The sequence below is a fragment of the Mirounga leonina genome, unplaced genomic scaffold (assembly GCF_011800145.1).
Source record: "Mirounga leonina isolate KUSES-001 unplaced genomic scaffold, KU_Mleo_1.0 Mir_180, whole genome shotgun sequence".
NCBI classification, from domain to species: domain Eukaryota; kingdom Metazoa; phylum Chordata; class Mammalia; order Carnivora; family Phocidae; genus Mirounga; species Mirounga leonina.
The window spans coordinates 26,717,296-26,855,834 of NW_023270469.1; the positions used below are offsets into that span (position 1 = coordinate 26,717,296).

At 52.0% G+C, this 138,539-nt stretch overlaps 8 protein-coding genes across 10 annotated transcripts in view; 3 read left to right on the forward strand and 5 right to left on the reverse strand.

Moving 5' to 3' along the window:
• The window catches only part of CCDC102A (coiled-coil domain containing 102A), a 22,900-nt gene extending 21,322 nt beyond the window's left edge, over positions 1-1,578 (forward strand). Inside the window, exon 9 of the mRNA XM_035025126.1 lies at positions 1-1,578. This exon is cut by the window's left edge and continues 709 nt beyond it. The gene's annotated coding sequence lies outside the window, so the exon portion shown is untranslated.
• Positions 1,579-20,570: 18,992 nt separating this feature from the next.
• Positions 20,571-33,098, forward strand: DOK4 (docking protein 4). 2 transcript variants are annotated; one of them, XM_035025127.1, is made up of 9 exons: positions 20,571-20,713; positions 25,753-26,004; positions 29,446-29,553; positions 29,712-29,826; positions 30,111-30,230; positions 30,319-30,508; positions 31,173-31,311; positions 31,434-31,557; positions 31,682-33,098. In XM_035025127.1, exons 2-9 carry the CDS (start codon positions 25,939-25,941, stop codon positions 31,798-31,800), a joined length of 981 nt encoding a protein of 326 aa, XP_034881018.1. In that variant the 5' UTR covers positions 20,571-20,713; positions 25,753-25,938; the 3' UTR covers positions 31,801-33,098. The 2 variants fall into 2 exon arrangements, with proteins under 2 accessions (XP_034881018.1, XP_034881019.1); XM_035025128.1 differs by lacking the exon at positions 31,682-33,098 and adding an exon at positions 30,835-30,962 and having other exon boundaries at positions 31,434-31,523.
• On the reverse strand, positions 33,047-46,597 carry POLR2C (RNA polymerase II subunit C). The gene is made up of 9 exons (XM_035025130.1): positions 46,437-46,597; positions 46,203-46,252; positions 43,642-43,710; positions 43,443-43,495; positions 35,732-35,860; positions 35,308-35,359; positions 34,916-35,084; positions 34,707-34,781; positions 33,047-34,233 (listed from the first exon to the last, which is right to left on the reverse strand). The coding sequence occupies exons 1-9, from the start codon at positions 46,520-46,522 to the stop codon at positions 34,089-34,091; spliced, it is 828 nt and encodes a 275-aa protein (XP_034881021.1). The 5' UTR covers positions 46,523-46,597; the 3' UTR covers positions 33,047-34,088.
• A 1,679-nt stretch (positions 46,598-48,276) lies between these two features.
• On the reverse strand, positions 48,277-61,355 carry COQ9 (coenzyme Q9). Its single transcript, XM_035025131.1, has 9 exons — positions 61,247-61,355; positions 58,717-58,885; positions 57,265-57,400; positions 53,382-53,524; positions 53,009-53,093; positions 51,399-51,503; positions 49,661-49,816; positions 49,289-49,342; positions 48,277-48,967 (listed from the first exon to the last, which is right to left on the reverse strand). The coding sequence occupies exons 1-9, from the start codon at positions 61,317-61,319 to the stop codon at positions 48,932-48,934; spliced, it is 957 nt and encodes a 318-aa protein (XP_034881022.1). The 5' UTR covers positions 61,320-61,355; the 3' UTR covers positions 48,277-48,931.
• A 40-nt stretch (positions 61,356-61,395) lies between these two features.
• CIAPIN1 (cytokine induced apoptosis inhibitor 1) lies at positions 61,396-77,578 on the forward strand. 2 transcript variants are annotated; one of them, XM_035025133.1, is made up of 9 exons: positions 61,396-61,476; positions 66,386-66,568; positions 67,386-67,538; positions 68,846-68,922; positions 70,603-70,771; positions 72,146-72,219; positions 73,055-73,170; positions 76,247-76,328; positions 76,856-77,578. In XM_035025133.1, exons 2-9 carry the CDS (start codon positions 66,412-66,414, stop codon positions 76,964-76,966), a joined length of 939 nt encoding a protein of 312 aa, XP_034881024.1. In that variant the 5' UTR covers positions 61,396-61,476; positions 66,386-66,411; the 3' UTR covers positions 76,967-77,578. The 2 variants fall into 2 exon arrangements, with proteins under 2 accessions (XP_034881024.1, XP_034881023.1); XM_035025132.1 differs by lacking the exon at positions 61,396-61,476 and adding an exon at positions 63,210-63,370.
• Positions 77,579-84,405: 6,827 nt separating this feature from the next.
• CCL17 (C-C motif chemokine ligand 17) lies at positions 84,406-86,494 on the reverse strand. Its single transcript, XM_035025332.1, has 3 exons — positions 86,425-86,494; positions 85,317-85,434; positions 84,406-84,694 (listed from the first exon to the last, which is right to left on the reverse strand). The coding sequence occupies exons 1-3, from the start codon at positions 86,492-86,494 to the stop codon at positions 84,583-84,585; spliced, it is 300 nt and encodes a 99-aa protein (XP_034881223.1). The 3' UTR covers positions 84,406-84,582.
• Positions 86,495-102,562: 16,068 nt separating this feature from the next.
• Positions 102,563-112,986, reverse strand: CX3CL1 (C-X3-C motif chemokine ligand 1). The gene is made up of 3 exons (XM_035025134.1): positions 112,880-112,986; positions 106,659-106,779; positions 102,563-104,975 (listed from the first exon to the last, which is right to left on the reverse strand). Exons 1-3 carry the CDS (start codon positions 112,947-112,949, stop codon positions 103,931-103,933), a joined length of 1,236 nt encoding a protein of 411 aa, XP_034881025.1. The 5' UTR covers positions 112,950-112,986; the 3' UTR covers positions 102,563-103,930.
• A 6,976-nt stretch (positions 112,987-119,962) lies between these two features.
• The window catches only part of CCL22 (C-C motif chemokine ligand 22), a 45,666-nt gene continuing 27,089 nt past the window's right edge, over positions 119,963-138,539 (reverse strand). The window contains exons 4-6 of the mRNA XM_035025135.1: positions 126,010-126,110; positions 124,385-124,508; positions 119,963-121,640 (exon numbers count right to left, since the gene is read on the reverse strand). Of these exons, the coding sequence (XP_034881026.1) occupies positions 121,556-121,640; positions 124,385-124,508; positions 126,010-126,079 (279 nt within the window). The 5' untranslated portion in view covers positions 126,080-126,110 and the 3' untranslated portion in view covers positions 119,963-121,555. The remainder of the gene's footprint in view (positions 121,641-124,384; positions 124,509-126,009; positions 126,111-138,539) is intronic.

A 138,539-nucleotide genomic window follows, 5' to 3' on the forward strand; every position in this document is an offset into this window, starting at 1 on the left:
TGGTCTGGAATCCGGCTTCTGTGAGGGGAAGGAAAAGGTATGGTGTGTGTCTAATCTGGAGGAGAGGAGGCTGCAGTTCTGCACTGGATGAATTCAAATCTCTGCTGCTGCCCCTTACTGGCTATGCAACCATGGGGAAGTGACTTGACCTCTCTAAGCCTCAGTTTCTCCATCTCTGAATTGAGGCGTCTCCTACAGCTATCATGAGAATAAGCTGAGTTCATCTGGAACTCAGTAAAGGTTAGTTATTATTGAAACGCTTGAACGTATGCCTAGGAGAGGAGGGATTTGCCAGATGGGCTCTGTCACAAGGGATGAAGTTCAGGCGACCAGAGGTAGGCATAAACAAAGTAAATAATAAATCCTTTTATCTTTCCCCCAGCTCTGCTCTAGGTAATGAAATTGCAGGTAATTTTAATTTTATTTTTGCTGCTTAATTTCTAAACCCTCTATAACCAGCAGATTTATATTAAATCCAGCGGAAACTGTTATTCAGAACACAATAGCGTACGTTTTCGCATCTGCAGGTCGAGGTGGCATTGAGACACCTGCCCTTAATGAGATGCTCTAGATGAATTCTCGGCAGCAGGCCTGCTTTCTGCAGAAAGAGGCTCTGTCAGCATGGTTTTAGCCGGCGGAAGAGGTGAGCTCCCTGTGCTTAAGAGGTGTGCAAGGAGCCGCTGAGGCTCTGTGCCTGTGGAGGGGAGCTCACTCAATGGCTTTCTCTCTTGTGGCTGTCTGAGGGGCCCCTAAGAACACAGTGCTGGGATGCAGAGGGTGCCAGAGCCCAGCGGGTGGTACATCCGGGCACAGAACGGTTCAGCTGTTGCCATGCCTAAACCAGGGATGAAACTGGTGAGGTGGGGTTTGCTGTTGTGGCAGAGAGGCCCCAGGTTCCCTCCTGGGCTCTGAGGGGAAAGGAAGGAGTGGGCCACCCCCGGCCATGGGGAGCCATCTGCCATGGGTCTTTCCACACAAGCCAGGGCCCGCAGGAAAAAAAAAAAAGCTGTGGGAAGAGGGCCATTTCCTGCCAGGGGTCTTTCTGTTTTCTCTCCCAAACAGGAAGTTGGCCCCAGAAGAGGCTGAACTGCTGCCCTTTGACCCCCCCAGGAGCCAGGCCCTCACTGACAACAGCCCTGAGGGCCGCCTCCCCAGGCCCCAGGCGGACCTGCCATTCCCAGACACAGAGCAGATCCGCTGGCGGAGCGGGCTCCCCCAGACTGCCTGGCACCTCCGGCCAGAGTGCTGAGCAGGGGCCCCGTTCCCGCCCCTGTGTGCGGGCAGGGCCGCTCCAGAGAATGTCAGCGAGGAGAGGGTCTGGCCTCCCACCTCACTGTCCAGAGGAGAACCAGTCTCGGGAGGGGAGACACAGCCACAGACCACAGGGCTGAAAGATTCTCCAGGCCTGGAATGCGCTGCCTCTCTTGCATCCCTTTGTTCACGGGGGCAGCCTCTGCCAACAGAAGCGTCAGCTTTGGCTCCCGAGATGCTTTAAAAACGATATTATATGCATGCTAGTTTATTTTTTTTTTAATCTTTTTTTTTTTTAAGATTTTATTTATTTGAGAGAGAGAGAATGAGAAAGAGAACACATGAGAGGGGATAGGGTCAGAGGACGAAGCAGACCCCCTGCCGAGCAGGGAGCCCGATGCGGGACTCGATCCTGGGACTCCAGGATCATGACCTGAGCCGAAGGCAGTCGCTTAACCAACTGAGCCACCCAGGCGCCCTGCATGCTAGTTTAGTAATGGGGAGTTTCTCAGAAAAGTGCAGGTTTCCTTCTCGTGAGGAGTCAGCACGTCGGCCCACGCTGGGTTCACACTCCCGTGGGGTCGTGGCCCCCGGGCAGGGAAGCGGGTGCTGCCCAGAGCGGGGCACAGGCACCTCGGGGGGCCACAGTCCCCACCACTCCCTGCAGCCTTACTCTGCATGCGCCTTATTTATACGTGGACCCCCGGAGGCCATGTGAGCCTTCTTCCACTGGCCCGAAGTCAGCGTGAGCTCTGGGGGGCCGGGCCCATGGGTCGGCCGTGGGCTCAGAGCTCGTGCACGCAGGGGCGACTGCCAAGAACAGTTAACACTTACGGAGCCACACCACGTGCCTCACACCCTTTGAGGCTGGCCTACCGTGTCTTCCCTCTTTTGATCAAGGATGCAGAGCCTCAGAGGGAGCAAGTAACTAGCCCAAGGCCACAAAGCTCATCAGTGAGGATGCTGGCGTTCCAGGTCAGATGGATCGGAGGCCAGAGCCCGAGCTCCTGATCACGGCTCCCACACCCCACCCCTCCAAGGCAAGGCCCCACATGGCACGGCCCCTGCCCTCCGCTGCGGCCCAACCACCCTCCACTTGGCCCAAGACCCTGCAGCTCCAGTCCCGTTGTGCTCCCCGAGGCCACCAGAATCGCCCCTCCCCCATCAAAGTCCCACCAGCCCTTCCAAGCTGAGCCTACTTGGTTCATTCGAAGAGTGGTAGCGGGCTGTGTACTTGTCTGCTTCTGCCGTCCCACCAGATGCTCCTGGAGGCCAGAGAATCCTGCCAGCAGCCGGCAAGGTAGCCTGGGCTTAGTGGGCATCTTTGAAAGAGGGGAGGGGAGGGAGGGAAGGAAGACGGATGGTATGCTAGAAGGCTGAAGCCAGAACCGCGCCGTCCCCCCCAACTCCAGCCCCACCGCAGTGCACTGCAGGACCGGTCCTGGATGGGTCCGTGTGCTGCTCAGATAAGAAGTCTCCCGGGGCAGATGGTCCAGTATCAAAAGCCCCAGCAGCACAGGGGCAGGGCCTGGAGTGCCAGGGCAGGCTAGAGAACCGGCTGGGCCAGACTGCCCCTCCTCCCCCTGCAGGGATGGGCTGGGGGCCCTGGGGTTGGCCGCCCCTTGCTCTCCCTCCGGCAGAGGTCATGTTGCCAGCCTGACTCTAGGGGGGTGGGAGGCAGTCTCTAGGGTTACCTGCATGGAAGTTCGGGACCAGGAGTGACCCTGCACCCCAGCCCTCCAGATCAACGTGGCATCTAGCCCCAGCTCTTTCAGATTGGGGGTGTGGGGGAGGTGCGGCTGTGTCTCCTGGCAAGCCCCTGTCCCTCTCTGGGCTTTCATTCCCCAATCTGTAAAATGAGCACAATAGCAACTGGGTTGTCCAGACCCACACCCAATAATATGACTATAGTTAGTGTTATTTTTCTGGCTTTTCCTCTGCTCTGCATTCCCTCCCAAGAACCCAGTGCCCTGTCTGCCTGGGGCCTGCCAGCCACCCTGGGCACCCTTCTGGGTAAGTGAGGGGGATATTGGAGGCAGAGGCGGCACCCATGAACCAGCTGCAGCTCTCAGCCCCCCACCCAACCACCACCCAGCTCCTCTGCCTACTAATTGCAGGGTTGCGAGATGCCAGCTTCCTCCCAGGCCCCAGGCGGACTCCTCCCCATGGAGCGGGGCTCCCTGGAAAGCCTCCCAGCTCTCCTCCAACTGCACAGACCCAGCTGCATTGAGGGCTGTCTCCATGGTGCTCAGACACCCCCCCCCCCCCCCCGCCCTTCCGCAGGAGGTAGCCTAAAGAGGTGTAAACATGAAGCCTTCCTCTGTGGTTTTCCCACTTCCCAGGCTTCCCGAAGTCAGAGGAGCGCATTCTAGCCTTTCCTTCCCCCACTCAAGAACTAGCCATGGCTCCCCACTGCTGGACAAATAGAGTCTCACTCCACATCCTGGCCTTGGGGGTGCTCTCTACATGCCCTTAAGCACGTTCCCCAAGTCTCCTTGGTCTCAGGTCCAGACGGGCCCCTTGCTATGGCCTTTCTCCCAACCCCACTGGATTCACCAGCACTGTCTCTGCCCCTGCACCAGTGACCTGGTCAGACTGGGTGACAGCTCTGCGGCGAGCTCACCCCTGGCCCTCCAGCTCTGAGGGCAGGGGTCCTGCCTCTGGGAATTTGGATCTCCCCAAGTGAGGAGGGAGGGGATCATTCAGAGCTGACGCTCCTCCTCCAGGGAGTCATTTAATTTTTGTCGTTACAACCTGGGAGGTGGGCAATGGCATGATGGGGAAAGCGAGGCCCAGAGAAGGAAGAGACCAGCCAGTGGATGACAGGACAGGGATCTGAACCCAGGCAAGTCCACAGGCCGCTGTTCTCAGCTACAGCCTGCAATGTGGGTCTGGGGTCTGGGGGCTGAGCCGGTTCAAAGCAGGCGGGAGGGAGGGAGGGAGGAGGAAGCTGATGATGCAGAGCACCGGGGACATCAAGCCCTCTTCCCTTCAGATACTCTGCAAGGCCCTCTCTCCTCCCGCACCGCACTTTAGCCTCTAACTTAGGCAGCTCGGAGTGGGGAATCTCATTACCTGGCTGAGTAAACTGCGGTCCAGAGAGCAAAGCAGCCTATGCACGGTCCCCCAGCAACCGTGACCCGGGACGCCCCAGGCCCTTTTAATCGTGTTGTGATCTTTCACTCCTTTGACCTCCATTATGATAACTCAAGACAGCGAGTGGCGCTCTTCTACCCCTGCTAGACGCCTGTACCCCTAACCTGCCTTCCTGAGCCTGCCTCCATTTCTACACATGTACCGTGGGGTGCTGTGGGCATTAGAAAGCCCGTTTGCCAAGCTCCCAGCACGGGGTTCAGCTCCCAGCAGTACAGTTTGCTTTTGTCCAAGGGCCCCATCGTGTCTGTGTGCAAGCGCCGTGCACTTGTCCCTAGGGCGTGGGGATCTTGGGATCTTTGTCTGGGATCTGCCTCCAGCTGCATGCACCGCCCCCTCAGCCCCGCTCAGTCACCCAGTCTCTTGATTCCAGGATGGAATGAGGTTCAGGGGGGTAGCCCTGGGAAAGCGAAGGCACCTAGTCCGTTCCTGGACCACCAGCTCCTTCCCCACCAACCCCACCCCAGTGGCTGACAAACTGGAATTCTGTGTGTGATGAAATCCCTTGGGATGTGGCTGGTGGGAATCCCTTATGGGATAAAGTTTATCTGATCCCCCAGTGCCCCCAAGGGCTGAAGTGAGGAAGCTGCCAAGCGGAGGAGGGTGGGGTCAGAGAGAAATCAGGTGCCACGCCAGGCAGTCTGCCTCTGACTTCTTTTGATGCTCATGACAGCCCGGTGAGGTGTCACAATTATTCTCCCACCTTAGTGGATGAGAACACTGAGGCTGAGACCCCCAGCGGCTTTCCCAGGTGTCCCAGCCGCTGAGAAGCAGGATTTGGACCAGGGCCACTGTTGTCCAGAGCTGGTGCTGGAACCTCCGTACTAGCAACTCCTGGGGCACTCTGCATGTACCACGTGCCCCTCCCCAGCCTCCGGGGCCCTGGGAGGACTAGATGGCGTCTCTTTTCATCTCCCACCATGTCCCCCTCTTTTACTGCATCCCAGTCCACTGGCTTCCTTTTTACTTTCAGTACCCCAAGTCTGTTCCCGCCTCAAGGCTCTAGGTATGCTGTTCCTTCTACCCTGAAACTTCTTTCCCTCCACATCCTTCCCTGGCTCCTCTAGCCTCACAGAAATTCCCTCTCCTGTGCCCATGAACCTCCATCTCAGTCCCTTGACGTTGATTTTTCTGGACGGCTTCTCCTTTTGCAATTGCCGATTTATTCACCTGGCTGGTGCTGACTTCCCACTCCCTTCCAGCCCTTGAATGCTCTGAGGGCTAGAATTTTGGGTCCTTTTTAGTCACCTTTGTAACCAGCACCTACACCTACCACCTAGCAGGAGCTCACTGAGTGTTCAGTGAATGGATGAATGAATGAGTAAGCGGATGAGCAAATGAATGAGGGACCCTCCATGCTCCCTCTCAGGCCCCTGCTCTTTGTGCCCAAGGCCAGTCCCAGAGGCTCAGGTCGGTCAAAGGCAGCAAGAGATGAAGTTATAAAGCAGGGCAGGCAAATGGAGTGTGCAAAGTTTTTTGAGAGGAAACTCAAAGATGCAGTGCTATTAAAAATTGATATTTCAATGAGATAATCCCTCTCCTAGGCTTTTAATTGATTGTCTAAAAAGCCTTCCTCTGTTGTTATGCTTCTTTATTTGCAGGGACCATTAATTTTTTTTATGGACGATCAAACCCAGATAGAGCGGAAAGGCTACCACATGGCTCATCCCAAAACAGTCACTAAGGCGCCAGGGACAACATCTAGGGGTCGATCAGGACAGGTGAGTTAGCCACGGGGCTGGCCCTAGATCTGGATACTGGGAAGAGGGGGAGCCCCTGCCCTCCCTGAACATACACACGCACCTGCCGCTGCCCCCAGCCCCCCACAGGCCTGCGTGAAGGGAGGAGGAGCAGGTGGGGGCTCCATAACGGTGTAAGGCAACTGCTGTGAGGCAGATCCCACTGTGGGAATGGGGACCCCTGGGATCCCCCCTTTGCCACTGGTGGCCAGTCCCCCACCACTCCAGACCTCCGCTCCCCATCTGTTCCTTGCAGCGTGGGGCTACAGGTAGACAAGGAAGAGCAGGCGGGTAGGCGTCAAGACCTCTAGGTTCTGTCATTTTTTCCCAGAGGGGGTGACACTGGCAGACTTTGAGGGCCAAGCACAGAGCCAGGAAGGGCCACTGTTGCTCATACCTTTGTTCACTTCAGCATTCCTCTCCTGGCTTTGCAGGCAGCCCTCAGGTCTACACCCCCTCCCCCCCCAGAGGGACCTTGGCCACCTTCTTTCTGCTTCCTCTGACCCTGGCTCTGAATCAGCCCCTGTGCTCTGCTCCCAAACTTGTGGCCGTGGACATGTTCTGGGTCTGCCAGGTCTCTGGCCACATCTGCTTCTCCCCTCCTCTCCCCTCCCCGCCCCATCCATCCACACAGTCCGCCTGACAGGTGGCCCCAGAGGGTCCCCGCTACAGTGACAATGGGGCTGGGCTGGGCTGGGCTGGCCCCTGGTTCTTTCTTAACTGATGCGCCCATGAGTTGGCCTCCCTCACCTCCTCTCTGCTGCTCCACACTCCTGACATCTCTTTTCTAGAAGGGAGAGGCCAAGCAGGGCCTGTGGCCTGTGCAGTCACAGCGGGCCCAGGGCTCGGAAGGACCTCTTGCTTGGTTTAATGCTCTGTTGTTTAATTCTAAAGGGAGTCCCACAGTTTTATTTTGCACCAGGCCCCACCGATTACGTACCAAGGTCTGCTCCAAGGGACGGACCTGCTTCATGCAATGGCCAGAGGGTGGGTCCCCAGGGCAGAGCACCCCCGCCTTTAGCCATCACCAGCTCCCCGGAGGACTAACCTCATCCCCATATCTTTTCCCCACCTTCCCCACGTCCCCCTCAGCTCAGAAGCCCTCCCGGCTCTCATCACCTCTCTGTGAGGGCCCCCCAGAGGACGAGCACACTAGTGGGCCATGTCTTCTCCAGGCATCTCTCCGTCTCAGACTTGGGGTGGGGGCTCAGAGGAAGACAAGGGCGTCCTCAGATCCATGTGTTTACCCCAGATAGGTACGACTCCTGGCAAGTAGCCCTCTGGACGCCTCAGAGCAGATGAGGCACAAGTCTGTTTAAGCCATCCGTGGAATTCACACTAGCCTTTGGCCCACATGGGTTTTCTTCAGGCAGCGGCTACAGCTGCTTTGCCCTCATGGGCCCTGGAGACATGCATGAACTCAGGTGGCAGAGGGTTAGAGCTCTCCCCCACCCCAGAGCAGCCTGGCACAATGTAGCCAAAACAGACGGGTCACTTGCAGAAGCCTGGAAGCACACAGAGCATATAAGCGTCGCTGTAAACGTTTAGCCACACGTTGACATTGTTTACAAAACCAAATGTGGAGAGAGCTAAATGGCCAGCAGTCGGGGGCCAGTCAAGTAAATGAGGTTACCTTTCTCCTGGGGGACACCAGACAGCCAAATCGGCTTTGTTAAAGAGGGGGTGGGTGCAGAATCAGATTTGAGTGGAGCGCACAACATGGGCTTGGCTTCCTTGCTCTACATGTGGAAGAATCAATACCATGGTGTTGGGCTCTGGGTTTTTCTTCTTTCTTCTCCCTGACTCTCTTGGCTCCTGGTGGCTAGTCACCAAGGGGTCAGAGACACTTGACTTCCCGAGGATCTGTCCCCTGCCGCCACCCCTCTCACTACCCAAGCCCCACCGCCTCTCTCCTGCAAGACTTGCCTTGGCTTCCTGTCTTGCCCCTGCCCCTCCCGCCCCAGTTCCATTCAGGCCCCTCCATCCAGTCTCTTAGGGCAGCCCGAAGGACTTTTTCAAAATGGGAGTTGGATCCTGTCTCCTTCCCTATTTAAAAATCCTTGACAAATTCCCCATTTCTATTAAGATGAACACCAAACCCTTGAACCGGCCTTCAGGGCTCTCTGTGTGGCCACCCTCACGGAGCACCATCCTTCCCCTCTTACCTCTGCGTTGCAGCCACTCCAGTCTCCTCCCACAGTCATATACAGAACAGAATCTCTTCTGCCACAGGGCCTTTGCACATGAGTTTCCCCCCAACCCAGAACACTCCACCCTCCTCCCCTCTTCACCTAGTTAACTCACCCTTGCTTTCATCACTTTCTCGGGACACCTTCCCAGACAGGTCAGCTCTCCCCGTATCTCTTCTAGCCCCAGATAACCCCTCCCTCACCCTCTCTGCCCTTCCCACAGTCGCAGCCACAACTGAGTTCTGAGATCAATGCCTGTCGCTTTCACTAGACCATGAACTCCTCAAGGGCCGGCTTGTTCTCATCGTGCCCCGTGCCTGGCACAGAGTAGGTGCTCACATGTTTGTTGAATGAGTCAATGAACCAGGGAGGGAAGGCTGGCTCAAGCACTCAGCCTCCCCTCCCTGGCTGGCTAGCAGGCCCGTCCAGGGACCAGCCTGTCAGACCTGCTATTAGCATATCACACGAGGGCTCAGGGAAGGCAGCCTGGGGGACCCAGGAGAAGTGCCCGCAGAGCCATGGGCTGGGAGGCGGGGCTGGAACGCTGCCTCCTTCCGGAGGGCTGCTCTCTGCATCCATCGGAAATTGCCCCTGGCCCAGCCTCCTTTAGAGGAAGCAGAGGGAGCAAGGGGGCCCCATCTCCTTCCTCTCCAACCCCCTCCTGGTCGGTCCCCTTTGATGTGAATGTTCCTGGGGAGGCTGGTTTGTGTCACTGTGGAGCTGGGGGAGGGAGACAGTCTGGGGCCTTGGCTTAAGTGGTGAACTGACCCCGATCTCTGTGCCCTTGGAGGGCAGAGGGCCTGGGGCTCCCACAAACGCCAGCATCCCACCAACACCATTTGAAAAGAAGTCATCAGTATGAGGACTGCGGCCGGTTTGCTCAGCGTTCTGGGGACTCCTCGAGCCTCCAGATTTCACCTCCTCTGACGCTGGCTCTATCAAGCCCGCCCTTTTCCCAAGAGCGGTGGGGAGGGCGGGTGAGGAACTTGCAGGTGGCCTCCTAGGGGACCAACATGGACAAGGATTCCCATCCTTCTAGGTAATGTCAAGGCCCCAAGAAACAGAGACCGCATGGTCCCCAGTTCAAGTTCTGACATGACTGCGTCATCCTGAACAGATTCTTCTATTTACTGGGCCTCGGTTTTTCTACCCGTGAATTGGGGATTGCAGTATATACTCTGGATTGCTACTGTGAGGTTTAATAGGCTGGTACGGTGTTTCCCCAAGTGTGGACTCACACCAGCATGGTAAATAGGATGATGTGGGTCACACTCCACAGAACAGCCTGAACCAACCTGGGTCGCACAACAAGAAAGCAATTGCCTGTTCATTTTTCTTTTCACCCTCTGCCGGTTGCCAAGGAAAGTGTCAGACAAGCGCTGGTGTAGGTTTAGTACCCACTCTAAGAGCTTGTCAGGCAGGCCATGCTAGCCAGCATGTATTTAATGCATTTGTTTTATTTTTTAGGCATTTTATTTATATAGATTGTTCACAAGGCAAATAGAAAAATGTAAGGCGATTTAAAGAAAAAGTATTGAGCCAATAATAGTACAAGAGATGCTTGAATCGGGCAAAAAATTGCCAAGGGGCTGGAGTGGCTGGGCTATCCTGTTGTGGTGCGGGTGAAAATACTTCGTAAACTCTCAAGTGATGTACCAACACGGGAGCAGGGGTGAGGGACCGAAAGGGTCAACTCAGTAGAAGGGCTTTGCAGGGAGAAAATCTCAGGCCTGAGGGGCTAAGGTCAGAGTGTACTATAAATGATTTAAAAATATAACACGTGATAAAGCCCCCCTTCCATTCTGTGCACAAGGCACTGGGCAGATCCTTCCACAAATAGTATTTCATGTCACCTTCATTGTTCCCGTTTCTGGAGGAGGAAATTGAGGGTCCAGATGGTGAAGGGTCTTGCAGCAGAGCTGGGATGGACCCCCAGAGGCTTCCCCGCCTCTGTCATCAGGATTATCAAGTGCCTGTGAATGCTCCCTCCTTCCTGCGCTCTCCTGGCCGGTCGCCCGGGTGAGGCCGGTCCTGAGGCTTGGGTTGTCCTCAGCCTCACGGCGGTGATGAGAATCCCGTGGAGGAGCCCTTCCAGAGAACTGCGCCCACACCTCCACCCTCAAAGAGCCCCATCCGAGGGAGGGTAGGGAGTGATCACATCCCTTAACTCCAGCTAACATTTTGTACTTAAACAAGTTTTTTCTTTCTTTAGGATTTATTATTATTTACTTACTTGAGAGAAAAAGAGCAAGAGCAAGAGCGCGCACGTGGTGGGAGGAGTAGGAGAGGGACAAGAAGACTCCACGCTGAGCGCGGAGCTGGACTTGGGGCTCGATCTCACAACCCTGAGATCATGACCTGAGCTGAAGCCAAGAGTCGGACGCCTAACCGACTGAGCCACCCAGGCGCCCCTTAAGCCGCTGTTTTAATTGAGAAATTCCCACCTGGCCATTGTAGGAAATTTCAGAAACCAACAGACGACAATAAACAACAGCTATGGATGAGGACTGACCTGTCTGGGGAGACCCCTTCCCAGGTGCAGGGTCCCCTTCCAATGGCTTTGTATGTATGTCCTCAGAATTGGTCACCCCCACTTTACAGATGACAAAACTGAGGCACAGAGGAGCTGGGTAAGTTGCCCCAGCAGTGAAAGCACGGCTGGAACTAGGTGGTTGGTTCCAGAGCCCACACGCCTAAGCCACTGCCCGTCTCTGCCTGGAGCCCTCCCATCCTTCAGAGTGCAGCCCTCGGCAGGCCACATGGGGTCTGCAACCCCTCCCCCTCCATCAGCAGAGGGAAATAGAGTCACAGAGCTGAGGTCACACAGCCAAGCCCTTGTCCCTTATCCACTGCCCAAATGTCCCTGGGCAGCTCATCCTGACCAGAGTTGCCGACTGCCTGGGCTTTGGTGTTCCCTCCCAGCGCGGGAGGACCAGGGGAGCTAGAGAAGGAAGGAAGGCCCTGGGTATGGCCAGTGTTTACAGCCCAGGAGTAGAGCTGGAGGGGCAGTCCTCTCTGGCTCTCCCTTGTAGCTGCTCCAGTTCATTCTCTCCCAGATCGATCGGGCCCCAAGCAACTGAAACCCTGAGAATGCCCAGGCAAGAAGCAAAGCTGGTCTCCCAACCAAGAAGGAGTATTGGCTGCAGAATGAAAATATTAGAAATTAAAATGAAAATATTAGAAATTAAAATCAGTCCGCCTGGTGAGGCTGAGCGGCCTTGTAGCTCAGCAGGCTTGGGTCTGAAAGAGCTAATAAAGCAAACACAACCGGAGATCAGGATGCTGCCCAGCCCTGTCCCGGCCCCAGGCCCAGCATCTATGCCAGACTGAACAGGGCTGGAGACCCCCAGCCGTGAGCTGGAGAGCTGCACCCACTTGGCACCAACCTCCCCTGGTCGGCGCTGGAGGACGGAGCTGGGCATTCACTCATGAAGTTGATTTTAAACATGAGGACACTGAGGGTCTGGGAAGGGAAAGGATTTGCCAATGTCCTCACAGCCGGAGGCCTCCAGGCTCCATGTAAGGCTCTTCCCCATGACCCACCGTACCCCAACCTCCCCTCTCCGCACCTACACCCAAGGGTTGAACCAACACCACCCAGGTACAACGTCTGAGTTCAGATTTGGAAACCAGATCTTAGATTGTTCAGTTCGCAAATACTTGATTTGGGGTAGCACGTGGACGAAACAGTTCCATATTTTGAGATGTGGTATGTGTTAATATAATAGAATCTGTGATAATGTGATATTGTGATACGTGTGTGCATGTGTTTGTAATCATACAATATGTACTCTTTTTCTGTCTGCCTTCTTTCACTTTCAGCATAATTATTTAATCTAATTTATTTTTTTAAGTAGGTGCCACACCCAGTGTGGGGCCCAACGCGGGGCTCGAACTCACAACCCTGAGACCATGCGCTGAGCTGAGGTCAAGAGCTGGACGCTTAACCGACTAGGCCACCCAGGTGCCCCTCAGCATAATTATTTTAAGATTCATCCATTTCGTTGGAACTATCAGTAGTTTGTTCTTTTTATTACTGTTGTATTTTGCCGTATGTGTGGATCTATAAAATTAGCAAAAAATGCAAACTAATATCTAGCAATAGGAAGCAAACTGGTGATTGCCTGGGGACTGATGGGGTGAAGGAGGGCAGAGGAGAAATGAGAGGGAGGGAAGAAACTGGAAAGACGAATATATTCACTATCTTGGTTGCGCTGCTAAGTATATCTATATCAAAACGCATCACACCGTACATTTGAAATGTGTGCAGTTTATTATAACTCAGTTACACTTCAGTAAAGCTTTAATGTATATATAATACACTATATATACATATATAGTACATTTTATATATATGTGTGTGTATATATATATTTTTATTTATATATATAAACTGGCACGCATCTAATCTGTGATTTGATGAATAGTATTACTTAATTCAAGGGCAGAGCAGGAGTGGTGTTTATGGGTTTTTTTAATTTAGTTTTTATTTTTTTAAACATGTTATTTATCCATTTGAGAGAGACAGAGCAAGAGAGAGCATGAGAGGGGGAGAGGAAGAAGCAGGCGGAGGGAGAAGCAGACTCCCCACTGAGCAAGGAGCCTGATGCGGGACTCGGTCCCAGCACCCTGGGATCACAACCTGAGCTGAAGGCAGACGCTTAACCAACTGAGCCACCCAGGTGTCCTGGTTTGTTTGTTTGTTTTTTCTTTTTTTAAAGATTTTATTTATTTATTTGAGAGAGAGAGAATGAGAGACGGAGAGCATGAGAGGGAGAAGGGTCAGAGGGAGAAGCAGACTCCCTGCCGAGCAGGGAGCCTGATGCGGGACTCGATCCCGGGACTCGATCCCGGGACTCCGGGATCATGACCCGAGCCGAAGGCAGTCGCCCAACCAACTGAGCCACCCAGGCGCCCCTGTTTGTTTTTTCTTAAGTGAGTTGGCACTTTTGCTTCTGGAAAGATAAAGTAGTCCCACTCTTCTCTATTCCTCCAAATAAGTACAATTAAAAACCCTGGAACTTAGATGTAAAACAAATACAAGAAGACTCTGAACAACAGCACGGGGAAGGCAGACAGGCTAGGAAAGGTGGGACCCAAGCAAGAACATGGGGTGAGTTCCTTGGATTTTCGCTCTGCCTCGTACATTGCCCTCTAGATGCTGAGGCAGTCAGCCACCGGGAATTGCCAGTGGGCACAGACTAAAAGAAAGCTCCAACAAAAGCCTGCTCTATCTAGTCTGAAAGGGGGCATCCTGGCAAGACAGAAAACTTTTAGATGATAACCATCTACGCCAGCTAAAAACCACAGAAAAAAAAATGTGGCCCCACCCTCACTCACACCAGCAAAGGCTCAATGGGGAGCCCAGACTTCCACCCTCAGCAGGCGTCCCCAACCAACAATGAGGCTCCCTGCTGCCATGTCAGTGGAGACCACATGGGGAGCTGACGATAATGAGGCACCTCTCTCCCTCTTCTCTGGGGTGGTATCGGAGGAAGTCTAGTGGAAACTCAGGACTTTCACCACTGCCCTGAAGAAGTGAGGCCACCTCCCCTGTGGTGTCAGTCAAGAACAACCCTACCCAACAAGAATGAGGAGATCTGCCCTCCCACTTGTCAACAGAGGCCAAGTAGAGAATCTAGACTTCTATCTCCACTTGGCTGTAACCAGGTGCTGGCTGGCCCCCACCCCCCATCCCCTGCTGGAGCAGAATCAGAGAATACCAGCTAAAACAGAAAGTTTAAATAAGATCTAGAGTCTCATAATATGAAAGTGTCCAGATTTCAAAACATCACTAATACCAAGAATCAGAAAGATCACAAATGAATAAAAAAAAGACAACCAAGGGGCACCTGGGTGGCTCAGTTGGTTGAGCGTCCAACTCCTGGTTTTGGCTCGGGTCATGATCCCCAGGGTCATGAGATCAAGCCCAGTGTCAGGCTCTGCACTCAGCGGGGAGTCTCCTTGAGATCCTCCCCCTCTCTCTCTTCTCCTTCACCTGCTCATTCTCTCTCTCTCTCTAAAATAAATAACCTTAAAAAAAAAAAGACAACCAAGAAATTTCAAAACTGAGATGACAGAGATGTTAGAATTCTCTGACAAAGTGTTAAAGCACCCATAATTTTAAAAAATGGTTCAATGAAACAAATGAAAATATAAGTCTCAGTAAACAAACAGAAGGTGTAAAGAAAACTAAATAGAAATCTTAGAACTGAAAAGTACAATCACTGAAATAAAAAACTCAGTGGGTGAGCTCAACAGCAGGATAAAGGAGACAGAGTGAACTGGAAGATGGAACAATAGAAATTGATCAGTTTGAACAACAGAGAGAAAGTAGACTGAAAAAAAATAATAATAAAGAGGAACAGAGCCTCGGGGACTTCTGGGATTGTAACAAAATATTTAATACTTGTTTTATCAGAGTCCCAGAAGGAGAGGATAAAGAGGGCAGGTCTGAAAAAGTACTTGAAGATAATGGCTGAAAACTTCTCAAATTTGGTAAAGGATATAAACCTACAGATTCAAGAAGCTGAATGAATGCCAAAGAGGACAATCCAAACAAAGCCACTCTGAGATACATCAAAATTAAACTTCTGAAAGCTCAAAGATGAAGGAAAACATCTTGAAAGCAGCCAGAAGAAAACAAGACCTTACATATAAGGGAAAAACAATTGGAATGACAATAGATTTCTCATCAGAAACCATGGAGGCCAGAAGGAAGGGGCAAAATAATTTTTAAGTGCTAAAAGAAAAGAACTGTTAACCCAGAATCCCATACCCATTGGCAGTGTTCTTCAGGAATAAAGGAAAATCTAGACATTTTCAGATGAAGGAAAACTAAGAAAATTTATACCTACCCTAAAAAAAAAAAAAAAAAAAACCCAAAGGGAATTCTCTAAACAGAAAGAAAACAACAAAGGAAGGAGCCTTAGAACATCTCCCAAGAGGGATGAAAGAACACAGTAAGCAAAAATGTGGGCAGGGGCGCCTGGGTGGCTCAGTTGGTTAAGCGACTGCCTTCGGCTCAGGTCATGATCCTGGAGTCCCAGGATCGAGTCCCAGGATCGAGTCCCAGGATCGAGTCCCGCATCAGGCTCCCTGCTCGGCAGGGAGTCTGCTTCTCCCTCTGACCCTCCTCCCTCTCATGCTCTCTGTCTCTCATTCTCTCTCTCTCAAATAAATAAATAAAATCTTTAAAAAAAAAAAGTGGGCAAATGCAATCATCTTTCTTTTTCTTCTTGAGTTTTCTAAACTATATTTGACAGTTAAAGCAAAAATTATTACACCACCTGGTGTGGTTCTAAAATATATAAAGAGAGGGGCACCTGGGTGGCTCAGTCGTTAGGCGTCTGCCTTCGGCTCAGGTCGTGATCCCAGGGTCCTGGGATCGAGCCCCGCATTGGGCTCCCTGCTCCATGGGAAGCCTGCTTCTCCCTCTCCCATTTCCCCTGCTTGTATTCCCTCTCTCGCTGTGTCTCTCTCTGTTAAATAAATAAATAAAATCTTTAAAAAATAATAAAATAAAATACATAAAGAGAAAAACTTAAAAACAAATTATAAATTGGGAAGGGTAGAGTGACCTAAAGGGAGGTAAGATTTCTCTATTTCACTCAAACTGGCAAAATGATCATATCAGTAGACATCAAATTATAGACAATGCAATACCACAGCAACCACTAACAAGCTGTACAAAAAGATACGCTCAAAAACATAATAGGTAAACCGAAGTGGAATTGTAAGAAATATTCAAGTAACTCATGGGAAGGCATGAAAAAGAAAACACAAAAACAAAAAAAAGAACAGACAAAACAGAAAATGAAACAGCAGATTGAAGCTCTAGCCTATCAAGAATTACACTAAATGCAAATGGTCTAAATACACCAGTTAAAAATTAGATATTTGCCAGACTGGATTAAAAACCACAACCAAATATATGCCATCTCCAAGAGACTCACTTCAAATGTAATAATATAGGCAGATTGAAAATTAAAGAATGAAAGAAGTTGTATCATGAAAACACGAATCAAAGGAAAGCAGGAGTGATTATATTAATATCAGCTAAAGTAGACTTCAGAAGAAAAAAAAATTAGACAGAGAAGGACAGTATACACTACTAAAAAGATCAATCTGTTGAGAAGATATAACAATTCTAAATAAGCATGTACCAAACAAAAGACCTGCCAAATATGTGAAACAAAAACTGCTAGAACTTGGGGTACCTGGGTGGCTCAGTTGGTTAAGCATCTGCCTTCAGCTTAGGTCATGATCCCAGGGTGCTGGGATAAAGCCCCGCATTGGGCTCCCTGCTCAGAGGGGAGCCTGCTTCTCCCTCTGCCTCTAGCACTCCCCCTGCTTGTGTTCTCTCTCTTGCTCACTCTCTCTCAAATAAATAAAATCTTAAAAAAAAACTAATAAAACTGAAGAGAAATAGGCAAATCCACAATAATAGTTGAAGACACCAATAGCCTTCTCTCAACTATTGATGGAACAACGAGTTAATCAGCAAGGATATAGAAGAACTCAGTGACACCATCACCAAATATCCAATCAATATTTATATGACAATCCACTCAAGAAATTAAATGCTTTTCTCCTAAGATTAAGAAGAAGGAAAGGATGTCAGGTCTCACTACTTTTACTCCACATAGTGTTGAAAATTCTAGCCAATGCAAAAAGGTAAGCAAAGGAAGTAAAAGACATACAGACAAGAAAGAAAGAAAACTCTCTATGTGAAGATGACATGATTATGTAGAGAATCTCACAATGATGCTGGAACAATTGGACATCCACAGGCTAAAGGGGAAAAACAACATCAACCTATGTCTTGTACCTCCTACAAAATTTAACTCAAGATGGATTGTAGACTTATATGTAAAACACAAAACTATTGAACTTTTAGAATAAAACATAGGAAAGAATCTTTAGGATCAAGCACTAGGCAAAGAGTTCTTAGACTTGGCTTCAAAAGCACAATCCATCGAAGGGAAAGTTGATAATTTGGACTTCATTGAAATTTTCAAATTTTGCTTTGTGGAAGATCTTGTTAAGTGGATGAAAAGACAAGCTACAGACTGGGAGAAAATATTTGTAAAACACATACCCAAGAAAGGACTAGTATCTAGAATATATAAAGAACTCTCAAAACTCAACAACAAAAAAGCAAATAATCAAACTAGAACATGAACAAAAGACATGAAGAAATATTTCACTGAAGATGGCACACAGATGGCAAATTAGCACATGAAAAGATGTTCAACAACATCAACCATTAGGAATGCAAATTTAAACTGTAGTGAGATATCATGACACATTTATCAGGATGGCTTTAAAAAAAGAAAAAAAGAAGAGAGGTAGTGACAACCATAAATGCTGGCAAGGATGTGCAGAAACGGGATCATTCATACATTGCTGGTAGGAACGTAAAATGGTATAGCCGTTCTGGAAAACAGTTTGGCAGGTGTTTTTTTTTTTTTAAGTAAACCCAATTACCATATGACCCAGTAATTGCACTCCCAGGCATTTATCCCAGAGCAATAAAGACTTATGTTTGCACGAAAACCTGTACATGAACGTTTATAGCAGCTTTATTCATAATAGTCCCAGACTGGAAACAACCCAAACGTTTTTCAATGGATGTATGAATAAACTGTGGTACATCCATATCATGGAATACTACTTGGCAGTGGAAGGAATGAACTATTGATACATGCAGAAACTTGGATAAATTTCCAAAGAATTATGCTGAGTGAAAAAAAGCCATTCCCCGAAGATCACATACTTATGATTCTAATTTTATAACATTCTGGAAATGACCGAAGTATAGAAATAGGGAACAGATTGGTGGTTGCCCGGGGTGAAGGAGGGGTGAGAGTGTGAGAGTGGGAGGGCAGTGGTTGTGGCTATAAAGGGCAACATGACAGATAGACCTTGGTGGGGATGGAAACGTTCCGTATCTTGACTGTTTCAATGTCAGTATCTGGGTTGTGATATTGTACTCTAACACAGATGTCACCATTGAAGGAAACTGGGTGAAGGTCCATGAATCTCTCTGCACTGTAGCTTACAATTTCATGTGACTCTTCAACTATCTCAAAACGTTTAATTAAAAAAAATCTTTAGAGGATGCCTGCTGAGTGGCTCAGATGGTTGGGCATCTGCCTTCGGCTCAGGTCATGATCCCAGGGTCCTGGGATCGAGCCCCACATCGGGCTCCCTGCTCAGTGGGGAGTCTGCTTCTCCCTCTCCCACTCCCCCTGCTTGTGTTCCCTCTCTCGGTGTGTCTCTCTCTGCCAAATAAAAAAAATCTTTAGGTGACAGTAGTTCACACAGAGAGTAGATTGGGTGAAAATGATGAAGATGGAGAAGGAAGATATATATATAGAGAGAGAGCACACACACACGAGCGAGCAGGGGGAGGGGCAAAGGGGGAGGGAGACAGGGAACCTCAAGCGGACTGCCTGCTGAGAGCAGAGCTACATGCAGGGCTCAGTCCCACGCCCCTGAGACCATGACCCAAGCTGAAATCAGTAGTGGGACACCTAACTGACTGAGCCACCCAGGCACTCCAAGAAGATTATTGTGAACACTTTTGTTGTGGGGATTGTTGGCCAAAAGTCCTCCAGAGGTTTCTGTCAAAAACAGTTTGCTGTAATGGATCAAGTGCTGGGGGCTCTGTAGGCTGGGGTTTGAGGCAAAGCAGGTGGGGTCAAGTTTGGGAGATGCATGGGGAGTTCAGAAGGTCGAGACCCAGGCCAGCTTGGCCAGCAGGGACCAGTGCAGCTGCTTCCTCCCCTGGCCCTGTGGGGCTGGTTAGCTCAGGCCCAGGGTGGGAGGCTGCTGGGGGTCCTGGGGGCACCCTTGGTGGTCCCAGGCACCACAGTGACTATGCAGGGAAATGTTCAGGGAAAGGGAAGTAGCCCACTAAGAAGCTCCCTGGGCAAGCCTGGGCAAGGCTGAGGCCCAGTGTCTTAGAGGCAGGGGCATGGACGCCCCGGGTGAGTGCGGTGGTTCTTGGTTTCTCCATGCCTTAGGCCTATCTCTCTGAGGACACCTGGACCAGGCTTCCACCTGGAGGCATTTTCCTTTCTCAGGGTTCCTGTTGTCCAGCTGTGGCCTTTTGTTTCCTTGTTGTTGTTGTTTGTTTTGGGGGTTTTTTTTGGTTTGTTTTTGTTTTTTGGTGGGCAGCAAAGCAGGTTTATCGAGCAATAGCAAAGTGATGGTACAAAGCTCTGAGGAGGGGGGGACCTGAGAGCGTTGCCCTTTTGTTTTGTTTTGTATATTTGATCTAAAGCAGCCGGATAGCGTGCATCAGAATCACCTAGGAGCTTGATAAAAAACAGACTTGTGGGCACTACTCCCAGAGATTCTGATTTCACCTGGGGTGGGGCAGGGGGTTTGCATAGCTAATAAGTTTCAGAGTGATGCTGGTGATGATCCTTCTGGCCCCGGGAGCACACTTTGAGAACCACTGGTGTCCTGGGGTGCAGACAGGAAAACCAGAGGGGTGAGACCTTCCCTCCCCGGGAAGTTCCCTAGGTCCTCACCCCTGCCTGGCACAGCTGAGGGGGCCTGTGGTTGGGGATTCCAGCAGGCCAGCCACCGGACACCGCACGACAGGCCTGAGGGGCAGGAGGGGAGTGCGTGCGCTGGGGGGTGACACGGAGGAATGGGGTTTGGACTTAAGGCCAAAGTCTCAGGGGGACTGAGAATGGGAGTACTGGGTGTTTTGAGGGTAGAGTGGAGGCCAGGGGAGGGAGAGACTGTCAGACTGCTAGGGGGGCGGACCTGTGGGGTAGAGGTGCTGTTGACGCTACGAGTGTGTGTGTGGAGGGTTGGGGGGACCGCTGAGGAGGTTTTGGGGAGGCTGGGCTTGGAGGGACCTGGGAGTCCTACTGGGGATAGGGGAGCACTGGGTGTGTGCGCGCGCGTGTGATTCCTGAAGGAATTGGGGGTTGAGATTTGGGGGCTGGGAGCTGTTCTAGGGTTCAGCTTTCAGGGGCTGGGAGGCGATAGGAGGCTGGGACTGGGGACCCAGGGAGGGGCGGTGGGGCTGGGCAGGTTACCGAGGGCGAGCTGAAGGGGCGGCGCCGGCGAGCTGTGGGGGCCGGGGCGGAAGCAGGTGTCCCGCGGCTCGAAGGAATACGGCGGGGGCGGGCCTCGGGGCGGTGGGGCGGGGCGGGGCGGGGCGGGACGCCGGCGGCGGGGGCAACGCAGTCGAGTCTCTGCCGGAGCCCCGCCGGGCGGCCGCGCCTCCCTCGCGCTCCACACTCGGAGCGGCGCCGCCACCGCCCCGCTGCCCCCGCCGGCCGCGCCGTGATGCGGGCATGAGCCTGGCCCGCCGCCCGCCGAGCAAGCGCCCCGGGCCCGGGCCTTGCCGCCCAGGTAACTTGGGGGGCGCGAGGCGGGGAGGGGGTCCTAGGCCGCGCCCGAGCCCGCGAGACCCTCGGCGACTCCAGCCCGGGAACTCTCCAAGCCCATGGGACCTACCTACCCTGTCGGCGGAGGGGCCCTCGGGGACCCGCCCGCAAAAGCGCCCCCTGGGCCGCCCGCCCCCACCCGGGACCCTGAAACTCTCCCCGAGCTCCACCTACCCCAGCTCTCCTCTCCAGGGGAGCCCAGGTCGGGGCCTGCCCTCACCCCTGCCCCACACAAGCTGGAGACGCCCAGACCCCTGTGCTCGCTGTTCTGGGCCTGCCATCCCCAAGGGGATATCCTAGCCCATCGCAGCCCCCATCCTCCCCACTTTCCTGCTCCCCATGGCCTGCTCTCTCTCTCAACTTCCCCAAATTCCAAGAGACTTCTCTACCCCAGCTGCAAAACTGCCCACCCGCACCTGCAAATGGTTGCTATCCTACAACTTAAACTCATGGCCAGCTCCCCTCTTTTCCTGGAACCTTCCTCCCCTGGCCCTGGGGGACTGCCCACCTTCTCCCCCGGAGCCCCCAAGGCCCTGCTTCCAGTTAAATGCTTTTTGTCACAGCAAAGAGGGATGCGCAGAGGCTGAGCACCTGGGTGACGTGGGCAGAGCAGGGCCTCTGTGCAGGCCAGTCCCACGCTGTGGGTGCGTGGCAGTTGCCAGGACACTGGGATGGAGCATTTGGGGTTTAGGGGGCTGCAGGTCAAGGGCAGTGAGAGAGGCCCAGCAGGATTCACGGCAGTGGTTAGAGGCTGGTCTTGTTTAGTGCGGATTCTCTTCTAGCCCCTGGCAGAGAGATGGGGCTCAAGCGCAGGCCATTTCTGCCCCCCTTCCAGGATGGGTTGTCAGGAGCTGTGCCCCCTCCCACCCCGTTGCTGACCTCTGTGTGCTTGGGTGCTGCCTACTTTTCAATCCTCCTTACCGGGCAGAACACCCTACCCTACAACTCTGACCAAGGTCGAGGCAGCCTGGCCAGGCCTGGACGCAGCGTCAGCAGTACTCTCTCCCCCGAGGCAGCTTTGAACTCAACTGGGTCTGGGGCCCGGCTGGTTCTCCAGGAACAACAGTTTGCTGGCCATGACGGTCAGCCCTGTGAAAGCCCTGGGACCCGGGGAAGTGGGAGCCCGTCGCTGCTTCCAGGCCTCTGGAAGTTGAGCTGGGTCCTGCCAGGTGGATATGAGTGGCGGTGGGAGGGAGGAGGAGGAGGACAAATCCTGGAGACAATGATGCTTTCAGTCCCCAATTATTGAGCACCTACTCTGCACTAGGCACCAGTCTGTGCACTGGGATGGAGCTATATATAAGTAGACAAGGCACTGATGTTCTAGAGTGTTCTAGGAGACAGAGAGTGGTCGAGCAGCAAAGGAAGAGATGAAGGAAGAAGACAACCCTATAGTGATGTGTGTGATGGAAGACAGTGAGGCTGGATGGAGACTGACTGGCAGGCTTCTTTGGCCAGGGTGGTCAGGGAAGGCTTCTCAGAGGAGGTGACGTTTGAGCTGAGACCTGAATGACGCGGTAGAATGAACCTTGGACCGTCTGAGCGAACAGTGTTGTAGGCGTGGAACAGCTAGTGCAGGGGTCCTGCGTGGGAAGGATTTAGGCATGTTGAGGAACGGATAGAAGGCGCCCATGCATACATTGCGGGGGGAGATGAGCCCAGAGCGTTGGGCGAGGGACCAGGAGAGAGCAGGGTGGCGTTGTGCGCCAGCATAGCATCACTTTCCTGACTTAAGGGCCCAGGACACCGTGGCTGTGCAGATGTTCCCTCCTCCCTCTGTTCCTCTCTGTCCAGATCTGTTTTTGCCACCCACCTGGGATGAGACCTGCCGTGTTAGGGGCGGTGGTTCCCCATGAGGGGGTTTGCAGGGGTGGAGGCAGAGGGTAGGATGGGGGAATCCCATCCTGGCCCCTGATAAGCATCACGCTGGAGGGGAGAGGGCCCCAGTAGAGGTGATGGGAAATGTCCCTGGTGCCGCAGAGAATCTTGCCGATAGGATCTTTGCCGGGGGTGAGATGGCGAGATGACAGCGGGTGCAGGTAGGGCTGTCCCCAAAGCCCTGATAGGATCCTGTCTGTCCTGGGGTGGGGGGGCCCAGCCAGGCAGGCAGCTGCTCCTGCTCAGCCATTGCTTTGCCCACAGCAGCAAGTAGCGTCTGTCCCAGAGCCAAAGCCCCCAGGCAGAATCGAGGTGCAGGGAGGGCGTGCTTCTGCCCTAGGGGGTAGGTGGGCATGGGCCTTGTCCCCGCTGCTCTGCTGGGCACCGGGGAGTCTCCGTGCCCTTGCCCCGCAGGACCCCTGCCCTTCCTGGGGAGAGCTGGGGAAAGGGCCCTCTCTGGACAGGAGCCCTTAGTGGCCCGGCTCAGGGTGGGTCCTGTGTCTGGTTGAGCGGCCATGTTGACGCCGAGCTCGGAGGGGGGAATGGGGGCCCTGCTGGGCACTCTGCTTAGCTTTTCGGGGTATTCGGAGCTGAGCTCCCAGGCCCGAGACCTCAGGCCCTGAAGGAGTGGGGCATTCTTCCCGGCCACGAGCGGACTCGTGAGAGGCTGAGCAGGTGGGAGCTCAGCAGTGATGGGGAAAGTGGCCTCAGCCCTGTTCCTGGCCTTCCGAGCACCACGGAGCCACGCGCCCCGCCGGGGCCTCCCTCTCCAGCTCCACGCAGTGCAGTCCCTCAGGGGATGTGTTCGTGCTGGGTACCCCCGACGCCTGATCCCGCTGCCCGTCAGATTTGTGGGTCCACCTGTTGGCCTTTCCCCCTCCCTCCCTTACTCCCTTTTGCTGTAACCTGTGGCTCCCAGGCTGGGCCTTGGTCTTGCAAACTCCATTAGGGACTGAGTGTGGCCAGGTGAGCCGCCAAGCCCTTTGCTACCCAGGCTTCCCGTGTCAGCTTGCTCTTCCGCTGGTTTATTTCTGCGGGGCTGACTCTAGGGCCTGGGGCGTGGGCCTGCGCACAGGCGGACACGGCAGTGTGCTGAGAGCTTGGCATCACAGTCGCTTGGGAAGGTAGCCGGTCGGTGGAGCCGTGACAAGGGGCCTGCACTGGGCAGGTGGAAGGCTTGGTTATGGTGGTTTCACAGCCTTTAAAATAAAAGTAGCCTTAGTTTTCAAGGCAGAAGCTCTGGGTCCCAAGTGGGCAGACGATGCCCATGGATTTATTTCCTCTTTTAAAGTAGATGGGGAAACTGAGGCACAGAGAAGTGAAGTGGGTACCCAGAGCCGCCAGGCCGCTAGATTCACATTCCTGACTGTGCCACATCCCAGATTGCCTTGAGTGAACCCAGAGGCCTCGTGGCCAGCCTGCTGTCATCTTGGAGGGGAATTTTACGGAGGGGGGGTCCTCGCCGACTTTCCAGTCTCTGCCGGCCAGAGCCCAGGTGTGGCAGGGCTGCTTGGGGCCAGTGCTGGGGAGGGGAGCCTAGACCAGACTTTACAGGCGGAAAGCAGAGCCCTGGGGTGTCCCATCTGGGAGGGCCTTGGACCCCAGGGGGCTGGGCTAGCGGGAGTGAGTGGGCAGGGAGGCAGCTGAGGGTGTGCTGAAGAGGCTGTCAGGTGCAGGTGGGCTAGGGGAGCATTACCCTCTCCGCCCCTCCCCTTGTTTGTGTGTGCCCACTGGGGTAGGCCCATCTGTTCCTTGTTAGGGACTCAGCAGACAGTCCTTCGGGAGAGAATTAATGCCACGTTGCTGGCAGATACAGCAGCACGCCGGCCCCAGGGCTTCATCCTGACAGCACAGACGCCCAGCCGACCCCAGAAATGGTGCCGCGTTCCCACCTAGCAATCCTGGAGACACGGGGGGCCGTGTTGCTGCGCCTGGGGGGCAGGGAGGGCTTCAGTGCTGGTAGGCAGCCTGTCCGCAGGACATTCCCACCCCCCTGGGCCTGCCTCCATCACCCGGTCCGAGACTTCTCATTCATCGTTGGCTGCGCCCTAGAGTTGCTGTGTGACCTCAGCCCTGCTGCTTCTCCTTTCTGGGCAACTTTCTTTTCCCCATCTGTAGAATGGGTATGTTGGACCGCGTCATTGCTGAGACACCCCCGCCTCCCCTAGTCTGCGTCCCAGCTATGTGTTTATCTGCCCGCTTCTGAGCGGCCCTGCTGGCATCCCCCTTGGTGCTCCTCACGGGTCTCTAGCTGTGTCCTCCACCCCAGGCCCAGGTGACTGCTGGTGCTCTCTCTAATTAACTCCCGTCCATGCTCAGGACATGGGGCACTGCAGCGCCCGCGGCCCTGCAGACCAGCCGGTTTTCCTAGCACAGTGCCAGGCCGAGGTGACTGCCTCCACAGTGGCCACCTCCAGCCGGCCCAGCACATTCCTCAGGCTTATCTGGGGGCCCGCCCCGCCCCGCCCCACCGGACTCTGCCCTCCCACCCACCCAGGAAGCAGCACCCAGAGGAGCTGCTGAAGAGTTCAGGGGCCGGGAGGAGGGCCTGAGTGGGCTGGAGAGAACCAGGTATAGAATGGGGTGGGGCAGAGGGGTCTACTGAGATTGACAAGGCAAATTGTCCTGAACGAACCTCGAACCTCGGGGGGTGTGGGGTTCACTCAGACCCCAGACTCTGTGCCATCTCCTGGGAACCCCCGCCTCCCCTCTCTTGGAAGGCTCTCCCGTGAGGTTCCTGGGCATGGGAGGGGGCCTGGCCCTGGGCCGGTCACCCTAAGTCTGCTCCAGAGTGGTAACGGGACAGGGGACACGGGACCGCAGCTCCCGGGCCACCTCCCTCTGTCCCCAGCTCCATAGTGGGAGCCAGCGCCAGTCCTCCCAGGAAGGGGTTAACTGCCAGCCCCAGCCGTGAGGGAGGGGACTGGGCTGGACCATTTTCCTCGCTGCGGCCTCCACCTCGGTTTTCCTGAATGGTTCTGCCGTCCCGGGGTGGGGAGGGAAGGGAAGGAAGGAGGGCGGGAGGAGGGAGGGAGCAGTGTGGGAAGAGGAAGGAAAAAAAGAGCGAGACAGCCAGGGGAAGAGAAAGATGTCACTGTCTAATCTCCCTGTCATTCTTCTTTCCAGCCGGCGCCGGGCAGAGGAGCGGCTAGAACAATGCTGAGGCGGGCGAGGTGAGGAGCGGCCGGCGCGGCCCCGCCGACGGAGATCTGGAACAGGTGATAGGAGGATCCGGAAACCCAGGCCACCTGGGCAGCCCTCCCCGCGCCCGGCCCGGCGCCCCGGCTGGGCGGCGGGGGGCGGGGGGAGACCATGGCGACCAATTTCAACGACATCGTCAAGCAAGGCTACGTGAAGATGAAGAGCAGGAAGCTGGGGGTGAGCCGCCGGCGGGGGGGGGGTGCCGGCCGGGAGCCCGGGGTGGGGGGAGCCGGGCTGCGGATGCCCGCGGGGCCGGCGTCGCGCACTCGTGGTCTCGAGGCTTGTGGCCGGCGGCTGCCCGGCATGTGCCGCCTGCGCTCCGCCCCCCCCCCCGCAGGCGGCCGTGGCCGGCGTCCCAGTGGCTGGGCCAGTGGTGGCCGCCGACGGGCAGGCGGCTCCCCTGCCATTGTTGAAGTTGTGGCCTGGCCGGCGGCTGCGGGGCCGCGTTGGAGCAGAGACCCGCCTCCCCCGGCCCCCTTCCCCCCCGCCCGCCGCCTCCCGGCCTCGCCGCCCCGCGTCTCCCCTCCCCTCCCTGGCCTCCTTTACGTCCGTCGTGTCCCCCAGCCGCCCGTGGCTTTCTGTGTGCGGCTCCTTCGGTATTTCTCTCGGTTATTGCTCTCCCTGTTAGAGAAGTGTTGGGAGAGGAGAGCGGTCGCCGGCGGGGCGGGCAGGGCAGTGGTGGGAGGGCGCAGAGGGTGCAGAAGCTGGTATTCATGTGGCTTATGAATGGGAACTTAGGGCAGGATGGCCGGTGGCTCTGGGACAGGCTGCTTGCCTCCCAAGTTGTTGGCGGAGGCTCCTTGCTCGCGGGGTGCTTGGCCCAGAGCTGGGGGCTCAGCGGGTCTGTGGGGATGAGGCCTCAGACACACCTCTGCCGCCCGCCCCGCAGGGCCTGAGCAGGGGCTCCGGGGACCAACTTAGTGATCTTGGTGAGGTTGTCCAAGAGCTGCCTCTCTTCCCCTGCCCACCCTCCCCCACCTCCAATGAGGGGTCTTGGTAGCCGCACCCTCCCCAGTAGGAAGGTAACCCTCCCAACGGAGTTGGCCGAAGTCTGTGTTTCCCGCCCCCCTTCCCTGTCTCTCTCCCCCTCCCCTCCCCCGTTGCCCTGATGGCGGTGGGGTGGGATCGGAGTGCTCAAGGCTTCCTGGCTCAGCCTGAGTGGGGTGGGGGAGGAGTAGAGCTCTCAGACGGCTTCCCTGCCCGGATACCAGACTGAACAGGGCTGGCCTGAGAGAAGGGTGGTTCTTGCCCCTCCTCCCCGTCTGTGGCCCTGCGGGCCCTGTGGGGTGTGTGCTGTCCAGGCCGAGTGCAGTGGCTGAGCTGTGGGCACGTCGGAAGGCTTGGCTGGATTTGAATTTGTATCCCAACCTGGGTTCCAGCCCGGGAGACGGGGCCCTGGTGGGCATCAGCCGCCTTGCTGTTGTGCTGAGCGGGGGCGGGGGGAGAGGGGAGCCCACCTGGTGCACAGAACAAGGAGAGAAGCTGAAGCTGAGGTGGCGGCCCAAGGGAGTAGGGGCCCAGCTTCTAGTATGGCTCCTCGTTCCTGTGGGCCGGGGTCTACCGGTCTCCAGGGGCTCTTTGGGCCCAGGCCCTGTACTGGGCAGAGCGTACCAGAAAGGCAAGCCCCTTAAGGCCGCCACTTGGGCTCAGTATCGGGCCTGTTCCAGGAGGAGACCTGGGAACCAAGTGGCCTGCAGGTGGGCACAGCGAGGGGCTGGGAGCCGGGGTGTGGGCTGTGGCCAGACCCAACTTGGGTCTCCCTCTGCCTGGGGGATTCAGCTTCCCCCTGCAGGTCTGATGTGAGGGGCTCAGTCACCCGGCCCTTCTTGTCCCAGGGCGGCCCTTCTTGTCTCGGCTCACAAAGGTGAGGTGGGAGGGGCGGAAAGAGGGGGGCAGACCCTTCTCCCGCCGGGGCCTTCGTCTGGCAGAGCTATGGCAGAGTTCGGAAGTGCTGATCAAAGACCATGAGAAGTGGGGAAAGAGGGCTCTTGAGCACAGTGGCTCCCCAGGGCTGTGTGTGTGTGTGTGTGTATCTGTCTGTAACCAGGCAACCAGGGTGCTCAGGCCCTGGGCCTCTGCCCCCACGCCGCAGGCCGCGCGGAGCCCGAGCTGGTCGGCTCCTTCACTGGTCCGTGCGTTCATTCACGGGCTCTTCGTATGGTTCTTCACTCATTCAGCAGAGCTGTGCTGGCAAGGTTACCAGGACGGGAGGACAGATTCTGAGAGGAAAACAGTCTGGCCTAGAGGAGCTGCCCAGTGGAGACCTAGGGCTGCTGTGGTTTAGGCGGCCAGGCCAGGGGTGGCGCCAGGGCCATGCGGACTGGGGCAGACATGCCTCCTAGAGCCCCAGATAGGAGCCATTAATGGTTCTGAGTGGTTTCCTGGCATGGGGACCTGGTGGCCGCATGGCAGAGCGGGCCGTGGAGGGGCCGCGGGCTTGGGGCTCTGGCCACCTTGCTTTCTCCGCTCTGCTCTGGCTCCCCTCCGCCTCCCTACGGTTGCCAGTAAGAGGGTGAACCGGAGATTCCTTGGGAATGGGCTGTGCCAGGTTTCTGGAGTGCTCGCTGACGGAGTGGGTGCATCCCGGCCAGACTCTGGGCTGGAAGAGAGCGTGGGATTGAGGGGGCCGGGAAGGAAAAGTCAGCAGCCTGGGCAGGTGGCTAGGCCGCCCCTGAGGGGCTTTGCCAAGCCGGTTTGCCCCTGGCTCCTCTGTCGGGAGGAGTGCATGAAGCTGCAGAGAACGTAGGCGGTCTTAGGCACAGGGTCATTGGCGGGGTTGGCCAGGAGGGAGCCGTGCCTGGGAAGGCCCCGTGCTCTGGGGCGACCCCGAGGCACTGCCCCTTTACCTGAGAGCCTCTGGCTTCCCAACTGAACAGGGAACTAATCCTGGCCCCCTACAGTCCGGGGTGTCAGAGAATGAAGAGAGGGCAGCCAGGGACGGGAGGGGCGGGTATGATCCACATCCAGAGCCCTCCACCGGCTCTGAGAGCAAGGGCCGGGGTGATGTGCAGGCTGCGAGCCCGCACAAGGGTCTAGTCCCTGTCCCTATAGGGGACACGCCCTCCCTTGTGGCGGACACAGCCGAGTCCTGGACAGCATGTTTATGCAGTGGGCTCCATGTATCAGCTCTGGGCCGAGCCAGCCTTTTTAAAATATTGGCCCCAACATTTATCAGCTGTGACTTGACTTCTTGGTGCCTCAGTTCCCTATCTGTAGAGTGCAGATGATAAACCAACCTCCAGAGTGACCCTGAGGTTAACTGTGAGGAGTGCTGAGTACAAATGGGAAGCACTCAGTAAATGCTGGTTGGCTATTTCTGTTAAACTGAGAGCTGAGCGCACAGTACTTGGTGACTCAGTACCTTTTGTGAAACAGCCTTTCAGAGCCAGCAAAGAAATGCCTGCTTTCTCAATCTGGGGAGGGGGCCGTCCCCCAGGAGGTGTCGCTGCTGGTGTCTGCCATCCCCAGGTTATCTCCTGGGCTGGGTCTCCGGGGAAGGCTGGGTAGCACTGCCCCCCTGCGGTAGGCAAGGGTAACTTCAGGGCCATGTGGGCGGCAGTGGTCCCAGGAGGCCTGACCCCCCACCCCCCACCCCCGCCATCTTGTCTCACCCCACAGATCTACCGGAGGTGCTGGCTGGTGTTCCGGAAATCCTCCAGCAAGGGGCCCCAGCGGCTGGAGAAGTATCCGGATGAGAAGTCAGTGTGCCTCCGAGGCTGCCCCAAGGTTAGGGGGGCCTGGGCCCTAGCTCCCCGTCTGTAGCAGTGATGAATTGCTGAGTCCTGAGGTCCGCGAGCACCCTCCTGGGGATGGCACAACTGGGGGGGGGGGATGTAGACGGTGGCTCTCCAGCCTGGCTCAGTCCCTTGTGGACACTGTCCCAGGTGACCGAGATCAGCAATGTCAAGTGTGTCACGCGGCTCCCCAAGGAGACCAAGAGGCAGGCGGTGGCCATCATATTCACTGACGACTCGGCGCGTACCTTCACCTGCGACTCAGGTGAGGAGCTGGGGCTGCGGGCTTCCGTCCAGCCTTCCCCGGGGCCAGTCATGGTCCAGTCGGGAGGAGGCAGAGCAGGACCAGCCCTGGCTGGGTATGATGAGTGGGGGTGAAAGTAGGGGGCGGCCTTTGAGGGAGCAGGTCACCAGGATGAGGTGGGACAGGCAGGCAGAAGCCACTGGCCTTGCCCTCCCTGCCCTGCATGGTGGGAATACTTCAAGCTGAGGCAGATGGGGTGGGCTGCTGGGGGACCCTGGGCTGGCACGAGCTCCCCCTTTCTCTAGAGCTGGAGGCGGAGGAATGGTACAAGACACTGTCCGTGGAGTGTCTGGGTTCGCGACTCAACGATATCAGTTTGGGCGAGCCGGACCTCCTGGCCCCGGGGGTGCAGTGTGAGCAGACAGGTGAGGCCTGGCGCTGGCAGGGGGCAGCGGCGGAGGGGGGGGGATCCTCCCCTGGGGAGGCTCCAGGCCTGCTCCTCTCCCTCTGCAGACCGCTTCAACGTCTTCCTGCTGCCCTGCCCCAACCTGGACGTGTACGGCGAGTGCAAGCTGCAGATCACCCACGAGAACATCTACCTCTGGGACGTACACAACCCCCGAGCCAAGCTCGTCTCGTGGCCCCTGTGCTCACTGCGTCGCTACGGCCGGGACGCCACGCGCTTCACCTTCGAGGCTGGCCGGTAGGACCCTCTCGCCTCCCTGCCCTGACCCACCGTGGTCACGCACGGTGCTGGGAGCTTTAGTTATCTATCAGCACAGAAAACCAGAAGGGAATGTAAGATTCCCATTTTACGGATGAACACGTCAAGGCTCACGCAGGCAGGTAGGGCGCAGCTGTTTACCAAAGTCAAGCTGCTTGGGCTCAAGTCAGAGCGGGTGCCGGGGCTTACAGCTGTGTCTGTGGGCAGGGGCTTCGTTTCTTCACTGCCGAATAGGGCATCAGAAAAGCACACCCCCTCGTAGCATTACAGTGAGGACTGGGCAACCTATAGCTTGAACTCCGCAGCCAGCGGGCCTCGACGTACATGCTGCGGAATCCTCTGTATGACCCGGGTTTGCTTACTGACTGCCTGCGTGCCTGTTTCCTCATCTGCAAACTGGTTCGAGAAAGCTCAGACGGAGGAAGGCTGACGGGTGCGCAGACCAGAGGGGCGAGAAAGACCGAGTGGGCGGGTTCTTGTCAAACACTGAACCCACCTGGTACCCACAAACGGCCCGGCATGTCTGGGCTGTGCGGACGGCCCTCCGGCCGCCAGCCCTGCCTGTTCCCCAGAGGGCCCGGGGTGCGGCCAGCGTGTGGTACGGCCCCCACCACGCCGCCCTCTGTGCCTCTCGCATCCCTAGGATGTGCGATGCTGGGGAAGGGCTCTACACCTTCCAGACCCAGGAAGGGGAACAGATTTACCAGCGGGTCCACAGTGCCACCCTGGCCATCGCTGAGCAGCACAAGCGCGTGCTGCTGGAGATGGAGAAGAACGTGCGGGTGAGGCTCTGGGCATCAGCCAGTCCGGGGAACCAGGGAAGCCAGGGGGGGCAGGCCGTAGGGCTGACGGCTGGGAGGCAGCCACGGCCCCCAGAGCTGAAGGGAGGGCCTCTGCCCCGCAGCTGCTGAACCAGGGCACAGAACATTACTCGTACCCCTGCACGCCCACCGCCATGCTGCCCCGAAGCGCCTACTGGCACCACATCACGGGCTCCCAGAACATGGCCGAGGCCTCCAGCTACACTGGTGAGTCCCCGCCGTGCCCCCCCCCCCCCCCCCCCCCCCGCCACGGGGCTGGGGAGGACGAGGCCTTCCGCACAGGGCTCCTCGGACCTGGCCCTGAGGCCTGAGCCTGCCTCTGTGTCCACAGGTGAGGGGTACGGGGCAGCCCAGGCCAGCTCCGAAACGGACCTCCTCAACCGATTCATCCTGCTAAAGCCAAAGCCCAGCCAGGGGGACAGCAGCGAGGCCAAGACCCCAGCCCAGTGACGGCAGGGCCGGTGCACCGCAGGACGGCCCGCGGCATACCGTGGACAGCCACTGGGGGCTGCCGGCCCAGAGCCCAGAGACACGGAGCAAGCTGTCCCTTCCCTGCCCCCAGGGGTGAGCCTGGACCAAGGCACAGGGCTGGCCAGAGCACCAGAGCATGTGTGAGGGCTGGAGCTCCTGTGGGACTGTATACTGTTAAGGATTTTAATATATATGGCTTATGACATATTCTATATTAATGAGATTTTCTCCCTCCCCCCCACATACACATTTTTTAATCCCATGACCAGGTCCTAGTCAAGGCTGTTTTTGAACGTGAGGGCAGCAGTCCTGTCCTCTGTGGGACAGCCCTCCCGCTGCCGGGGCCAGAGGAGGGGACAGCTCGAGGCTGGTGCTGGGACTGCTGGCTCTCCCCGAGCACCCCAGGGGCTAGGACAGCAGGTGGCTTCTCTGTTCCTCTGGGCCTCATGTGGCATGGGAAGGATCAGCTTCCACGGTGCCACTTCGCAGCCTTGCACTTGAGAGCTTTGAGCAGAGGTGACAGCTGGTTGACACCTCAGGTGAAAATCTGGTTTTAAAATGTAATTTTTGCCTAGGCTCCTTCCCGCTTCATAGGCTGAGAAGATCCCCCAGGGCCAGGGGTGCTGGTTCCCTCAGCCAGACGGAGGGTGGCCAGTCCCGAGCTCTTCCCTGCCAGAGGGCAGGCTGCGGCAGGACTGCTGTGGGGAGCACCCCCCGCTGCCCGCCCCCCCCCACTGACCGAGGGTAGGTGATGTCCCAGCAGAGGGAGCCCCCCTCTGGCCAGCCAAAAGCACTCAGAAACCGAGCCCTTCCCATTTCCTCTTCCCCACATGGTGCTGAGGCTCCCTGCTGAAATGCAATTAAAAGCAATTGATTTTCTAGTGCTGGTATTTATTGACTACCTTGCAGAAGGGCTATCTTTCTATTCCCATCAAACCTTGGGTTGCTTGTGTGGGTTTTTTTTAATACTTTAGGGTTCTGAGTTATGGGAACAGACCTTGTTGTAAATAACCACTATTCAAGTTGTGACAGGAGGATCCAGCCAGAGGCCCCTCCCAGAGAGCCCTGGATCCGGGGAGGGGGCCACAGCCAGCTCGGCTCCAAACCTGACCCAGGGAATGACCACCCAGAGGAATAAACTAGACTGAAGATGGGAACCTGGGGCCAAAGGCCTTGGAGAGCGAGGCAGGGCTGGCTCAAGTTAGTGGCACGATGACGCATGAAGGAGATTATGTTGTGCTCTTTATTGCCAAAAATAAAAACTTTTAAAAAGACAACTCCTGTTAGTAAATATCCCTTCCTTTCTGCACCAGCTCTCGGGCTTTCTCCTGGCTTACGGCTTACTCCTACCAGACTGCCTAATCAACTGCTTTGGGCATACTCTACCTCTAGGGGAAAGGGGTCAAGGCCAGACCTTGATTAAGGCCCTTGCTCCCCAGCCCCCAATCTTAATCAGGCCACTGGCAGTGAAGTTTGAAAAACGGGGTTTGGGCACCTGGGTGGCTCAGTTAAGCATCTGCCTTCGGCTCAGGTCATGGTCCCAGGGTCCTGGGATCGAGCCCACATCGGGCTCCCTGCTCCGTGGAGAGCCTGCATCTCCCTCTCCTGCTCCCCCTGCTTGTGTTCCCTCTCTCGCTGTGTCCCTGTCAAATAAAATCTTTAAAAAAAAAAAAAAAGGAAAACAGGGTTTATCTGGGGTGGGGGGCAGCCCGTATCTAACACTATTCTCTAAGGGTTCTCAACTTAGGGACACTCGGGGATTTAAGTGCCAGTAGGCTGGCTCTGGGCAGGGGCTGGAAGGGTTCATAGGCAACCAGAATGAGGGTTCTAGTACTCACCAGAAGCCCAAGGTACAACTGTGAGAACAACTTTTAGACAAAGTCTGAGACCTGAAATGACCAGCAGAGGCGAGTTCGGCTCTGCAGTTCTCACCCCGCCCAGGCACATCAGGAAATGGGCTGGAAGGGAGGTTCTGGGGCTGCTACTGGCAATCGGGGCAGGGCCAGGGATCCTAGATGTCTAGTAAAAAACTGTCCCTGCCCTCAAATACCAGTGGCACCCCTGGCCATCTGTCTGCAACAGAGCAAGGCTGGAAGGGGACTCGTCTTCCCCTTGGCTACCTTCCTAGGGGGTACTGATGGCTTGCCAAGAAGCCTGAGCAACAGCTATCCAGACCCAAAAGCTACAAGAGGCTCTAGAGAGACCAGAGAGCCAGCGCTGGCCTAGACTCCCCCCACCCCTTTTCTGCCAAAACAGGTGAGCTGCTGCTAGTTTATGGTTAGGACATCACTCTGGATCTCGTGGCTTAACTGGGTCTGTAAATCACTCAGCTTCTTCTTCAATCCAGAGAGGGCTGAGAGGACAATTGTTTCAGGACGCAGAGAGCCACAGGACTCCACGTTGTAGTAAAACCTAAGAGGAAGAGTCGGGTGAGCCCTCCACGAGGCAGGCTCACTAGTCCGAGCTTCAGCCCTGGATCATGCGCTCTCCCTTCTGGGTCCTGACTCCCTTCCCACCTGGAACTCAGCTAACAGCGGTCCTGCTGCACATTACAGGACTTCAAGGCCACAGCCACCTCAAAAAGCTTCATGTTCACCATCAGAAGACAGGTCCGTTTCTGGCTCTGGCCTGGTCCCCCCCTTCCCTGGGGTTGAATTATCAAGAGTAGGAGCAGAGTGGCTAACTGGAGGGCTCCTCTGTGCCCCAATAACTAGGGGAGCATAATATGCCCTCGGACATACACGTGGCACGGGCTCAACTGTTCTCCATCCTTCCTGAGCTCGCGGGCACCGGGACTAGAGGGAAGGGTCTCCCCAACTCAGAGCCCGCACCAAAACCCTATGTTCTTCCACGCTTCACCTTCAGGTGCCGGACGAGGGTCTCACCTCTCTGGCTTGCCGTTGGGGTCGTAGGGAGCTTGGGACTCATCTTCATCCAGCTCGGAGTACTCGCTCTTTGGCCTGAGGTCAAATACAGGTCAGCACAGGCAGCTTCTGCTGCTGTCCGCAGGGAGCCTACCCCCACCCCGCTCCCTCAGAGCCCTGTCCACATCAACCCACCCTAAAGGCCTGCCTTTACTCCGACGAGAACGTACCATTCCTCGGGCTTGGGGTACACTGTGTGTCTCAGGGCATTGTCAGGATCATATTCAAAAGCCACTCCTGCAGTAGGGTTCCACTTGGCATGCTCCTTGCCAAAGCCCTTTTTGGCATAGGCTCGAAGTCTTAGCTCCTGGCCTTTCCTCAGCTTGACGATGAGGATGTCTGCAGGGAGAGGTTTAAGGCCGTCAAGGGGCGGTAGAGACACGGACCCCTGAATTTTGACCTGGAAGGCCCCTGGAGGTCCACACAATCTGGACAAACAGTTCAAAGGTCAGCTGACAAGGAGAGCAGGCGGCACGAGAGGCTGTGCTGGGTCTCGGCCTCCATGCTGGCCTGCAAAATGACAGGGCGGGTACACATGCACACACGTTCTCCAGCCCCTTACCGTCCTGTTCCACGTAGTCATTGGGGTCATTATCTCGGTTCCGGGAGGTCACCTGCAGGGAGCCCAAACAGAGGCATGTATGAGCTGTTGGTCTCCCCAGTCACCTCTTCCAGCAACTATGTTCCAGCACCTGCCAAACCTGGGAATGAGGGGAGAGAAGTGCCTCCTAGAACCTCATGGGGACCGCCTTCTCAGTCAAAACAGTACCATGGCCTTTAAAAGGGTCCTTGGGTGGCAGAGGACGGGCACACAGCACCAACCGTGTTCCTGTCCACCCTGGCTACTGTCCAGGATTATTAGCACTTTTTAGGCACCAGACAGAGGAAGGCAGAGGGTAACGCAAGGAATATCCGCATCTTGTAACAAACCACCTGAGTCTGGCCCACTTTGAGAGAAAAGGAGGAAGACGTGGTGAGACACTGACTGGAATGACCCGGGGGCTGTTGGAGATGAGGTCTCGAGACGTGACGTGTCGGGTTTGGTCTTCATTACAGCGCACGTCAAGGGTGAACTCCACCGAGCACTCGGGGCAGAACTCCTCACACGTGCAGTCCTGACAGAGGAAGAGAAGCAAGAATGAGTCCACGGAGAGATGGCAAATGCTGAGCTCCCTGTTTCTCATACCCTGTTCCTTCCATTTTTCCAGCTGTAAAACAGCCGGCCACAGGCTCTAGGCACTGGGGGGCCGTGTCCATCTGGTACACCGTTCTCACGGGCTGCCCAGTGCACGCACTTCCCAGTTTAGAGACAACCTATACCCACTGGCCTCCATGTTTTCCTTCCACCTCCGCCAGCTGCCAGACCACACTCCAGGGATACGCTGTGCTAACATCCCACCTTGGCCCTCGGGGTGCTCTTCTGCCAAGAACCAAGGCGTTAAGTAAGAGAATGATGCTTTCACGCTTTATAGGGCAGCTTCCCCTGAACTAAGTGGACTAGCTTGGGAAGGTCACCATCGTTTAAAATAAAAAATGATCCAGGGCACAATACAAAAAAGTACCTTTCAAGTTCTAGACTACTTACCTTTTCTTAAAAACAAAATCTTTCCATTATGGAAAATTTCATATATTCACAAGAGTAGAACAAGTATAAGAGGCTGCTACCATGTAACCATCACTCAGCTTCAATAATCATCAATAGTTCTTTAAGCAACTATTGCTGGAAACAACCCATGCCTCTGTTAGGGACCATCTGCTACAGTGTAACTTCAGGCAAGAAGAGTTACTGGAATGTAACCAAGCAAACTGTTCTCCCCCTCACACCAGCAGGAAAATCTAACCTGCTTCTGATGTTTTTGAGATGATGAGGAAGAACAAGGGGCCACACCTGGATAGTCTGCAGTCATACACAGGTGAGGCAGGAAGGTAACCTAGAGCTTTAGCAGAAATATGAAATGGAAGGGGGCGCCTGGCTGGCTCAGTCCGTGAAGCATGCGACTCTTGATTTTGGGGTCGTAAGTTCGAGATCCACCATCGGGTGTAAAAATAACTTAAAAAAACCTAAAAACCCAAAATAAAAAAGCAAGACACATCAATATTCTGTCTGCAAGAGACTCATTTCAGACCCAAAGACACCTCCAGATTTAAAGTGAGGGGGTGGAAAATCATTTATCATGCTAATGGACATCAGAAGAAAGCTGGGCGTATCAGACAAATTAGATTTATTATTATTATTATTTTTTAAGATTTATTTGAGAGAGAGACAGCGAGAGACAGCAGGAGCTGGGAGGACAGGGAGAGGCAGGCTCCCTGCTGAGCAGGAAGCCCGATGTGGGGCTCGATCCCAGCCTGGGATCATGACCTGAGCTGAAGGCAGACATTTAACTGACTGAGCCACCCAGGTGCCCCCAAATTAGATTTTATTTATTTTTAAGATTTTATTTATTTGACAGAGAGAGACACAGCAAGAGATGGAACATAAGCAGGGGGAGTGAGAGAGGGAGAAGCAGGCTTCCCGTGGAGCACGGAGCCCGATGTGGGGCTCGATCCCAGGATCCTGGGATCATCACCTAAGCTGAAGGCAGATGCTTAACGACTCAGCCATCCAGGTGCCCCCTCAAATTAGACTTTAAACCAAAGACTCTAATAAGAGATGAGGAAGGACACTGTAGCACACTTAAAGGGTCTATCCAACAAGAAGATCTAACAATTATAAATATTTATGCCAACATGGGAGCAGCCAATTATATAAGCCAAGTAATAACAAAATCAAAGAAACACATCAACAATAATACAATAGTAGGAGACTTTAACACCCCCCACCGAAATGGACAGATCACCTAAGCAAAAGATCAACAAGGAAATAAGGGCTTTAAATGACACACTGGACCAGATGGACTTCACAGATATACTCAGAACATTCCATCCCAAAGCAACAGAATACACATTCTTCTCTAGTGCACATGGAACATTCTCCAGAATAGATCACATTCTGGGTCACAAATCAGGTGTCAACTGGTACCAAAAGATTGGGATCATTCCCTGCAAATTTTCAGACCACAATGCTATGAAACTGGAACTCAATCACAAGAGGGAAGTTGGAAAAAACTCAAATACATGGAGGCTAAAGAGCATCCTACTAAAGAATGAATGGATCAACCAGGAAATTAAAGAAGAATTAAAAAAATTCATGGAAACGGGGCACCTGGGTGGCTCAGATGGTTAAATGTCTGCCTTCGGCTCGGGTCATGATCCTAGGGTCCTGGGATCAAGCCCTGTGTTGGGCTCCCTGCTTGGCAGGGAGCCTGCTTCTCCCTCCCTCCACTGCATGTGCTCTCTTGCTCTGTCAAATAAAATCTTTAAAAAAAAAAAATTCATGGAAACAAATGAAAACAGAACTGTTCAAAAGGTGGTCTTAAGAGGAAAGTATATAGCAATACAAGCCCTTCTCAAGAAACAAGAAAGTTCTCAACTACACAACCTAACCTTACACCTAAAAGAGCAGGAAAAAGGACAACAAATAAAGCCTAAACCCAGCAGAAGAGAAATGATAAAGATTAGAGCAGAAATTAATGAAAGAGAAACCAAAAGAACAGTAGAAGAGATCAACGAGACTAGGAGCTGGTTCTTTCAAAGAATAAGACTGGTAAACCCGTGGCCAGACTTATCAAAAAGAGAAAGGACTCAAATAAATAAAATCATGAATGAAAGAGGAGAGATCACAACCAACACCAAATACAATTTTAAGACATACTATGAGCAACTATATGCCAACAAATTAGACAATCTGGAAGAAATGGATGCATTCCTAGAGACATATAAACTACCAAAACTGAACCAGGAAGAAATAGAAAACCTGAACAGACCCATAACCAGCAAGGAAATTGAAGCAGTAATCAAAAATCTCCCAACAAATAAGAGCCCAGGGCCAGATGGCTTCCCAGGAGAATTCTACCAAACATTTAAAGAAGAATTAATACATATTCTTCTGAAACTGTTCCAAAAAATAAAAATGGAAGGAAAACTTCCAAACTAATTTTATGAGGCCAGTATTACCTTGATCCCAAAACCAAAGACCCCACCAAAAAGGAGAATTACAGACCAATATCCCTGATGAACATGGATGCAAAAATTCTCACCAAAATACAACAGGATCCAACAGTACAATAAAAGGATTATTCACCACGACCAAGTGGGATTTATTCCTGGGCTGCAAGGGTGATTCAACATCCACAAATCAATGTAATACACTACATTAATAAAAGAAAGGACAAGAACCTTATGATCCTCTCAATAGATGCAGAAAAAGCATTTGACAAAGTACAGCATCCTTTCTTAATTAAAACTCTTCACAGTGTAGGGATAGAAGTTACATACCTCAATGTCATAAAAGCCACCCATGAAAAACCCACAGCGAGTATCATTCTCAATGGGAAAAAACTGAGAGCTTTCCCCCAAGGTCAGGAACGCGGCGAGGATGTCCACTATCACCACTGCTATTCAACATAGTATTAGAAGTCCTAGCCACAGCAATCAGACAACAAAAAGAAATAAAAGGCATCCGAATCAGCAAAGTCGTCACTCACTCACTCTTTGCAGCTGATATACTTTATGTGGAAAACCCAAAAGACTCCACCCCAAAACTGCTAGAACTCACAGGAATTCAGTAAAGTGGCAAGATATAAAAATCAATGCACAGAAATCAGTTGCACTTCTATACACCAATAACAAGACAGAAAAAAGAAATTAAGGAGTCGATTCCATTTACAACTGCACCCAAAACCGTAAGATACCTAGGAATAAATCTAACCAAAGAGGGGAAGAATCTGTACTCAGAAAATTTTAGAATACTCATGAAAGAAATTGAGGGGGCGCATGGGTGGCTCGGTTAAGCGACTGCCTTCGGCTCAGGTCATGATCCTGGAGTCCCGGGATCGAGTCCCACATCGGGCTCCCTGCTCAGCGGGGGGTCTGCTTCTCCCTCTGACCCTCTTCCCTCTCGTGCTCTCATTCTCTCTCTCTCTCTCAAATAAATAAAATCTTTAATAAAAAAAAAATTCAGGAAGACTCAAAGAAATGGAAAAACGTTCCATGCTCATGCACTGGAAGAATATTGTTAAAATGTCTATGCTACCTAGTGCAATCTACACATTCAATGCAATCCCTATCAAAATACCATCAACTTTTTTCACAGAAATGGAACAAATAATCCTAAAATTTGTATGGAACCAGAAAAGACCCCAAATAGCCAGAGGAATGTTGAAAAAGAAAAGCAAAGCTGGCAGCATCACAATTCTGGACTTCCAGCTCTATTACAAAGCTGTCATCATCAAGACAGTATGGTACTGGGCGCCTGGGTGGCTCAGTTGGTTAAGCGACTGCCTTCGGCTCAGGTCATGATCCTGGAGTCCTGGGATCGAGTCCCACATCGGGCTCCCTGCTCAGCAGGGAGTCTGCTTCTCCCTCTGACCCTCCCCCCGTCTCATGTGCTCTCTCTCTCTCTCCCTCAAATAAATAAAATCTTTAAAAAAAAAAAAAAAAAAAAGACAGTATGGTACTGGCACAAAAACAGACACATAGATCAATGGAACAGAAGAGAGAGCCCAGAAATGGACCCTCAACTCTACGGTCAACTAATCTTCAACAAAGCAGGAAAGAATATCCAATGGAAAACAGTGTCTTCAACAAATGGTGTTGGGAAAATTGGACAGCCACATGCAGAACAATGAAAGTGGACCATTGCCTTACACCACACACAAAAATAGACTCAAAATGGATGAAAGACCTAAATGTGAGACAGGAATCCATCAAAATCCTTGAGGAGAACATAGCAGCAACCTCTTCGACCTTGGATGCAGCAACTTCTTCCTAGACAGATCGCCAAAGGCAAGAGGAGCAAGGGCAAAAATGAACTATTGGGAATGCATCAAGATAAAAAGCTTTCGCACAGCAAAGGAAACAGTCAACAAAACCAAAAGACAACCGACAGAATAGGAGAAGATATTTGCAAATGACATATCAGATAAAGGGCTAATATCCAAAATCTATAAAGAACTTATCAAACTCAACACCCAAGGAATAATCCAATCAAGAAATAGAAGACATCAACAGACAATTCTGCAAAGAAAACATCCGAATGGCCAACAGACACATGAAAAAGTGCTCAACATCACTCAGCATCAGGGATACAAATCAAAACCACAATGAGATACCACCTCACACCAGTAAGAATGGCTAAAATTAACAATTCAGGAAACAACAGATGTTGGCAAGGATGCGGAGAAAGGGGAACCCTCCTACACTGTTGGTGGGAATGCAAGCTGGGGCAGCCACTCTGGAAAACAGTATGGAGATTCCTCAAAAAGGTTGAAAATAGAGCTACCCTATGACCCAGCAATTGCACTACTGGGTATTTACCCTAAAGATACAAATGTAGTGATCTGAAAGAGCACCTGCACCCCAAGGTTTTTGTTTTTCCATCCCAAGGTTTACAGCAGCAATGTTCACAGTAGCCAATCTATGGAAAGAGCCCAGATGTCCAATGACAGATGAATGGATGAAGATGTGGTGTATATATACACAACGGATTATGCAGCCATCAAAAAATGGAATCTTGCCAATTGCAACAACGACGTGGACAGAACTAGAGGAGGGTATCATGCTAAGCGAAATAAGTCCATCCGAGAAAGACAAGTATCATATGATCTCACTGATACGTGGAATTTGAGAAACAAGGCAGAGGGTCATAGAGGAAAAGAGGAAAGAAGGAAACAAAATGAAACCAGAGAAGGAGACAAACCATAAGAGACCCTTAATCTCAGGAAACAAACTGAGGGTTGCTGGAGTGGAGGGGGGTGGGAAGGATGGGGTGGCTGGGTGATGGACATTGGGGAGGGTATGTGTTGTGGTGAGCGCTGTGTATTGTGTAAGACTGATGAATCACAGACCTGTATACCTGAAACAAATACATTATATGTTAACAAACCCAAAACTTAAAAATATGAAATGGAAAAATCAAAATGTCATGAAAAATAAAAATATGAAATGGTACACAACCTTAAAAAAATGTATTTAACGAAAGGAGAGGAATCGGAAATTAAGAGACTAAAGAGGTATAACAACCAAATGCATGCATGAATCTTGGATGAATGACCGGCCCACAGACAAAAAGCAAGAAAGGCCGTGTGGGGGACAACTAGGAAAATCTGGGTAAGGACGGTGCAAACATTACAAGTTAATGCTAATACTCTAGGCATGATAGTGTGGTTATGTGGGAAAATACCCTTACTCTTAGGACAAGCATGCTGAAGTAGGTGAGAAGTGTCATGGTGTCTGCAACTCTCTTTCAAATGGTTCAGCAAAAATAATGTGGATAGGATAAATAAAGCTAATGTAGCAAAATATTAACAACTGGCAACTAAAGGTGAAAAATAAATAGCTGTTTATTATTTGAGGTTTTTAACTTTTCTGCAGATTTTGAGAAAAAGCCAAAAACAGGGTAGGGAGATCCATACCATCTTTGTTCAGTAAATACTAGAAAAAAATTTAATGGACGGAAGCTAGGTCTTGGGGCATGCATATCTTTACCCAAGACACTGCCACACTGCTCTTCAACTGGTTGTACAACTATCCCCACCAATATCTGTGAGGTTTTTTTTTTTTTTTTTTTTTAAAGATTTACTTATTTAAGAGAGAAACAGAGATAGCGACAGACATAGCAAGCAGGGAGGGGAGGGAGAAGCAGGCTCCCCACTGAGCAGGGAAACTGATGCGGGACTCAATCCCAGAACCCTGGGATCATGACCCGAGCCTAAGGCAGACACTTAACCAACTGAGCCACCCAGGTGTCCCTGATGTTTCATTTCTTACAAACAAAAATCTGGAAATGTGAAGCAGATATTACAAAATGTTAGAATATGACAAGCTGTTTGACAGGAGCGAGAGTACTGGTCAGATAAACTCCACACTTGTCTGTGTGCTTAAACATCTCTTTAAAAAAATATAGATTTATAACATGTATCAAGTTAGCTACCACAAAAATGATATGCCCTTGGGAATATCAGAAGATGGGCTGATTCAGGATCACTCAAAGCCACCAAAAGGGAAGTCTCAAGCTGTTACCTAACGCAGCCCTGGGGAAAGGAAGCAGGGAACCTAATCCTGTCCCGCCCCCACCAAGTCCAAGGCCTATTAACATATCATCAGAGAACACGATCCTAGAGGAAGGGGCCACATTTAACGAGCATCACCTATGGGGAGAGGCACAAACAGCTGCCTTCCAGTCCCTCAGGTGCTGCTGTGAGGGCCAGTTCTCACTCCCTTTGTTCTCATCCTCACACCCTCCTAACCCCTCAACCCTCTGTTGACTCCCTTTAGCCTCCCAGCCTCCTGTCACTCGGAAAACACACCCTGGAAAGTAGAGTCTGAACAGATCGGAGTCTGTAAAGGCCCAAGCCCCACTGTTCAGTATAAATGGGAATTCTGGTGTATACCCTGTCTTGTGTGGCTGGCTGGAGAGACTCCCTGATGCCCCTCGAACCTAATCAATCTGAGGCCTGTCAGAATGGAGGACCCATGTCTGCTTAGGCTCCAGGCAACATCTCCACGCTAACAGTTAGAAGTAAGAGGTGGGGGAAAATGCCTCTGAGAACTGAACCCCCCGCCCCCACCCCCCTTCCACCCAATCACACCGCATACCCGGGAGTACTGCAGCTTGTCCACAATGTCGTCACTAGTGAGGGGGATTAGTCCTGGAAGAAACAAAGAACCACTTTAAAGAAGTCCAAATGGCCACGCCAGAAGGAGAACCTAAAAATCCCCTTGGGAGTGAGGAGGCTTCTTCCTCTGATACCAGGCACAGCCCCCCTCCCTTTCACCTTTCAAAACCCGCACTCACCAAGCCTGTGAGCAATGAACTCATCATGAAGGACTGAGGAATTGGCATCAATTTGAACCCAATCAATGGCTAAAAAATAAAGCAGACGTGCAGTTTAGCCACCAAATTCATTTAAAGACTTACAGCAGTGGTTCTCAAGATTTAAGAAACACCTGGTGCTTACTAAATTACAAAAGCCTGGGCCAGGCTGCCAGAGGCTGATTCTGCAGCTCAAGTGGGGACCAGGGATCCGCATTTTAACAGGAACCACATGCAACAGCCCCTCCTTTCCTACTCAGGCAGATTTAATGCGGGGGGGGGGGGGGTCCTGTTCCATACAAAATACTGACTTAGAGAATACTCATGGGAGTGGGAACATGTTTCTTTGAACTAAATATTTCTGTGAGAAGCATTTACGTCTGTCATTCATGTCAACACCAAATCCAAGAACATAAACTACTCAGGCACTTAAAAAGTTGGGGAAAAAATCTCAACACTGACTTATGGTCCATATCTCACTTTATGATGCAATGACCAGATTACCCCATTTAACACTTTATTATCACTCAATCAACTAATGTTTAGAGAACTCCTTTAATGGAAACAGTATACTAAATATCAAACCCAATGCTTACCAGCAATGAGCTAAAAGGATAAGAACTGTATTATCACACACACCTGACTTAAACACATTCATTCATTAATAAACATCTGCATGCAGACAAATTCATAAATCAAATGGCCAACCACCAAAGGGCATGGACACTAGAAACGGAAGTCAGAAGAGGACCAGACAGTTAGGACCCAATCTGCATTGTCCTATGCTTTCTATTGCTTCCCCAACCCAAGCCAAAGAAGGACCATGAACCAAGCTTTTCTGACTCTGCCTCCTTACTCCCCCCCCCACCACCACCACCCATCCCACACATGCCCCAACCCTCTCCTGTGCAGGTTAACATCCTCTGAGGCTCCTATAAACCAAGCTTTGCTTGACCTCCAGGATACAGATACCAACACTCCCTCCCTACAAGCTCCTCCCTCACAAGACTCTGCCCAAACTAAAGACACTTGTTACATATATACACACACATACAATATGTATGTCATATACATATATGTATTATATATATACTTCAAAAATTTTTTGAAAGAGAGAACGAGTGTGGGAAGGGCAGGAAGGAGATTCCACACTGAGCGCAGAGCCTGATGCCGGGCTTGATCTCACAACCCTAAGATCATGACCTGAGCCAAAAATCAAGAGTCAGATGCTTAATCAACTGCGCCACTCAGGCACCCCTACCCTGTCATATTTTGCCCTGTATTGTATTTGCATATATCTTGTCTCAACCTCACAGCTTCGAAAAATCCTTGGGGTGGAGTCTTCAAATATCTTAACTTTTGCATTCCCAATGTGGCCTGGAATGTAGCAGGTGCTACTACTTGCAGCACTGAATTTGTGGGAAAAATGGCATTTAGATTTGTAATGTCATATTGCCTCGAAGTACAACTCCATGGGGTACCTGGGTGGCTCAGTCGGTTAAGCGTCTGCCTTCGGCTCAGGTCACGGTCCCAGGGTCCTGGGATGGAGCCCCTCATCGGGCTCCCTGCTCCTCCCTCTCCCTCTGCCTGCCGCACCCCCGCTTGTGCGCTCTCTCTCAAATAAATAAAATCTTAAAAAAGTACAACTCCCTTATTTTACTCATGATGAAACGGAGGCCCACAGACATGGAGTGATTAGGGAGAGGTTAGACCAGCACTCCAAGTTCTGAGCTGAAGAAGTGACTAGAGATTGTAGTGGTGGAAACTACAATGTTCTCTTGTTTACCAATCATTCGGCCTGCTTATTTCCTTAGGAGTGCAGCAGCTGTGAGTTACACTTCTTTTTCCAGCCCAAACTTTGAATGGACACTCAGTATAGATTTGTAATATATTTATAAATGTGAAAAATACCTGGGGCAGGGTGGCTGGAACCAGAGCACACCCTCCTTCCTCTAAGCGCCAACAGCACTGTAGTTCTACTTCTGAGCTACTTACTGATCCACGCCTATCCTGCAGTACTGTTATCTGTGGATTCGCCTTTGCCCTGCAACTTCACTGGGCGCTCCCCGAGGGCAAGAACCCTGCACTATGCAGCTCTGCACTCCCAGTTCCTAGCACACTGCCTGGCAGTTACATGTTCTGAGTGCAGCTGAAGGAACGGATTCATCAAAACACACCTACTGGTCCTGAACACAAGGCATTTAATAGGGATTCCCTCATTCAATCCTTGCCATCACCCTATAAGTACTATTAATGTCCGAATATTACAGGGAAAACCGCACCACACAGTTGAAAAACTTGCCCAAGTTTCACAGGGACAGTCCGGGAAAACGGTATTCAAACCCAAATACGCAGACTCCCGAACCCACGCTCCTCACCGACGCGTAAGTGAAAGTGGCCCCTAGCGGCCTGGGCCAACGGTACAGCACTGCTGTCTTCTCAGAGCCACCCCAGGACCCCCCGCCCCAGCCTCACCAAGCGCTAGGAGCAGGAGCCCCAAGGTGTGCCGAGGGGGCCGGCCACGACAGGCCGGTTTCACTTACCTATTATGGGCACCTCGGCGATGAAGACCCTCCGTATAGAGTTGGCCACCCTGAGGGATGAAAACCAAGCCGCGTGAGGACGCCGCAGCCTCGACGGCGAAGTCCCGCGCTCACGGTTCCCAAAGCGGAAGCCCCGCCACGGGGGCCCAGCTCTAGAAGGACGTGACCCCCGCCCGGCCCGACTCCAGCCCCCCGCGTTCCACAGCCGCCGGCCTCCTCCCTCAGGGACCTTACGCCAGGTCCGTGTTCTCAATGATGAACTTGACATTCTCGTCGGTGAGCTCCGTGATCCGCACGGTGGGCTGGTTGGCATACGGCATCGTGCCCCACAACCCGCCAGCTCCCGGGATTCGGCTCCCTGCGCCACCGCCGCCGCCGCCGCCGGAAGTGGGTCAGCGCGGCCCTCGCCGCTTCCGCAGACACGCGCTCACAGCGCCACCTGCCGCTTGGAGGCCGTTGCCGCTCGGAGGCCGTTGCCGCTCCGGGCCCCGTTTTACACTCCCACCTGCTGGAAGTGCATCAGGTTCAACCGTGGGAGGGGCGGGGGCGGGAATTGGCAAAACCTGTGCACGCCCTCGACTCAACAATAACACTTCTAGGAATTCCTACTACGAAAACGGCTGCAGTTGTCAGCAAAGTTACACGTGCGGGGGCGTTCCCTGAAGCACTGTTTGTAACAGCAAAAGGTAACAAAACTAGGTATCTATTGACAGAGACCAGGTTAAATAAACAAAACAGAATACTACGATGCCTGTAAGAAAATGAAGTAAATCTGCACATTTATGGAAGAACATAAGTATACTTCAGCAAAGTCTGGCTCACGCTCTCCTGAAACTGCAGGAAGATACAATGCTTTCACTTCAGTGCATCATCTGCAGTCTGTGTAGCTGTGGCAGGTGGGTGGGGGCTCTTCATCTCCACATGCCTGGCAGCGTGCAGATGCTCAATAGAGAGTACCAAAGCCCCCCACCCCACCCCACACACAGCCTGGAGAAAGCTCTGATTGGGCACCTGCTCATAGCAGAGAAGAGGCTCTAAAAATAGAACTTAGCAGGAACTACATTTAAGGCAGAAGAGTAAGAGAGGAGATAAAGAGTTTGCCTTAGCTGGGGGTGACACTCTTCCTGAGACAGAGAGAAAGGGCACTGAGGGGGCCTGTGCTTCACAGCCTGTGTCATCTCAGGAAATTAAGGATTAAGGTTGTCTGTTGAGTACAAGAGGGATGCTATGGAGAGAATGGAATGAAATTTGGTACGTAGGGGACTTGACAGGGAGTCATGATACAAAGAATGAAAGAGGTGCAGAAAGGGGCAGGTGGAAGTCCAAAAGATTGGAAACACCTATTAGCTGGTGACTTCCCCCATCAATACCCCGTCCATTTAGGTCGGACAGAGCAACGCAGAAGACAGATGCTCTGGACTGAATTGTGTTCCTCTCAAATGCTGAAGCCTAATGCCCAACGTGGTATTTGGGGATGGAGTCTGTGGGAGGTCAGGAGGGTAGGAATAGTGCCCTCCTGATAGGAAGAGTGCCCTTATAAGAACAGAAGACACTGGAGCTCGCGCTCTCTCTGCCCTGTTAGAACATAGAGAAAAGGTGGTTAAGTCAGAAAGACTTCACCAGGAACTGGCTGGCACCTTCATCTTGGACTTCCCAGCCTCCAGAACTGTGAGAAACAAATGTCTGTTGTTAAGTCACCCCATCTATGGTATTTTGTTATAGTAGCTCGAGAAGACTACAACAGAGTTAACCAGACTTGCAAAGGGAGCCCAGCCAGTGTAGAGGCAGAAAATTATTAATGCTAAAGAACAGACCCCTGAAATGGTCAGTCATAGAAAATAGCAGCCAAGGGAGCTAACAGTGCAGGGAAGGCCACCATCACCCACACTTCCAGAAGGGAAGCACCGGCCCAGGGAGGCAGACCTGCTGTGACCACCCACTAGCAGTAGGCCGCACGAGGACCAGAGCCCAGGCCTTCCGGCTGCCAGCCTCAAGCCCTTCCGGCATCACTGCTGTCTCCCTCTGGGGTCCCGGCTACCTGCTGTGGCCCACATGGAAACGAACTGCCAACATGAAACGGCTTCAAACATATTTATTACTATTTTTACCCTCGAAAGCTCACTCTAGCCCTGCCACACGTGCTGGTGTAACACGGCAAAGGGCCTGGGTTCCCGCCTCTGGCCAGGCTGAGCACCGCTGTCTGGAGGCACCAGTCTCAGGTGAGGCAGCTTTCTGAAGGGTCCCAGGTGCAGTATCTCAGGACACCAGGGTGGGGGGGGTGGTGAGGAACACCTGTGGGCACAAGTCGAGCCATGCCGGGGGTGGGCAGCCACCTTGTAATGGCTCCACACCCTGACTCTCATTTGGGAGCCCCAGAGAACACTTTGGGAAGGTTAAGACGTGATCAAGGCATCCGTGAGACCATGACAGGGACGTGCTGGGTTTCTGTGGCTCGATGGCTTGGATGAGAGCTTCATTTTTCAATCACACAGCTGCAACGCAGAAAGGCATCAGGAGGCCTGGCCTGGCATTTGGAACTGAAGAGGTAGCCCGACTGCAGGCTACAGCTGTATCAAGTGCCCTTTGGTTTCCAGGTGGCTGTCGTAGTGACTAAGGAGTCCTTCAGCGTTTTCTCATTAACACCCTGGACGGCACTTCATATTTTTCAAAGCCCTTTCAATGTACCTGCAGCTTTTCTTCTGGGCACTCTAGCTCACACCCTTTCCCACTCACCGGCGCTGGTTTAGACCTGTCAAGTTCTTGAGCTGATAAAGGGAAGAAAAGGGAATGATGAGGCCTTGCCCTGTCCCTAGGACTCCAATGGGAAAGATTGGGATTTTCAAGGTGGCAGGCACAGCTAAGACCCACAGATCTGACATGCCAGGGGCCTGGGAGTCAGCCATGCTTTTTAATGGCAGCAAAAAAAAGAGGTGGGGAATTCAGGATCAGAGACTGGGGCTGAACCACTATCAGTCTTATTAGTAGCTTTCCGGCTTAAGGCTTTTGGGATCCTCGACACATGTTTTAAGGATCACAGGGCAGGAGTGGAATGGGAGGAGGGCAGGGATGAGCGGGGCAGTACTCACCGTCACTGCTGCACCCATGAGTCCCTGCACCAGTGCCTCTCCAGTGGACTTTACCTAGAAGGAGTCAAGGTCAGGTTCTCTTAAGCCCCCAACACAAGCTCAAAGGTGAAACAGGTAGGACAAATCGGGAGGGGGGGCGGCTCATGAGGACCCTGTGGACTGGAGGAAGAGCCTATGGACACAACCACAAATGACCCAAGTGTGGCTCTTAGGGAAGGGCAGGTATGTGGAAGAGCCAGCCAGACTCCCTGGGCAGGCCCTCAGGACTGTCCTCTGAGGCCAAAGGGGAGCAAGAAGACAGGAGACCAGCTGTGGCTTGAGGAGGGTAGTGTGTCTAATGAGGCAGCTTCCCAAAGGGCTAGCCCCAACTACCTTCTTGGCAGTGTGGCTCATGTTCATTGCGTCATTAATCCGGTTTTCCAGGAAGCGCCAAGTGTCCTCAAAGTCTGGAGAGGAGTCCTGCATCATCACCAGCTCTGTCGTGTTGTAGATGCCAGCCAGCACAGCTCGGCGGGTATACCAGTTAAACTGCAAAGAAACCCACCCAGGAAGGTGGGTCACCACTACTGCTGTGGACTGGGGGAAGTCTGGGGTGGTTCCTACCCAAAGCCACGGGCACACATGGGCTCCCTCCTGATCTCTTCTTTCCTCCAAAGATACATTTGTCCCCCCCTGGATAACAGTACTGTTCTCAAACTTGGCTGCACGTCAAAATTACCTGGGAGATTAAAATGCAAGCTCCTGGGCCCAACCTCTTAGAGCTTAGAGTCAGGGGGTCTGAAGAAAGTGCAAGGAATCTGGATGTCTGATAAGCATCCCAAGTGATTTTGTTACATCCAGTCCATTTTGAAACTGCTGGTGAAAAGACCAAGTCTTAGGCCACCTAAATTCCAGAGAGGCTCTATGATCAGCCAGTTACGAGCACACTGTGGTGTGTTCATCAGTCATGTGGGGGTGGAGACAGGACCATGGACGGATCAGAACACCTGGGCCGAGCTGAGGGTTCCGGTCCCTCGGCCACTCGGGCTGGCCCAGCAAACTGCTCTTTGGAGGACTAGCTCAGCTGCTCCGTGTTTTATTCCTTTAATTTCTCAGCTTTCTAATTTCATTTTGTCACCAGCTCTGCTGGTGACTGTACTCCCACACGGGGGAAGCTTACTGAAGTCCTTTGTTAGAACTGTGTCAGGAGCATCTCTTTGCCTCCCGAGCCTGGATTCCACAAAGCACCATCACAAATTAACTTCTTTTATGAAGGTATACTTTTTATTTTTTAATTTCCTGCCAGAAATACGATAGCATTAACAAGTCAGATTCTGGGCACCTGGGTGGCTCAGTTGGTTAAGCGACTGCCTTCAGCTCAGGTCATGATCCTGGAGTCCCAAGATCGAGTCCCGCATCGGGCTCCCTGCTCAGCAGGGAGTCTGCTTCTCCCTCTGACCCTCCCCCCTCTCATGCTCTGTCTCTCTCATTCTCTCTCTCTCAAATAAATAAATAAAAAAAAAAAAAAAAAAAAAAACAAGTCAGATTCTTTCCTCGTGCCTGTTTAAAGGCTTATTGATCTCTTAGCAAAGCAGGCCAAAGTGGGCTGGGGGAGGGAGTTCCTTTTCAAAGCAACTGGTGGCTCCATGGCATTCTTTTTTTTTTTTTAAAGCAGGCTCCATGCCCAGCATGGAGCTTGAACTCATGACCCTGAGATCAAGACCCAAGGTGAAATCAAGAGTCGGACACGTAACCAACTGAGCTATCCAGGGGCCCCCCTTTTTTTAAATCAGTCTCATGAAAACCACACACTGAAAAAGCCCACTGCAGAATCTGAATCTTAGGAGACTGAGGAGAAAAATGCTTATAAAATGGCAGCCCAGTCACCACTAGAGGTCAGAGGGAACAACTGCTTATTTGTGGCTAGGGTGCTGGCCCTCAAGTGAGGACCTGGCTCCCACTGTGGCTTGTTGAGGGACCTTCCCCACCCCTAGCCTCTCCTTCCCATGACAGGAATGGCACTGCAGGCCCTCTGAAGGGATCTGTGATCAAAGAACTTTCACAACCTTCCCGAAGAAATGCCTAACCCACACCTTTTCCGGTACCCTGTGGGTATGCAGAAAGCACTCACGTCAGTGGACTGGTCCCCAGCGTAGTGCCACATGTCATCCACCATACTGGCGATCAGGCTGAGGCTGGATGGGATGTTGTGAGGGAGCATGAGGATGCTGAGGGCCTGAGGAGAGAAGGACGGAGAAATAGGCACCACACACAGAAATAACGGCGCACGGGTGGGATGGCGACTCACCCCTCCGTGGAGGTGTGTAAAAGGGCCTGCCCAACTCTCCTGCTGAGACCCACCATCTCCACCTGGCTGGGGTGAGCTCCTGGCAGCTGACAATGCCGGCTACAGCTGATGGGAGCCAGGGGCAGATCCTACCCTCAGCTGGCTCACTCAGCTTCTCCATCCCCAGCATGTGGACTTGGGAAGGCGGGCACCCAGAGGGTCTAGCTGTCTTTCTAACAGCACTGAGAGCAAGGATGGGGGAGTGCACCCCGTTCTGTAATACGGAGGAAGAGGCAGAGATGGGAGGAAGGTTGGGGGTGGCTTCTAAGTCCAAATCCCAGGCCATTCCCAGGGCCCAGCAGCATTCCTGCCCTCGATGCCCCATTGCAGCCTCTCTGGTGTTTTACTTAACTCAAGTTGGTTTCTAGTACCTGAAACCAAAAATCCTTCAACCCATACAAGCAATGGCACCACCCAGAGCTTTTCCTTAGCAGACATGACTCCTGAGAGGATAAGGTCTTATCACTTTGCCAACTAAAAAATCCACTGGCTGTGGCCTGTGGGAGCTGGTCAGAGGCCCTGAATTGGCTGGAAAGCTTTCTCTTATTGAAGGAGCCCAGAAGAAAAACGTGCTGAATCAGAAGGCAGTTGGGGCCCAATACACGCACTTCCACTGCTTTAACTGCAAGGTGGAATGAGTCCAGGCCAGAGGTCTGAAGATCAAGTGTGGCAGGCAAAGGCAGGGGACAGGGGACGGGACTTCGCTCACTGTACTCCCTCCACACGCAGCCCGGGCTCAGGCCCAGGTGTTCCAATGCCTGTCCCCTGACTGACTGACAGTACACGCTCAGTGGTATCCCAGTGGGTGGGGGACATGTGATGGTCTTGGCTGTCCTCTCACTCCCTGATGTGCTTGGACTCTGCTTTCTTAACTAAGAGAATAGCCCACATGGTGACATGCTTGGAAACCGGAAAAAGGAAGCTTCCAAAAAGGGGATAAAAAGCCCTTGGAACGAATACTCCGATTCTCAAGCACCACGTGGACAACTGGTAAAGCCATCCCACTCCTCAGACATCTACAACACCTCAGGCCTGTTACTGGCAACAGCCAAGAAACTCCTCTCGTTTTCTAATATCCGTCACGGATTCCTCCTCACTGAAGACCTGGTGGCACACTTGGGCCACCGGGACTCAACACGAATGTGACCTAGTTCCCCGGGCCACTCGCCTTTCTAGGAACTGAGACCCAGGTGGCTCTGTTCCTCCCACTGGCATGCCCCAGTTTATGCTCCCGAGCTCTACCGAGTGCACTAAGAATCCCAGAATCCCCGGGTCTGTGCAGATTAACGAGCTAACTTCTGCAGAATGTGCAAGGTCCTCTGATGGCTAGGCACTGAGAACTAAGACCATGAATAATACATTGTTGCCCTGGGGTCTAGACATGGAATCCGTACCCGGGGCCAGTGCTCAATGTACGGGATCAGCATTCTCAGTCTGGTTTCCACTGCGTCCCTCAGGAACTGGTCTGTCTTCCTCTTCCTGGAAGATGGAAAAGAAAACAGTGTGTCTCTGGGTCAAAGGCATGGGCTCGGTGCTATACCACTTACCCGGCTCTAGGGAACGGGGCAGGGGGGGTCCCACCAGCTCCTGATGCTGGCCCGTCGCAGACAAGCAGCTGTGTTCCAGGCCCATCCAAGCGGCAGGGCTGCTCCATGCTCCTCTCTTTTGGCTCTGCTGGGATCGGCCTCCTGGGGCACTTGGTGGGGCCTGACCCCCCTTACCCCGATCCTTAGCTGCCACCCTGAGCAATAATGCCACAGGACTTACTCTGCCTGGCCCAGCTGTACCAGCTTCTGCTCCTCTTCCAGCACGTGAGTGAGCTGAGCGTTGCACTGGGTCACAAAATGCAGTATCAGCTCACTGCCGTCGTCCCCAAACATGCCGGCTGCCGCACTGGACAGACCCAGAGACTACAAAAGGAGAGAGGAAAACGGGGCGTGGTATACAGCTGTAGTGGACCTGTACTGCCTGCTCCTTGCTAGGGCCTGCTTTTCTAGTAGCAGCAGGTTGATTCTTTATGGCCTAACCCTACTCTGCGTTCCTGGTCCCTGTGGTTTGGATGAAGCTGACCGCCAGTCCACACTCCATCAAGCCCCCTGTGTACTGTAAAGCATGAGGCCCAGGCTTGGATAACTGGAGTTCAGTGACTAGCTCAGGGACCTGCCCAGGGCCCAATCCAGGCCCTAAGAGGCCGCCTCTGGGCTTCTGCTGGTACTGATGGGAAGGAAGTGCTCCCCCTTTTTTTTTTTTTAATTTTTTTTTTCTTAAGATTTTTTTTATTTATTTGCGAGAGAGACAATGAGAGACAGGGAACATGAGAGGGAGGAGGGTCAGAGAGAGAAGCAGACTCCCCGCTGAGCAGGGAGCCCGATGTGGGACTCGATCCCCGGGACTCCAGGATCATGACCTGAGCCGAAGGCAGTCGCTTAACCAACTGAGCCACCCAGGTGCCCCAGGAAGTGCTCCCTTTTCACTGGCGCTGCTGAACCGTTTTTAAGTCCTGCATGGGAAGCCCCTGCTGAGAATGAAGCTCACAGAGAGGAAAGCAAAGCAGACAGGATGAAGAGACGATCCCCAACAGCACAATCTAAGAACACTGTGCCAGAGGTACTTCCAGACTTTTGTTATTAAATGAGCCCAAACACTCCCTTTCCTGCTTGAGCCAGTTAGAATTGAGCTCTGACACTCGTAACCCAAAGTCCTAATATAAAAAAGAGGGCTGGGAAGAGCACTCAGCTCTTTCTCACCAATTCACTTAACCTAAATCTCCTGGAAATTAGGCCTCTCAGTTATAAAAAAAACAAAACCAAAGAACAATTTTTCTTAATGAGTTAAGAAGTTAACAAAGCCACGAAGATCCTCGGCTATTCCTGATATACAGCAACCACTGAGCATCTACGAGAGGCAGAACGCTGACAGCACCAAGGACAGAGGGCAGAGAAGGAACAAAAAAATGATTAACCCTAATCCCCAGGGCTGGGAGCGGGGACAGTCCCTCTGTTTACACAGCCTTTCCAGAGGGCCATTTGGCAGGCTCCACAACAGCCGTGCAGCGGCATCAATACTGACTGGGACTGGAGGCTCACGGTGGCAGGCACTTGGCTAAGCACACGACACACACGATCTCACTGCAGCCTCCCAGCAACTCCAGCTGCCGGGCGTTATCCTCACCCACATTTTGCAGACAAGGAAACTGAGGCTCAGAGCTCTTCACCAACAGGCTATACCGCTTCTACTATGTGTCTAACAAGACCCTCAAAAATACACTTGGGCGCCTGGCTGGCTCAGTGGGTAGAGCATGCGACTCTTGATCCTGGGGTGGTGGATTCAAGCTCCCCGCTGGGTGGAGAGATTACTTAAACAAATATCTAAATATACATACGCACACACGTATATCCACATACACTCCCTGGACTACGTAGTGAGTCAGTGTCTCAGCCCCAAGGCTGCCCTCAGCTTCATGACGCAGGGGCTGTAGCCCCACCAGCCCAGCGGCTCCAGGTTAGGCTCTGCAGATCGACTGGGTGGTGGGTGGTCGAGGGAGACTGCGAGGCTGGAGGGGGAGGAAGGGACTTGCCCCTTCCTGTCGCCTTCCCGTCCGCTAGCGGCTCCTGTGGGCACCTCCCCCACCGCGCTTCCTCACCACCTTCTTCAGCGTGGCCCCCGCGGGATCTGGGGTTCCAGCCAACCACCACCCACCCCTGCCCCCAGAGACCCTCTCTCCAAGCTCAGAGACAGCAGTGCCAGCGGAGTAGGCTTGAGTTCTGCCTCCACAGGGGCTCTCCTTCAAGCTTCTCGTTTTAACAATTCCACTTTTTCCCTCTGTCCCCTTAGCCCTGGAGATGGGAGCCACTTCCTGCAGCGGCAGCCTCCATAACACCCTAAAGGGTTCTTCTTATGCTGCCAGTGGCCCAGTTATCAACTTTCCACCTAGCTCACCATTCCTTGTATTAAATTCTCTCTATCTGAATAACTGGCATAGTCTCTGTCCCCTGACGAATACGCGCCCCGAAGTAGCAACTCCACTTCTCCAAATGCACTTAAATGTGTTGTACAAATAGGTTTAGAACACTAAAAAATTGGGAACAACCCAAATGTTTATCAGTTGAGGTGAAGTAAACACAACGGCTACTATGCAGCCCAAAAATGAAGAGATACAGAGTGGAAAAGACCAGTTACCCAGAGAATAATTCAGTGTTTTTCCACACAGTCCTGGTACATTGCTGTCCTCTACTTGTTCCACCGCTTCCTGGAATGGTTCCTTCGAACGTTCTTTGCCACACTCAACTCTTTGTCTCCTCCAACCCTTTCCTAACTTCAGGTTCATGAGACAACCACTCCTACTTCACAGAGAACAGAAGCTGTCCCCCTGGAACTCCCTCAATATTCTAGCAACTAAACCTGCAGCTGTCTTCTCCAACCTCACCCCTAGTACACCTACGACAGTCCTCCCACTTATTTTCTGGATCTCCTAGTTCTTGCCTTCACGGGACTTTGCACTTTTGATTTTGCCACTTTCTCTTGTACCTTTACCTCACCCTCGTTTCTGGGTTCTTCTGGCCAATGTTCAAACATGCTCATCCTTCCACCTCATTCTCCCTGCAAGCTTGGGATGGGAGAAGTGAATCCAGAGTTCCTTTGCCCTCTGTTCTCACAGAGCTCTCGCAGGTCAGTATCTGGCTCTGCTTGACAATTCTGTATGCCACGGCCTCAGGACGAGCCTGCGGCTTAATCTAAAGCAGCCATCTGTTCCTGGGCAGGAGGAATGTACTGAGAAAAATCAGGTGTCTCCCTAATGGTCTCCTCAATGGTGCTCTTTTTTTTTTGGTACAAAATGGTTGTTTTATTAAAGCATGGGGACAGGGCCCATGGGCAGGAAGAACTGCGGACCAACGGTGCCTTCTTAGAGTTTTCAAACATCAGATTTCATCAGTTCTAAGATGCACCTATTTTATCATTTTTTTTTTAAGATTTTTATTTGGAAGTGATCTCAACACCCAACGTGGGGCTCAAACTCACAACCCCAAGATCAAGAGTCACATGTTCTGCCAACTGAGCCAGCCAGGTGTCCTATTTTTTTTTTTTTAAGATTTATTTATTTGAGGGGGAGGCAGAGGGAGGGGCAAAGGGAGAGGAAGAGAATCTCAAGCAGACTCCTGGCTCAGTGGGGAGCCCAACTCAGGGCTCAATCTCACGACCCTCATCATGACCTGACCCGAAACCAACAGTCGGGTGCTTAACCGACTGAGCCACCCAGGTGCCCCCCATTTTTTCAATTTAAACAGTGTGAATTATGCAATTGACTACATGTCCTAATTTAATAGGTAACTTTTCTTTTTTAGTGATGCGTAACATAATGGTACTTCTTACAACCACTGCCATCTTCGAGTCAATGAAATGTGGTAGTTGTGATCATCAGCAATGCTTGCCTAATGGGGTGCCTTTAGAACCTAGCTTGCAAGAACCAACTCCATGGTATGATCTTTCTATACTAAAAAATAAAGCCATCTCACCCTACTGGGGAAAAAACAACCTCCCCCCCAACCTGCCGCCATGGAAAATCCTGTAGCAGTGAGGGGCTCAAGGCTGGGCTGTCTGCTCTGGCTAATCCCGGTCAGGCTGCCCCGCCCCCGCCCCGTCCCATACACACCTGGGCTCCTTCTGCAATGGCCTCTGCTGTCCACCCGTGCGCAGGCACGAAGCCCAGCGCTGCCGTCAGGATGCGGTGCTGCAGCTGCTCCTCACTCTCGTGGTCCTCCTCCTCCTCGCCGCCCTGATCTGTGTACCTGAGACCCACACGGAACAGAGATGTGGCGACGGAGCCCAGCACACCTCTCACTGTTGCTGCCTGGCAGGCCAAAGGTGCCTGACCAGAACCCAGAGGCTCGGTGCCTCTGGCCAGCACACTCTGGGAAGACATTTACTTTTGTGCCAGTATCGCTATTTCCATGCCGACGGGGCAAAAATGATGTCATCTTTCTCCTCTCATACAGTCACTGAAAGAAGGGATCCAGTGGGCGAGGAGGCCATGACATGGGAAGGCAAATGCTCCCACAGCACTCTGGATCTCTCCGTTTATAGCCCTTAGCACACTGTTCCTTTATCTGTATTTGTACCAAATGATAACTCCAGGGCCTGGCACAAAGTAGATCCTAAAAACGTATTTGCTGAATTGAAAAGTATTTTAATCAGGACACCAGAAAAATGACAGGAACACCCTAATTTCAGAGCTAGAGGAACTTCTCAGTGGCAGGATTAAGGAAAAAAAACATATAATGGAAATGTAAACTATTATCCCCTTCTTAGACAGCAATTTGGCCCCACATACGTAACAAAATGCTAAATGTGCACATCCTTTGATTCAGTGCTCTCAATGCTGAGAGATAATCCCATTATTTTTTTTTAACCAGTGAAGGAAATCTAAATATTCATCAATAAAAGATAGGTTAAATAAATTTTAATACTGACAAATTTTAGGGGCACCTGGGTGGCTCAGTCGTTAAGCAGCTGCTTTCAGCTCAGGGTCCTGGGATTGAGCCCCACATCGGGCTCCCTGCTCCACGGGAGCCTGCTTCTCCCTCTCCCACTCCCCCTGCTTGTGTTCCTGCTCTCGCTATCTCTCTCTGTCAAATAAATAAAATTTAAAAAAAAAATACTGCCAAATTTTAATACTGCCATTCTGCTGGAATATTATGCAACCATTACAATCATACAGACTGTGAAAACATTAAAAATGTATTGTTGAGTGAAAAAGTAGGTTCTGGAATGTCATGTATAGTGTAATTATTATATATAGATTTATACATGGAATATACTTAGAGAAACATCTAAAAGGATAGTCACAAAATGTTGCACTTATTTCTGGGTTTGTGATTCCTGGTCATTTTTGTTTTATTTTTCTGAACTTCTTTGTATTGTTTAGATATTTTAGAATGAACAGGCATAATTTTCAAAAAAACCCATAGATTCGTTTCACGGATAGCCTTGAAAATGACAGAAGGTGAAAAGGGGGATAAAAAGAAGAGAGGAAGGAGAGATAGGACAGACATACCCAAGCATGCAAAACGGCCAGAAACAGATGAATGGGAGTTCTGGGGCATACCTGGGGGGTGAACGAGAAGACTCTGGATTGGGTTCTTCTGCCTCATGTGTCTCAGAATGTTGCTGAGAAAAAGATGGGGGACGTTGTTGCTTCTGCTCATCTGAAGACTTTAGCTGCATGGCTGAAGCATGGAAGGCACGTGACACCACGGCTGATTGGCAACGGGACACTGAAACAAAAACTGGTCTGGTCAGTCAGGGACACTTACCAGAGAAGACTCTTTGAAACCCAGAATGGTGTGAGGGATGGGGGTAGGAAAAGCAGGGCTGAGTCTCCTCCAGAACCACTTATCCAACTGTTGAGTCCCAGACAAAAATTTGGGGTAAGTTGGCAACCTTGTGATATGATGTGGTGGCAAAAGCATGAGCCAGGTAACAGAAGACCTGGTTTCTAGGCCTGCTGCTATCGTTTGTTAACTGTGTTAATGGACAAACCACTTCACCGCAACGAGCATGATTTTTAAATATGCAAATTAAGAGTAACAATCTGTTTGCTCAATGGGAGTGTGGTGAAGCCCAATCAAAAAGTGAAAGTGACCTGAAAATGTTACATATTTATATCATAGCAAGAGCACTGGACTAGAAATTAGAAGGTCCAAGTACTGACTCCCATAGTGTTTATATGTAGTGTCTTCAGATGGATCATGCAGGGCTCGAACTCACGACCCTGAGATCAAGACCTGGGCTGAGGGCACCTGGGTGGCTCAGTTGGTTAAGTGTCTGCCTTCGGCTCAGGTCATGATCCCAGGGTCCTGGGACTGAGTGCCACATTGGACTCTCTGCTCAGCGGGGAGTCTGCTTCTCCCTCTCACTCTCCCTCTGTGTTCTCCCTCTCTCTTTCTAAAATAAATAAATAAAACCTTAAGAAAAAAAAAAAAGACCTGAGCTGAGATCGAGTTGGATGTTTAACCGACTGAGCCACCCAGGTGCCCGTTATAAAAAAATTCATACAAGTTGAAAGAACTATGGCATGAACACCTGTTTATCTACCACCTAGGTTCTACAGATCTATCACACTCTTCATTCATCAGTCCAGCTTATTTTTTTTTAATCCAGCTTATTTTTGATGCATTTGTTGCAGTCCTCAGTATTCTTCCCCTCTATACATTCTGGCATGCATACCATTAACTAGAGTTCAATATTTATTTACTGTTCTTTCACTGAGGTGACAGTTATATACAATGAAATGCACAAATCTTAACTGTGCCAATTCTGAGATTTGATAAAGGTATACACTTGCATAATCTGAACTTCTATCTAGAGAATATTATCACACCACAAAGTTCCCTCATGCTCTTTCCCAATCACTCCCTACTTACACTGTTCTGAAATTTTCACCCTAGTTTAACTTGTCCTAGAATTTCATCTAAATAGAATCATACAGTATATCCTTTTTGTGTAAAACTTTTTTTGCACAGTCGTTTTTAGACGGATTAGTTTTGTGGAAATTGTCTTTTATTGCTGAGTAATATTCCATTAAGAAACACTACTCTGTTGAACACCTGGGTTGTTTCAGCCTTGTCTATCATGAATAAAGTTGCTATAAATATACTTCTGCAGAACTTTTGGTGGACATATGCTTTCATTTCTCTTGGGTAAATACCTACGTGGCTTTGCTGGGTCATAGGCATTACTTTAACTAAACATATGTAGTTTGGAGTTTTGTATAAAAACAACCAAAGGACACTCTTTTTTTTTAATCTATGGACTAACTCAGGGAACAATGATCTTAAAAGAAATGCAGAACAGTATGTGTAAAAATATCAATATTTTACTATTTGTAAAAAAAAAAAAAAAAAGGAATACTCATAAAACTTTGAAAAGGAGGGAGAGGTCCCAAAGCACAACTGTGGAACCACTAAGGATTGCAAAAGATTTCTGATGAAATACAGGAAATTATTTCATTAATTATATATTTTTGTTAATGCGTCAATGTGTTCCTTCTATTTATGGATGGTGACACTGGCTTTTCCATTTACAGTAGCAACATAAAGTAACCTCTTCTAAAGTAGACATCTATAGTTTTAAGAACTCGGATGTACAAACGAAGATACAGACTCTGTGTGGGAATAATCAAAGAATTACTGAAGTGGTGAGGGAATAACCGATTTAGGAAACAATGGACTAGGAGCTCTCTGCAGCTGTTTCCAACTCCGTCCCCCGAGCGGCCCTGCCCAGGGACTTGGCAACAGAGTTATTAAAAGACTGGGTCCGGGTCTACCAGTCTGCAACTGCCCAGCTGTGTGACCTTGGGCACACACAGCCCTCTCTGAGGCCTTGTTAACTTCGCTAAATGGGAGTGACAGGCCCTGCTCCGCTACTCTTTGCCCCTCACAGCTCGAGAATGGGGGCGGAATCAGCCGGGCGGCCCCTTCGAGTCCATGACGCCGGCGGCTCCGCGCCGATGCCCTTCACATCACCTTGCTCGCGGGCCGCCACGACGACCGGAATCTTCCGCCCCGCACCCAGCCCAGTCGGCTTCGTGCCCCCTCCCTCGCCCTCCCCGCTCCCCGGCTCGGCTGCCCCCTCACCGGGCAGGCACCGTAGGTGCAGGAGCCTCCAGCCCGCCCGGCCGAGCGCGCCGGACATCGCCGCTGCCGCCATCTTGGAAGCGGGCACGCCTACGACTGTGACGCGACGGGCGGGGCTCGGCAAGGCCACTTCCGCCCTGCCGCGCTCCCGCAGCCTCCTCTTCTCGCGAGAGGCGCGAGGTGCGAAGCCGGCGGCACCGGAGAAGCCGGGAGCGAGCCCCGGGAGGCAGGTGAGTGCTGTGTGAGTGCGGCCCAGGAGCCCGATCTCCCCAACCGTCCCACCCTTGTCCCTAGAGCCTCTTGTTTTCTATTCCCAGTCTTGTCCCGCGGTGGGCACCGAACCGTGACCACCTCCCTGGGGAGCACGGCGGGCTTTTGCCTGGGGAAGGCGGTGTAGGGGACCGGCCGGCCCTGCGTGTCCAGGGCTCCTGGCGCTGTGGCTTCTTGCGCTTCCCGGGCTGCTTCGTCTCCCACGCTGCCGGAATAGATCTGAAGCCCCGGAGACGGTTCGCTGAGGGGGTAGAGAGCCTTGATGACCGGGGTCTAAGATCCGCTTCTGCTTATAGCCAGCCGTTGTGACCTTGGGCCTCAACGAGGCCCTTGAGTTTATTGAGTCCCTTGTCTCAAACACTGGGGGAGCTGAAGTCTCGGTCTTTGGGGGTACCCGAACCCCCCCCAGATTGTAATTTTGAGCCAGTGACTTGCCAGAACCTCCAAAGTGTGGAGTTGGTGTTGTTAAATAACAAACATTTAACCGCGTAACTTTTAAAGATCTAGGTGGCTTTACTGAACTATTCATGAATTGGGCAGCATCCCATCTAAGTAGAGAGGAGGTCCAAAGAGCTACAGTGAAAAGGGTTTTTTTAAAAAGCAGAGGGGGTGAGACAGGGAAGTCATAAGGGGAGAAAAGGATTATTTCAGGCAAGGTCACCTTCCTTTGGGGGACAGATGGGGTCTGTTAGGCAGTTTACCTTACTAATGCTGACCAGAAGAGTCCAGACTGACCCCATAAGATTAAATTCCTGGAGAAGGTTGAAAGTGCAGTGAGGTTAGGTATTAGTTTCTGTTTGGTGATGAAGTGGGCTTAACACAAGTGACTCCATTTTGGGCCTGTTTGCTTCTTTTAATAGTTTAATTGAAAATTTCCCGAACTTGCCAGATCAAAAGAACCATCTAGGATTTGTAGGTGATTTGTAGGATCTGAAGTTTGAGAAAGGCTGGTGTTCATTCTGACATTGAGTGCTAATCTCTGAGTGACTCAGGGAGGTCATGGACTAGGCACTAAACTGAAGTGTAAAGGCAGAGTGCCTCATTGTGATATCTGTCATCAGGGAAGACTTCATATTAATAGGGAGAACTAAGTGATTTTGGGATTAGGGATAACTGATGGCAGGAGCTAAGCATGTCATTCCGTAAATTTTGTGTTTGCAGTGAGACCCTTGTCTTTGTATCTGTTTTGCACAACCCTTATCAACTCTATAGCCTTTTCAAAACATCTTGCCCTCTCCTACCTCGGTGTGGGGGAAGCCCTCCTAAGCCAAAACTACTCTCCAAATGTTAAAATTCCAGATCCACATCTCTGGATTTCATTAAAACACTACTGATCTGTCCATGAGGTTTTGTTTTCTGAGTTCTGTCCACCCATCTTCAAATGAGCCTTTCGTGTGGAAATTCTAGGTCTAGGGTATCCTTCCTGAAACTCCCAATTCTTGACACACACACCTAATTGCCTGGAGACAGTCTTCCATTTCTTTACCTTTGAGTTTCTTGTTTCCTTGTTGACTATCACCTTTTTTCCTATGTGTGCATGTGTGCTTGCTTCAGTCAGTTCATTACATTTAAAATTTCCCTTTCTGATAAGGGTCAGGATTCTCAGAATTTTTTTATGTACCTGACTCAAAAAGATTTGATCCTTGGTTTGAACTGATAACCAAACTTCAGTCTTTTTTTTTTTTTTAGTTTTGGCCCCCTTCATCCTTAAGAGGAGCCAGATGCCTCAAGATTTGATGTTTATTGGGTACCTTTGAAAAAAAAAGTGCATCTCCAGAAGTATTTGCAGACCTCTGCTTTCCCATGGGCGCGTGTGTACAGCAGTGAGCGCCAGCGAGGTGGTTGACAAACAAGGTCCATGACGTGACAATGACTTCTTCAACCCCACCTCTTTTTAGATATGAAACTAGGCTCTGAGTCACACTTCTGAGTATGTCAGCTCAGGCGCCAGACATTTTTTTCTTTCTAGTTTTTTAAAAAGACAGATTGCCAACAACATAAAACTCTGACGATGAACAGTATCATCCTTTGGCTTTTAGATACCTAGAAGAATGTCGTCTCCCGTTTTATTTGGAAAATGCTGACCGAGAGTGGTGGCTTGTGTCTGTGTTTTGAGGGTTAATGTTTAATAAGTGCATTTTATGAGCTCCCTCTTGCCGGAGAAGATTAGTTTGGGGGGGATATGGAACACAAGTCATTTTACATTCTTTGAATGTACTGACACGGTCCCACGGGAGCAGTGTCTACGATGTCATAAAGTGCAGCTGTTGTACTGTGTAATTCTAACAATGAAAAGGAAGCTTCACATCTCTCCCTAGGGAGTCCTCAGCAGGCATGGCTGAGGAGAAAGAATATGTTTTATAGGGACTCTTTGAAGCAAAGGCAAATAAACTGGCCACCAAGAACTAAGAGTTCCCTTAGAACATTATTTCGTTGAGCACCATGTGCCAGGCCCTGCTGAATGCTTTGCATATTTTTATCTCATTTACTTTTTTTTTTTTAAGATTTTATTCATTTATTTGAGAGAGAGAATGAGATAGAGAGAGCATGAGAGTGGGGAGGGTCAGAGGGAGAAGCAGACTCCCTGCCGAGCAGGGAGCCCGATGTGGGACTCGATCCCGGGACTCCAGGATCATGACCTGAGCCGAAGGCAGTCGCTTAACCAACTGAGCCACCCAGGCGCCCTCCTCATTTACTTTTTACAGCAGCCTGGCAAAACATTATTATTCCTACTTCATTGATAAGAGAAGCGAGAGGCTTATAACTGACCCGTGGTCATGGAGCTCCTAAGTAGACAATCCAGTGGTAGACAGAACCCCAGTTCATCTGCGTGCATTAAAACTGCCTCCATTAAGGTTGCCAGAAAGGTCTAGACACCTGGCATTTTATTTTTCTCTGGCCTACAAGTAACCTTTTGCTCCTCCTTTCTTTCATGATGGTTTTTCTGTGAGTACAGTGCAAGGTTGTAGTTGGTGGTGGTGGGCAGGGAGCTTGTCCCTTTCTGTTGTCCCAGGGGAGAACCTCTGCCAGTATCGTTCTAGAAACAGGTCGTTTATTTCTTATAACTTAATGCCCAGCAATCCATATTCCTGTCTTCCCTGACTGGTTCTTAAATGGGACATTGATCCCAAGTTGCTTACCTTAAAGATTGGCGGGAGTTCTTCATCATAGGAGAGTTAAAAGCTTAAAAGTTTCAGTTCTTGATTGTGTGCTTTTTAAGGCTTTAAAAACAATGCAGTGACTAAGGAATCTTGCTTATCTGATAACACTTGGTATCCTTTCCCTGGGGCTTGCATTCAGGTCAGGATAATAAAGAGTGGGCATTCCACGCGGAAGCAAATAGATAGGGTGACTGGTTAAGCGTCTGCCTTCAGTTCAGGTCCTGATCCAGGGTCCTGGGATCGAGTCCCACGTCGGGCTCCCTGTTTGGGAGCCCGCTTCTCCCTCTGCCTCTGCCTCTCTCTCTCTCTGTCTCTCATGAATAAATAAAATCTTAAAAAAAAAAAAAAAAGCAAATAGATCAAAGGCATGATTGAAGCAAAAATGCGGAGGTTTTTCATAGAACAAGGAGGGATTCACTTTGGAGAGGTGGGAGATACAGACGGAGCAGATCATGGAGGACCTGATTCCAGAAGAATGAGCTTTGGTTTCTCTCTAGAAAGGAAGCGTCTTTAGGAACTGGATGACAGAATCAAAGTACTGTGGTATTTAAGGATGGCTGGCTAACTTGGCTGTGTTTTTTAGGCAGAGGAGCCAGTCATTTGAAGTGAATATTTTTGAAGAAGGAAGGGGGTAACAGACATGGCTTAAATTCAGTCCCAGAGTGTCTATGGTGGCATCCTTGTGACCGAGTTAGCAACTTCTGCAGAAGAAAGCAGTGTTCAGCACGAGACTGAGCCATGCTTGACCCGTCTACCGTGGCTTCTGCCTTTATGCCATTTATTAGAGCTGTTTTAAGTCGGGAACTTGATGGCATTAATGTTGAAGAAAGAAAGGAAGAGCTAAGTAGAATGCTATCGCCTGACCTAACTGCATCATGAGCACATTCTATACTCCTCCCTGTCTCAAGTGGAAGAGAAAGTTGACCCATGGTGCTGGCGGTGGGCGGGGGATCTCCAGAGGTTAAAAGCATGGGCTTTACAGCCCCATGGATTTGGACTCAAATTCCAGGTCTTGCTCTATCCCACATTTACTAGTTGTGTGACCCGGCAAAGTCAATGGCTTCGGTTTTCTGTCTGTAAAATGGGAATAATAACCGAGTTTAAGGTTGTGCCGAGGTTCAGCTGGGATAATGTATGCAAGGTGCTTTGAACAGCCTGGGCAATAGTAAATGTGACAGAAGGTCATGGTAAGGACTATTGATCATTGCAGATTCAATGGGATTGAGTTTTCGTATTTTGCTGAAAGGGAAAATAATCATTATTCAACTGGCCAAATTTAAATATGTTGTCTCTTTTTTGAAAAAACATTAAGCTCGTTATGTCTGCCAGTTTATTTGCTGCCTTTGCTGAGTCATACTTTTGCCTAATTAATGTCCTGTATGTTTTATATTGTGCTCAAGCTGAGTTGTCCCAAATCAAAGCAGAAATAATCTTTGTGCCTTCAACCTCCTTACTTGACTGCCAAGTCCAGACTCTCATCAAGGAAGCAGCCTGCCTCATTTGGAAATGCTGGGGTTATGAATTCTTGAGATAATAATGGGTTCATATTTCAGTCTCTCTAGCGTCTACAGGAAGATGTTCTTATGTGGTCAGCATGCCGTGGTGGGAGGTGGGAATTAGGTGGTGATTCTAATCGAATTTGCTGGTACCTCAGGGATTGAATTGTGCTTTTGTCTCTGCTCAGTCCTGACTCTCCTCTGGCCCGTAGGTTTTAGGTCCATCAGCACGGCAGGAATGGCAGATTATGGGATCTCAGCTGGCCAGTTTGTGGCTGTGGTCTGGGATAAGTCATCCCCCGTGGAGGCTCTGAAAGATCTGGTGGATAAGCTTCGAACGTTAACCGGCAATGAGGGCCGAGTGTCTGTGGAAAACATCAACCAGCTGTTGCAGTGTAAGTACCTACCCACGTTGTCTTTATACGGCTGCGGGGCTTGATGGGAGTGCAAGGACTGTGGTTCCTTGATATCTGAATTTTTGTTCCGGGTGGCACACGATGGCAGTGGGCGGTCACCCTGTTGTCTTTCAGTTGAGATACGGTAGACTTAAGAGTGTAGTTGATTTATATAAGTATGTTGTTCCTTATTAGATATCCCACGTTTTTTTAAAGACTTTATTTATTTGAAAGAGCAAAAGACAGAGCACGAGCAGAGGGAGAAGCAGACTCCCTGCCGAGCAGGGAGCCCGATGCGGGGCTCGATCCCAGGACCCTGAGATCACGACCTGAGCCGAAGGCAGACGCTTAACCGACTGAGCCACCCAGGCGCCTAGATATTCTACATTTTTTTAAAAAGCTTACTCTTCAGCTTCCTTTTTTGCTTCTTTTTCTGAACATGTAAAAGGATATTAAGTTAACAAGGCCAAGGGAGAACAGCAGCTTCACTGCGCTCCTGCTACTAATGGTGCTGTAACAGCATTTGCTGGACAGGTAGCTGTTCATCAGGGGTCTTGGGGGGGCTGGGCAGATTGCTGATTAGAATCTTCCTTCTTGGGCGCCTGGGTGGCTCAGTCGGTTAAGCGACTGCCTTCGGCTCGGGTCATGATCCTGGAGTCCCTGGATCGAGTCCCGCATCGGGCTCCCTGCTTGGCAGGGAGTCTGCTTCTCCCTCTGACCCTCCCCCCTCTCATGTACTCGCTCTCTCTCATTCTCTCTCCAATAAAAATAAATAAAATCTTAAAAAAAAAAAAAAAAGAATCTTCCTTCTTTTCAGCTGCCCACAAAGAATCTAGCTTTGACATTATTTTGTCGGGTGTAATTCCTGGAAGTACCGCTCTGCACAGCGCTGAGATTTTGGCTGAGATGGCCCGGATCCTGCGGCCTGGTGGAAGTCTTTTTCTGAGAGAGCCAGTAGAGACCGCTGTAGGTAAGGAAATCCTCATCTGGAAGACCAGAATTTAACAGCCTTGAATCTTTAGGTATGCAGGGGCTGTCATTCGGAGATCCTTCTCCTTGGTGTAAAAATCTGAAGCAGTGCATGTGAGGGAACTGTGATCTTTGACCAACCCAGTACGTAGTAAAATAGAAGGAGACTGCCTAGTGGAAAATGGCTGGGTCCTTTAACGGGTTGAATGGTTAAACTGTCGTACATCTGTACCATGGAAAACTTTGTAACAATAAAAAGGAATAAGCCACTCATTGGTGCAATAACTTGGATCATGCCGAGCAGAAAACAGCCAGTCCCAAAAGGATGCATGCTATGTGATACTGTTCATATAACATTCTTGGAATAACAAAGTTCTAGGGATGGGGGCCAGACTGATGATTGCCAGGCATTGGGAATAGGAGGCAGGGGATGTGTGAGGCTGGAAAGGGGTGGCAGGAGGGTTCCTTGTGACTGTGGGCGTGCTCACAGGCCCCCGCGCGCGTGCGCACACACACAAGTGCCCGTGAAACCGGTGAGACCTGGGTAGCTCTGTGGACCCTCGGTGACCATTCCCTGGGGGGAAAGAGGCGAAGCATCCTTTTTTCTTTTCTTTTTCTTTCTTTTTTTTTTTTTTTAAACTTCCTACGTATCTATAGTGATTTCAAAATAAAAAGTTAGAAAATAACGACTGGAAGTCTGGGAGTGATGAATCGTAATTATCGACTCATGCGAAGCTAAGGGTGGGATCCAGGAAACGAAAACCTCTCTTTTTGGCTCGGTGGTGGGTGAAGCTGCCAAAGAGCCATGCAATTCTGAACTTGTAACCTTTCCCATCCGTATGTGAGGATTGATTTGTAAATACAGTCAGAGAACGAAAGTATTTTGGAATGCATAAAGGTGGATGTGTGGAGATACAAGCTTGTGATATTGACAGTGGACACCAGCGTTCTGTGTTGGGCGCGTAGGCCGTGGGCGGCTGCACACACCCCCCTCTTTGTCAGAACCCCGCAGAGAGAACACCCATGTGCTTTACAGTTAGTTCCTCGGTCTCCTTATCACTCAGTGTTCAGCAGCCCTGGGAAGGTCCTTCCAAGAAGCCAAGGGTGATACGGAACAATAACAATGGAATTGTTATATGATCCTTAAGGGCTTGGGTAAGAGCACTTTGAACAACCAAAGGGATTTGTCAAAATAAAATACCATCACCGTTGCTGTCTTATGGCTGCCTGCCCCAAACAGGATGGAGCCTTTATGCTATTTCCTGGTTTGACCCATAAAGCCACTAATTGGGGTTTTCCTCTTGGCAGTTAACAATAGCAAAGTGAGGACGACCTCTAAGCTGTGTTCGGCCCTGACTCTTTCCGGCCTTGTGGAAGTGAAAGAGGTATGTTGGTCGACCACCTTCTTTGCTGGGATTTGAAAGCTTGGGTGACCCCACCCAGGATCTCTGTCAGTTGATCTGGAGAGAATCAGAGGGGAGTAGCGCCCTGAAAGTGAGGTGTGCTATGTTTAGTGGGCTGGGAAGCAAGCTGGGAAGAGCTTTGTGTGGAGGATACGCGATGCCTCAAAGGACAGAACCTCTGGAACAACTCTCCTTGGAAGAGGCTCCTCACGGGCCCACGGGGGTGGGGGCACATTCTGGTCTCTGTACTGTGTAGTGTTGCCACCCACGGTAGCAGGGAGAGGGCCACACAGGTCCCCTAATGACACAAATCCTAGGTTCAAGTGAAATGCGGGCACCTGAATCGTCCTGAGATACTTGGTGGATGCTGGAGTGTGTTGGGAGAGACTATCCCATTTCTGACAATTCAGTAAAAATATTTAGATTAAATAGAGGTGATTCTATTTCTATATCCTTCTTTGATGTTGAAATTTTCTTGTGTGAGAGGTAAGTGCGACACCATTATAATTGTTATACCACCGATTTGCAACATGACCTAGGGCCTTAGTTTCTTTAGGCCGACTCTTTCTTGTTTTTCTTTTTCGTTTAGGGTTTTCTGTTTTTTAAATCTCAATTAAGAGATGCTCATATAAATTCAATTAATACTGAACAATACAGAATTAGAAAGTGACATTCCAGGCCTTCCTCACGCTTCCCTCCCTCAGAGGAAGTCACCAACACATTTTTTGTGTGTGTGACTGCTCAGACCTTTTTATGTATTTATGGGTGTGTGTATGTGTGTGTGTGTGAGAGAGAGAGAGAGGAAGAGAGACATACTTTTTTAATGTAAATCAGGGCATATGTCTACATTATTCAATCACTAGTTTTTTCTCCCACCTTTAAATATCTTCCACATTTATCCACCTCAGCTCATTGCCCCTCACTCTTTTTTTTTTTTTTTTAATTTTATTTATTCATTTGAGAGAGAGACAGAGCACAAGCAGGGGGAGCTGCAGGCAGAGGGAGAGGGAGAAACAGGCTCCCCACTGAGCCGGGAGCCCAATACGGGGCTTGATCCCAGGACCTGGAGATCATGACCTGAGCCGAAGGCAGACGCCCCGCCCCTCGGTTTTCTTAATGATGTAACAATATTGAGAGCTGTGGAGGGGCTATGATTGATTTAACCATTCCGTAGTTGTTGGACACACAGGTGGCACTCCCCCGTTTTTTTCTATCTTGGCATCTGCTACCTGTTCCCAAGAAAACATTTCCCTCCCTCTATGGTTTTTTTTTCTTTCATTTCTGCTAGGTTTATTGTGGGCGTGCTTCCCTGCTGTAGATTGTGATCCTATTCAGCATGTCTGACTCCTCTTTATATTCATAATCATTACAACCCGTGGAATGACTGGCACAGTGCCTTGTACCTAATAGACAGCGATTTGGTAAACACTTTAAAACTTCCCAGAGGGTTGGCTCAAAGTAAGCACATAGACAAAATGACACTCTCTAGGGTACAGATCACTGAGAAACTGAATGTGAGGCATGAGGTGACATCTGTCATCTCCCGCTATCATATGCTTAATAACACAGAAATGAGTATTTGACGCCGGTACGGGTGGGCATAGTACCACATTATTTTGTGGAAAGAGCGTGGCCTAATCCTTTTGATGTCTCGAATTCCAGCTGCAGCGGGAGTCCTTGAGCCCTGAAGAGATACAGTCTGTCCAAGAACACCTGGATTACCAAAGTGACAGCTTGCTCACTGTGAGCTTCACAGGCAAAAAACCCAACTTTGAAGTGGGTTCTTCTAGTCAACTGAAGCTTTCTCTTGCCAAGAAGACTTCTCTTCCAGGTAGGACTGGCCCGGGGACATTGTTCTGTCCAGGTGGGCCTAGAAGGACATCTTCGACGTTGAACCAGAGAAATAGATGGAGGCAGTGATGTCTCCAGAGGTAGTCCTTCCTTCATTTCTGTCATTTCCAAATGGAAGAATGTTTAATGTTCTCTTGTCCCGGGCATATTCAGATCCAGATGTGAAATAACGTATATTTCACAGCGTATAGCTGTTATCTCGCTCAGCCCCTCCTGCACCAGAAGACACTGAGGCCCCCAGATTCTAGAGGCCTGAGCCACATGGTTTAGCCAACAACGTCTTTCCACGCCCCAGAATTACAACAGTTGTCCTCAGGAGATCTCACAGTGGTGGCCGTGGTTGATAAGAGTGCCCTGCTCCTCTTCTCACGTGTCCTTTCTGTGCTAGTAAAGTCAGCCTTTCTTACTTTGAGGAGCATAAGCCACTTGTAAAAATATTTCTTCTCAGAAAGTTGCACCTGCCCTGTGCTGCCCCCTCACCCCCTCACCTCATCACTATTTCACGATTCCCGAATTGAGAGAAACTGTCCCAGCTCTGAGGTGTGTGAAAATTTGCAGGTACATTCACACTGCTCTGCCTTGCCTGGCCAGCCACAATCTTTAAGAATCCGCTGGAATCGCAGCCTTTGGATTCATGGTTCTGGAATGGGCAGGAAGGGCTCAGAGGAGCAGTTGGCCCGGGGACCGTCTGAGCCTCCCCCTGCAGCAGCGATCTTCAGGGCTACGCTCACCCGCACCCCCAGGCCCATCTGAGGGCCCGCCCACACTGACTCTGGGCTCCGCTCGCAGGGCCCTTCCTACACAGACCGGGTCGGCAGGGGCGAGCGTGGGCGTCCGCTGCCCCCGGCTCTGGAGCTGGCTTCCTCATACGTGGCGGGTTCCCATGAGGCAGAAGCTTTGGCACACTTTCCCGCTTGATCTTCCGGTCTCCTGCAGTAGGTCTAGGGAGGACGACCAGCCCCAGGTTCTGGGGACGGAAACTAAGATGAGGACAGAGCGATGTGGAGTGAAGTCAGGCACGTCGGACAGACTCCTCTGCGTGGCTCTGTAGATGTGGCCCAGATGTCGGAGCCAGTTCCCTCACTTGCAGAATTAGGAGAGCACGTACTCACCTTAAAAGAGTCGTAGCGGGAGTTACTCCACACGGCGCGCAGAGCAGGTGCTTAGCAGATACTGGTGTCCGTCTCTGCGAGGCGACTGGGCCCGGGCCACACCTGCTCCAAGTGGGGGAGCTGGGCCTCGGGCTCCCAGTCCCGTGTGCTCTGCAGTCTCAGGAGAAAGCACGCACGTAGTAGGCCTGTGGTGGTTTCTGCTGCTTTGACAGAGCTCTTTTTCTTTTATCGGTTGGACTCAGTGAAGCCCGCCGTGGACCCTGCCGCGGCCAAGCTCTGGACCCTGTCCGCCAACGACATGGAGGATGAGAGCCTGGTGAGTCGGCCTGTGGTCCGTGGCCTGCGTCGGCGTGGCCTCTGGGCACGTGGAGGTGTAAAGCCCAGTGTTGCGCTCTGCCCGTGGCTGGCAGTTTTGATTGAGAAGGAAACTCCACATTGGTGGCATTTTAAAATCCTTTTCTGGCATCTCTTTTCCCCACAGATTTTCTTGTTCTCACTTCATGTGATATGTTAAAGATTCTGGTGGGCATGTGTGAACCTGAGAAGAGTTTGTCAGCTGAAATATGTTATTGGCTCCTTGGTCCGGGCAAGTCCCTGCACACTCACTGTCTTAAAAGCAGTACTTGTCCGTCTTTGATCAATACCGTCTGTTAAAAAGTTCTTCATTTCTGCAACTGCTGACGTTATAGTCATAGCAAAACAGGTCATGATTCATGTCCCCGTAGAATTTACAGATGAATTGTCCACACGTCTATTGAAGAATTACACAAATGTATATACCGTTATTTGCCTTCTTCTCTGGAACTATATGAAAATATTTTATTCCCTTTCTCACATGACAGCCCTTTGTATATGCAAAGAAATAAATACAACATCTCTCTTTTTGTTCTTCCTGCTCCCTCCCCCCACACACACTCTCGAATTGTCTACACACTGTAAATTACTTCCCAGCCCCCTCAAATTTCATGCATCTTCTGTGGACGTAGTTGAGTTCACTGTGGCGGTCAGCTTGAACGTGGTGATCAGCCCGAAGTAGGTCTGTGGATGCCCTCTTCACACAGGCCGTAGAAACCCGCTACCACAGCCCTTTATTCAGCCTTCTAGCAGCAGAGACCCTGACTGTGTCACTAACTTATTTGAACACTCTCTAGGATCTCATTGACTCAGACGAGCTGCTGGATCCAGAGGATTTTAAGAAGCCAGATCCAGCTTCCCTGCGGGCTCCTTCATGTGGAGAAGGGAAAAAGAGGAAAGCCTGCAAGAATTGGTAAGTGTAATTGGTAAGCAGAGTCTGCCGGGCAGCTCCTAGTGGCTTCTGAGTCTCAAGGAATCATAATACTTGACTATTGTTGAAATATTTATTTTATCGTGAAATGTATCATACATACGGAGGAGTAGATTAATCAGGTACATTTTAAAGAGTAATAAAAATGAATAGCTGTGTACTGATGACCCAGGTTAAGAATCAGAAACATGACTAGTATCTTAGAAGTCACCTCTCCATGCTTCCTCAGCTGCATCTTGCTCCCTCTCCCCACAAAGGTTACCATCCTCCCAAGTTCGTGTTAATCATTCCTGGCTTATTTGATAGTTTACCACCGAGTGTGAAGCTCCAAGTGATAGATTCTTGAGTCGTGAAGGACGGAGTAGGAGGCCCAACCCTGGCGAGACAAGGAAACGTCAGTCCCCTCCATCTGTGAAGGCTCCCAATGATCTTGTGGGCTGGGCGCTTTGAGGATCTCCTGGAGTCCCTCCCAGGGCTGTCAGTAGGGAGAGTCGTGGGAGAGCTCTGGGACCCGGAGGGCATGTGCAGAGGGAATACCGGGCAGGGCTGTGGCGTGCCGCGGTGACTGGGCAGCCAGCCCAAATGTGGCCAGAGGGCGTGGGCTGCCCGGGCTGTTCTGCTCTAGGCCCGCTGGGGCTGGAGCTCTCCTCCTCGGAGCCGAGCACAGCACCCGTGTCCTCAGATCAGCAGCGCGGGGAAGGACGGGAAGGCCGCGTGTTAGCAGCGCCTGGTCGAGATAAGCACGGGACAGGGCCTGGGCTGGCTTGCCTGCACTCGGGGACAAAGAACCGGTGGACGGCGGCTTGGTTTGTGACAGTGGCCGCCGTCAGCCCGTCCGTCTCCTGGGCCCCCACGCCAGTGCGCACGTGCGACTCTGTCCACGGCAGAGCTGACGTCTGGGGGTCCCCCGCACTGTTCCCCTCGGGGCTCTCCTCTTTCTGACCTATATTAGCTTTTCTGGCTTTTGTAGCCACTGCTGCTTTCTTGGTTTTCTGTCTCACTTTGGTGGAGCCCATTCTCCAGTAGCTGCTTTAGAAAGGCTACTTGAGAGGCAAGTTTGGTTTTTTTTAGATTCGTTTTCAGACTTTATGTGGCTAAACATGTCTTTTTTCTATTCTCATAAACGATTGGTCATTTGGGTATAGAAATCTAGAGGCTGGAAATAATTTTCTTACATGATTTCAAAGACATTTCTGTCTTTTTTCCAGATACGAAGGTATCTGAGGCCATTCTGTTTCTTGATCCTTTCTGTAAGACCTCTTGTTCCATTCCAGAAGTTTGTAGAATCTTAATGGAAGTTTGTAGAATTTTCTTTATCCCTGGTATCATTTTGTAATGTATCTTGAATAAGGGTCTGTTCGCATCTTTTGCACTAGCCATTCAATGCAGCTTTTCGGTCTAGAAGTCATGCCCATAATGCTGAGAAATGTTCTTTAATTTTGTATGTGAGTTTTGTCTTCTCTCTTTGCTTTCTCTGTGGCCTGTTCCTCAGATGTTGGGCCTCTTTAATTGGTCCTATCGTTTTCTTTGCTTCTACATTTTCTTTATGCTCTTTATGCCCCAAACCCCACTGTGGTATTGGGCCTCATCCTAAGCCCAACACAGACTAGCTCCAGCTCTCTTCTTTATGCTCTACTTTCTGGGAAGTTTCTACAGGTTTATCCTCCAAAATTTCTGTTGAGTTACTTTATTTCTACTATCATGTTTTTAATTTCCGTGATTCCTTTTTTTTGTTTTGACTTTTTTTTTTTTTTTTTTTTTAGTATAGCGTCCTATTTTTATTTTGCGGGTGTGATCTCTTCTCTTTTCCTTTGAGGTTCGTGATAGTTCTTTGGAGGTTTTTTTCCTCCCTGGATAGTCTCTATTTCTTCCAACTTGCTTTTTTCTTTTTTTAAAGAGTTTATTTATTTATTTGAGAGAGAGGGAGAGTGAGCAAGCGAGAGAGCACAAGAGCATGAAGGGGGGGAGGGGCCGAGGGAGAGGGAGAAGCAGACTCCCCGCTGAGCAGGGAACCTGATGTGGGGCTTGATCCCAGGACCCCAGGATCTTGACCTGAGCTGAAGGCAGACACTTAACCGACTGAGCCACCCAGGCACCCCTAACTTGCTTTTTTCTTTTAGGAGGCTTTCTACCTCCCGGGAAGCTCCGTTGTCTCCATGATTAAGAGGGGAGGACAGAAAGCTGGGAGCCCTGAGCTGGAATTTATTGACTGTGCTTTAGTGGGGAAGCCTGAATGGGCTTGTGGGGGACACCGCAAAGTCAGCACCTTTGGGTCTTTCCCTTTGGGGTGGTTAGATTTCTCAGAGAAGGGTCTGTCGGGTGCTACCTGTTCCTTTGGCGGTTTTGGGGTGTGATGCAGGTTGAGAGTCAGCCACCTACTGGGTGGTGGCTACCTCCCCACCTGCTCGGAGTTGGGCTCTCCTCAGTTGGAGTCACCGCTCCCCCCCTCCCGCTACGGTTCCCAGCGCTGTGTTGACTGCTGTCTCCTTCCCCATAGTCCCTTTCTTTGCAGGTTAGGTCTTTACTGAAGTTTCGGTGAGACCTCGAGAGAAAGTAAAGTAGACGCCTGCAGTCTGTCCTCTTAACCTGAAAACCTCAGTGTTGGTATTTTTGCACTCATTTTATGGACAAAAAAGGTGGTAAAAAGTTAACTGGTGGTGTGTGGGCTTGCTGAATCATCAGTGTTTTTTTAAGTGTGAAAGTTGCCAGCATTCACAAATCAGGAGATTTCAAGTAAAAATCCAAATTTTTTCTGTCCTTAGCTTTGGAAAATGGAAACACGGGGTCTGCTTCTCCCCACAGCATTAATCAGCTGAAGCTGAGTAGTGGCCAGCCTGTGTAGACAGGGCATCTCCCCTCTGGGTCTCCTGTTGCCCACCACTCTGTCTCCCTAAGCAGCCTCACGCGCTTACCTTGTCAGCCTGGCCCTGTGGGTGTGTGTGAGTTAAGACGTCCCGGTGTAAAGAGAGCCGTTTTAGGGCGAATTTGGGCTCTGCCATGGACTTGGAGCCCCTGGGTGGTGGCAAGTCTCGCTCACAAGCGCCTGATTTTCCCCCAGCACCTGCGGCCTCGCGGAAGAACTGGAAAAAGAGACGTCAAGGGAACAGGCGAGCTCCCAGCCCAAGTCGGCTTGTGGAAATGTAAATATCTGGGTCGTTACTCAATATTCACAAAACCCCCCGGTGGTATTGGGCCTCATCCGAAGCCCAACACAGACTAGCTCCAGCTCTCAGTTACTGCCCAAATATTTTAATAATGGGTAAATATGTGAGAACGTGTATATAGGAGAGAGGTCATCTCCTGGGAGGGGGTTAGCGTGCTCATGCCCGTAGGGGAGGCTCCTGTCATTTATTTTTGGCCCCATTCTTCCGACCTTATAGTGGCCTGATGCCGTTCAGCCAGTTGGCTGAGCTCGGCTATGATTTGAACTGCTCAGAATACAGAAGCACAGTCTCCTTAAGGAGCTTCTCTAGACCACTGCTTTTCATAAAACCAAAGCTCTTAAAAACTCTTAGTATTTGGGTTTCAGTTGGACCCACAAATGCAGCCAGCCATTTCCATCAGGCCACTGTGGCCATGTTATGAACTTAGGGGTCCCTTTCTTGCCCGTGTATCTGGGACGCGCGGACACTCAGCTTCCCTGGGTGATCGTCTCTTCTCTCGACAGTGCTACCTGGGCGACGCTTTCCGCTGTACCAGCTGCCCCTACCTCGGGATGCCGGCCTTCAGACCTGGGGAGCAGGTGCTCCTGAGCGGCGCCAACCTCAGTGACGCCTAGGAGGGGCCCACACGGTGCACGTCCGCTCCTCCGGCCGACCCCCGTCCCTCCAGTCCCACCGCTGTGGTTCCTCCCGGCTCCTCTGCATTTGCTCGCTCTCTGCCTGAACTCCATTTGCAGGGAGCGTGCTTGGTAAACAGAGTGGAGCGGGCCCTGGGGTGCAGTGGTGGGTGGTGCAGCTCCGTATCAAAAGACCTGAGTGTCACGGGGCCTGCTTACTCCGAGTGGGGGGACCTGTTTCTCCATCTCATGTTAGGGCGCGCGTCCTGAAGAGGCCGCTCTCCCGACGTCAACGCTGCCCTGTCACTCCGAGCCCAGACCCCCTGGAGTATTAACGCTCGTGACAAAGAGGGCCCCCGCCCCACTTCCGGGCTCAGCAGTACCACTAGTGGTCTTCCAGAGGGGGCGGTCCCCTCAACACGCCGTTGTTGGTGACAGGAGTCACGTGTCTCATGGCCTCCTCGGGGCACCGAAGGACTCACCCACTGGTTGCTGTGATCATACTCCGTGTCCCTCTGTCCCTTCCATCCGCACCTCACCCCTGTTTTACTGTATTATATCTGTCTTGTGCTTTCTGTTCATCTACCGTTATTAAAGTTGTGTACTTCAGCACCTCCGCTGTGGAGAGCGGTGTGGCGTGGGGGGGGGGGGGGGGTGTCTGACACGGCCATCTGAGTGCAGCTTGGACCACGGAACTTTGTTGAAGAGACGGTGTCACACCAGTGGGGCCAGTCCTACACTTAAGGATCAGTGCCTCTCCTCATCTACTTGAGAAGAGACCGGGTTGATAAGGATTTAAGGGAAGCAGGACAGAAATCAAACAACAATAAATCTCTCTGACCAGGAGACCTCTCATTCTCTTTGTTACTCACTCACACAGACTGGAATTGATCTTGCCAAATAGTCGGAGAGATCGTATGGATTTAAGAGACCAGGATTTGGGTGGGTACCTGGCCGGCTCAGTCACAAGAACATGCAACTCTTGATCTTGGGGTCCTGAGCGTGAGTGCAATGTTAGGCATAGAGATTACTTAAAAAAGGGGCACCCGGGTGGCTATTGTTAAGCATCTGCCTTCGGCTCAGATCATGGTCCCAGGGTCCTGGGATGAAGCCCCACGTCGCGCTCCCTGCTCGGCAGGAAGCCTGCTTCTCCCTCTCCCACTCCCCCTGCTTGTGTTCCCTCTCTTGCTGTCTCTCTGTCTGTCAAATAAGTAAATCTTTAAAAAAAAAAAAAAAATGCATCCAGGATTGAGAATCACTGCCCTAGAGAAGTTCTTTTCCACATGCACCAGAAGACAAGCTAAAAAATGGTATTTGTAACAGCAAGAACCTGGAAATAGTCCAAATGGCCTTTGACAAGAGGATGGATGAACGAGTTGTGACGTCACATGGTGGAAAATGGTGCACCGTGGCTGTGCCCATCGGTGTGGGGGGGCCTCCCATGGACAGCCACCAGAGCGAATTTCAGGAGAGTGTGTACACGGTATGTTAGCCTTCCCAGAGAGCGCAAGGTTTGGAAACACAGGATGCATCAGCGGGAGGGATATATATTATATATACTATGTATGCACACACACACGTGACAAACTAAAGGAAATCAAGAAGAATGATAAAATGCAGAAACAATTGTCTCTGGAGGTTGATGGGAAGATGACATTCTATTAAGGAGAGGAAATGGGGCTTCTAAGCGGAAGGTTCTGTTTATTAAGGTGGCTGCTGGCTATACGGGTGTTTATTCTATTACCGGTTTGTATACCTTACGTATACATTATCTACTTTTGTATTTATAAGAAATTTCATTAAAAAAAACTAGGAAGGGGTGCCTGGGTGACTCAGTCAGTTAGGTGACCCACTTGGTTTCGGCTCAGGTCATGATCTCAGAGATCGAGCCCCACGTCAGGCTCTGTGCTGAGCGTGGAATCTGCTTAAGATTCTCTCTCTCCCTAGGCCCCTCACCCCCACCTCTCTCAAAAAAAACCCTAAAACAGAAAAAACTAGGAAAACCCACACATAGAACCCTGCGTGTTAAGGAAAATGCCTGCTAGCCCAGAACGCAGTCCTGCACCTCTCTGACACGAACCTCTAGGAAATAGTTGGCACAAGTTAAAATTCCATTCAAAATTGTAAAAGTGGAACTGACGCTAATCCTAACAATAACAAAGCAGATGGATATTATCTGTGGCCAAAAGAACTTGCTGTGGATCACACATGAATGAAGTAGAGCGCAGAGACACAAGAGCTCAAGGGCATGATCCCTAAGGCATACAGAGGGAAGGATTCCTGTGGCAGAGACCCCATATGGCAGAGCTGAGGCTAGACGCGAAGAAACATAAAACCCCAGAGGGGAAGTGGCCGTGAGGGAGAGAGCACTAGGAAGAACAGAGAGTGCTAAAAACAGGGGCAGCGAGGACAGGAATAAGAAAACGAACCAAAATGAGATGGACATGAAGAGAGAAAAAGGAGCAGCGAGACAACAATTAATCACAGAAGGTAAAAGAAACAGAGTATCTCAGAATCATCATGGAAAGAGACAATTCCAGGAAGTTTCCAGAAAGCAAGCAAGGACTTATGTGAAGCTTGCCCCCCTTTTTTGAAGTCAAATTGACATAACATAAAATGAGCCATTTTAATGGGAATGACAGTGCATCTGCAATGTTGTGCAATTATCACTTCTGTCTAGTTCCAAACGTTTCCATCACCCCCAAAGGCAGCCCTGTACCTGGGTCTCTACGTTGAAGGCAAAAGTGGCACAGAACGTTCCATTCTAAAAATAACTGTTTTCCGGGGTGCCTGGGTGGCTCAGTCAGTGGAGCGTCGGACGCTTGATTGCGGCTCAGGTCATGATCTCGGGGTCGTGGGACCGAGCCCCGGGTCCCGCTCCGCGCTCAGCAGGGAGTCCGCTAGATTCTCTCTCTCCCTCTGCCCCTCCCCCCGCTTGTGCTCGTGCGCTCTAAATAAATAAATAATCAAACAAATAAATACAATCTCTTTTTAAAAAAAATAAGCGTTTTCTTAGCTGCGGTCCCTGGACCTGTGCCGGCGGCGGGCGGCGCGATCTCCAGGAGGCGCTCTTAATGCTCAGGTTCCCTTACCTCCGAAACAAGGTGGCGCTCTCCGTAACTGCAATGAAGATTTCCGTGGTCTTGGAAAGTTGCTGGTTTGTGCTTGTGTTACCCTCTCGGTTCCCTCAGTCTGTCCTTGCTTCCGCGGCTGTCCCGTCACAGTGACAGACCTGGCGGGGACCCGGGGCGCGCGCGGTGGGGACAGCGCGGCTCTCACTCCCCCGGCTGGACGGCGGGCTAGGGACGCGAGGCTGCACGCAGCCCTTGGCGGCCTCGCTTCCGGGCGGGGCAGGTGCGCGCCGATCACGGGCCACCCCGCCCGCGTCTACACCTGTGAGGAAGCCCGGCAACAACCCGGAAGCTGCTCAGGCTCAGCGGGGCTCCGAGGCGCTAAGTCCCTCCCTCCCTTTCTCCCTTCTCTCTGCGTTGACCATCCCTTAAACATTTTGTCTTGTACGTTTCGCCAGTTTTCAAATAGAGATGTACTGTAACACAGCTGGATTCGTGTTTTGCATTCCGATCAGCTCTAGTCTTCAATACCTGAAGTGTTACAGCTGTGTTGCCCCATTCCTTCTCTCCTCTGCGCTCCCCGGAGGGCTTCTCTCTCCTGAAGGTGATGCCCAGCACACCCATGCTGCGTCTGTAGCGTCTCTCTGCAGAAAAGGGCTTATGTGAAGCTTGCCTCCCTTTTTTGAAGTCAAGTTGACATAACATAAAATGAACCATTTTAATGGGAACGACAGTGCATCCGCAATGTTGTGCAATTATCACTTCTGTCTAGTTCCAAACATTTCCATCACCCCCAAAGGCAGCCCTGTACCTGTCCAACATCTGGGCTTTCTCCCCCATCCCCCCTGCGCCCAGCAACACCCATCTGCAGTCTGTCTCTGGGCACTTGCCTGTTCTGGGCGTTTCATATGAATGGACTCATGCATGCAGTATGTGACCTTCTGTGTGTGGCTTCTCTCGGCCTGTGTTCAAAGTTCATCCCCCTGTAACACCTATCAGTACTCACTCCTGTCTGTGGCTGAATAATATTCCATTGTATGTACACGCCGCTGTGTATCCACGCATCCCCTGATGGACATTTGGGCTGCTTCCATCTCTTGGTTATGGAGGACAGTGCTGCTATGCACATGGGCATATATGCACTGAGCATGCCCCCCCTTTTTTTAACGATCAAAAAATTTCATTATAGAACTAGTAAACATTTCAATCTAAAGGTGGAGGGATGGGCAAGGGCTAAAACCTAGTAAACTAGGGAAACATATTTGTTACATATATGAGAGACAAGTAATTAGTCTTGATTAATAGGTAGGTTTTACAAATCAATAAAATTCCAGTTCAGTGAGGAGGAAACTGCAGGTTTTCTCAGACTCTGATCCCCTACGGGCAATGTGGGAGCAGAAAAGCAGCAGACTATAAGCCCTCATTCTCTTGACTGGGCACATCCTCAAGCCCATTAGAGAAGGGTCCGATTTCATCATTTTAGGGAGAAACAGGCCCAGGAAGGTGGAGTGATTGTGTCAAGACCCCACAGCCAGTCAGGACCAGAGCAGATACAGGGCAGGTCCCTGACCCCTGTGTGAAAATGTACCTGTGGGGTTTTAGTTTATGTAGGGGACTGCGTTGACAGAGAGAGGTCAGTGCTAGTCTGATTACTGACACTTCCCAAGAGAAGGGGCCATGGGCCACCACTCCCGGCAGAGGAGAAAACAGAGAGGTCAAGCTTTTATTGGGGTCCGCCTGGGAAAAGCACCGCCGGGCAGGGGAAACTCCTGAGGGTGGGCTTCAGTGAATAATTCCGACAGGCTTTGGGCAGGGGGCCGCCCTAGTGGTCTGGTCCCTGGCCCCAGGTGATCTGGGGCAGGGGACACAGTGGTCTGCGGTGTGAGTTACAGAAAGGGGGCGTTTAGGGGAATGAGCTCCAGGTTGGTTGGAGAGTCTGCCGTGTGATTTTCGCGTGCCTTCCAAAGCTGGAACGCAGGGGAGGTGTAACTAGCTTCGGCCATGGCTTCAGCACCGTCATGACTGGAGGCCAAACGGGCCAATACGGAATCTAAGAAAACACAGCGAGAAGAGCCCTGGCGCGCTGCTCCGGGCGCTAGCCACGTCGCGGCTGGAATGGGCCGCCCTGTTCGTCCCAACAGCGTTTTTGCTTCTTCTCTTCATCCCGCTAACCCCAGGCAGAGTGTTGGTGGTTTCCGGGCCTCTGCTCCCCCGGGAGAAGGGCTGACCTGCTGCAGACGCCCAGATCCGGGGACCCGCGCAGCCACCATCGGAAGTGGGTAACCCGGCCCCCGGGGACGGCACGGAGGAGGCGGGGCGCCTAGGCGGTCAGGCACCTCCCGCTCGATCTTTATCGGGTTGGGGGGCCGACGCGCCCTCTGGTGGCCAAGCGCAGAGCAACTCAGTTCTAAATTCCACTTAAAGACCAAGCTTGAAGCCCGATTTTCACGGCATCGGCTTCTCCGGGATTTCTCTTTCTCTGTTCGTGCCCCTCGTGGGGTTCAGCCGGAGGCTGGTTGATGTAGATGTGTAAATCACATGTCCACTATGCACAAAGCACCCCCCCCTATAAATGAGTCAGGTACTGAGTCGCCTGACCCAAATACCAGCCCCCCATGAGCTCACCAGTGAGACAAAGGTGCAGGAAGTATAGTAAAGGGGGCAGAGTGTGGTAGAGGTGAGGCTGAAGCCGGAGGGGGGAGCTGGCGGAGGGTCAGTGCAGCTAAGCTGAGCTCCGAAGGGGGTCTGGATTTCAGTCGAAGGAGGGGACGCCCTTTCCAGGTGGGAGGGACAATGTTCTCTGTTCTCTGGTCCCTGCCTAGTCCTCTTTCTCGCCAGTCAGGGGAGTCCCCAAGTCGCGATTCCTTCAGGTGGCCCCTTTTCAGAGGGACGTAGTGGCTGCTCCCATCCCCTGCATCTTGTCCCCCCACCCCACCCCCTTACAACCTGATCATGCTGTTAAATATCCTCACAATTCTCCACGAAGCTGAACTCCTCTGAGCTTACAGATGGGCCTCTGAGGACGATTTCACTCAGACAAAAAGGGTTTGCTTCTTTTAAAATGCTTTGCACATGGATGAAATTGGTGTCCTCTCGAGTGTCTTTAAGCTCAGGACTGCAAAGGTGAGGGATCCGGGCCCCAGCCCTTGTTCCCCCTTGCTGTCACGGGAGCTCCTTCTTGCCTCCCTGTGTTTGGAGATCGTCTTTCCTCCACTCCCCACCCAGCCCCACCCGTGGATCCAGAAGAACTCAGACGGAGCTGCCCCCAGGATTCCGGATCCAAGGCAGTTGTTGGAGGGATTCTCCTCGGGATCAGGGCCGGGGAAGAGCCCACCTATGGTCGAGGGGACCCTGGGGTCACAAAGAAGCCAGTTCACCATCATCAGCCTCATTATGATTGTTGTTTGTCCTGTTTTATTCCTGCTCCTACTAGAAAGAGGGCTTGGGTCCGTCATCTGGCCTGCAATAAGACGACTGACCACAAGGGGGCAACAGGAGGCAAAACTTTGCTGAAAATAACGCGTAATTGGCAGTCCTCTCAGTGCGGATCACAGAATCCTGGGAAGAGAAGGACCCCCTGCCCCTGCCGCCCAGAGTGCATCCCAGAGAGAGAAGCCATTGCTGATCAGGAGAGTGAGACAGAACTAGAATCCAAAAACCCTGTTTCCCCCACACCTAGCACACTATGGCTCAGGCCCTGACTTGGGCTTGCTCAGAGGGGTCTGGGGGTAGGGAGTCCATAACCTCCCCATCCCCCATCCTTTTTAGCACTTAGGCTGTGGGGCGCTCAGGGTGGTTCATGGAGCTCCCCTCTAACGGAGGAGCCAGGACTGACAGACCCGCACAGCGGTCATCTGGGAGAACAACCCCATCACAGTGGGCTGCCCTCCGGTCCCTAAGAACAGGAGGAATCAGAGCAGGAGAGAGAACCCGAGGGGCAGCTTTTGGGGAAGGCCTCCTGGAGGCTGGGCTCATCCCACGGACACCCCCAGCTCCCCAGCCTGGGCCTCTCTCACCAGGACTGTCTCTCACCCCTCATGTGTGGTCTGCAGTGGCCATGTCCCCCTCTCGGCCTCAGTTTCCCTTTCCGGCCTGGACAGGGCAGGACCAGATGTTCTTCCAGTGTGACAGGCTGGGTGGCCAGAACACACTGACCCAGACTAAGGTAGGAAGAGAGAGACTTTTTTTTTTTTTTAAGATTTTATTTATTTATTTATTTATTTGAGCGAGCACAAGCAGAGGGAAGAGGCAGAGGCAGAGTGAGAGGGAGAAGCAGGCTCCCCACTGAGCAGGGAGCCCGATGTGGGGCTCCATCCCAGGACCCCAGGACCATGACCTGAACCAAAGGCAGACGCCTAACCAACTGAGCCACCCAGGTGTCCATGAAGGAGAGACTTTAATCTGGGCTCTTTCTGCTATGGTTCCAGTCCAGAAAAGGGGGCAGGGGTCCCCTTTGTCCTTGTAGGGCCTCCCCTGGACTCAGGCAGCTCGGGGTTGGGGTAGTGAACACTGAGGCTGGAGGTCTCCAAATGGTCCAGGCAGAAATCAGGATTCCTGGAGCCCAGGGTTCCGCATGCTTTTTAAATATCTGACTGCCTTCTTCACCCTCCTGTTCTTGGGATCCGAACAGATGGACTTGTCGTGGACAGTTACAAGCCTACATGAGAGGGAGGAACCCGTCAGCGGGTGTCAGGGCAAGAAGGCCTTCCGGAGCCCTGGGATCAGCCTTGCTCTGCACTGACCAGGCCCCTGAGGCCCCAAGAGGAGCACCTAAAGTCACACAGCACCTCGGTGACAGATCTGGGACATCAGGCTTGTCAGCAGTGATCTTGACTCCCAAGGTCCCTGCCAGTCCCTCCCGGGGAGCCAGGACTGCGGGACGTTCTGCCCACCACTTCAGCTCGCTCACTTCCACCGAAAGCCTAGGAACTAGGGGTGCCCAGGAGGCGCCCAGCTCAGGTCCAAGCTGTGGGAAGTGACCACACCGGTCACTCTGAGTGCCGGTGTGACATGGGGCTGCCCTGTCTCTCGGGGCCTCAGTTTCCCCATAAATCGGTGAAGAGGTTGAACCTCATGGCCTGGGGCCTTTTGGGACTCCCAGTGTGGGGTGCAGGAGCTGCCATGAGGAGCAGCGTCGGGTGGGAAGGGGGCCACGAAGGTCCCGCTCTCTCCTCTCCCCAGTCAGTGGCCCTTCTGGGAGCTCTAGGGGCCGCCTTCTCCCAGACTCAGCTCCTAGGGGCACGGCTGGGGGGAAGGGGGAGGGGGCCGGGCACACTTACACGATGGCTTTCTTGGGACACTCCCTTGAGGTCTTGTACCACATTTTCAGCCTTTTGAGAGGAATGGCTCCTTTGAAGTACTCTAGGCAGCACTCGCGGCCCACATTGGTCCCTCGTGCTACGGAGAAAGGAGGCAGGAGCGGGTGTGTCCGTGAGCGTCGTGTGTGTGTGTGTGTGTGTGTGTGTGGACACATTCGTGTGTGTGAGGTCTCTCTGTGTGCTCTGGGGGGCCCTGAGTGCACACACTCAAATACCAGCCCGGAACCACCCAAGAATTTCCTCTGGGCCAGGCTCTGGGCTGAGCCTCTGCCTGCAGGAGATCCTTCAGCCCTCACGGTGCACCCAGAGACAGGTACTACCACGACCCCATTTTACAGATGATTACATGGAAGCCCAAGGTGTGAAAACACTTTCCTGGGCCTCAGCTTCCTTCTCTTTGCACAAGAAAAAGTATCCAACACTTGCAAATCGGCAAACCGGTGATGCGTGGCTTTAATTAATGCCACGGCTCGAGTGCTTTCTAAGAAGCCCCCAACTGTCCTCCGGCCATCGCGGGGGTATAACTGGGTTGGACTAACTCACAGAGCTACCCTGAGCTGCGTTTTACAGAAGTGAGAGCCATGGGTGAAGGCTGTGGCGCTGTGGCCATGTTCCCACATTGGCTGTCTTATTTCGGCCTTTCTCTTCCACCTGCGGATAGACATCTCTCCCTTCACGCGCTCCGGGAACCAGCGCTCCTGCCTTCATGCTGATGTCCTCGGTGTCGAGAAAGACCCGGGAATAAAACAGACGCTAACCAATGCTTCCGAGAATAGGTCATGTTCCACTGTCAAAACCCAGCCCAGGTCATTGCCTCTCAGTCACTGCAGAGGGAGACGGGCCAGCACTTTGCTCCTCACTGAGCTGAACCCCAAGCTCTGGGGTGGCATCCTCCTCCCCATGCCTCATCCTTTTCCTTTGAATGCCTCCCTCAAAATCGTACTGCTGCCAGCCTCCTCGTCCCTGGAGGAATAGCTGGGCTGTCACTAATGCATAAATAGTGGGCATTGCAGCTTGAACTTGGTGCGCCCACCCCTCCTGACCCAGGCCACCTCTCCTCGGCTCTCACCTGCATGCGTGACCTGCAGAGAAGCCCCCAGGAGGAGTGCGACGAGGAGCAGCATCTTCAGGGGGGTCATAGTGACAGGAGCCCAGGAGAGGACCTGTGAGTGTAGGTCCTTCTGCTCGGGGGGAGGTGAGGATGGCAGCCGAGTATGGAGGTGACCTATTTAACCTCTTTGGGGATCTTGCCCCACCTCCTGTCACCTCCCCCATACATTCTTCCCTACACCAGTGGAATCTGAAGATTTTGAGATGATTCAGCACAAGTCCAATCTGGGAATGTTTGTGGCTTTCCAGAGAATGGACACTCCGTTGGGGACAGAGGTGGGGTATGTGTGTCCGGGGGCCACGACAGTGACATACTTCTCCTTTCACAGGAACATTTCTTGGTTCCTCTATTAAGCAGAACTGAAAAGCCTCTACCATAAACTGGGTTGGCCTCTGCCCTGAGGCTGGTGAGCCTCCTTCATGCATGGTGTCCTGTATGTGTGGAGGACGAAGGGGACAGCAAGATAGGAGCCAAGAGGAGCTGCCTAGCCTGGGCCTGGAGGAGATCCCGGGCTCCGGGCAGGCCTCCTGGGTGGGGGTGGGGGGTCAGCAGGCTGCACAGGCACAGGGCATCTTTCAGGGGGTACCCCAGCTCCACTCATTCTGAGAAAGGCCCAGGGCCCAGATGACTTTGGTTGTGGGTGCTTCCCCAAGCTGGGCCCTGAACCGCAGGAGACCAGAGCCTGACAGGTTTTAATCACCATTTAGTCCAAATTGGCCCTTCTATAGATTGGGAAGCCCAGCTACCCAACATGGGGCCCCTCACCCCGGGTTGCAGGGATCTGCGAGGGCCCAGTCTGCAGTGGACACGTGGTCAGGGTCCAACGTGAGCCGCGAGCAGACTTTCCATGCACCATGGGCCACAGCATCCCTGCCTCGGGCCCCTCCCCTGGCCACCAGAGAAAATGGCCAGTGGTCTGCTTCGGGCTCCCCTGGGCCGGGTGGTAGGAGTCCTGATGACAGCCCGATGACAGCAGGAGCCGTTCAGATGACACCCGGGCCTGCACCATGGGATGCACATGTTCCTCTCACCACAGCCGGCTCTGTGTCAACCTGGGGCCATTGTTACATCTTCATCAGCAGGGATGGTGACCACAGCAAGGTGCTGTCTGTGGAAAGCCACCCCGATGGGGGGAGGGGTGGTGCTCAGACTGTCACCCCGCCAGTCCTCGCAGGGCTCCTCCTCCGCCCCCCCGCCCCTACTCCAGGGCCACCTTGGCAGGCTGGGCCCGCTTCTCATCCTGGTCAGGGGAGTGCCCTGTCCACGGCAGGACGTCCCCTGGGCAGCATCATCTGTCACCGTCTTGCTGTGTGCCTTTGGGCAACGCACAGACCCTCTCTGGGCCTCACGTCATCACTGGTAGAGGGATGTTTGGACTGTCCCCGGGCGCCCCGCCAAAACGGCAGATCTGACATAGCTTGGTCCTCTCAGTGGCTCTCACACCAGCATTTCCTTGCTTCTCTTAGGGTCATGTCCCCCACTCCTCAAGCCATAGCCAGGGGGGTTTTTTGCCCCCAGCCTGTCTGGCTGGGCCAGTCTTCCTGTCTCTGGGACAGGCTGCAATTTGCATGTGCAGCAGAGGGGATGGGCGGGGAGTGGGGTCTTCCTGCCTGTGCTCATCTTGGGCACTCAGCTTCCTGCACAAAGGACAACCTCCACCCCAAACAGAGGAGCACCGAGCAGGCCCCAACCTGAGGAGTCAGAGGAGGCCAGCCTGGGCTGGGGAAGGGGTGCTCGTGCCCTCGTGAGCCTGCCTGGGAGAGGACCACTCTGGCCTGGAGAAGACCTGGGCTCAGAGGAGATGCAAACACCCTGAGGTGCTTGGGGAGGGCCTGGGTCCCAGGAGGGGCAGAGGATTTCTCTGCCGATGCTGCCCCTCATGGGTGGAGTGTCTCCTGACCCTCTCCGTCCTTCAGGCTCTCTGCCCAGTGGCTTCTCCACCTGCCACAGGGGCCATGGATTGCTCTCCTGTGTTAGACAAGAGGGGTCTGTGAGAATGATGATTAGCAACTTTATTACCAGAGAGGCTGCCCAGCCCCCACCGCTGGGGAAACTCCCTGAGTGGGGCTTGAGTCTCCCCCTTCTTCTGCCACAGACTCAGAACTTTTCTCCAGAAGGACCCAAATTCCCCTATCCCTTCTAGGGAATTGGTTGTGACAGCAGGAGCAGAAGGTTCTGGACTAGCTCTGGCCTGGTCCAGGATGCCTGGCAAGGAAGGGCACAGAGCAGCAAACATGTCAGTGGACACCCGCTGTGTGTCAGGTACTCTGCCCGGGGCTGTGGCAGGAGGGGAACAAGGCCCGGCCCAACATAGGAATGTGCATGCGACATAAAGGGCTGTGGGCCCAGAGCAGGGAGAGGTTGCTTCTTGCTGAGAGACCTTGGAGGGCTTCCTGGAGGCGGTGGTCAGCGAACCGGGCCTTGTGGCTGGGAGGATTCACACCAGGAGAAGGAGGGGCGGGCATTTCACAGGAGGGAAGCGCTTAGCACGGGCGCAAAGGAGGGAATGTGCAGAGATAAGTGAGAGAAGCAGCCCAGAGCTCTGGGGGGAGAGGGGGACACGGTCCCAATGTGACATGCAGACCGTAAACTCTGTGACGACGGGGGCACATCTGCCACCGTGTGTATCTCAGCGCCTACACACAGCCCCCTCTTGACCGAGACAAAGGGGACGAACGAAGAACAAGGACAAGGAGGTGAGCCGGACCCAGAGCCTGGGGAGAAGCCTCAGAGAGTACCTCACTTTGGAGACAACACAGACCAGGGACATTTTTGAGGTGGTTTCCTTGCCAGGGGTTAACTGGCTTATTCCTCCTCGGCTCTCCCAGCTATGAAATGGGTTCCCGGGGACCTTCCAGATGGGATGTCCTGGAGTCTGGGACCATGCTAAGGGCCTCAAGAGACCTTTATGGTGCTGGGCAGACTCTAGGGCTAGGAGGTCGGGCAGGGGAATCAGGAATGCTCCCTGGAGGAGGCAGTGGTGAGGCAGAGTTCTACGGAGGCTGGCTGGGGAGAGGGCGCCAGAGGAAGGGCAAGGTCACAGGTGGGGAAAGCAGGCCAGATGCAGGCCGAGTAGGACAACAGACTTAAAGGGGAATTGGACTTGAGTGGAAAGGAGAGGCCAGAGTGACTGCCTGTCTCAACACCTCTGACTCAAGCTGGCCAGACACACCGCCTTGGCACCTGCCACGCTTGCTGCCCCAGGGCCTGAGACCGAGGCCACGGGGAGTCCCTTAAGGACTAGAGAGGATCAAAGTTCCCCCACCTTAGCTTGAAGGGGCTGCACCAGCCAGATTCTGGGTACCTCACCCTGAAAGGGAGGGAGGGAGTTCTTCTGCCCCACCTCTGGCTCTGCCGTGGGCGGGGGTAGAACCGGGGATGCTGTTGTCACAACCCCCAAGAACTTAGCCCCAAACCATTGAGCAGGGGCCAGGTTGCTAGGATGGAGGCTCTCTGTCATCTTCCAATTGCACATGACAATTGTCACTGAGGTGGCAGCCCATGTCAGCTGAGGATCCAGGAGGAAGAATGACTTGCCTGGAGCCTCCCAGTAAGGATCTAGCATTTTGTCCATTGAGCTCTGTCCTCTGACAGCTGAAGCTAGATTCGTTTTGTCTTTCCCATGGTGGCTGAGATGTGAAGGTCCCAAATGTTATCCTCATTCCCCAATCCCAAAATACGTCCCACTCCCCTGTCCCAAGGGCCTGATGTGCTCACTGATGAGTCAACCTTCCCTGACAGGTCATCAGTCTCCTTGGCCCCTCCATGGTCAATGGGCAAGGCCTGTTCGGCAGGCCACCTGGATGTGTCCTGAACCAATTCCCTTGTCACCATCCACATGGCCCCCCATCTCCATCTCCCTGCTGGACTCCAGCCCCAAGCTCATCTCCCAGCTCCCAGGCTTGCCACTCCAATCCACCCTCCTCTCTAAAGCCCCGAGATCTTTCCAAAACACAAATCTGAGCAAGGCTCTCCCCTCTCAGAAATCCTTCCATATCTCCCCATTGCCCTCAGGATGAAGTCCAGATTCTCATTGACAGCTCCAGCCTCAACTTCTGCCTCCAGCCCCACCATCTACCCCATTAACTTTATTCTAGCCACATGGACCTTCTTTCAGTTCCTTGAAAATGCCAGGCTCGTTGTATAGCTCTTCCCCCTGTCTGGAACTCTCTCTCCTGCTCCCCCACACCGCACTTCCACTCCTACCCTCCTCAGATCACAGCTTAAACCCTCACTTCCTTCCTTCAGCCCCCACCTTCCTCTGTGTCCTCACAGGTCACTGGCTTCCCTCTCATGTTCTCATCACATTACACTGTGATCACTGGTTTGTTTGCTGGGTCTTACATGGAAGACTGTGAACTCCTTGAAAACAGGATCTCTTCTGTGTTCCTACTTGTAGCTCTAGGACTTAGCATCCAGTAGGTGCTCAATAAAATATGTTTATTGACTAGGTAAGAGGTGGATGGCTGGATGGATGGGTGAATGAATGAATGGATGATGGATGAAGGATGGGTAGATGGATGGATGGATGGATGATGGATGGATGGACAGATGGATGGGTAGAAGGATGGATGAATGAATAGGTTGATGGATGGACACTTACAAATTTCTGAACTACAGTTTGGGTACAGCTTACATTCTATCCCAGGGTCTCTTTCACTCCAGAACAAATTATTTTTGGTCCAGTGCGTCCCACCATTTCATGAGACACACCTGAATTCTCCTGTCATAAATGAGGCAGAAGAATCCAACCAAGGCACTCATTGACTCTTTTCCCATCTAGTTTCCAACTTCCTTATGGGTTGTGGCCATTTCCTGCCTTCTGTCAAACCTAAATTTCTTTGACCGTGGCTTTGCTCTCATTCCTTCCTCATCCCAGGAAGGGCTCCTTCCCTCAGTCACACTCCCACCTCCTGGCTCTTTGTGTTCTCCCTTTCCATGGTCTCCTCCCCTCTGCTGATGACATGATCTAGGGTCTCTGCTTCTGTAAAACCCTCCTTGACTCCCCAACATGCTGTCCTCCTATTTCTCCTTTTATTCATGACCAAACTTCTCCGATGTGTGGTCTACACCTCCCACTACCATTTCCTCTCTGTTCGCATGTGATTTAATTCTTAGCACTATGGCCCTGACACCCTGGGGAAGCCACTTTGTCTGGGCTTCTCAGCTACCCATGGCCACTCTCTGAACTTCCCATCCCCTCACAAAGGGCAGTATGGGGCAGCGGTTACCTGAAGATGCTCTGGAAGCATTCTCTACAGCCCTGGGGCCCAGTCCCTCTTCCGCCTGTTCCTGACTGTGTGACCAAGAACAAGTCTATGAGCCTCACTCTCCTCATCTGAAAATTGGGCATGTTGATAGATGCTCCCTCATGATATTGCTGGGAAAATTAACTGAGACGATATGTGTAAACTTCCTGGTCTCCAGCTGGTGTGATGAATCTCCTTGTCATCGCTAGGAACCATTTCCCTTCCTGACATTCCTCTCCATTGGGATGCGGGATAGGGTTCTTCCCTGAGCCCTCTGTGGGCTCTTCTTTTCGGTAACATTTCTGAGCTCTCACTCCGGGCTGGGCAAGGTTCTCAGCAATTACATCTATTAGTTTACTTTGTTCTCACAATAACCCGAGGAAGTAAGAACTATTATTGCCTACGTTTTACAGATGAGGAAACTGGGGACCAACCACAGTGGTTAAGAAACTGGTCTAAAGGTCCACAGGGCTAACAAGTGGTGGAAGCGTGTGTGGGGTTCTGTCCTAGGGGTATTTTTGTCTCAAGCAATCCTCTCTCCCTCCTTGAGGTCATTCACTCAGGCCTTTGACCTTGAATCTCTGTCTCCAGCCCCAACCAGTTTCTGATCCCAAGCCACCCCCCTGGACCTTGCCCCATCCTCTGGCCTCCTCTTGAGCTTAGCCACTCTGGACTGCAGGCTCCTAAGAAATAGAAATCTGTCCCTTTGTGGTTCACTCAGTCCAAGAACAAGAACGGTGGCACCAAGTCCCTCTCAACCAACGTCCCCCCCTTTTTTTTTTGGCTCAGGCTGGCGTCATTCTCCACCTCCCATCTGCCCCCTGGTCTGAAATTGTCCCTTGACTCATCTCTCCCCTCCAGGCCCCATGGCGCATCAGGCACAGACTCTGCCCAGCAATGTCTTCCGTGTGAATCCTTCACACGGGACACCTTATTGACAACTTCCAGACCTGTTTCCTCCTCTCTGGTCCTCCTGCATGCTCACGTTAGATGGGTCTTTCTCAAGGGCTGCTCTGACTACACAGAGCCCTCAAGAACCATCAATGGCTCCCTGTTCCCTGCCCTCTCCACTCAAAACTCTACGGGCCAGTCTTTAAGCTCTATCATCCCTCCGGATCAGTCTCACCTCGAGGATCCCAGTGCTCAACTTCTGAGAAGGTTGATGTGTGCCCTCACTAGGGGACTTGGTTTTCTATGTCCTCCTGTCTGGATCACCCATCTCCCTAAACCAAATTATATCCACTTCTCATATAGGACATGCCATAAAAGATTAAACAGGGGGGCCCCTGGGGAAGGGAGGGGCTCGGAGCTAAGACTCTTAGTTGGGTAACCCCGGTTTGAATTCAGCTCTACCATCAGTGGGTTGTGAGACTTGGAGCAAGTGACTTCTCTCTGAGCCTCAGTCTCCCCACCTGCAAAATGAAAATAATAATAGTAAGTACATGAGCAGGTGTTGGTTCACATCGACTGCCTTCGGGCATGTATCTGGCAAATAGTACATGTTCCTGACTTTAAATATCATCTATATGCCAAAGACTCCCAACTTTCTCTTGCAAGCTCCAGACTTGTATGTCAGCTGCCTCCTGAACACGCTGAGCCCGCCACTCAGACCCCTCCAAGTCCGAAGCTGAATTCCCGATTCCCATCCACCCCCACACATGCTCCTCCCCTGTTCTTCGCCAGCCCCTTCCTTCCCCGTTACTTGGGCCAGAAACCTGGGCACCATCCTGACGCCTCTTCCTCTCACCCCCTCCTTGCCATCTGTCAGCCCCTCTCCTGGCTCCTCTGCCTTCAGAATCCCTCCGGAGCCCACCATCCCTCCCCTGGATCCCTACACAGGTTCCTGGCGGAGTCCCTGCCTCCATCCTTGCGGCTCCGCTCTATTCTCAGCACAGCCGCCACAGGAATGAGAATCTCCTCTGCTCACCCCAACCCCTGTCTCTCCCCTCCGCCCCGGAGGAAAAGCCAAAGACCCTGCAGCAGCCTCGAAGTCCCGCCTGGCTTCCCGTGCTCTGGCCTCATTGGCCCCCTCGCGGAGCCTCCCCCGTGCCCACCGCCTGCCCGACACTCTCCCTCCCGAGGACGCTTCCCCAGACTGTTCTTTCAGCCTGGAATATTCTTTCCCCAGTTACATGCATGACTCACTCCTTCACCTCCTTCGATATCAGTTTAAATGTCACCTTTCAGTGAAGCCTACCCTATTTAAAAACTGCAACCCACCTCACCTCTTCCTCTGCTCTATTTTTTTCTTTTTTCTTTTAGCTGCCGGCCTTACCACCCCCTAATAACGACACCGTTGACTTACTTATTCCGCCTGCTGTTCGCGGCCCGTCTCCCCCTGACATCTGCCCTGGAACGTAAGTGCCATGGGGCAGAGGCCCTGTCTCTTTTGTGCAATGATCGTGGCACGTGGAAGGCCCTCAGTACATACGGGTTGAATTCAGTGACCGAATGGCTAAATGGCTGGTATTGTTCTCGAAGCCTAATACATAAGCACTTCTCATTGAGTCTCACTCTTACCCGTGGACTTGTCCAGATCTGTCTCCCTCTCTCGTGCCTGGGCCGCAGCTCCTCTCCTGGCCCCTGCCTCGGCCCTGTAAATCAAGTACTTTCATTCACTGCTAGAGTCCAACTCCCTCTTTCCAGGGAGCCTTTGCTCCTGGCTCCAGGTATCTCACAGGCGGTCTTTGGCCTCCAGACAACACTGGGACAATCCAGGGCTGTACTGCCAAGTGACCAGTTCAAGGCTCACCCCTCATGGTGCCACGATGGAACCTTCCTTTAGAAATGAGAGGTCTGCTGCAGCCTGCTCCAAACCTGGCAGCCTAGCTGGTGGGGGGACAGGGGGGACGGTGGAGGCGGGTGGGTGGGGATCCTTCCTGACACACGAGACCCTTCCTTCTCCCAAGGAAGGTTTCTTTCGACACCAGGTCAGCACCACGAGCCCAGCATCCGGGAAGCACTCACATCCAGGAAGGTACCTTTTCTAAGGAGCTTGGGGGATCTGGGCCCTTTGAGAGGCTAAAGATCTCCCTGCTTTGTCGTCCAGCCTCACTGCAAATAAGCCAGCCGGGGACGGGCCAGCAGCATTCGGCCATTTGTTGTCACGTGCCACGGTCCTACCTGGTTCGTGGCTCACTCAGGGGGAGCCCACGGTGTGGAAGGGTGTGGCTGCTTCTGAGCAAGGTCCAGACCCAGGAAGCAAGTGCCTCTGGAGGTGAATGAGGTCCTGCTCTCTTTGTAGGCAGAAGCAGGTGCTTCCGCAGCCCTCTGGGCCCCGGCCAGAACAGGCTGGGACTTGTCCTTCCACAGGTGGGGGCTTTCTCCTCAATCCCACCTGGCTTCACATAGGGTCGTCCCTTCTTCCTGCTCTGCCTGGGCTTCGTACAGCAATCCCGACTCGTCCCCCTTTTTTTTTTCCCCCAAGTGAAACTAAAACTACCTAATCTAGCTCCAAAAATAATTTGGTGTTTTTATTGGCATCAGGTTGAATCTATAGACTTCCTTAGGGAGCTGTTTTTCCTCTCAATTCCCATTACTCCTTGAAGTCTTTCTCACTCTCCTCCCCCAGCCAGCGACTCGTTCCGGAGCCCACGGTGGGCTGCAGGCTGGGGAGCACGGTGACTGGCTCTCTCCATTGTCTGATGTTGGGTTCATTAAGGACACGCTCCCAGGGAAGGTGGGGGAAGAGCAGAGGAATGAAGTCAGAGAAGGAACTGAGGCCCAGCAAAGGTGTGACCTCAGGCAAGTGCCGGGAGTGGCTTCCTCCTGACATGCCATCCACAAGGGCTCTAGAGCTCCAGTTAGAGGGGTGCTGGAGTGTCCCTAGCTAGGGCATCCCTAGAGTCCGACTCTTGATCTCAGCCTAGGTCTTGATCTCAGAGTCGTGAGTTCAAGCCCCGCATTGGGCTCCACACGCAGCATAGAGCCTACTTAAAAAAACAAAACAAAACAGGGGGGTGCCTGGGTGGCTCAGTCGGTTAAGTGTCTGCCTTTGGCTCAGGTCATGATCTCAGGGTCCTGGGATCGAGCCCCGTGTCGGGCTCCCTGCTCAGCAGGGAGTCTGCTTCTCCCTCTCCCTCTGCTCCCCATCCCCCCCTCTGCCCCATTTGTGTGTGTTCTCTCTCTCAAATAAATAAAATCTTAAAAAAAAAAAGAATGTTAGTTAGTAGTGAAAGCAGCTGAAGGGAGTGGGCTCTGGGTACACGAATGTACTTACCACTAGATTAAGGGCTAAATATTACCTTCCCTGAGGCCCATGTGCCTCTCCTAATCCATCCCTCTCCAGACTAAAAGACACTGAATTGGGTAGACATTAATCCCAAGCATTTCTTTATCTTAATAACGCACATGTGCGTGAGCGTATGTGTCCTTAAACAATGTATGGCATTGTTTCTACCTGTTCTTAAGCTTTATATTAATATTATCACATCTTGCAATGTTGAACTTAAGAGTCATGTGCGTCAGGAGGAGCCCGTGTATTTCTTGTCACCATTTATGCGATCCCATGCAATGACTATACCATACCACAGTTTACTAAAAAAAAAAAGTGGGATCTCTAGCGTAGGACTGCGGGCTGGCCTAGTCACTTACTAGCTGTGTGCCCGTGGGTAAATTCCTCAGTCTCCCAATGCCTTGGCACTTCCGTGTGGAAAATGGGGTTCATGTGAGTAGAACCTCTCTTAGAGCTGGGGCAGGGAGTAAAGGAGAAAATTCACTCAAAGCCTCATAGTGGTGTGTGATGGGGACAGTGACCTGCAGGAGGGGAAGGCTAGCGTCTTATTCATCTCTGGCAATAATGGAATGACTCCTCCCTCTTCCCCTGCTTCCCCGTGGGGACCCACTGCTTCTGCCCTTGATAGCTTGGGAAGAGGACCGTGGGCTATGTACCTGCATCCCAGTGCTCACGTGGACGGGACTCCAAGTCCATCAATCTGGTGATGGTCATGACAATATGGAAAAGCTGGGAAACGGGCCACACAGGTACACGTGAGGCCCCGGGGGTGGGGAAGAGAAGGGGAGACCCAGGAAGGTGTCTAGGGGGACAGAAGCTCCCATGCTCAGAGACTCCAGGGCTGCTAGATTCCCCCATTGCCTGCTCAGTCCTCTAGAGAATCTGGACGACCGTCAGGCCTGTGACCCAGTCCAGGCTTCCCAGGGGTCTTGGCTGGGCGTGGGGAGCAATTTCAAGACCAAGGTGTGATGGTGGAGGGCCAGAGGGGTTCAAGAGTGACTTGGATGCACCTTCACAGTGGCCCCTTTCAGTCTCTGAGATCCCTTTGAGGCAATTCAATATTTTTTGCCAGGAAGTGCCTTGAAATGCAGCCCCCCCACATGGATGGGTGGCTTTGCGTCAGTCAGAGAGCCATGTGGTACAGTCACCAGGTCAGGAAGCGCCAATGGGATCTGGATGGCAGTGGATGCTGGCCCTTCCTCTCTTCACTTCTTCCGAGACCTGTGGTAGTCACTGGGGCACAAAGCGGAACAAGACGCACACATCCTCACCCTCATGGATCTTACAGAAGCTCAGTGAAATAAGCAGGCCCAGCTGGGTCATGTGAGGGTTATCCTGGGTGCAGGTGCTGTGAGTACCCATAGCAGGGAACCTTCGTGAAACCAAGAAGTTAGGGAAGGCCTCCTGGAGGATGTGACATCTAAGCTGAGACCAAAGGATGAGTAGGAGTTGCCAGAGGAACAGTAAAGGGGGGAGTTGTTCCAGGCAGGGGAATAGCCTGTGCAATGGCTCAGAGGGACAAGAGAGATCAACTTGAGGACGTAAAAAAAATGTGTGGCCAAAGGCATAGTGGTGGGGGCTGGGTAGCAAGACTGGGGGAACAGGGGCGCCTGTGTGGCTCAGTCATTAGGCGTCTGCCTTCGGCTCAGGTCATGATCCCAGGGTGCTGGGATCGAGCTCCGCATCCAGTTCCCTGCCCAGCGGGAAGCCTGCTTCTCCCTCTCCCACTCCCCCTGCTTGTGTTCCCTCTCTCGCTGTGTCTCTCTCTGTCAAATAAATAAAATCTTACAAAAAAAAAAGACTGGGGGAACAATATCAAGAGAGGCAAGGCTGCAGGAGCAGGCCAACTGAAGTCCTCCAGGAAAACAAAGACACTGACCATGCCCTTGGTTCCTACAATTGTGCAAAAGTCCTGTGCCAACAGGTCCAGGTTACCCAGGTTGGACTGCTGGGCTTAAGAGGTACACGAAAGACTGGTTGATCCAGATCATCTAGCAAATATCCGGTGCTCAACAATGTCAATTCTCACCATTTACTTCCTCGTCCGCTGAAGCCATCGCCGGCGTATCTGAGCCATGAGAGCTCCCAAGCGTCAGCATATCTCAGAGAAACTACAAAGCCCTTCTTTCCACCTCCACTCAGCGAGAATTCCAGATAAACCCAGACAGCTGGGTGACCGTTGGCCATCCCGTCGGCAGAGAGAGCAAATGGAGAGTGGCGAGCTAGATAACTGAAAGGCTGTTTCTCCCCGGTTAAGGGAATGTTTTCAAGCCTTTAACACCATCCTGGGGTTATTGACAAGTCATTCCTACTTGTCAAGGAACAACATACTTCTTTTTCCTGATTGCTGTATCAATCAGGATGGGCTAGGTTATGTTGCAATAACAAGTAACCTTGAACTTTCCCTGGCTTAAGACCACAAAGGTTTGTTTCTTCCACACAAGTCAGCGGGAGCTTTTTCCATGGCTGGAGGCTCTGCTGCCATCATCGGAGACCCAAAATAATGAAGCGGTCACTTTCTGGAAAGCTAGAGGTGCTGAGCCAGAAGGACTAAAAGTTCTGAAGAGTCTCTCAGCAATTCAGTGGTTGAATCTAGTGATACACATTCTTGCACTCTCAGCTCGCTGGCCAAAACTAGTCATGTGGCCCCCGTCCACCCCAAGGGGGCAGGAAGAGCAACCCTCCTCTGTGCCTGGGGGTGGCCAGCTGGAAATATGCAGGGAGAGTGACTACCCCAGTCTCCCCAGACCTGAAACTAACAAACTTCCCTTTCTGTCCAAGTCTGAGATTCAGACGTCTTGCTGGTCTGGTATCAGTTAATAGGGATTCATGAGTTTTGACCTTGCCAAGTTCAAAAGCAATTTATAAGAGAAAAGCTACCTCAACTTGAATGGCTTCTATTAGTGTAGGGGAAAAATTATGCAAATTCCAAATTATTCTTATCTGCTTAATGGCACCCTAAAATTTCTTCACCCTACTTTCCTGAAAACCAAGAAGACTACATTTCTTTATAGATATCTTATAATTCCACAGTCTCGCTTGGGTCTCCAATAACAAAAGTGGATAGAAATAGGATGTTTCAAACCCTTTGGAAACATCTACTGCATGATCATAGGTTCTGTTTACCGAGAGCTGGCTATGAGCCATGGAGAAAACTGAGGCCCAGAGAAGTTAAGCAACTTGCCCGAAGCCACACAGCCAGAAATCTCCATGCTATATTCTGCTTCTGTATTGGTGGTAAAACAAACAAACAAACAAACAAAAAACAAACACACACACACACACACAAGATGCTCATTGCAAATAATTCTACTCTGTCCTTTGAGGGCAAGAGATCCCTTGGATTTAAGACAGGGGCCTCTCTTCCATCAGTTTGGGGAGATTAGGATCTCCCATTGGTCCAGCTAGTGGAGTTTGCAGTCAATTTAAGAGAGTCAGCCTGGTGTTAGATCTTTTCTTAAATCCCAACAGCTGAAACATTCTTTCTCCAGGAGAGCACATGACTAAGCAGAACTGAATGGGGTACGAGTGGTCCCCGGAGCTCTTGTAGACATGAGCAGCTCCCAGGAGCCTATTATTCAGCCTCACCCTGGAAATTCCCAGCCATTCATTTCTTTGTTTTTCTGCCTGGCCTCACCCAAAAGGGAATGTACAGAGAGCACAGGGGAGGGGAAGGGGACTTGTGGCAAAGAAAGGGCACAGAGTGAGGAGCCTGTAGGTAGCTAGCTACCGCCCACAGGACCCTGCGAGCCTTGAGGGGGATGGAGTGGGCTGGCCTGGTGCAGGGGCAGGGCTGCGGTCGGGCGGGGGGGGGGCCTCTAAAACTTTGGCTAGGTGCCAAATCCCTAATTTGGAGGGTAGTCAATGCAGGGCAAAGGAGGCAGGCAGGAGAGGAAGTGGTGGGTGGGGGCAGGGACAGCAGCTTGAAGGTGCAGCCCCTCAGCCCTCCCACCCCTGGAGTCTGGATCCCATAGCTCTGAAGTCGGATGGGGCATCTATACTTTTAAAAATCTGTGGCTCATACTTTCAGAAACGGTGGCTAAGATTCAAGTGCTGGAGAAAGACTTCAGGTCACATGCCGTCTCTGCTGTGTGACCCTGGGCAAATCACGTGTGCTTTGAGAGCCTTACTTTCCTCACCTGTAAGATGGGGACGTTCTATGCAAAGAACTTAGCGCACTGCCTGGCACTTGATAAACATTAAATAAGCTTTGGCTGTTATTATCCACCCTCATGGCTCAGAGACCTGACAAGCCCAATCGGAGATTTTTGAGTCTCCAGCAAACTCTGCGTGAATCTGGGTACCACCTGAGCTGGAGTGTAGCTCTGTAAGCGAGAGAACACAGAACATTCCAGGATCTCTGGGGAACTGCTCTGGCCTGAGCCCGAATACAGGTTTCTCCCACCCTCCATCCTCTTGGGGAGCATGAGCAGTTCCTCACCTAAGGATGTGATTTAAAAAATCAAACAAAGCAGGGACACCTAGTTCCATTGCCAAGCCTCCACTGGTGTTCCGTGTTGCAGGAAGGATGGGGTTCAGGGAGAGGCTGAAGACCTGTGACCTCGTCTCTGAGCTCCTCATTGGGGGTGCGAATGGGCAAAAGCAGGGGGAAATGGGTTGGAGGGGGCACAGGGAGAGTGGCTCGCTGCTGAAGGAAGTACTAGAATTTATAGCCTGCGAAGGGGCAGCAAACTCAGACTCCCGCAGGAACCTCAAACCCAAGTGTCTATAGGGTTTGGCAGGTAGTGAAATGAAGAAGGAAGCCAGCAGGGTAGAAGCGAAGTCATGTGCCCATCGTGATCTGTTTTTCCTTGTCCTGCTTTTGGTGGAGACTCAGGCTGGGACAAAAATATCCTTGCTTTGAGACAAACAAGAGAAGGGCAATCATAAATGGCATGGCCTGACGTGGCCACAGGCTCCAGGAGCACGAGGGGGTGGAGGGGATGCTAGAGGATGTGGGGGGGCAGGGTGTCTCACCCTGGCCTCACCCCATCTCCAGAGGCAGTCGCTGCTTGGGGCCCACCCAGCCCCTGTCCGACTGCAGGTCACACACCTAGTGGGGCCAGAAGACCTTCCCAGTCACGGAAGAGTGGGTTTGTGTGTGTAATTTCCTGATTTTTAAATGCTGTCTCTGATTTTTTAAAATTCCGTGTATACATCAAACCTAAACTGCCATTGGTTGTGAGACATTCTGATATTTAATAAACAACCAGTAAAGAAAACAAGACCTGTCGATTAAACTATGACAAGCCCTTGATTGTAAGACAAACCCCAATCCCAAAGATATCACAATGTGGAAAAAATGCACACCTTCAGATCCATGAAATACTGTGTAATAAGAGGCTGGACTTGGTCTGTGGCACCTGGTGCAGTTCCCAACCTGCACAACTGTACATGGCAGCTCTTGGGATGCCACCCTGGGACACTGGAGGGCTTAGGGACCACGAGGAGGTTTGTGTTTGGGTCATATCTCTGAACACCCAAGTCCCTTGAGAAATAATCGCTTTTGATGTTAATCTGGACCAGCAGTGAGTCAAGGCAGCAAAGAGGAAAATGTGGCCCAGTTCGCTCCCATGGGTCATCAGATCACTAACGGTGATACCAAGGCCCCTGAGATGGTGGTTTAGTAGTCATGGGGAAGGGTGGGGTGGCTGTATAAGGGATTCTGATTCCTGCCACGGATGGGAACCACTAGGAGAAATCTCACATCTGATTTTATACAGGCTCAGAGAGGTAAAGGCCTTGCTCAGTGTCACATAGCTGGGCAGAACAGAGCCAGGCCAGGGGCTCAATCCTCCTCACCCCCATCCCCAGTGCTGCTTCTCCTGCTGACTGTAAAAGTTCCTGCCACTCTGCCCCAGGCAGGCTGGACCCAGAGATTCTCGGCCCCCTCCCTTGTTCCATTGCCCCTGAGGCTCCAGTTGCTGAGCCTGCCCTAGAAAAAGCTACGTTATTCGATTCACAAGACTTTTCCATTTTATTAGTAAAATACAAAATGGCACAGACATTGGTGATAGGGTTGGAAAAGCAAAAGGATCAACCAACTCCTTCCAAAGTTCCCCCCAAATTGTCCTTGTCCGTGTCCTGCTTGGGAGAACTAATCAAATCCGTGGAAGGGGGACTAGCTGTTCCCAGCTAATTGCTCACAAAAGTAGGGGAGCTCCACCCATTGAAGGGTCTCCCACCAGCCTCGAGGAACCCCCAAAAGTGCATTCAGACCGGCTGCCTGCCCTCTGAGCCGTCAGTGACCCCCACTAGAGCCAGGCCCCAACATCCCAGGTCATGTCCAGCAGGGGATGCAGGAGGGCTGGGTGGACTCGGGTGGCTGCCCCCTCTCTGTGGACCAGAGCTGTGTCTGCTTCCTCTGAGCATCTATCTGACAAGTGGAGTGTCACCCACCCTGGTCCGTGGGAGGCTCCCCAGGTGGAGGAAGGCAAGGGTCACCTACGGGGACCTTTGAGGAAGGTGGGGAGCTGCCATCAGGGACCCTGAGGGGTGAGGCCAGCAGCCAAAAAGGGAACCCCTGACTTTGTGCCCACAACTTCCCTCCCCATAGGACGGAGTCTCTTTCAGAGGTAAACACGAAACCTCAAGTTTCAACGATGGATTCTGATCTCATGGAAAATGTCCTGGAAATCCCTAGCCCTGCCTGTGGTGGGCAGGAAGGTGAGGGCAGATCCTGGAATGGGGACAGCAGTGTTTTTAGGGAGCGAGAGACGGGGCAGGGGGGGAAGCCAGGCTGCAGGAAAGACACAGCAAACGCCCGGGGCCCAAGTCCCTGACTCGGGCATGGAGCTGCTCCCAGCAGCCTCCCCACCCCCGGGTTCCTTTCCCTGAGCACCTCAGCCTTCCCAGGAGCCTGCAGGCCTTCCCTCCTCCTCAGCCTGTCCCACAGGCTGTCTGCACGTCCCTGCGAGCCTGGTGGACTCTGGGAGGGCTGCTCTCCAAGCCAGGCACCGGCCTGCCCCTCAAGCACCCCCCCAGTCCCCACTCAGGGGGCCCACAGAGCTGACTCCCTCCCACGGAGCAGGACCTGAGCTTTCAGATCCCTTCCTTGACACACACCCCCCCACCGCCTGAAGGCACAGGGCCCACCGATGTGCCAGGCTCCCTGATGGGTGAAGCCCGGCTAGGGTATTCTGTGGTGAGGCTATACCCCCGGTCTGGGAACAGGGGTCTCTGGATCAATGAGTGATGCCCATCAGCGTACAAGTTATCGTCACACATTTGCCACGTCTCCTTCCTTCCACAGACGGAGAACCAGAGGTACGAATGTCCTGCTGGGTTGGTGGTGGACCTGGGCCGAGAACCCCAGCCTTCACACCCACAGCCGAGGTTCCGCCAACGCACGGCATCGACTGGGGAGAGGAAAAACCATCCAAGCCACCGGGTCACTTCATGTCCCCTTCCCACGATGCCTAACGGAGGGCAGAGCCTTCCCGGGAGCAGTCCCAGGGAACACCACACTAGGCTCATGCAAGAAAAGACAGGTCCCCGGCTGGGTGTGGGCTCTGTACAGGGGCGGGGGAGATAGCACCGCAGGTGGCCGGGGTGACTGGCGACTGCAGCGGGACCGAGAGACACGATGAGGTCCGAGGGAGCGGGCAGAGGGGGCCTGGCCTGAGGCTCATTTGTGACAGGGGGATGTGACCCAGAGGGGCTGGGCATTTTCTAATAAATAATTGTTCATCGGGTCTGGGACTGTGTCAAAGGGAACCTCTCACCAGCCAGCAGCAGAAGTTTCCTGACTTGGGGACATTGGGGTGAGTTGCAGAGGCCACCACTTCTGTCCCCAGGGGGTCAACAGCGATCAAGGGTGGCCTCCTGGCGTATGCCCGGGAGCCGTTGCGTGTGGAAGAGCCTGCCTCCTCGCTCTGATCACCCCAGCTCAGGTCAGGCCCTTGGGTGAGGGTGGGTGTGAGGACGGGGGACCCCAGGCAGCTGTCGGAGCCGAACAACTGGAGGCAGGCAGGGGGCCAGCTCACACTGGCACCAGGACATAGGAGTTGCTGCCACAGCTCCGGGGGACATAGCGAAGCCCCTCCACCATGTCCCCGGCTAGCTTGCGGGGACAGCCCTGGAGGCTCTGATAGGCAAACATGGCCACCCCCAGGCAGAAGAGGAGGCCAAGGAAGGCCAACAGCCCCACCGCCTGCCTCCGGGTAGCTGCCTGCGAGTCGGGGACGGGAGTGATGAGGACACCCAGCCTCTGGGGGTCCACGGTGGCATGGATGGGCTCCTCCGCCTTGGAGGTCCAGCTGCCTGAGGCCACTGGCTCCCTGCTGGGGACCCTTTGAGAGGAGACAGGGACCGTGGAGAGACGGGGCGTGCCGTCAGGCCCCCCGAAAGTATGCGTGTGAGCTGAGGTGGGATCCATCTCCTCAGGCCCTAGAGAGTTCTCTGGCATGGGATTGTCTCCTGTGATCCACACAGGTTGGCCTTCAGGGCCAACACTGTCCTCTGAGGCTGTGTGTGAAATGGTGGGGGTGTGGGTAGGGGGGGCCTGGGTAGGGAGGGTCTGGGTGGAGGGGGCCTGGGTGGGGGGGGCCTGGGTGGGGGGGGCCTGGGTGGGGAGGGCCTCAGAGGCCTTTCCCTCCGTCCAGAGGCCCGACCCGGGTTTGTAGGCAGAACTCTGCCAGGACGTTGCGGTGGTGAGGGCAGCAGCGTTGAAAAACTCAGTTTTCTGGGACCCAGCTGGAGGTCCTCCATCCGGAGCCTTTGGAGTGGAGGGGAACCTGGTCCCCCAGGAATCAGCCACTCCTGTTGGCAGCTCTGAGGAAGTCCCCGAGGCCCTCTGTGCCTCCTGGCCACTGTTTTCCTGGGTGGATTTGGGCTCTGGGACCGCAGGCCTGTCCATTCCCCTGGTGGCCGGGGCGGTCCTGGGCTCACCCACACCGATTTGCTTCTCGAACGTGCCGCCATTTCGATCTGGAACAGAAGTCTGGCGTTCTAGATGTGCTATGGCTTTCTGAACCCATTTCTCCTTCGGATCGGCACAGAAGGTTCTGTTCTTTATCGTCCTCAAGCTACAGGGAAGGAAAACAGGGACCCAGTGATGCCCAGATGCCACGTGGAGTAGAAGCATCAAAAAATTGCTCTGCAGGTGAACAGACCCGGCTGGAAACCCTGCTCCCACCCCTTATTAGCTGTGAGCTGTGAGCTGATTAGCTCAGGCCGCTTGACTCCTAGAACTTGCGTGTCCTCACCTGAGAAATCGAGATCGCATACCTACCTTCTGTAGCGTGACCAGCCTCCCCAGAAGAGCTGGGACTGAGGGGGTTCCTCAAGATACAGGACTTTTTGTGAAAGTCCCAGAAAACTGGGGCAAGCTGGTCACCCACTTCAGTGTTATTATAAAAAAAAAAAGAAAATTATGTAAAACACCTGGCTCAGAGTAACAGCCGAAAATGATAACGATGTTAATAATAATAATGTCTTCACCATTAAGGCAGGGAGCTCTGGGCTGTGCCTTCTGACTGGGGGGAGCTGTCCACCAGTGTTCCCTGCTGCCAGGTGTGTGACTGGTGAGCTCTGGAGTGGGGCCTCCTTTCTCTGGAAGGAGCTGACCCAAATGTCCCTTCCTCTGCTCCCTCAGTTACAGGCTGCCCTCTGGACCTCTACCTCTTAGTGTGTCTCCTCAGGCCGAAAGCACACTGAGTGAGCTCCAGCCACATATTCGGGGGTCCCGTTGGGACCGCGAGTGCCATCTAAATCTTGAGCTTCCTCCGAAGCTGGGTGTGGCTGGCTCACTGCCTAGAACACAGCTCAGAGCGGACAGGAGCTCATGCTCCACACCTCTGTGCTAGGCGTTTTGCCTATTTAAACCTCCCACCCATCCCGAGAGGTGGCTATGGCGACCATCCCCATTTTACAGATGAGAAAACCGAGGCTCAGAGAGGTCATGTGAATGTGCATGGCTCTGGTTCGCTGAGGAAACCAGAGAAGTGCGGGAAGCAAGCATAACGCTTCAGGCCCCCAGAGGCAAGGTGCGGCCCAGGGCCGTGGTCCCCTCCCTGGGGCTTCCCACTTCCTCTTTACCTAGAAAACAGAAGCAAATAATGGGGGGAGCAAGCCTCACCAGGCGAGGGGAGGAGAGCTCAGGCAGTAGCCCCCATGCCCCTCTTAGCAGCTGCACGGTTGGTGGAATGAAGCACACGACTTCTTTTCGCTGAGCCCTATACTTCGAGAACCAGTCTGTAGACTTGGCCCGAAGTCTCACAAGGATCCTGTTTCCCCCACTGTCAAGTGTGGACAATAATCTCTGTTATTGCAACAGCTTCCAGGCACCCTGCCAAGCTGCTTATTTGCATTATCCCCTGTCATCCTCCCAACTATCCATTTTGTAGATAAGGAAAACTATGGCCCAGAGGGTAGGCAAGTGGACGACCCCCCCCCCCCCGTAAGTGATGGAGCCAGGATTTGCACCACATTGGTTGGAGTCTGGAACCTGCGCTCTCAGACCGCCGTGCTTGACGTCCCCAAGAAATGCAGCGGGTCCGACTGCCACTGAAACACACCACCCGCTGTGGCTGCCCCAGGCCTTTCAGGAAACTGCTCCCAACCTTTACCCTTGGGGGCAGATATTAAGGTCAGCCACGGGCCAGGAGGCAGGAGCAGGAGGAGCGATTTGCTGAGGCCCTTGGCAGGAGCCCGGATGAAAAAGAAAGATGTGCATGGGGATTCGCAGAGGCCAACAGGCTAGTACCTACATGATGGCAGGCTTGCCGCAGGATTCTTGATTTCGATGGTAGTGGTCTAGTAAGGCCACGGGAATCTCCGAGGTCATCCTGTTGCAGATCACGTTGCATTTCTTCACACCGAGGTGCTGTCCTGAGCCCACAGAGGCCCCCAGTCAGCAGGACTGTCCAGGGGCATCTGGCTTCCCAGTCCCAGGCCAGCTCGTGCCAGCCGCACCATCCAGGCCACAGCTGCTGACCTGCACGCCCTGGTCTTCAGCACCCTTGACCTCAGCCCCCCTGTTCCCCCTCCCCACCACCAAACCTCTCTATGCCTCAGTTTCCCCACCTGTACAATAGAGACAATGATAGTATCTACCTCACAGGGATGTTATAAAAATTAATGAAAATGAATTCTTGCTTATAAAGCTCCTACTGCCTGGTAAGTAGGGCTTAATTTTTAAAATTAAGTTGTCGTTGGTCAGTTGTACAGAAGAGAGGACAAGTCTGAGAGTGACAGGGATCTGCCTGAGGCCACACAGCCCGCAAGTGAGGGAACGGGATCTCCTACCAGGCCAGGCTCTGGCCCCTTCTGGGCCCATGGCTCTATGTACCCCCCCACACTCCCTTTACCCCAGTAAGTCACCCGCTCAACTATCGCCCCTGACCCTCCACCCACCACATACACACACCGTTCCTCCCTGTCAGGCTGATCCATGTTCGTGGATTTCCATGACCTCTGAGACACACATCATATGCCCACCCTATGACACATCCTCATGCATCCACACACACCAACAAACAGGACGGCACATATGAACCCGCCCCCCCGCCACAAAACCATGTAAAGGCATTCATATGACTGGGCACATGGAACAAATAAAAAGTGTTAAATGTGGAAGTACAGTCGCCTTCTAAGGAGGCTGGGGTGGGGTCCAGTGAGTAGAGTACCCTTTGTTCTGCCGTGAAGAGCCAAGATGAGTTTGGCAGCAGTTGCTGAGGGGAACCGAGGGGGTCATTTGGAGTCCCCTGGGCAATTTAGGGGGGCAGGAATAAGGGGGAGGGGTGGGGATGGGGGTTGTGCAAGGGGTGAGGGGCTGACGGGGGTGGCTAGGGGCCTGCTGATGGCACGGAGCCAGAGAGAAACCCCAGGACAGGAGGGGGGTGACTCAACAGACAGTTGAGAGCCCAAATCTTTTTTTAAAGATTTATTTTTGGGGTGCCTGGGTGGCTCACTCATTAAGCATCTGCCTTCGGCTCAGGTCATGATCCCAGGGTCCTGGGATCGAGCCCCGCATCGGGCTTCCTGCTAACGGGAAGCCTGCTTCTCTCTCTCCCACTCCCCCTGCTTGTGTTTCCTCTCTCGCTGTGTCTCTCTCTGTCAAATAAATAAATAAAATCTTGAAAAAAATAAAGATTTATTTATTTATTTTAGAGAGAGAGTGAACGCACACCTGAGAGAGAGAGCACAAGCAAGGGGAGAGGCAGAGAATCTCAAGCAGATGCCCCGCTGAGCCTGACCAGGGGCTCGATCTCACGACCCTGAGATCAGGACCTGAGCCGAAATCAAGAGTCAGACGCTTAACCACCCCGGCACCCCGAGAACCAAATATTTCATATAAACATTTGAAGTTGTTTGCACTGCTTTTCCTCTTTCCTCCTTCCCCTAAAATCTCCAGCAAAATTTATTCTCCTTGGTGTCAGCTCAAGAGCAGTATGTGAAAAATAAGGAAGAGCTTGACCTTCAGCTCTGGGTCAAGGTCATAGGTGGTGAAGCAAGATCCCAGAGGGTTTTGCAAAATTCTAGAGGCCAGGACTTCCAGGGCAGGGGAGTCTAGATTGCTGAATGATCTTCTCCAGCCAGGCAGGGCCTGGGAGGCCCCAGCTGACCCTTACTGCTCATGCACAAGTATTTACGAGGACGTGGATGTGCAAACATGCTCTGCCTTCCCAAATACAGGTGCAAGCACACACACGCCCCTTCTAGAATGTGCCGCCTCCTCTGCCATCACTTCCTCTTAGCCTCAGCCCACCCCGACTATGGAAGGGGGGTTCGGGGCCTGCAGGCTGCACTGGCCTGGGCCATCAAGGGGCAACACTAGCAGCTCCTGGGGCAGGCAGCAAGCACTCCGGTGGCTGGTCCCTGAGTCACAGGCTGCCCTTCCTCTCTGAAGAACCAGGAAGTGAAAGTTACCTTGCTGCCTTTCACCTGCCTTCTCCCGCCCCCCCGAGGGACTTTGGAATGACTCAGCTGTATCCTCCCCAGGCCCTGCTGACCAGAGCCAGGAAGCGCCCCCCCTATTGGTCTGGCAGGGGTCTTAGGCCATCTGGAGCCGAGGGGAGGCTGCCGGGGGGCAGGAGGGCTAGGCTAGGTATGGTCAGTCGGCTCTCTCGACTCTATGGCGCAGGGTGGGGAAGACCACTGCTCACGTGCTTTGTGGCTTTAAAGAACCACAAAGGCAGCCTGTCCCCAAAGTCCCCACCCTCTGCCACGGTGCCTACATACCCTTGGCCAGGCTCTGTTCTTGGTTTTGCATGGGGAAGGGCTATGTAACTAACCTGAAGGGGGGTTTCTCCTCAGAAGTTTTCTTTTCAGTGATTGGAAATAATGCCTCCAGCCAGCCAGCCATTTACTGCCACATGAATTTCAGGAAGGCAGGGACTTTGTCAGGCTTGGTGTCACAGTGCTTCTCAGCACAAAGTGGATACTCAACAAATATTCACTGAATGAAATAATGTCTCATCCTACTTATCCTTTCACCTACCTCGCCATCTGCCCATCCATCCACATCCATCCATCCATCCATCTATCCATCCCTTTCCTGATTGAGGCAACATTTGTTTGAATTACCTTTGAGTATCTGCAAAGGCCCAGGCTCTCTTGTCCTTGACCCTGAGCTCTTTCTCCCGTTGGTGCTGGTGCTGAGCTTAGAGCGAATACCTCAATCCCAATAAACACCATCAGCTTGCAGTGTTTACTCAGTCAACCAATAAATGCTGCCATTCCCTATTCCCTGTGCTGGGTGCTGTGAGGCATAGTCAGATGGAGGCCTGTCTCTGCCCTCAGAAGGTCTCAGCCTGAAGGGCAGCCAAGACAGGCCCACAAAGTACCAGAGCTTATCTTAGTTGAGCACCTACATACTGTGTACTGGACTATGTGCTCAGCAGAGGTACATCTGCTCTCATTAATTCCCAACATCCCCAAAGGGAGTATTGTTATCCCGATTTTACTGATGCAGAAACTGAAAATCAGAGAGGTTAAATGACCAGCCCAAGGCCACACAGCTGCTTAGTGGCAGATCTTGTTTTCCTCCCAGCCTCTAGGCATCCCACTGTTCTAAACAGCCTTAAATACCAGGTAGAAATACCATGTTGCAGAATATACCCCCAAATGGGCTGAGATTTGCACAAGGGAGAGACTACTTCCCACTGCAAGTAATCAGGGGAGGCTTCTTAGAGGAAGAATCCTTTAGGCTGGACCTCAAGGACTGCTAAGAGGCTTACAGGCAGGAAAAGACAAGAATGTTCTGGGTCTCCCAGCAAGGTGATAGAGAGAAGGCTTGAGCCATTGCTCAGGTGTGTGACCTGGACATTTAATGTCCAGGAGGCGGACGGTAGTGTGACAAGTCAAATGTGACAAGTCATTTAAGCTCTCTGAGCCTCAGTTCCCTTACCTGTAAAATGGACATGGTAATATCTGTTTCACAGGGTGGTTGTGAGAATAAAGATTTTTAAAGATCTGGACCCTTAGAGTGGGGTTTGCTCGACAGCAACACCATCGACATTTTGGACCAGATAATTCTTCACCATGGGAACTGTCTTGTGCACTGTAAGATATTTAAGCAGCATCCCTGGCCTCCACCCACTAGATTTCTGAGCATCCACCAACCAAAAATGTTGGGACATCTGTAATGACAAAAATGTCTCCAGAAATGTGCCAAATGCCCCTGAGGGGCCAAATCACCCACTGAGAACCACTGCCTTAGAGATAGCCACAAGGATCTTCCCTCGCCTCCCTCAATGTCTCCTTCTCCAAGGGTCTTCCCTGACCCCTACTTAAAATCTCAACACCTCCCCCTGCAACCTTCTCTCTCCATATATATTTTTTTTAAATCACAGCCTGTTTTTCTAACAGACCAAATTGTTTACTAATATATTTTTTGTATCATCTTGTCTTCCCCAGTTGGTGCTCAGCACTCTGAGGTCTGGAATCTTCGGCAGTTTTATTCATTGATGTGAACTCAGCCCCTACAACAGTCCCTGGCACATAGCTGATGTCCACTAAATATTTGCTCAATGAATGAACAAAATGCACAAGGAAGCGCTTTGTGACACATAAAATTGTAACCAACGAAGGAATAGCGGAATTTTTATTTAAATTCCACGGGGGCCTGGATCTGACACTCTGAAGTTAGCCTTCCCTGCCTTCCCCATCCGCCTCCACAGCTAATTGGGGGGCAGACCACGGCAGCTTAAAACAGATTTTTTTTCCCTCTTTCTTGCTGGGGCTTGAGTAGGAGTGAATGCGTCAGTGCTCGGCGAGAAAATTCTCTGCTCTGACTTGTATCTGCAGGTTGGTTATATAAAGCAGAGGAGCCTCCCGCCTGACACAGCCCCGCAAACCCACATTTGGGGACTGATGCAGCCGCCCTGCACCAGCTAGAAACCCCCAGCCCCCCAACCTCCACCCCGGGGCCTCTCTGGCTTCAGGACCGCCCCCTCGACCTGCAGGGGCTCCCAGGGCATCTCTCAGAGCCACAAATAACAGTGTGGGTGAGGACCTCCGAGGTGGGCCTGGCCAAATGCCAGGAGGAGGAGGCAAAACTCAAGCTCAGAAAGGTTGAAATAGTGTATCTTCCAGCAAAGTCAGTGACCAAGATTAGGGCAGAAGCCTGATGTCCTAAAGCCTTAGGCTATAAACAAGAGTGTCCAGGGTACCCCCGGTCCGCTCACCACCCCCTCTTCATCTTAGCATAGGAACCCTTCCCCCTGCACCCACTGCCAGGCTTCCTATAAGTAATCCTCCTCCCACTTCCAAAATACCCTCGTAGGCTTTGGCGCCCCACGGCACCAGGAGGCAATAGTTAGATTTCACGGTGCAGTACATGGGACCAAAGAAGGCAAGAGCCCACTCAGGGTCATGGCTACGGCAAAGTGACCTCCATCTGACTCCCTGTCTTTCAGTGCTCACTACCTCCAAACACCTCTGGCCTCGGGATCCAAGCCCATAAAGCAGGAGACTAGCAGCCCTTGGCCCCTACTGCCCCCCACCCACCTGTTCCCTGGCCTGCTGGTTTCCCCCACAGAGGGGGACTCGCAAGACAGTGTGTTCCATAGGGGTGTCCTGGAAGCTTGAGACCGTTTTCATCCTCCCAGACTTGCTGTGAGCCTCTCTGAGCCTCAACGTGCCAGCCGGTCCAGCTCAAACAGTTCTCAGAGGCCATGTGGCCCACAGAGGTGATGAGCACGCAGCCAGGCTCTCTCCGGCCCTACTTGCTGGCTCTGCATCCTCGGGCCAGTTTCTGGACCTCCCTGGGCCTCCATCTTAATCATGTCAGTGGGATGAATACATCATGCCCTACCAGGTCCTGGGCTCCAGAGAGCCAGTATCTGGAGGTGAAAGCCTTTTCTGAGCTATGCTTGGAGGAGGAGGACGGTAGCATGGTCGAGATACAGGCAGAGGGACTGGGGCTGCAGACCAGAACAAGAGCAGCAAGCCCAATCCATGATCTGCAATGACCTTGATCTCTACTGGTCCTGGGCCCCCTTCTCGAAATCAGGGCAGGAGAAAATCCTAACTGTGACTTGAGACTCAGGAGTCAGGGTTTCAGGTTACACATTAACCCCGGGAGGGGAGACGCAGCCCACTGTAAACCAGGGCCGCCCCCCGCTCCCCCCCCGCCCCCGTGCCCAGCACGAACCTCCTCAGCCTTCCCTGTCTCCCTCCCCCGCAACACCCCCTTTGTGCCTGCCACCCTTGTGCCACCCACACCACCTCTTTGCGCTGCCAAGCCGTAGCCGCCTGGCTCACTGGGCCAGGCGAGCAGTCCCTGGAGCCTGGAAACTTTCCAGCGGGAGGGCAGTCCCAAATCTGGGGTCAGGGAGGAGCCCAGCCCCCTCCACCACACCCTCTGGGAGGAGCTGCTGTGGACCTTACCCAGGTGGGGCCTGGGGGCCCCGGTATCAGGCCTGAAGGGCACAAGTGGGGCCCGAGGCTCCCCTACCTAGCTCGTGCAGGAGCCCGCCCCACTCACCGGCCAGCAGTGCGGTCAGATGGCAGAGGGCAGCCAAGCGGAGCAGCCCCCAGAGGGGCGGAGGAGCCATGGCTGCGGGGTGGCCGAGGGTCCAGGCGGGGGTCCAGGCGGGGCCGGGGCCGGTGCGTGAGCCAAGTGCTGTTCCCTCGCTGCCTGAGCTCTGTCGCTTTTTATAATGGGGCTCGCTGCCCCAGCCTCCGCCTCCAGCCGGCAGGCAGCGGGTGGGAGGGGAAAGGAAGGGAGCCAGCCAGTGTGTGGCGGCTGGATTCTTCAGGATGTTGCCAGGGAACGGGGCCAGCTCAGGCTCTGGGCTCCGGCCTGGGGGGGGGCGCGGGGGGAGGCTGGACCAGGCCTGAGAGCATTCAAAGGGCCTTCTCTCCCCCCATCTGCTGGGGTTACCCACCTCGGGCGCTGGCACCTGGGGCCCTAGCCCTAAGTGGGCCACGGAACAAAAGGGCAGGCTGGGGAGTGCTGGCTGCCGGCAAGCCAGGAGGGATTCAGGACCCTAGAGTCTGGCTCTGACAAGCTCTCCTTTGGTCTGGGAGAGGTATCGCTCCCACATCATGAAGGACCCCCAACCTTTCCCCCTTGAAGCCTCGGCTCCTGGGGGGACCTCACTCATCAGTGTATCTCCGAGCCCAGCATGGAGCCTGGCAAACAGTAGGGGCTCAGTCCAGTCAATGTTTGCTGGAAGAATGATCCAGCCCAATTTCATAGGGACAAATGGGGAAATTGAGGGCCAGAGAGGGGATGGGATCCCCCCAGGTCACTCAGAGAGCTAGGGTGGAGACCAGACTAGAGGCACGCGAGGGCATGTGCAGGTTAGGACACAGAAAAGAGCCCTGGCCTCCCTGCCTCCAGCTCCTCAATCTCTCCGTTCATCCTCCACACCCACGGCCAGCCCTGGCTCTGGCCCCTGCAAGGAACATCACAGCCACTGGCCTCACCCTGGGTCACTCGGTGGTCTTGGCTTGTCCTTGGCTCGGCAGGTGCCCTGGGGGACGTCCTGCCTCTCTTGGGGGCCTCAGCTCCCTCTCCGCACAGGAGGGAGTTGGGCTCGCCCACTGCGGAGGGAGCTTCGCAGCTCTGACTTCCCCGCTCCTCGCTCCTTTCCAGGTGGGGCTGGGAGGACCAGGTGGGACCAGCCCGCTCCCACCAGCCTCGTAGAAACACCTGCAGGTGTTCTCCAGCACAGCCTTCCCTGAAGACAATGGCCACAGTCCCTGAGACTCTAGAAGACTCCAGCAGTCGCCTAGCCCAGCCTGGTGCCCGAGTTAACCATGAACCCACCACTCCCATCTAGGTGTCTCTGGCAACTAGCCAGCCGGAAACCAGTGTGTCTGTGAGCCACACAGACACATGCTATGGAGCCAGCTGGTTTAGGCTGGGCTGGGCAGAGAGGTCTCAGCTCCCAAGGCCAGAGGCTCCCCCTCCCACCCAGCACAGTAGGGGGCTGGGGCACTGAGGTGGGAGGCTGGACACTCCTTCTCGATGGGGAGAAGCACCCCTGGCACGGACCAGTTGCATTCAGCCTCAGAGAATCCGGCCCAGTCCATGCAGATAGAAAGCAGGTGACCTTCACATTTCCGTTGTCCAGCCCCTTCATCTTATGACTGGGAAAACTGAGGCCCAGAGAGGGACAAGGTGTGATAACACCTGCAGTCCAAGGTTCTTTCTGCTCTGCCCATGGAGGTAGGAGCAGATGAAGGAGGGGGCAGATGGAGGGGGAGAAAGAAGAGAGGGAGGAAGGGAAGGGAAGGGGAGCAGTGGGAGAGAAGGGGCAAGGGACGAAAGGGGCTGGGGAGGGGGAGGCGTGTGGGGAAGAGAAGGAGAGGCAAGGGACAAGTCCTGGGAAGCCCCACACTTCATAAAGACCAAGAGCCAGGTTGGGCAGGGATTTGGAGGGTTAAGATCCTTGTTCCCCTGGCCCTAGACTTTGCTCCAAAGAAGTATTTAGGAAGCAGGGGCTTTGGAATCCCATGGTCCCAGCTCTGGCACTACTGTGTGATCTTTGGCAGCTTCCCTACCTCTCTGAGTGCACACTTACTCCGAGACAGGCACTGTTTTAGTGCGTTGTGTGATTAACTTGGGTCACCAGGGCCTGGCGTGTGAGCAAAACACCACTATCGTGGTCCGTTTTATGGATGGGGAAACTGAGGAATGCAAGAGGGAGTTGGGCTCCTCCTGATGATCACCAGCCAAGAAGTAGGGGAGCCGGGTTTGCCCCAGCCCACTGGCCTTGGAGTCTGAGCTCATGACCAGGAGGCTGCACCACCTCCCTCCAACCCCACTGTGAGGACAGCTGAGAATTAAGTGAGGTGATGCCCAGAAGGTGTCAAAACACAAAGTACAGCTCTGCTTTTCCTTGCTCAGCCCTTGGGGACATCCCCTACCCTCTTCCGGCCCAGCTCCTCCCCCCACAAAATCGGAATGGTCAGCCCCACCTATCTTACCCAGGCGTTAAGGACTGAGTTTAGATGACTCAGTTTGGACACAGTAACTAGGCTTTCAGGTCAGCCAATCAGGCAAACGTGATCCCACCACTTAGAAGAATCACCTTTGGCAAGTTACTTAACCTCTCTGAGCCTCAGCCTCCCCATCTGTAGAATGGGATGCTAATAGCCACTTCACCAACTCACTCACTGGGGGAGGTCATAAAACGAAGGACTTTCGCAGTGCCTTGCATGCAGGAGCCATTGGGATTTGCTGGTAAGCTCTGGTGTGTGCCTGGCACCGTGGTGGGACCGGGGACCCAGAGGCAAGTACGCCAGGTTCTTGCTCCAAGGAGCCCCAGCTCAATAGGAGAGAGAAGTCCTACCAGAGACTCTAAGGCTGTGGGCCTGGGAGAGGGAGAGAGGCCTTTATTCTTGTCCAGGAATCAAGGAAAGCAGGAGTGAAAGACTATGTTTCGATCAGAAGAGGGGCAGACTTTTGCTTTGTTTCTTTTCCGCTATTGTTTTGAAGATTCTAAACTGAGGTATCTGGGTGGCTCAGTCAGTTAAGCGTCCGACTCTTGATTTTGGCTCAGGTCATGATCTCAGGGTCCTGAAATCGAGCCCCCCTGTCGGACTCCAAGCTGGGCATGGAGCCTGCTTGAGATTCTCTCTCTCTTTCTCCCTCTGCCCCTCCCACCTCCCTGCTGATGCACACAGCCTCTCTCAAAAAACACTAAAAAATAAAAATAAATTTTAAAACATGATAAACAATAAAGAAGAAGGAGTGAAACAAAGACTTTTCATATCCTAAATTCAATGATTAGCATTTTCCCATACTGGCTTCATTTTTTTTTTTTTTTTTTTGCCAAGCCATTTCAAAGTAAATTATGGATGTCTGAAACTTTGCCCCTAAAGCCTTCAGCATGCATCTCCATAGTATAAAGACGCACTATCTTACATAAATATACTATTATCCCACCTACCAAAATTAACAATAATTCCTATATGTCATGTAACATTCAGTTAATAATTAAATTTCTCCACTGTCCCCAAGATGTATTTTATAGCTTCACCTTCCTTTCTCTTTCCTTCTTTCTTTGCCCCTTCCTCCTTCCCTTCCTTCCCTCCTTCTCTCTTACTTCTACTTTTTTTTTTAAGATTTTTTATTTATTTATTTGAGACAGAGAGAATGAAATACAGAGAGCATGAGAGGGAGGAGGGTCAGAGGGAGAAGCAGACTCCCTGCCGAGCAGGGAGCCCGATGCGGGACTCCATCCCGGGACTCCAGGATCATGACCCGAGCCGAAGGCAGTCGCTTAGCCAACTGAGCCACCCAGGCGCCCCTTACTTCTACTTTTTGAACCAGGATCCAATCTAGGTTTATGCCTTGCAGATGACATTTCTTTGTAGTCTACAACAGACCCCCTGCTCATTTTTCAAGGCATTGACTCGCTGAAGAGTTTCAAGACTGTTGTCTTTTTTTTTTTGCCCAAGGTTTATTGAAGATAATACAGCACAGCAAAAGAGGTCTAACTCATAGGAAAAGACTGTTGTCTTATACACTGTTCCCATTCTTAATTTATCTAAATGGTTTCCTTGTGATGTCATCTAATTCATTCCCTTAACTTATGCTTTTCCTGTAAACCGGAGTTAGAACTACAGACTCGATTCGATCGCGGCTACATATACTTGGCAAGAATCTGGCATGAGTCATACTGTGTACTTCACGGAGCGGCTTACATCCACCACGGCACAGGCTGTCCCACTGCTCGTGGTGGGTTGACGGGCGGAACCAACCCCAGATCTCTGGCTGGAGAAGTGTCAGCCCCTTTGTGATTTGTAAGTAACCCGCCCTGTGCCGACGGGCCGGACTTTGCCATACTATTCCAGGCAGAGGGCAAACCTAACCAAGGCAGAAAGGGAATGGGGAATGGTCCGGTGCCATCGGCTCTGAGGAAGGCGTGGGCAGGGAGGCTGCCATGGGACCCCTGGAAGCTGGCGTGAGGAACGAGAGTCCTGTTCAGGGGCAGAGGGGGGCTGGGGAGCTTCTGAGCTGAGGAATAGTTAGAGCAACAGTTGGAACAGCCCTGGGCAGCAGGACAAAGGGTTTCCTCGGGCAGTTAGTGGACAGGAGGGGTTGGGGCATCTCTGCCCACACCTTTCTCAGGCCATCTGCCAGCCTGCCTGGGTGCCCCAGGGAGCAGGCAAGCCTGCATATTCCTGTGGGACGCGAGGGACTCCCCTAGCCCCCAAAGCAGAACAGAAACAGCCGTGGGGAGCAGGGCGGGGCCCCCGGGACACTCCGGTGGGGTCCCAGGATGGTAGGAGGGCCACCTCCAGGGCCCCTGGGGGACGATCCTGCCTAATTCTTCCCTGCCTCACCCCACTCTGCTCAGCTCACCTCTTTGGGTCCATAAGAAGAGCCACTCACATGTACTTGGCCCTTCGCCCTGTCTGGGCATGTGCCTGGCCACACCCTCTTTTATACTGTGGTAAAATATCTGTATCATGAAATTTACTTTTTAACCACTTCTAAGTGTTCCGTTCAGTGACATTAAGTACATTCACAGCGTCATGCAACCATCACCGTCATCCATCTTTAGAACTTTTTTATCTTGCCAAACTCAACTGCGGGACCCATCAAACAACTAACTCCCTCTTCCTCCTTCCCCCCAGCCCCCGGCAACCACCAGTCTACGTTCTGTCTGAGTTTCACTACTCTAGGAATCAGACAGTATTTGTCCGTCTGTGACTGGCTTATTTCACTTATCATGATGTCCTCAAGGTTCATCCATGTTGTCCAGCACTTCTCTCCTTTTTAAGGCTGAATAATATTCCATTGTGTGTGTGCACCATATTTTGCTTCTCCACTCACCAGTCAGACACGTGGGCTGTTTGGTTATTGTAGAGAATGCTGCTATGAACATGGATGTACAAATATCTCGTCAAGTCCCAGCTTTCAATTCTTTTGTGTATATCCCCAGAAGTGAGATTCCTGGCTCATACAGTAATTCCGCGTTTAATTTTTTGAGGAAGTGCCCTCCTGTTTTCCACGGTGACTGCTCCATTTTACATTCTCACCACCAATGCATAAAGGTTGCCATCTCTCCAAACCCTCACCGATCTTGTCTTTTTTTTTTCTTTTAAGATTTTATTTTTAAGTAATCTCTACACCAACGTGGGGCTTGAACTTACAGCCAAGATCAAGAGCCATGCTCCTGAAACCAATTCATTGAATTTAAATAAAAATAAATAAATTTTTAAAAAAGAGTCATGCTCTATTGTCTTTTTTATAGTAGCCATCCTAATGGGTGTGAAGTATTATCTCCTTGTGGTTTTGATTTGCATTTTCTTGATGATGAGGGATGCTGAGCATCTTTGCATGTGCTTGTTGACCATTTGAATATCTTCTTCAGAGAAATACATATTCAAGCCTTTGCCCATTTTGTTGTTGGGCTATCTGTACCTTCTTATCTCCTTGGATTCTCACAACCTCGTGCACTGATATCTGCTTTTATTGCCCTCTGATCACAGAGGGAGAGATTGAGGCTCACAGGAACCAAGCAGCTTGCCCCTGACACCAGTCAGTGAGAGTTCCTGGAATTGTCTGAATCCATGACACGTGCCCTTCCCGATGCTTGTCCCTGCCTCCCAGACTAGTGCTCTTGGTGTCTGAAGCCGCTGCCCTGGATATCCCACCGTGAGAGCCAGATCTAAAGGGGAGCAAAGACCCCCAGTGCCAAGATGTCTGCGGAGCGATGTTTAAACTGACATAATAAAGATGTCCCAAGGACGGAGGAGTCCTTTTCTGTTGTTCTGGCAGAATGAGTTATGTCTAGAACTCCAGGAAAGTGGGCCCATGTTGAGAGTCCAGAGGAGTCAGCACCACATGAACTAGACACTCCCCATACTCTCTCCCTCCTCCTCCGAGACACACAGCTTGGCTATACTTCCCAGCATCCCTTGTGGTCAGGGTGGCCACGTGACTGAGCTCTGCCAACGGCAGGTGGACAGAAGCCAGGAGCCCCCTTCCTGGCCTGGCTCCCACCAGCCTCATTTTCCTGTAGAGGAGTCCAGGTCCTGGAGGAGGGCAGGACCAAGAGAAGGAAGGAGCCTGGATCCTTGAACGGCCACGTGGAAGGTCACTCACAGACCAGGATCGGATGTCACAGGAGAAGAAAAAAGCTTGTGTGGAATCGAGCCACTGAGATTTTGGAGCTGTTTGTTGCAGGAAGCAACCTTTCCTGACTAATACACTCTCCTCCTCTGCGTTGCCGCTTGAAGGGGGAAGGTTGAGGTTGGGTTATTGAATCAGTGACTGACTGAATGAATGAATAAATGAATGAATATGTTGCCTGAAGCTCTAGACTTGGGGACTGAATGAGTGATTTCATCAGATCCTCCTGGCAAGCGGTTCGGCAGCGGCCAGGCCTGGCAGACAAATGTCTGGGGTACTCCCCAGCTACTCCCCAGGTCCTCATGTCTAGTCCTGCCTCCCACCGCCTCACAGGCTGACCTTGGGCAGGCCAGCTCACATGTCAATAACGTCAAGGGCTTCCCCACTGGGAGAGAGGGGGCGACGGTGTCCCCTGCCCCACCTTACCGGGACAGCAGATGCCAAGGAAGCAAGCAGACACTGTTGTAGAGGATTTATTTTTTCAGAAGGCCTGAGTGACAAGGGCAGGACAGGAGAGGAGGGGAAATCCCAGGATGCTGGAGGGCCCTATGCACGGGCAGTGGGCAGGTTAGCACTCCAGGGAGGAGTTCTATTCCCCATGTCTTGGACCTAAGCCCCACAGCCACCCCATAAGATGGGTATTCCCATTCTCAAGTGAGGCTCCAGGAGGTTCAATGGTCTCAGAATCCCAGAGCAACGACCACCCTGCTGCACCACCCCAGGCCCCCTCGGAAAGAAACAAGCACTTATAAAGTTTATTTCTTTTGCCTGGTGAACCTACGGTCCCCAAGGAAGTGCAGATAAGCCCTAAATCCCAGTCCTTATGCTGACCCCTTCCACCTGAGAACAATCTTCACCCAAGGCTCTTTCATTTAACTATGCCCCACACACTCCCAGGGCCAGAAAAGCTCCGCCTTGTCCCCCTCCCGCACAGTTCCTAAAGTTCTTCCATTCATCCACTTGGCCTCTTAAGCATTTGCCCTCTTTTCTTATAAAAATACAGCTAGAGCTTGCTAGTACTGACAAGCAAAGGGTAGTCATTCACACCATAGCGAAAGTTTGGTTACTGTTATTTGGGAAAAGAGAAAGGGAAAGTGGGGGACTCTGAAGAGGTCAAGCCTGGGTGTTGGAGGTTGGAGGAGCAGTCAAGACCAGAGGGAAATAAGAAAAGTAAAGAGGTGACACACATAAAAGTAAAATGGGAAGTAAGGTGAATCTGGGCAAATTTGAGGCTTCACAATTGACTCAGCTGGCTGCTTTCTAGATGAACTTGAGTCTCTGTATTGATGTGTGAGGGTCTTTGTGGGGTGGGAGCTGGGAGAGGAACATTACTTTTATTGATTCAGCCTCTAGCCATTCATTGAGCCCTGATTCTGAGCCAGGCCCTGTGCTCTGGGCTCTGTGTTAGAGGCCAGGAGACAAAGTAACTCCAGCGTGGGACCTTGGTCCAACCACTGGGGCTGAAGGGCAAGCCCCCAAGTCCTGAGAATTCTGGGCAAACTGTGACTGGGGCTGTTAAGAGAGGGCAGAGGGTCAGGGGACATCTGAAAAATAAAACTCAATTGCTTGCTGCTTGGGTTGTGCAATGCCTTGGAGGGCCGGGAGGGTTGGACACACACAGGTGATGGAGAGACATTCTGGGCATCAGGAGCAGCCTGGAGAAAGACCTGGAAGTGGATGTGTACGGCATGAGTTTGGAAAACAGGGAGCTGGAGTCCAGTATGCATGAAGGGAAGTGAGGCAGGGCTGGAGGCAGGGGTGCCAGGCTCCCGAGCTTTCACCTCAGCCTGGGGCAAAAATGGGGAGCCAGGGGAGGGTTTTGAGCCAGGGAGTGACTGAGCAGGACTGCGGCCTCTCTGGCTATGGTCAGGCAGAGGACGGTTTGGAAGGATAAGAGGGGAGATGAGTGAGAGTGTGGAGGCTCGTCTGAGGGTGATAGCTTCAGGGACAGAGATAAAAGATGGCGGAGGGATTCGTTGGCCCAGGCTTGTGTTGGCGGGCAGCTGTAATGGCCAGGAGGCGGGGCTCTGTGAGCCCTTCCGGACGAGCCAAGCCCAGGAGTCCTCATGAGTCCAGTTTCTGGAGAATCTTCTTCACCCAGGGCATTCTGGGGTCAGCACAGATCTCCCGGTCCTTGACAGTTAGGAAGCTGGAAGGAGGAGAGAATGAGGGAGCCTTAGCATGTGGCAAGATTGCCACAGCCCTTCTCTGGAAGCTTAGCATTTATGAGTCACTTACTTACTGTGTGCAGAGATGCCCCCCATACAGAGTCACTTAGCATGTATGAGGCCCCTGCTGTATGTAAACACATTTCTTCAGGGGGAGAGGGGGAGAAGAGCGGCTAGGACTTACTTCCTGGACTCTCAGTCCCTCAGCCCCAGGCTTGAGTGCCAGGTCAGGCCAGGGAATAGAGTGCCCAGGAGTCTCAGGACCATTGCTGACATTGCCCTGGGGGAGAGAATATTGGGTAGGAGCCAAGAGCATGAATTTAACCCAAGAGCCAGCTCATCTGGGTTAAAATCCTAGCTCTGACATTGCTAACAAGTCCCTTAGTTTCCACATCTGTAAAATGGGAATGATCATCATGGTCCAACCTCATAGGATTTGAATGAAGATTAAATGAGTTAATACAAACTGACGTGCTCAGAGCAGCTCCCAGCAGAGAGTGAGGGCTCTGTAACTGCGCCAGGAGCTGGTCCGAACTCTTAACAATGATTTTCTTAATAAATCCTATGACGCCCTATTAGTCTACCCTTTTCATAGGTGAGGAAAGTAAGGCCCAAGGGGGTAAAGCAGCTTGCCCGAGTGCCAGAGCTGGTACGATCTGATTTGCTGTGCCCTCAGGAGCCCAAAGCACAGAGAAGAGAGGTAGGCACTGACCCAAGATCACACAGCAGTCATGGGCTAAGTCTCCCACCCTTGCCCAAGGTGTGGTAAGTAGCAGGCCAGGCCCTTGGGGCACTCTGCCTCAGCCCTTGTTGGAAGAAATGGACTTAAAGCTGGCTGGAAGTCAGGGACATCCCCACAGCTCGACTCCCTTCCTGCCTCTCAAGAGCCTGTCCATGGGGCCTGGAAGCTCCAGGCTCCCCTTACTCCCCTGACCTGCCCCCACCCCACGGACAACCAATGAACAGAAAGAACAAAGAAGGCGGCAATGTTGATCTTGGCCACATGGGCAGCCTGCCCGGCTGCACCAGGCAAGACTCAGCCCCTCTCTGAACCTCAATCTCCCCATTTGTCAAGACACATTCTCTCTAGAGTTCCTTCTGGCTCTAAATCCAATAATCACGTGTGCTGTCTTTTACCAAGCATCTGTTATATGCCAGGCACCGCGCATTACACCTTCCACTTGTCCTGCACTGCTCAAGAGGTTCCATAACCTCTCTGTGCCCCTTGCCTCACCTGGCAAAAGGGGATCAGAACAATACAAACAACGTAGGGTTATTTCAAGGATTAAATGAGTTCAAATTGATGAAGTGCTCAAACAGTGCCTAGCATTTAGCAAGCACTCTTTACAGATTTGATAAATAAAAATAAATGAAAGGGGGCGCCTGGGTGGCTCAGTCGTTAAGCGTCTGCCTTCGGCTCAGGTCATGATCCCAGGGTCCTGGGATCGAGCCCCGCATCGGGCTCCCTGCTCGGCGGGAAGCCTGCTTCTCCCTCTCCCACTCCCCCTGCTTGTGTTCCCTCTCTCGCTGTCTCTCTGTCTGTCAGATAAATAAATAAAATCTTTAAAAAAAAAAATAAATGAAGGAAGCGTGCCTGCACGCTCAGTGGGCGGAGCGTGCGACTCTTGATCTCGGGTTTGTGAGTTCGAGCCCCACTTTGGGTGTAGAGATTACTTAAAAGTCAAATCCTTAAAAAAAAAAAAAAAAGCCAAATCCTTAGAAATAGATACATAGATAGATGTGATCACTCCTGTTATACTGATGGGGAAACTGAGGCTCAGCGTTGAAGCGACACCAACCCACTTCAGCCCTCTTTGTTATTCACCCACACACCCCTGTGAGGGATGGAAGATGAATATGGAGGAGGAAGATGAAAAAATGATGGAGCCTCAAAGGGGGTCATGAGGCCCCAGGCCCAGACACCCCGCTGAGCAGGTTGGCAGGCAGCAGTCTGGAGGGGCAGCCCCAAGGACAGGCCACGTCACCCGGCCAGTGGCAGTCGCCACCTCGGGCTCCAGGCCAAGGAAAAGGAAGCAAAGACATGGAGAGAAAGAGGCAAAAGAGAACAAGAACCACAGGCGAAAGCCCTGAACGGAGATCCAGGAGTCCCAGTTCCAGCGGGGGCAGCCTTGAGCAAATCACTCCCCCCCCACACACACCCCGCACCTGTTTCTCCATCTGCAAAATGCAAATGATCACGCTCCTCGTAGGAAGGCTGTGAGGGTGACCCGAATTCACACAGGAATGCTCAGAACCGCGCCTGGCCGTCTGGCCATGGGATACACTCTCTGTCAGCTCAGTACTCTTTGGGGAAGAATGGGCTGCCTCGAATAACTCCCAGGGAGCTGGGGAGGATTCCAGATGCTTCTGATGGGAGCATCGCTGCTGACTCAGAGGCTCTGGGCACGCCGCCCGCACCCTGCTCCCGGCGCTCACAGCTCCGCACTGCCCACGGACACACTCTATCGTGTATACGGACAGCCGGCGCCCGGCTCATTCAGCTCCGCAGTCTCGGCACCCAGTGGGCGCCCCATTATATTTGTTGAATGACCACACGACTTCTTTTCTTGGTACACCCAAGCCTGGGCTGAGCCGTTCCAACGATGGAGGCCAGTTGCCCTCCTCCCATCCCTGGGTCTGCCCCCCGACCTGCTCGCAGGCCCTCCTGGGCCAAACCTGGCAGGCTCTCCAAGGCCAGGCCCTGCCTCCCCAGCTCCATACTCACACCACGCCAGGCCTCCGGCACGAGTCTGAGGTCCAGTAGAAAAACTTCAGCATGCGCAGGGGCAGAGGGTGACGGAAGTAGTCCCGGCAACAGATACTGTCTTCCACGTTGGCACCAAAGGGACCTGGAGGAGGAGAGTGCTCGGAAGGCTCACAAGCTGGACACAGGCAGGTCACCCTTGGCCCCGACCTCTGAGCCAGCACTTCTATTCTCATGTGGAAGGTTGGTGTCCCGAGGACTCTGACCCTCAGAATCCCCAGGCTCAGGGTCTCTGAGGAGCACGAAGGGCCCAGTCTGGGCTGGGGGGCGGGGGAAGTGGTCAGCTCCAGGGAAAGGGACTCACAGCAACTGAGAATCAGCGAAGCCCTAGGCTTCTAGGTGGGACCCGGGACTGCACAGGAAGGAGCCCCAGCCATTCAAGGTGAGGCGCGTGCACGGGCACCATCAGCCTCCCCTGGGAGCTTGTCAGAAATGCTTGGCGCCCAGCCCCAGCCTAATCCCACTTCGGAGCTACTGGATCCAGACTCCAGGGGTGGGAGGGCTGGGGGTCTGCACCTTCAAGCCGCAGCCCTGCGGAGTCAGATGTGCATTTTGATGAGTGCCCAGGCAATCACAGAAGTCGGCTTCAGCTCACACCTACTCCCAACTTCGCGGTGCACGCGGGGAGGCTGAGGTTCAAGGAGGAGGATGTCTGGCCCAGGGTCACACAGCATGACTCTGGAGAGTCAGGATAAGGGCTCAGGCAGAGTCCAGTCGTGCAGACCTGGGTTCGAGTCCTGCTCTGCCCCGAGTCACCAGGCCACCCTGGGCAAGTTTCTTAACATCTCTGAGGCCCACTTGTCTCCTCCGACCAAAGGGGTGATAACAGTACCAAACCAATGGGGCCTTTAAGGCAGGAAAAGCTCCCAGGAACCCCCAAACCTGAGTAATTGTTGTTCCTAGCTGCCTCTCTCCCAGTCCAGTGCTCGTGCCCTGACCCAACACCAGAGAAGTTAGGGACTCAGTGTTGAGGGCAGGCTCTGGAGCAAACATGAGGTGTCGGGGGGGGGGGCAGGACCAGCTTTCCAAGAGAATATCCCTTACCCCAGCTCCTGCCTTTTTTTTTTCTTTTTTAAGATTTTATTTTTTTATTTGACAGAGAGAAACAGCGAAAGAGGGAATACAAGAGGGGCAATGGGAAAGGGGGAAGCAGGCTTCCCGCTGAGCAGGGAGCCCAATGCGGGGCTCGATCCCAAGACCCTGGGACCATGACCCGAGCCGAAGGCAGATGCTTAACGACTGAGCCACCCAGGCACCCCCCAGCTCCTGCCCTTTCCCATCCCAGATGGGCCCCTTTGGTGGCTCCTTCTCCATACCCCAAGGGTCCGATGCTTGAGTTCTCTGGAGTAGAGGACCCCGGGCCATGCCCCCTACCAGCTGAGACAGATACTAGACTACAAGTCTTCGAGACTACCCATTTCACAGATGTGTCAACTTAGGCCCAGGGAAGCACTGTGACTAGCCCAGAGCTAGCAGCAAACTGGGGTCATCTCCTCTCAGTCCGATGCTCTTTCTGCTTCACGAGGAAGATACCGCAGTGTCTGACCCTGGCCTCCGCAGGGAGCCCTCCCTCTTCGCAGCCTTACCTGCCTCAGTTGCTTGTGTCAGAGCAAGAAAGACAAGGGCAGCCAGGAGCGGAGTCTTCAGGCTGGCCATGCTCTTGTCCTTTGTGTCCCAGCCCAGGTGTCTGTAATCACCGGATGCCAGGAAGGTCTGGTATTTAAACACTTGTTACACCCACAAGCCTCAGACGCTCTTAGTCACTGGTGGGCTCAGAATCTCTGACATTCACATTATGAAAGAAGAACTCCCGCTTCCTCCAAATAAAAGGAAATTCTCTGTGGCTGGGAACAGCTCAGAGGGGACCCCCACCCTGCCCTCCCCTCTGAGTCTCAAGAGACTTGTAAAATCCCCCATGAGCTGGGCTTCTTAGAGGCCTGTGCTCCCCAGGGTCCACGGACTGGATGGCCTTCACCATGTCACTGGATGTCTCTGGGAATCAGTTTGCCCGTCTGGAAATGGGGGAGATGGTTTCACAGCCCTACCTATTTACCTCAGTGGTTGTTTGTAAGGCAGTGAGGATGTGGGCAGGGGCTGACCAGTCCTAAACCCTCACCTTGTAGCCTTGATGATCTTCACCCCTGATCTCTCTTCAAAAGGAGAGGCCTGAGAACCCATTGGGCTGGTTTCTGTGCCCCCTACCAGCATCTTCTACCGCTTCTCACAAAATCCCAACTTGGGCCAATGCATGATCCCCTCAACAGTTGCAAAGAGCTTCCACACATTTCCCTCCTGCCTGTTCTTCCTTCCCAGCTGTCTCCAGTCTCTTCCTCATCCACCCCCTTCTCGATCTCTCACCATATCCACTTCCTATATTTCTCTTGGATCTGTCTCTTGGATATGTCCCCTCCTTCCCATGCCCATGGTCCCTGCCCAGTCCAGGCCCCTCCACCCTGGGCTCCGACGCTGGCCGTCAGTTCTCTCTCTCCACACACAGCAGCCAGTGTGGCCCACGTTCAAAGCTGCACGGGCCTTTCTCCTGCTTCAAAACCCTGCCGTGGTCCTTTGACCTGAGGGCAGAGCCCAAGCTCCTAACTGTGGCCTTCAAGGCCCCCTTCCCAGACATGCTCCCTCCCACACTGGTCTCCCTCCTCTGAGGGCTCACGCCACACTCCTCATACTTCCTCAAAGAGCTTGGCCATCCATGCCCTCTCTACTTCTCTACCGCATAAGCTCCTACTCATGCACAAGAGCCATTTGAAATGTCACCTTCTAGGTAAGCACACCCCTTCATGACTTGAAAGTTCTGTGGGGTGACCTAGAACATGGCCCTGAGGAAACTATGTCAAGTTTTCTCTTTCTCAGACCCCTTCCTAGAAGCGAAGCTCCACACTCTTGGAAGACAAGGGTCTGCTTATATCTGTCTTGGCATTTCCAGCATCTACCAAGAGTGGGGTACACAGTGGGTGGTCAGAACACACCCAATGAAGGAGGAAACTGAGGCTCAGAGAATAAGGGGACTTGTCCAAGGTCACACAGCCGGTAAGTGACTGAGCCAGCCTAGAAATTCAGGACTCAGCCCTCCATTTGCAAAGGGTCCCATCCATCCATTTATTCATTCATTCAACAAATATTTATTGAGCCCTGTGGTAGACAAAATAATAGTCCTCCCAACATGTCTTAATTCCCGAAATCTGTGAATATATGACCTTACATGGTAACAAGGACTTTGCAGATGTGTTTAAGTTAAAGATTGTAAAATAGGGAGGTTGTCTGGATTCTCCAGGTGGGCCCAACGGCCTCACGGAGTCATTGTAAGAGTGAGTCAGACTCAGAGGAGGAGACGGAATGACGGAAGCAGAAGTCTGGGAGATGCAGGACCATGAGCCTGGGAATGCAGATAGCCTCTGGAAGCTGGAAAAGGCAAGGAAACAGATTCTCCTCTGGAGCTTCCAGAAGGAACATAGCCCTGTTGACACCTCGATTTCAGCCCACTGAAACTGACTGAGGACATCTGACTTCCTGAACTGGGTTTGTGTTGCTCAAAGCCACTATATTCATGGTCATCTGTCATAGCAGTAAGAGGAAACTACTACGAGCCCCCGTCATGTGCCAGGATCTGGGACATGGCAGTGAACACATCCCTGCTAGCGTAGATTTTACCCTGGAGGCTCACGATAAAGAGGCAAATACCAAACAGGGTAATATCGGGCCATCGTGAGTGCCGTGAAGAAAATCAAACAGAGGAAAAGAGACAGTGATGATTGGGGAGCAGTTTTGGGTGGTCAGTAAAGGCCTCTATGAGGAGGTGACATTCAAGCTGAAATGCACAAGATACCAAGAAGCTTGCTAGGGAAGAAAAGGCAAGTGCAAAGGACCTCGCAGGGCAAGGGGCGCCTGGGTGGCTTAGTCAGTTGAGTGTCTGCCTCTTGATTTCAGCTCAAGTCATGATCTCATGGGTCGTGAGATCGAGCCCTGCGTCGGGCTCAGTGCTCAGCACAGAGTCTGCTTGAGGATCCTCTCTCTCCCTCTCCCTTTGCCCCTCTCCCTGCTTGCATGCTCGTGCTCTCTCTCTCTCAAATAAATAAATACATCTAAAAAGCCCTGACAGGAAGAGAGGGCTGAGCACCTGGGGCAGAGCGGGTGGGGGAGCAGGAGGTGGCCAGGGGGTTCCTGTGAACCTCCCGATGGAGAGTCATTAGAAGTACACAGCATCACCTGGGAAGACCTCGTGTCAGAGGGCGTTACCCAAGGCCAGAAGGACAGACACTGTTATGATTCCACTTCTATGAGGTTCCAAGTTGTCAAATTCATAGAGACAGACAGTAGAATGATGGTTGCCAGGGGCTGGAGGGAGGAGGGAATGGTTAGGGTTTAATGAGCCCAGAGGTTCAGTCTGAGAAGATGGAAAAGTTCTGGAGATGGGTGCTGGTGATGGGTGCACAGCCACGTAAATGTACTTAATGCCGCTGAACTGTACTCTCAAAAATGGTTAAAATGGTAAATTTGATGTCATATATATTTTATCAGTTAAAAAAAAAAGAATGGCTCAGTTGGAGGAGCATGACCTCGGGGTTGTGAGTTCGAGCCCCACGTTGGGTATAGAGCTCACATACACACATATATACATACATACATAAATCTTAAAAAAAAAAAAAAGAAAAACGAAAGCATACGGAAAGATGCTCCACATCGTATGTCACCAGGAAAATGCAAATTAAAACAACAGTGAGGTACCACGACGTGCCCATTGGAATGGCCAAAATCTGGACCACTGACAGCACCACATGCTGTTGAGGATGTGGACCGAGAACCCCAATTCATTGCTGGTGGGGATACAAAATGGTCCAGCCACTCTGGAATGCAGTTTGGCAGGTTCTTACAAAATGAAACGTACTCCCAGCATAGGATCCAGTGATCACGCTTCTTGGTTTATTTCCCCAGAGAAGTTATTTATGTCCACACAAAAGCCTACATTCATATTCATAAATGCCAAAACTTAGAAGTAACCAAGATGTCCTTCAGTAGGGGGATGGATAAACTGTGGCATATTGAGACAATGGAATATTCTTCAGTGCTAAAAAAGAAATGAGTTATAATGAGTTCTCAAGCCATGAACAGACATGGAGGAATCTTACATTTACTTAAATATGACTAAGTTAAGAAGCCAGTGTGAAAAGGCTGAATACTGTATGATTCCAAGTCTACAACATTCTGGAAAAGACAAAACTATGGACACAGTAAAAAGATCGGTGTTTGCCAAGGGTTAGGGAGAGGGAGAGATGAATAGGCAGAGCACAGAGGACTTTTAGGGCAGTGGAAATACTCCTTATGATACCACAATGATGGATATATGTTAATAGCATATATTTGTCCAAACCCATAGAAAATGTAAAGCCAAGGGAAACCATAATGTAAACAATGTGATAAGGATATGTCAATGTAGGTTCACCAGTTGTAACAAATGGCCCACTCTGGCTGGGGATGTTGATAATGCGGGAGACTATGCATGCATCGGGGCAGAAGGTACATGGAAATGCTCTGGACCTTCCTCTCAATTTTGCCGTCAAATTAAAACTGCTCTAAAAAACTGAAGTCTTTAAAAAAAAAAAAAAAAGAAAGAAAGAAAAGGTGTTACCCAGAATCTAATCAAACTTCTAATCCTAACTTCTAGTTTGTAAGAAATACAGAGGCTGGAAGAAGATGAACGACCTCATGAGAAGACAGACATCTCCGGAAGGTAGGTCCTTCCAGCCCCTCTACAAGGTAACTATCCTGAGATCAACAAAAAGTCAATGTTGTTTAAAGAAAAAAGTGGATGGGGATATTTAAGGTTAAGGAGATTTAAGAGACATAACAGCCCAATATGCGCAATATGTGGACTTCGAATCCTAGTTTTGGAACACCTGCTACAAAAGACATTTTGGGGACAGATGGGGAAATTTAAATATTAGATGATAATTAGGGCTTTATTGTTGATCTTCTTAGGTGGAATAAAGACTTTAAGAATATGTAAGAGAGGGTGCCTGGGTGGCTCAGTTGGTTAAGCGACTGCCTTCGGCTCAGGTCATGATCCTGGAGTCCCGGGATCGAGTCCCGCATCGGGCTCCCTGCTCGGCAGGGAGTCTGCTTCTCCCTCTGACCCTCCCCCATCTTGTGCTCTCTCTCTATCTCATTCTCTCTCTCAAATAAATAAATAAAATCTTAAAAAAAAAAAAGAATATGTAAGAGAACGTCCTTGTTCTTAAGAGATGCACACTAAAGCATTTAGGGGTGAAGGTCACGAGGACCTTACTTTTGAAGAGTCCATGTTCAGGGGAAATATATATGTCTGTGTATGTACATGTGTATATGTAGGTGTGTGTATATATAGATGTGCGTGTATATGTGTGAATATGTATGTGTATATAGGTGCATGTTGTGTGCATGTGTAAACATATGCGTGTTTGTATATGTGCGTGTATGTAAGTGTATGTGTGTATGTGCTTAGTGCATATGCGTGTGTGTGCATACGTGTGGTTGTGAATGTCAACGTACTTGTATATATATACTGATATCCCAGAGAAGGAAAGAGAGAGACAAATCCAATATAACCAAATATGAACAATGTTGCAGCCAGGCGGTGGATATGCTAGCCATCATTGAACTACAAAATTCCTGAGCATTTAAAGTGTTTCAAAATGGGGGCGCCTGGGTAGCTCAGTCGGTTGGGCCTCTGACTCTTGGTTTTGGCTCAGGTCATGATCTCAGGGTCCTGGGATGGAGCCCTGACTTGGGCTCCGTGCTGAGCCCGGCACCTGCTTGAGATTCTTTTCCCCTCCCTCTGCCTCTCCCTCTCCCTCTGTTCCTCCCCACCCCCTCCCCTGCCCGACATCCACAGGCACACGTGCACACGTGCTCTCTCTCTCTCTCTTTCTCTCAAATAAATACATAAATAAATAAAATCTTTAAAAAAAAAAGTGTTTCATGGGGCGCCTGGGTGGCTCAGTTGGTTAGGCGACTGCCTTCGGCTCAGGTCATGATCCTGGAGTCCCAGGATCGAGTCCCGCATCGGGCTCCCTGCTGAGCGGGGAGTCTGCTTCTCCCTCTGACCCTCTTCCCTCTCGTGCTATATCTCATTCAAATAAATAAATGAAGTCTTTAAAAAAAAAAAAAAAGTGTTTCCTAATAAAAACATGAAAAGGGGCGCCTGGGTGGCTCAGTTGGTTAAACGACTGCCTTCGGCTCAGGTCATGATCCTGGAGTCCCGGGATCGAGTCCTGCATCGGGCTCTCTGCTCAGCGGGGAGTCTGCTTCTCCCTCTGACCCTCCTCCCTCTCATGCTCTCTGTCTCTCATTCTCTCTGTCTCAAATAAATAAAATAAAATCTAAAAAAAAATAATAAAAAAATAAAAAATAAAAACATGAAAAAAGAAGAAATACTTTTTTAAATGTGGAAGTCATCCTGTGAAAAATTAGCTGTCATTGGAAAATTGTGACAGGCAGAGAACCGGTCTGGTGGTTCTTCATCTGAACTTGGGGTTTTCTTACGCGGGGCCCTCCAGGGTGGAGGCCCCTCCATGGGTGGGCTCAGGGGCTCCCCCTGGAGAGAGCACCTGTGTCCCAAGGGACTCTACAGGGCCCCAAGCCTTCCTGCCGGCTCGGCCTCTGCCGCCTCATCACCCCATTTCCCTGAGGCTTGGGAGGAGGGTGAGCCACTCATGCAGCCAGCCAGGCTCTGCTCTCCAGGACCCCTGGCCTCCCCAGAGCAGGAGCCGAGGCAGGCAGAGAGTTCAAGGAGCCCTGAATTCCCAGGCAGGACTCAGGCGACCAGCTTTCAAAGAATGGAAAGGGGAGTTCCTCGGGCCAAAGGTGGGAATCACCGGAGGTTGCCCATGGGGCTGTTTTCTCCCCTCTAAGGGGACAGGTGATGCTGCCCCTATCTTCTGAGCTCGCTCTGAAAAGCTCCCAGATCAAATCTGCTTTTCTCCAAACTTCCTTCGTTTAAATTAATTCTTGTTTATTACAAAATACGTCAAAGTGGAAACAACTCAAAGGTCCACTGACAGATGAACAGATAAGTACAATGTGGTACACACACACAATGGACTATGATTCAGCCTTAAAAAGGAAGGAAATCCTGACACATGCTACAACAAGGATGAACCTCCAGGACATTTTGCTCAATGAAATAACCCTGACAGGGGCGCCTGGGTGGCTCAGTCATTGAGCGTCTGCCTTTGGCTCGGGTCATGATCCCAGGGTCCTGGGATCGAGCCCCGCATCGGGCTCCCTGCTCAGCGGGGAGTCTGCTTCTCCCTCTCCCACTCTCCCTGCTTGTGTTCCCCTCTCTCGCTGTCTCTCTGTCAAATAAATAAAATCTTAAAAAAAAAAAAAAAGAAAGAAAGAACCCAGACACAGAAGACAAATGCTGTAGGATTCCACTTATAGGACGTACCTAGAGGTGGTCACATTCACGGAGACAGAGAGTGGCCTAGTGGGTGCCAGGGACTGGGCTGTTTGATAGGACGGAATTTCAGCTTGGGAAGTTGAGAAAGTTCTGGAAGGGATGGTCGTGGTGGCGGCACAACACTGTTCATGTACTTAGAGCTACAGAGCTATGCCCTTGAAGTGGTTAAAATGGGAAATTTTATGTTCATGCATATCTTACCTCAATAAAAATATACATGATTACATATAAATGGGTATTCACACCGATACATAGTTTAGATCTCATGAGTCGCCCCTGAGGCGGGAACATGACATGGCTGGGGGCAGGTGTTCAGAGGAGGGGAGGCTTCATTTTCCACCAAATATCCTTTTGTATGGTTTGAAACTTTCCCCGCCCCCGTGCATGATTGACTTATTCAAAAAGATAACATTTGTAACATATGCAGCACAAAAGGGGTAGACAGAGAAGTAATTCTCCCACCTCTGACCACCACCCCTCTGTGTATCATTTCTTTTCCTCGGAGAAAAAGAGGCTTAACAATTTCTTATTTGTCCTTCAGAAACAGTGTAAGCATATGCAAACACATATATAAAGGTATTCCTTTGAAAGTAATGGAAGAGAGGGAGGGAGGGAGGGCAGCATATAGTAAATACCAAAATACTGTTCTGTACTCTGCTTTTTTCACCTAAAATGCATCTTGGAAGCGTGCCTGTTAGTACACTTAGATTGGCCTCATGCTTCCCAACGGCTGTGTGGTTTTCCACTGTATAGACATACCAAAATGTATATAGCCCGTCCCCTGTTGATGGGCATTTTGGGTTTTTCCAGTCTTTTTCATTTAAATTAAAAAAAAAAAACAAACCGAAATAACTTTCCTTGAGCAAACTCACCAAGGGGAATGCATCTGGTGGGGGATAAATTCCTAGAAGTAGATTATCTGGGCTTTTGCTTCCAGGGAGATGCAAAGAGAAAGTCCCTGCCCCAGACAGCTGCCTCAGAGCTTCCCCTTTTCAGCAAAAGCAGAAAAGGGGGGTGTCCCAGGAGGGGGCTCCATGTGGGGCTGTGGGGACTCACCAGACCCCTGATTTGGGAGCGGCTGTGAGCCCCCACTCCATCCTGAAGCCTCCCAGAGGGCATCCCGCCATTCCTCCACTTGGCTGGGTGAAGATCAGCACCCCAGCTTTCCCAGGACCTGGAAGGAAGGATAGGCACATTTAATTGAGGACAGTGGGCTGGCAAGTCTGCGCGCTTGTGGGCAAAGAGAAATGGTCAAAAGCCCAACCAGGAGGCAAGATCTTTTGAAGGTCCAGACCACCACTTGGGCCAGACAAGCAGACTGTGAGGTGAGTGGGAAATCCTGATATGGAGAGAATGGGGTGAGGAGGAAGAAGTAAAAGACTTTGGGGCTAATTGGCCACAATGACAACCTGTACGATGATGACGACGATGACGATTGATGATGATGACGATTGATGATGATGATGATGACTGATGATGATGCCAACTGGTACTCACTGAGAGCCAGATGCACTGGGTCTTGGATTATACATTCACTATCTCACCATCTCCCCATAGCAACACTTAAAAGGGGCCACCATCATCATCCCTATTTCCCAGGTGAGGAAACTGAGAAGATGATCAGATAAGGACAGAGACAGTCCACGGCCAATGAGTGCTGGGGCTTGAATTGACGCTCAGGTCTGACACCAGAGCCCAGCTGCACCCTAACCGCTCACCCTCTGCAGCTGGGGTCAGATTAGGCCCAGAGGCACCAGGGAGAATGGCAAGCCACGTGTGGAGTCCGTAACAGCCTGAGTTACTGATGCCTGATGTCTCAGATGAGGAACCAAGGCTCAGACACCGGAAGCCATCTGCTGGGGCCACACTAGAGAGTCTGGATTGGATCCCCGGATTTCTGTTTTTGTTTTTAAGATACAATTCACATACTATAAAAAGTTACCCCTTTAAAGGGAATAAAAGTCAGTGTTTTTTTTTTAAGATATTCACAAGGCATGTAACCACCTTCACTATTTCTTTATTTTTTCTTTTTTTTTTTTAAGATTTTATTTATTTATCTGACAGAGAGAGACAGCGAGAGCAGGAACACAAGCAGGGGGAGTGGGAGAGCGAGAAGCAGGCTTCCCGCCGAGCAGGGAGCCCGATGTGGGACTCGATCCCAGGACCCTGGGATCATGACCTGAGCCGAAGGCAGACACTTAACGACTGAGCCACCCAGGCGCCCCACCTTCACTATTTCATTCCAAAACATCTTCATCACCCCAGAAAGAAGCCCTGAGCCCATCAGCACTCATCCTCCATGTCGCCCCTGTCCCCAGCCCCTGACAACCACGAATTTACTCTTGGTCTAAGTTCGCCTTTTGCGGGCATTTCATAGGAACGGAACCACGTAGCATGTGGCATTGTGTGTCTGGCTTCTTTCTCCGCCTAATTTCTTTTTTTTAATTTTTTTTTTATTTTTAAAGATTTTATTTATTTATTTGAGAGAGAGAATGAGACAGAGAGAGCATGAGAGGGGGGAAGGTCAGAGAGAGAAGCAGACTCCCTGCCGAGCGGGGAGCCCGACGCGGGACTCGATCCAGGGACTCCAGGATCATGACCTGAGCCGAAGGCAGTCGCTTAACCAACTGAGCCACCCAGGCGCCCTCTCCGCCTAATTTCTTAAGGTTCATCAGTGCTGTAGCATGCATCAGTATTCCATTCTTGTTTCTGACTGAATGGTATTTCCTTGTGGAGAGACCATATTCTGCTCATCCATTCATCCATCAGCGGACATTCGGGTCATTTCCACGTTTTGGCTCTTCTGAATCATGCTGCTGTGAACATGATGTCCACGTTCTCGTGTGAGTGTCTGTTTTCAACCCTTTGGGGTGCGTAAGGAGGAGTGGCATTGCCGGGTCATAGGATAATTCTATGGTTAACTTTTAGGGGACCTGTCAGACTGTTTCCAGGGAGGTTGCCGCAATTTACATGGCCACTGGCGATGACGTTCCAATTCTTCCACTTCTCTGTCAACGCTCGTTATCATCTGGACTGTGGATTACAGCTACCCTAGGAAGTGTGAAGTGGTATGTCATCGTGGTTTTGATTTATGTTTTCCTAATGACTAATGTTGCTGAGCACCTTATCACGTGCGTATCGGCTGTTTGTATATCTTCTCTGGAATGTCTTTGCCCTTTTTCTTTTTTAAAGATTTTCTTTTCTTTTTTTTTTTTTAAGATTTTATTTATTTATTTGAGAGAGAGGATGAGAGGAGAGAGAGAGCACATGAGAGGGGGGAGGGTCAGAGGGAGAAGCAGGCTCCCCGCCAAGCAGGGAGCCCGATGCGGGACTCGATCCCGGGACTCCAGGATCATGACCTGAGCCGAAGGCAGTCGCTTAACCAACTGAGCCACCCAGGCGCCCTAAAGATTTTATTTTCAAGTCATCTCCACACCCAATGTGGTTTCAAACTCACAACCCCAAGATCAAGAGTCGCACGCTCTTGCAACCGAGCCAGCCAGGTGCCCCCATCCTTTGCCCATTTCTAAATTGGGTTGTTTGTCAGAGCGCGGGAGTGGCTCAGTCCATTAAGTGTCTGACTTCGGCTCAGGTCATGATCTCAGGGTCCTGGGATTGAGCCCCACATGGAGCCCAGCATGGAGCTCCCTGCTCTATGGGGAGTCTGCTTCTCCCTCTCCCTCTGCCCCCTCCGCCCCTCCCCCTGCTCCTGCTCTCTCTCTCAAATAAATAAAATCATAAATAAATAAAGTTGCTTGTCTTTTTGTTGTTGAGTTGTAACTGTTCTTTGTGTATGCTGATGTTATTATTTTTTATTTTAATTCAATTAATTAACATATAATGTATTATTGGTTTCAGAGGTACAGGTCTGTGATTCATCAGTCTTATATAATACCCACTGCTCATCACATCATATGCCCTCCTTAATGTCCATCACCCAGTTACCCCATCCCTCCACCCTTCTCCCCTCCAGCATCCCTCAGTTTCTTTCCTATGATGAAGAGTCTCCTGGGGCACCTGGGTGGCTCAGGCGGTTAAGCGTTTGCTTTCAGCTCAGGTCATGATCTCAGGGTTCTGGGATCAAGCCCCACATCAAGCCCCACATCGGGATCCCATCGGGCTCCCATCGGGCTCGCATCGGGCTCCCTGCTCAGCCGGGGAGTCTGCTTCTCCTTCCCTCTGCCCCTCTCCCCACTCGTGCTCTCTCATACTCCCTCTCTCTCAAATAAATAAATAAAATCTTTAAAAAAAATTTTTTTTAAAAAGAGTCTCTTACGGTTTGTCTTCCTGTCTGGTTTCATCTTGTTTTATTTTTTCCTCTCTTCCCCTATGATCATCTGTTTTGTTTCTTAAATTCCACATATCAGTGAGATCACATGGTAATTGTCTTTCTCCGATTGACTTATTTTGCTTAGTGTATGCTGATTTCGGATCCTTATTTTCTCCCATTCTTTAGCTTGTCTTTTCACTTTACTGATAGTGTCCTCTGGAGCACCACAGTTTTTTATTGTGATGACATCCTATTTATCTTCTGTTCCTTTGGTTACTTTGCTTTAGGTGTCATCTCTAAGAAACCATTGCCTTATCCAAGGGTGTGAAGACTTATCCTTATGTTTTCTTCTAAGAGTGTTATAGTTTTAGCTCTTTCATTTCGGTCTTCGATCCATTTTGAGTTTATCTTTGTATATGATGTGAGGTAGGGGCCCAACTTCATTCTTCTGTGGTTGTGCCAGCATTACTGATGGAAAAGACTATGCTTTCCCCCATTTCATTGTCTTGGCACCTTGTCAAAAGTCAATTGTGTGCACTCATTTCTAGACTCTCAGTTCTAGTCCGCTGATCTTCATATCCATCCTTATGCCAATATTACAACATCTTGATTACTGCACTTCACAGTAATCCCCTCTGGGCTTTTTAATCTTTAAAACTTTCACACTGAAGCCTTTCAAACATACGGAAAAGTAAAATAAATCTTGGGACCCACAACCTAGATTTAACAGTAGTTGATATTTTGCTATGTTTTAGTTTGTAGTTTGGTTCATCTCTCTCTTTCTTTTTTTCTTTTTAAGATTTTATTTATTTATTTGAGAGAGAGAGAATGAGAGACAGAGAGCACAAGAGGGAGGTGGGTCAGAGGGAGAAGCAGACTCCCCGCCGAGCAGGGAGCCCGATGCGGGACTCGATCCCGGGACTCCAGGATCATGACCCAAGCCGAAGGCAGTCGCTTAACCAACTGAGCCACCCAGGCGCCCTCTCTTTCTTTTTTTCATTAAGAAATAAAATATTTTCAATACAACCAAAGCTACCGTACCCCTACCCTTACCCATTTCCCCTCCATCGCTTTCCATGGGTAACCACAAAACCACCATACTGAAGCTGCTGGGGGCCCCTCCCAAGGAGGTCATTATCCTTTTATAGCTTTATAAATAAAATACAGTATTGTTTTGTGGGTCTTAGACAGGTAGCATCATACTTAATGTAACCTTTTACAATTGCTTATTTCACTCAAGTTCAGGTTTATAAACTTTATTGATCCACGTGGATCTAGCACATTCGTTTTCACTGTTGTGTGTAGCAAATTCTATTTTGGACGGATCTATTGTTTATTCACTCCCCAGGCAATGGACATTTAGGTTGTTTCCAGATGTTCACTATTACTAAGAGTTC

Excerpts from the sequence above, each read along its gene's own strand:
- DOK4 (XM_035025127.1), top strand. The coding sequence starts at position 25,939 with ATGGCGACCAATTTCAACGACATCGTCAAGCAAGGCTACGTGAAGATG. Across the intron at positions 31,312-31,433 it reads AGATGGAGAAGAACGTGCGG|CTGCTGAACCAGGGCACAGA; the intron begins GTGAGGCTCTGG and ends TCTGCCCCGCAG. Across the intron at positions 31,558-31,681 it reads CGAGGCCTCCAGCTACACTG|GTGAGGGGTACGGGGCAGCC; the intron begins GTGAGTCCCCGC and ends CTGTGTCCACAG.
- POLR2C (XM_035025130.1), bottom strand. The coding sequence starts at position 46,522 with ATGCCGTATGCCAACCAGCCCACCGTGCGGATCACGGAGCTCACCGAC. Across the intron at positions 43,711-46,202 it reads CGCCGAGGTGCCCATAATAG|CCATTGATTGGGTTCAAATT; the intron begins GTAAGTGAAACC and ends TTTATTTTTTAG. Across the intron at positions 34,782-34,915 it reads TACCCCAAGCCCGAGGAATG|GCCAAAGAGCGAGTACTCCG; the intron begins GTACGTTCTCGT and ends ATTTGACCTCAG.
- COQ9 (XM_035025131.1), bottom strand. The coding sequence starts at position 61,319 with ATGGCGGCAGCGGCGATGTCCGGCGCGCTCGGCCGGGCGGGCTGGAGG. Across the intron at positions 58,886-61,246 it reads GCACCTACGGTGCCTGCCCG|TGTCCCGTTGCCAATCAGCC; the intron begins GTGAGGGGGCAG and ends TTTTTGTTTCAG. Across the intron at positions 57,401-58,716 it reads TCTTCTCGTTCACCCCCCAG|GTACACAGATCAGGGCGGCG; the intron begins GTATGCCCCAGA and ends TGTGGGTCTCAG.
- CIAPIN1 (XM_035025133.1), top strand. The coding sequence starts at position 66,412 with ATGGCAGATTATGGGATCTCAGCTGGCCAGTTTGTGGCTGTGGTCTGG. Across the intron at positions 70,772-72,145 it reads CAAGAAGACTTCTCTTCCAG|TGAAGCCCGCCGTGGACCCT; the intron begins GTAGGACTGGCC and ends GGTTGGACTCAG. Across the intron at positions 76,329-76,855 it reads CCAAGTCGGCTTGTGGAAAT|TGCTACCTGGGCGACGCTTT; the intron begins GTAAATATCTGG and ends TTCTCTCGACAG.
- CCL17 (XM_035025332.1), bottom strand. The coding sequence starts at position 86,494 with ATGACCCCCCTGAAGATGCTGCTCCTCGTCGCACTCCTCCTGGGGGCT. Across the intron at positions 85,435-86,424 it reads TCTGCAGGTCACGCATGCAG|CACGAGGGACCAATGTGGGC; the intron begins GTGAGAGCCGAG and ends CTTTCTCCGTAG. Across the intron at positions 84,695-85,316 it reads TGTCCCAAGAAAGCCATCGT|GCTTGTAACTGTCCACGACA; the intron begins GTAAGTGTGCCC and ends CCTCTCATGTAG.
- CX3CL1 (XM_035025134.1), bottom strand. The coding sequence starts at position 112,949 with ATGGCTCCTCCGCCCCTCTGGGGGCTGCTCCGCTTGGCTGCCCTCTGC. Across the intron at positions 106,780-112,879 it reads TCTGACCGCACTGCTGGCCG|GACAGCACCTCGGTGTGAAG; the intron begins GTGAGTGGGGCG and ends CTGTGGGCTCAG. Across the intron at positions 104,976-106,658 it reads TGCGGCAAGCCTGCCATCAT|CTTGAGGACGATAAAGAACA; the intron begins GTAGGTACTAGC and ends CCTTCCCTGTAG.